Source organism: Vidua chalybeata, chromosome 3 (assembly GCF_026979565.1).
Source record: "Vidua chalybeata isolate OUT-0048 chromosome 3, bVidCha1 merged haplotype, whole genome shotgun sequence".
Taxonomy (NCBI): domain Eukaryota; kingdom Metazoa; phylum Chordata; class Aves; order Passeriformes; family Viduidae; genus Vidua; species Vidua chalybeata.
Genome location: NC_071532.1, coordinates 64156590 through 64300768, shown reverse-complemented (window position 1 = coordinate 64300768; position 144179 = coordinate 64156590). Strand labels below are relative to the sequence as shown.

At 38.5% G+C, this 144179-nt stretch overlaps 3 protein-coding genes across 5 annotated transcripts; 1 reads left to right on the top strand and 2 right to left on the bottom strand.

The window, feature by feature from the left end:
* Nucleotides 1–21183: 21183 nt before the first annotated feature.
* On the bottom strand, nucleotides 21184–69362 carry MCM9 (minichromosome maintenance 9 homologous recombination repair factor). 2 transcript variants are annotated; one of them, XM_053937937.1, is made up of 12 exons: nucleotides 68872–69362; nucleotides 64701–65017; nucleotides 62993–63074; nucleotides 61838–62038; nucleotides 59540–59665; nucleotides 58181–58300; nucleotides 35466–35640; nucleotides 33031–33233; nucleotides 31750–31953; nucleotides 30146–30228; nucleotides 25421–25566; nucleotides 21184–23322 (listed from the first exon to the last, which is right to left on the bottom strand). In XM_053937937.1, the coding sequence occupies exons 1-12, from the start codon at nucleotides 69179–69181 to the stop codon at nucleotides 21822–21824; spliced, it is 3468 nt and encodes a 1155-aa protein (XP_053793912.1). In that variant the 5' UTR covers nucleotides 69182–69362; the 3' UTR covers nucleotides 21184–21821. The 2 variants fall into 2 exon arrangements, with proteins under 2 accessions (XP_053793912.1, XP_053793913.1); XM_053937938.1 differs by lacking the exons at nucleotides 21184–23322; nucleotides 25421–25566; nucleotides 30146–30228; ... (1 more) ...; nucleotides 33031–33233; nucleotides 35466–35640 and adding an exon at nucleotides 38131–38321.
* On the top strand, nucleotides 38608–49716 carry ASF1A (anti-silencing function 1A histone chaperone). Its single transcript, XM_053937939.1, has 4 exons — nucleotides 38608–39048; nucleotides 42518–42633; nucleotides 47130–47306; nucleotides 49148–49716. Exons 1-4 carry the CDS (start codon nucleotides 38940–38942, stop codon nucleotides 49358–49360), a joined length of 615 nt encoding a protein of 204 aa, XP_053793914.1. The 5' UTR covers nucleotides 38608–38939; the 3' UTR covers nucleotides 49361–49716.
* A 3734-nt stretch (nucleotides 69363–73096) lies between the features above and the next one.
* Nucleotides 73097–143509, bottom strand: FAM184A (family with sequence similarity 184 member A). Of its 2 annotated transcripts, XM_053939579.1 has the most exons (19): nucleotides 143336–143509; nucleotides 117836–118690; nucleotides 116192–116327; nucleotides 112996–113177; nucleotides 112160–112357; nucleotides 108795–108917; nucleotides 104868–105029; nucleotides 102945–103070; nucleotides 102605–102751; nucleotides 93125–93166; nucleotides 88847–89059; nucleotides 87678–87831; nucleotides 87193–87320; nucleotides 84865–85049; nucleotides 84234–84380; nucleotides 81240–81357; nucleotides 80441–80545; nucleotides 76577–76779; nucleotides 73097–74859 (listed from the first exon to the last, which is right to left on the bottom strand). In XM_053939579.1, exons 1-19 carry the CDS (start codon nucleotides 143501–143503, stop codon nucleotides 74778–74780), a joined length of 3474 nt encoding a protein of 1157 aa, XP_053795554.1. In that variant the 5' UTR covers nucleotides 143504–143509; the 3' UTR covers nucleotides 73097–74777. The 2 variants fall into 2 exon arrangements, with proteins under 2 accessions (XP_053795554.1, XP_053795556.1); XM_053939581.1 differs by lacking the exon at nucleotides 93125–93166.
* Between the last annotated feature and the right edge of the window lie 670 nt (nucleotides 143510–144179).

The following is a 144179-nucleotide window of genomic DNA, read 5'->3' as shown; positions in this document are numbered from 1 at the left end:
AAAGCAGCAAGGTCCTCGCACTGAACTTCAACACAGAACTGCAGCCCAGCAGCCTCCTGGCTCTTCACAGACGTCTCCACCATACTCTGTGCCTGCAGGCACTGAGAGGAACAGCAGTGCTGTCCCTGCTCGGTGATTTTAAAGGAAGGTGTAAACAAACATTTGTTTTATTGAAGAGTGATGCTTCTCCATATACAAGTACCTTGACTGAGCTCCAGGTACTGCATGTTTTATGTTCTTTCCTCGCCTCTGCATCAGCACAGGAGAAGGAGAGCCTGAAATTCTGGGGTGGCCACTTTAGAATCATAGAATCATAGAATCAGAGAATGGCCTGGGTTGGAAGGGATGTCAAAGATCACCTCCAACCCTCCTTTTGTGAGCAGGAACACCTTCCTCTAGCCCACCTTGCTTAGAGCTCCATTCAACCTGGCCTTGAGCACTTCCACAGATGGAGCATTCACAAGTTCTCTGAGCCACCTGTTTCAGTGCCTCACTGCCTTCACAAGAAAGATTTTCATCCTAATATCTAATCTAAACCTGTCCTCTTTCAGTCTGAAGGTATTCTCCCTTGTCATGTTACTACACGCTCTTGTAAATACTCTCTTTCCCCTTGACAATTACCATTATTGATTTTCTAAAGAATAGATTTCCACTTTATTAAAAAAATACTATAATGTTCAACAAACCTTTGGTGAGCAGTGGGCTCCACATCAATTCAGTCAGTAGTGAGGGATGGTAAAATCTCAAAGAATTTAGTGTTTCTTCATGTACTAAACTTCAATTTGACTGGGCTTCAGAGGCTGCTACTTTGCTGCGTGACATTTAGATTCTGATGTCTTAAACAAGTAAAACCTTGTGCACAGCCTGGTGTCTACCACCATACAACCAGCCCAAAAGCTGGACGACTTTTTGAATCATAGAATCGCAGAATATGGTGAGTTGGAAGGGACCCACAAGGATCATTGAAGTCCAACTCCTGACCCTGCACAGGACACCCCAAGAATCACACCATGTGCCTTTTAAACACTTCTTGAACTCTGTCAGGCTTGGTGCTGTTACCACTTCCCTGGGGAGCCTCTTCCAGTGCTTAACCACCCTCTGGGTGAAGAACCTTTTTCTAATATTTAATCTAAACCTCTTTATTTCCTTACTTTAAACAAGGAAAAACAGATTTTTAGCCATTTATTAGTAGCAGTGAAAAATTTCACATGCTCACAAACATTTTAAGGCAGCTTTGGCCCAAAAAAAAATCCTCACCATCTTTCCCTGTAGGATATAAATCTCAAGAGCATTTTAAAATCTGCTCCACTTTTTTGGTCTCCAATTCAGAAAAAAAATTAGGACATTCATTTATGACCTATTTTCTATTGTTAGGAACCAATCAGTTTGCAGTAGTAATAGATAATAGAGTCCAATGCCGTGATAACAGGGAAGACAACATATTGACATTCATTGCAATAAAAATACATCCAGAAAAAAACTTTTTTACAGCTTCTGGGAAGCAGGTGGTTGTTATACCATAACAAACACATACCAAAAAGTATCAGGTAGAATTTTTTTTTTCTGCACATCAGGTTTTTTATTTGTGGTGAAAAGTTTATTTTAATCACAAGAGTTTCTGTGGTGAGTTGACCCTGTGTGGGTGTCAGGTGTGCACCAAAGCTGCTCTGTTTTGCCTGTGATGGTAACTGGTGAGTGATATGCCCTGTCCTTATCCCACCCCATGAGCCTTTCTTTATGTTGTTCTTGGATATGTTCAGCATCTGATGGAGCCCATGTCCAGTCCATTGTTTGTGAACATCTGAGTCTCTCATCTGCTTCTCTCCAGAGGAGTATTTCCAATTCATTTGCTTCCTGCCACAGCAGGACTCTCTCCTGGCCTAAGCAGATCCACTTTGGGGTCCTCCCCATTCTGGTCCTCCCACATGTCAACCTCTGTCTCTGCCTGTTGGGGCAAGCACTTGCACTGAGACCTCTCACTACCATCTCAGGACACCTTGTTGACATCTTGCAACTATTTCAGAGTTACAACCTTCAACCTTCTCAGAGTTTTCCATTTTCCTGCAGCATCTACTCCTTCTGTAATGGCCTTGTTCAGCTAACTGACACACAAAACCTGGGCTATATATGCCTTTAGTCAGGTCCTTCATTGCTGCTTTAATGCATGTCTATACCTGCCCCTTCCAGGTCCCTTCATTCTGTCCTTGCATACCTGCGAGCAGTTACAACAAGAAAAGAAGGAGTGCAGAAATTTTAGCCTTTCTTTTCTTCAGTCTCTCCTAGCATGTCTGGGAAAAACTGTCCTTCTCTTTGGCGCTCCTATAAACCACTTTGGAAGTGGTGCCTTTGTTTGGGATCCAGTTGGCTGCCCTTCCCCAGGAGGAAGGGGTGTGTGCCAAGGAGCGTGGCCAGGCAAGGCTGAAAACCTCCCTCTAAAACCTCTTTTATGGTTGCTGAGGGCTCCAACAAGGGACATACCCATGTGACCGGCAGCCCTGAATGCAGGGCCATTGCAGGAGGTGGGGAATGCTCTGCCAGAGCTATACACACACATCTCTCTCCCGGAGGCAACGGGGGTTAAGTAATTCATGCCCTGCTTGTATATTTCAAAAATCCACCATCTTTGCCTCTCTTGAGGCATAAAATAAAATGTTAGTCACAATAACATTTTATTTGATATAACAGTTTCTAAAAACCTTCCCTTTAAGGTCCTGAAGGGAAAGTAACGCTGAGTGTTAACACAGCGTTTCACAAACACATGTTTCACAAACCTGAAATCTCCATATTGTAACCCAGGGAGCCTCTGATGTGAGTACCCTTCTCTCCGCAGCACCTTAGTTAGTAGAGGTATTTTTTTCCTCACTACTAGATAAGTGAGTAGTTAATGATGTTTTACCACTGTTTTACTAATATAAAGTCTTTAACAGATTTCCCTGATTTTTGGTAAAGCTACCAAACAAGGACAAACCAACCGATTCCTGGCAGGTCTGTCTGGAACAAATGGCAGAGGTGGCTCTATTGTCTGCAGACTTGCTGTGTTCCTACATGGGGAGTCTCTTTAACAGCCTGACTGAATTACAGCAGAGTGCCACCAAGGAATTTACAGTTACAAGGAGGTTTATAAAAAAGAGTATAATGCAGAAAAAAAATAAAAGTAAAGTGACTTTTTGAAGCTTACCAGCAAGCTAAGTCCACACCACAAGTATTGCTGTGATTTTGTATATTTTGCACATGCATCTAACCTAGCATTAAAAATTACCAGCATCCTAGTAACAGCATGACAGGTGTTCAGAGCCCCACACTGATGTTATTCTGTAAAATTAGTGGCAGCACTAAGAGTAAAACACTAAGGCTACATCTCCAGTAGTAAATAAAAAGGCTAGACACTTTTCCATAACCTGAAGCAATGCAGCATGGCCTGGCACACATACACAAATCTACACCGTTCCCTTTTGCCTCCAGACATGATGGTCATATCTGAACACGCATTAGGAAAGGTCTGAGGCATCCAATCCTTTTTATTTCCAGCAATATTGCTTGCTGGCATGGACCAAATCTGTGCCACAGAGCATTGTAACAATTAAACAAGACACATGATTGCACGCCAGTGCTCTGGTCCTGTTCTACTTTCTAGTATAGAGACATAGCCTATGGCCTTCTAAAGCCTTTTAAAAAGCTCTCTGGGGCTCTCTTTATCAGTTTTTGTTGCTTACACCAATGGGTCCTCAGACCTTGCCTGAGAAAACAGCAGTGCTTTACATCTCACTCATAAATAGATAAAGAGCTTCTTTCACTTGCAAACATCAAGCCATGAACAATTCTTAGAGTATCACGCATCAACCATGTCAAACGACCAAAGAGGAAGCTGTTTTAGCAAACAGAACTAATAACCATGGCTGCCTCGTCTGTGCGAGGTTTGGAAATGAGAAGGAACTGGAAGAAGTAAATGGGATCATTTTGGTGAACAGTCCCCAGTGGATCCTGGGGTTAGGAGGTTAACATATCGGTAACAGCACAGACTTGTCATAATGATGAGCTCCAGCAGAGACTTCCCCCCCATTCACCCATTCCTTCCAGGGATATTACAGGTGTACCCCCAGCTGGTTTTGCTAAACCCAGCCATGTTGTTGGAAAAACACATCAAAGTTGGTGTGCATGTGGTTGGTTTGGGGTTTTTAATCACCATTTTGCATATTCCTATAAGCTTTAAAAGGTTATATAGAAACCAAGTAGAAAACCTGAAATATTTCTGAACTTTCATTTTTCCATATTTCTCTAGACCAGAAATAAGTATGGATAAAATACAATTCTTTCATTCTCCTGGGGCTCTTGTTAACACACAATTTGCTGACTGGATTCAAAGCTTGCTGAATTTAAGAAGCACTTTAACACCAAGAAAATGGCCTCAGCTTCCTGACTATTGATGTGCTCATTTTGAAAACCTCAACATCTATGAACCTGTGGGCTTCTTAGACTTAGTGCTTAAAACTAGCAAGAACAATAAGAGAAAAACTATGTGCCTAATTGCATTTATTAAGGGTCAGTTCAGTTTTGAATCTACCTTTTGAATTCTGTTGGAAAAAGAAACATACAATTCCATTAGGATTCAATGATACCAGTGCTGATGCCAAAGGCACAGCCCATATCCCCTCAGGAAGGGCAGGAGCTTCTCCACTGAAAGGCCTGATGTGCATTAGTGCAATGGTTTGTGGGCTGCTGAAAGCTTTTAAATTACATGTTTCCAGAGTAAGAGGGTATGCATGGGGAAAGAAAAATGGAAATTAAAAAAAAAAAAAAATACTCCATCTGGGGGTGCTTGGGGTTGGAGAGCAGGCCAGGGCTGCCTGCAGAGGCACAGTGGCATTTGGGGACACCTATAGGGATCCTGTTCCAGCTGTGCCCTGTGTGGGGTGAGTGTGGAGCCTGCGTTTGTCACAGGCTCAGGTCAGGCTGTGGGAATGTAAGAGAAGAGGAGCCAGATCCAAAGCAGGGTCTCTTCTATGTGTTTCTCCCTCAAATCCCATGCTCAGAGGGCAGGCTTGTTGAAGTGTGTATTTCAGATACAGTGAGCTGGAAAATTACAGTAATGGTGGTTACACAGCTGCAAATTAGGTAAGAACCAGGCACAAAGCTCTAAGCTGATAAAAAAGAGGAGCAAGAAGAGCAAATAGATACCTAAAGAAGTGAACATTTACATTTTAACACTGATCTTGGACTGATGGGATGATAGAAGCAGGAGAGAGGGAAAAGTTATAGAGAAAAATGAACTTGAGAACACCTTGATTTTAAAGAAAGAATATTCCTTTGGGCAGGCATGATATAAGTAAGAGTGAACTTGAGCAACCAATTCCTGAAATTAGCCCCGTTTAAAAGCACTTAAAGAGGGAATTCAGCTGTGGTTTGAGAGCACAAGGACTTCCAGGAATTAATCTGATCTCCCAGCTCTGTCTGGCACCATGTCAGAGGGAGAGGAGCTGAGCAGGCATTGAGCTGAAGGTATCAGATGGAAGTTTTGCTTCTCCATTCTCTGTAAGAAAGGCTGACTTTGGAAAGCACCATATTTAAAAGAAATAATTTGTGACACAACTTTAACACATTTAAAATGCATGAAAAATCAGATCCTAACTGTTTAGTAATTATTCTTTGCAGTGTGACAGATAATGTTTCAATATTTGCATGCCCAGGCATCAGTAAACATCTTGAAAAATAAGCCTAAAGCACTAAATTTACACCTAAATTAGTGGCTTGCTTTTGAGATATCCAAGGTGCCCAGGCATTATCCTGACTCCAGAGGAAGCTCTTGGAAGCAAATCAAAAAGGGTAGGGGGAGAAGGGAATAAAACAGATTGTTGGAGGCAGATCCTGCTTTCTGATTATTTGGGCCCAACACAGTCACCACGCAATCAGGAGCTGGTGATGGGAAGCTCCAAATTGCACAAATGGCTTCCAGCTCTCTCTTTTTCTTTTCCTAGAGCAGAGTGTGCAGCAATCGAGCAGCTGGCAGCAAACCAAACATTTACTGCCTCCTTGTCTGCAAAACGAGCGCTGACACACTCTCCTGCACCTGGGGCTGCCTCAGCACGAGCAGGAGAAGGAGTGCACCATGACATTGATTCTTTGGCAGAACAAGGAGGTACATCAAGGAGCACATCAATTCTTTGGCAGAGCAAGGGCACTGCCACACTGCTTCGGAAGGGCGTTCATCGCCCCCACAACTCTCCAGCCCATTGTGCACAGAGAGCAGCTGATGGAGGACTGCACAGCCAGGAGCCGGGAGTTTGCTCCTGTTATGTCTCACCCGAGAAAAAGAAGAATCCCCATCAGACTGGATATTTTAGTCGTATGACATGACCAGAAGCAAAATGCCATATGTCTTCTGTCTTCATTGTGATAAAAGTTGAGGGCAGCAGACATGGCTTTTTACAAGTTCATGATGCTCAAAAAGCCTTGGGAAATTTAAGAAAATTAAAATGAAGCCAAAAGGAAGAGCCAAGTGTGGTTTTCTATCCACACTTCACTTACTCAGCGTTTCTGTCACTGGGCCAGTGAGGGCTGGGATCTGCTGCTCCACAGAGACAAAGGTTTAAGCACTGTGAAGAAGGTACTGATTTTTTTTTTCCACATTAACTGAAACAAAACATGATTTACTCGAGGACATTTGTGAGGGCTATAGCATATGAATGGCACCTTCCACGGCCCAGATTAGATGAATACCTGTCGGATGAATAGCTAAGCAGTGTCAGAAGCAAGAAAGTGGCATCAAGATCTGCAGCCATTGTTCAATGAATTTGAACAATGAGGAAGAGAGTTTGAATTTATATAATCTGCTTCATCTGGGACTAGCTGACTTGACTAACTAGAATATGAAACACATGAAATGGAATTCATATAATGGAATAAGCTTTGCTCATTTGCTGAGCTGGAAGAAGTTTCACATGGAAATTTAGGAAAATGCACAAAAATAATTCTTGTGATTTCATTTTTTTTCCTAGAAAAGCTGAACAGAAATACTTTAAATAAATGGTATACAAAAAACCATGCCAACTTCTGCCTTAAAATTTAAGTTGAAATTAACTTAAATATAGAAAAATTGCTTTAGGATATTAGGACAGTCTAAAAAATATCCTTATGCAGTGACAAATTCTGATATCATTTTAGTGTTCAGGATTGTTAAGAGAGAAAGAGAGGAATTCCTAACAGAAGGGAATGAAAACCATCAAAGGATTTATATGTTAACAAATAGGATTCTACCAAAGATCATCTATTTCAGAGAAAAGCACCATCTGTCACCCTCATACACGAAAGGAAAAAAAAAAAAAAAGAAAAAAAAAAAAAAAAAAAAGAAAAAAAAAAAAAAGGAAAAATAAATAAAAACATATTTTGGAGCTCCCTCTGCTGGAAGCAGCTATTTTTCTTTGGCTTTCCCTCAGTGCACCTACCACGAACACTTAAAAAAACCCGCCACATTTTCATCAATAAACTGCACGTTTCACTTTACATGTGATATCAAGGAAGAAGAGATTTCTTTCCTCTTTACACAAGAAGATCAAATACACGTAAACCAGTACTGTTCATTCCACAACTGGAAAAAAAAAAAAACACAAACAAGATTTAAAAATTGACTGTACTACCAGTGGGATTTCTTTAGCTGTTTTTCCTCTCTTTTTTGAACACAGGAATTCATACTTACAAAGCTTCTCCCACCACAACCCTGGTCCTCTATTTTCTCTCTACCAAATCAACAGGGAATCTGTAAATTACTGTTTAAAAATACAAAAGGGCATTCTCAATAACATCGCTGCAGGAACAAGCCTTAAAAATATCATGCCAAACACTGTAATTATTACACATGAGTAATAACTCATGAGTAACAATTATTATTATTGCACATGAGCAATAACTCATGGCAGTCATGCAGCAGAGCTGACACAGTTGTGGTAAGTTCACACCTAAAATTGTATCTGTAAATGTAATTGGGCAGTGCCCCAAATGCCTGGTTTAGTTGTGTGTGCCCTGCAAGAGTAATATTTTGGGAGGAGAGCCTGGAGCACGTTCGAAGTGCGTCAGCTCAGGCAGGGCGCTGTTTTAAACAGCCATCTTAGAATGGGATGAAGCATGCAGCGGAAGGAGATTTCTTCTTTACCAACCACAAAATGCATTTAAATGCCTTCCTCAACGGTGTCTTTTGTCATTTTTTATCACTTTTGTCCTTTTTTCTTCTAGCCTTTTATCTGCAGACAGGCAAGGCCTCTGGCTTCAGCTACCCAGTGTATCAGCTGCTCTGCTCAAAGCATCACCATTTAGCTCAGAGGCTGCCTAACCAGGCTGGTGTGCGACAGACACACTTGGCACAGCTCACTGGCAAGCCTGGGGATGTTCAACTTCACAAGGATTTTTAAAAAAAACCAGTACGTTCATCATCTGAAATCCAGCATTTACACATAGATATGTGTGTGCATTCTGTGTAGAATGGATACAAACCCATGGTGGAAGAGATAGAAGTGAAAGAGCAGTCCTGGGGATGTGCACAGGTACATGCTGTCAGGAGACAGATCCAGGGTAAAAAGAGCTATGTAAAAATAAGAGCCATAAAAGCACAGAATCATAGATTGAGGTTATGAGGGCAACACTAAAGGGTGAAAAAATATGTGAAAAGTGACAAATGGGATCACTGCCAAAGGCAGCAAGGAAGGACAAAGGAAGAATACCACCACATCTCACAGTCCCTTTTCTGAGAACATCCCCCTCTCCCCCAGCATCAACCTACACAGAAAAGAACATGAGAAGTCACTTTTTTCCTTTCTAGACAAGAAAAAGAGTGTCTTATGCTTTCCAGCTTCTTGTTACTTTTCATTTATTCCCACAAGTACAAGCCCTCCCTTTTAATGTTGGTTTTAAATAGTTCGCTGCAAATCTGAAAAGTCTGTGTGATAAATTTTGGTCATTAACATTATTCACTGCTATATTATAGATATTGTCCAAGATGTAATGATATCAACAGGTCTAATCCAGTGCCAGCCGAGGCACTGCTGCTATAAATTAAGAGAGTGGCTTAAATCAATACACTACTAAAGAGACCACATTTAACTTTAATTATTAAAGTCTAATTACATTAGACTGCTGAATTTATATTATTTTAGTGACACTGGTTCTTTGACTATAAGATCATGTCTGATAATTTAATTTAACTTTATTTAGTTTACTCTGTTCAAGATGAGTAATAATAGGGATGTAATCTCCAGGACAGCTGTTAAAGACTAATATTTATTTCTTGGGTACAGTTACTTACAGAGGATAGACTTTCAGAAGAGGCATACCACTGCTTAAGTTTAGGGGTCAATGTGCATTAATTCTAGGAGTTTCATCCTTTTATCCTTCTTCTCTCTTTAAGTGTCAAGTGCAAAAGAAATATACAACTATTAAAAATATCACTTTGACACTTAATCACAGGAGAAGAATGAACTCAAATAGTGAGAACAGGATACATAAAGTGAGTCAGAAGAGTGCATTTTTCCCTTCAGTCAGTACTGATTCTCCCTAGCATGCAGACTAACAATTGCTTCATGTCTTCGGGGTACTATTTTCACGGCTGCTGAGCTGGGTCCATTCCTGGGATCCCCTTGGATACAGCTGGTGGCTGCAGCTGCCAGCAGCTGCTTGGGCAGACTGCAGCTTGGAGCACCACAGCACGGCCACCAGAAAGCCCCACGGAACAAAAGGCTGCTGTTCCCAAACAGGTGTTTTTCCCTAACCTCCTGTCCCCATGTTCTATTTCCAACATACAAGTATGGCTCAGAGAGTTATATTTTGTTGCATGGCCTTTCCAGTACATCTGGCTTTGGGAGTTATTTTGCCCTGATCAATAAAATCTGCGGGCGGGATAGCACAGGACACTGATCTGCCTGAGAAAACCTGAATGCTAAATGATGAATTGACCTTTAAATCCATGGAATCATAGGATTTTTTGGGTTGAAAGGGACTTAAAAATCATCTAGTTTCAAGCAGGCTGCATGGGCAGGAACACCTTCCACTAGACCAAGTTGCTAAAAGTCCCATCCAACCTGGTCTTGAATCCAGGTTCCTGTATATGTGACTGTATTCTGCTTTGCTGCCCCCAAAATACTGTGGATATTCTTCAGAGAGGGCATGGCATGGGGAGGATACCTTATTTTCAAATTCTTCTGGGAATGACAGCTGTGCAAACTCCTAACAGATCAACTGAGGCCTTCACTGGTTATTTTTGAAAAAACAGAAGAGGCAAACAGATATTGCCAGTTCAGTGGTAGGTGTTGGTGGTGGTGTTGTTGTTGCTGTTGTTGTCACGTCCAGAGGGTAAATTCCTGGTAGTCATATTACACAGCAACAGCTAAATTTGATTTATTTCTTGTCAATAATGCCCTCTCTGTTTCGTAGACACCAAAAGAAAAAGGTACCTACTTGCATACTAGATATTGACTAACAAAAATAAGGATTATACAGAAAGAGTGTGACAATATGTGTGACAATATGTGTGACAATAAGTGACAAGAATTCTTTAAGGAAGTTGGTATCAGATGCTGATATATCAGCAACCTCTGTCTGATTACAAGTCTTTAAAGACTACTCCGTGTAGAACATACTTTGGAAGAAAACAATGGAGAGTCCACATTGGGCAAGTTATCAGCTCACATGAAAGAGAGATGCTGTCTGCTGGCCTTTTCACTTTGGCAGGTTTATTTTCACACCAGTTCCTTAAGAAACACCCCGTTCCAAGAAGCTGAAAGAATATAGAGGAAAACAATCTATTTTTACTCCAATCATTTTTGTCATCAACACCCCAGGGCTTATTGTCTGAGTGAGCATAAACCACGTAATGCTGTCTAAAAATAAGCCTATGCACAATATTTTGTACCATAAAATAAATCTCTGTAGTGCATGAAGAACATGTTAACTGCTATTCTTACTGATTCCATCAAGCTTTTAAAACTAAACTTATCTGAGTTTAAGTTATTCTTCCTTTCCAGTCTATTTCTCACAAGTTCTCTTCTATTCTCTCCCCAGAAGATCAACAGGACATTCTGCAACCTGAGGTAACAGAGAAAGCATAAAGTTTTCACATCCCAAGATGTTATGAGCTGCAGTGAAGGAAACAGACTTCTTGTGACCTCCCCTTGCAATATCATGAATGAGAAGGTTCCTAGTGGAATCACTTTCCCCTCAGTTCTCTTATCAGACTTCAGCCATATTGGGCCAGAAAGGCTGTTTGACACTGTTAAGTGTCAAATTTACCTCCTCCAAAAAAAAAAAAAATGATGGTGAACTGTCAGGGACTGTATAAGAATAATCTTAAGAAGGAGTATTATTAATCAAGATCTCACTTTATGAGGGAGTGCTCTAACCCCTATGTTTCAGGGGATTTCAGTTGAGTTTCTCACAGAAGCTTGCAGTGCTACCTTCCAGGGGTGAATCCAGGTTTTTCCCAGGGAATCAAGCATATGGACTAATGAAAAGGGATGGTGCATGTTAACATCTAAACAGGACTAAGATGGGATGCCTTTGGGGCATCCAGGACATAGAAAGTGTTCCATGTCCTATAATTTCATCATAGCTGAAAGTACCTAAGGAACACCTGCAAATTCATGTTGCATGCATCCCAAAAATGTTCTTTCACATGACTTTTTTTATGATTTATCTAGTCAGTTTTTCCAAATTTCAGCCAAAACAAGCTATCTATATGCTTGCAGAATATCCGTTTGGAGAGCCACCCCTTTCTTCAGCTTCTGCTTGGTCTTATAATTGAGATAATACAATAAATAGTGTAATTCTGACTGCCACTTCATTTTCTGCATGAATTTCAGCATACTGGTTTTGATTAATTTAAAACCCAGTGTCTGTGTTTCTGCTCTCTCCTAGCAAACAGACATTCCAGATCCAGAAACAGACAGTTAAATTTAATAAACATGTAATGCTCATCTCCTCTACAATTTAAACTGACACCATGACTCAATTAAGCTTTTTGGCATCACAAACACTCTCAGTTTAGGGAGGGTGGTGGTTCTGTGGCAGTAATAGGAACCAGATATCACTTGTATTGTTTGTCTGGTTTTGACATCTCAAATAGAACAGATAAGAGGCTCCAACAGTACCAGTTTGGATGAAGAAGTAAAACTAAATTAGATTGAGAGTCTATCAGCAATATCAACCTGGGGACACTGTGAGTTCATGAAGAAATTGTTTTTATGTAGTTTACATTCCCTGATACAAATTCAGCAAGTTAAGACTAAAAATAAAGATTATATCTGGATTTCTTTTCAACATGTGTGTGATGTTTAGATTAAATCCCTGAAATTTCTTAATAAATTAGATAAGGTGCTTGCTATAATTAATCTTTTAAAATTAGTTAGTGATCTGAAGTTAACATATCCATCACTCATGAACTTCTAATAAAGCCTGTTGGGAAGCTAATTTTAACTTGGATATATGAGGAATATATTTAAAATAAAGCACACTAACTCACTCACACTCTCAAAAGAAACCATGCTATCTTGAGTCCTGAACAGTGAGTATAAACAGAGTTCATTTACTCAGAATGGGAATTGTTCAGTGAATGAATAATGAACTGGTTAAAATCTGCAACTTGTGTGTCTTTGTACAAGGCACACAGCTGGCAAGTACATGGCACAATGGGATACAGTACCTAAAGGTTTATCTCTACTGGAATACCTCTGTATCTGTAGGCACCTGTGGTGAGTTTGTTTTCTCCCTCATCAGAGGAAGAGACTCTCTGGAGTGACCCCAGTGGTGCACTGTCCTCTCCCAAGACAGGCTTAAGCTTCTTTAACTTCAGTGCTGACACTGCCACAGTTCCTCTATAGTCACTGATGGCTGAACTCTGCTGGAAGCACCTGCACAAGCTTTCCTCAGGGATCTGCTGGTGGGTAGATCTGCAGTGTCCTCAGGCTTGCACCTGGATGTGACACAGAATCACAGAGCCATACAGGCTGGAAAGGACCTCCAAGATCATCAAGTCCAACCTTTGACTGAATACCACCGTATCAACTAGACCATGGCACTGTCACGTAGTCATTTCTTGAACACTTCCAGTGGTAGTGACTGCCACTTCCCTGGGCAGCCCATTTCAGTGCTTAACCATGCTTTCAGTGAAGAAATTCTTCCTGATGTCCAACCTAAACCTCCCCTGAATGTCTGGAACCTGTGCTGAAGTGTCAGATACAGGCAAGCTCCTCCTTGGAGCTTGGACCACAAAGTGCCCAAAGCAGCAGGCACAGCTGAGAGCCAGGCTCAGCCAGCAGGGTAGAGGTGCCTGCTAGGAGGAACTGCCAGCAAAGCAGTGAAGGCCCACTGATTAAGAAACTGTTGAAAACTTTTAAACTGGAGTTAAAAGCAACCAGGATTGTATTACAGATACAAGCCAGATGCTGGAGTTTCAATTTACACCTCATATTAGTGCAAGGCAAAAGCCTTGATAATTCTGTCCCCAGATCCCAGAGGTCCCAGCCCAGCCTTGCTGATGAGTTGACTGTCATCACTTCTGGGGGTGTTAGATAGTGCGGTAGGGAGCAAACTGGCTGAATTCTGTAGAGTTTTAATCACCCACTGAACAAGCACTTGAAAGGCAGGGAAGCATTAGGGTTCAGTAAAAGTCTCCATAGCCAAAACATTCACCGGCCACCGGAAAAAAGCTGGGGCGTGGTAGCTACTTCACCAGAAACCAGGAGCAAAGAAATACAAATGTAAACAGGTACAGAAAGTATGTTACTATTGTCTTAAGTTGGAAGAAGGAAGTTGGCAAAGACATATCATACAGAGAAGTTGACAATATCCCTCTAAAGATCTTGGATTATAGTACTGGTCAAAGCTGTTTGAGTATAACTCAGAAAATTTTGTGGGCTGCTATCAGTAAAAAAGAATAACCTTTTTATTTTTTTTTTTCCCTGAGAGAGGAAAGGTCTCCCACTATAGTATTAAAGGAGAAAGAGTTTTCAAGAGCATTCAGTTCAAACCTGGATTGCTACCAATTAAGCTCATGTTAATCAGCTTAATGCTCATGCTATTACATAAGCATGTTATTGAGAAAAGGATGAGAGGTATCAAAGCCATCCTTGCCTTGGACACTGCTGACAAGGAGCTTTAAATTGTGCAGCTGCCAGTGATAATACATTGTGCTGAGTGTGTATTTATTGTCTCTCCAGTTCCTTTTTCTGAAAGAAATAATTAAGGATAGAAGCAGTCCATTTGCTAACTGCATTAGCAACGAGATCTGGAGAACACTTGATCAGCTCATTCTGCAACTACGTGGGTTTTCAGTCTGAGATTTTGACAATAAAATAACTTCCAGTAACATTCCTCCTTGGTCAGGACAGTTTCTTGCCTGGAACTGAGGAAGGTGTAATGCCCAAATGTCCAGGTCTGTGTGAGTCCATGCTAGGGAGAACTGCTGAGGTATATTAGGTTTTTGGCCCGATTATAGAACCATAGAATGGTTTGGATTGGAAGATACCTTAAATGTCATCTAGTCCCAAACCCCTGCCATGGGCAGGGATTATCTTCCACTAGTTCAGGGCTCTTAAAGCTTCATCCAGCTGAGACTTGGGCACTTCCCTGGAAGGGGCACCCACAACTTCTCTGGACAATCTGTGCTCACCACCCTCACAGTGAAGAAGTTCTTCATAAATCTGATCTAAACCTATCCTCTTTCAGGTTGAAGGCATTCTCCTTTGTCCTGTCACTACTGTCCTTGTATCAAGTCCCTCTCCTGCTCTCTTGCAGCCCCCTTTAGGTACTTGGAAGGCGCTCTAAGGTCTGCCCAGAGCCCTCTCTTCTCTAGGCTGAACAACCTGAATTCTCTCAGCCTGACAGCTGCTTCAGTCCTCTGATCATCTTTGTGGCCTCCTCTGGACCTGCTCCAAACAGATCCAGAACCTCCATAAGCTGGGGGCCCCAGAGCTGGATGCAGCACTGCAGGTGGGGTCTTGCCAGAGTGGAAGAGAGAAGGGAGAATCACCTCCCTCCACCTGCTGGCCACTCTTGATGCAGCACATGAAGAAAGCACTCCACAGCTGACTCCATGCTCCCTGTTCCTTCAGTGCACTCATAATATTGGAACTAATTCTAAAAATAAGAAAACTCAGTGTGACCCAGGCCAGGGCGCTCTGTTTGAATATCACATGTCTTAGTTTGGAAAAGAGTGTTTAAGGTCAAAGTTTGTGTCTTCATCATGGCTGTTAAGTGCAATGGTTTCAGGTAACAAGGGCAGTGCTGACATGCAATATATTAAGAAAGAGTTTAGCATATCCTTTGATAAGTTGAGATTCTTACAATTATACTATGATTATTTCTTCCAACAAACAGTAGTATTCAGAGATCTTTTAAATTACATTTTTAGCTTGTCAGGAGAGTATTCCTACCCAAGGAAACATGGTACTATTTTGCTGTTGTGGTTCCTGGGACCAGGGAAGAAGCAGTGCAGACAACCACCATGTTCAGTGACCGACGAGTATTTTTCACAACAGTCAGCTCCAAGGACGTTTCCCTCAACAAAAAAATAATTGAAAATTTGGAGCTCCCTCTGCTGGTTCTATGGCAACTTTCAGGTAATCACTTTCCCTTCTCTCTGATTGTTCGTTATCATTTAAATAATTAACTTCAGGTGTTGTTGTATTAAAATAAAAAAGTTGGAGCATGTGTCTGTGGTAGCTGATGTTATATTGGAGAAAAATCTGACATTCCTCTAACAAAGAGAGAAAAGGTATCTTTTTTATATCTAGTTTCAGAACTTGCAAATGCATAGTCTAATGCATGCAAGTATTTAGTGGGAGCATATATCCCTATCACCATTTTCCCACAGATTCCTACTATGTGTGCATTCATACACATACTGCTTTTATACATGTTAGAGTCTGCCTTACTAGGTACAAACAAGGTAAACCAGGAAGACAGCACTCACGAAAATGCTGCACAAAAGAGTGCAAACTCATCCTTTATACACCTTATTTAACTGCTACATGGTCGAGAATTTCCCTTATTTTTATGCAAAACATTTGTTTTTACTGTCAAGTATGTAAATGGCTCTAAAGTGTTTCAGCTGAGAGTCTGCTGTTCTAAGATGGCTCACTGTGCCACACAATACAATCACATGGGAATTTCACATGCACCTGTTTAAAAATCAGCCAAACAACAGAGAGAACACAGACATCAGGAACAGTGCTTGTCCAAGGTATTGCTAAGATTTCATTGTCTTCATTACCTTTAAAGAGAGCTCAGGGTCTTTAACTTTAAAAGGTAAAATTTCATTATATCCAAGTATTTTCTGAATGGTATCTGAAAACAGATTGTACGTTTCTTCCTGTTTTCTTGTAGCTAAAACACACTGGTTTCACAGTTAAACTGCCATAAATTCCAACCAACCTGAGCTCTGCACATCAACTGTATCTTACAAAAAAATGTTAACCGTGGCGTATACAGCTCTCAATAAGGCTGATAAAATACTAATGGGAGAGCAATAATGTAATTACAGGAACAGCTGATTAAATCAAGATAGCACTTAACAGAATAAGGTAATTCCAAATCTAATGATTATATTAGATTATATCATCATTTCAGTGACACCACTGAGAGGTGATTAGAGATGGAACTTTAACTTTCAACTTTTTAACGATTTAATTTACATTTCTTTAATTGCTAATATAGAAAAAAAATCTTTCTATTTTCTCTTTGTTCATTGAGAGAACATAGAATATTTTCAATTCTAGTTTTCTTGAAGAAAAGGTTTCTTTCAAAATATTAGAAAGGTATTTAGTTCTGAATATTGACAGCTGGATAATGGACCCATAAGAACATGCTGCTGAGCTGAATCTTGTGAAGGTCATTAGAAAATTATCCCACTGAGGTCACTGGAAATATTCCTTCTTATCCTGGCAAAAACTGGAATAACCCACTAGTGACTTTGAAGTTTTTAATCTTCCCAAAATTTTATGGTGTATTTAAAATAATTTTGGCTTGGGTCTTTGTTATTTATCTAAACTAGGAAAAGATCTTTCAGTGATGCTGTTAATCACTAGCTATAGAGTATAGCAGAGACATTAGACATAAATATTCAGAAACTATAAGCCAGACACTGTAAAAAGTATTTTTACCAAAAAAGTTAATTTGCCATAGGGAAACTTTAGGGGAAATTTATTCTAACTCTCAGTACAAAAGTTTCTGATGTCAATCTGTGATCCAAAAGAACCTCTTAAAAATCATGGCTGTAAAGCACAGAGACCTCTGCATTCAGAGACACTTTTACACCTCCACATCACCATGAAAGCGTGAATGGAGTAAAGCTGCTGTCCTGGTAGTGTTGAGTGGGAGTGAAGCTGGTGAAGCTGCATGATTCCTTCAAGTAGAGCTGTGCTTCCAGACCACTGAGATGGACTGGAAGCAGAGCTGCAGGTGTAGCTGCTCAAGTTGCTGACTGCCTTTCTCACGTTGAAGCTACAGAAGTGTTCCTTTTCTTCCTTGTGATGTTTTGTTCTGACAGATGAACAGTGGGTTGTGGTGAGTAGGTGCCTTGAATGGAGAAAGAAAACCCTTCCAGAGAAAGACAAATAACATTTCTGGAAAAATGTGGTGCACTCACCTAGGATTTGGCAATGAAGATAAGCAACATAAGGATGCTGCTGAACACAGAAGATGACTACATCAGGGAACTTGCAGCTCCTACTCTTCTTCAGCCCTGCTTTCAGTTGCCAGGGAGAACAGAGCTAGAATAATGTTGACAGCAGTAACAGGATTATTTGGAACTTGATACCTCCAATTCAGAAGGTGCCAACACCTTGTGAGTGATCATGGTCATGCAGGTATTGCTTGTATGAGCTTTTCTGCTGGGGGCTGTGACAACATATATTTCTTTCCTTGACTTTTTACATGTGGTAACTGTCTCATGACTATTGAGCTCAAGTTAGGAAATGTTACTGACTGAAAAGTCACTGCTCCAGAGGACATCTCTTTGTAAATGGCACTGCAACGATACATCTTATTTATACAATAACATCTGCATTTTTAAACAATATGCCCTTCTTATGTATATATTGCTGTGATGTAGTTATGCAATGACACATACAGAAATATTATGTGCACAATTGTAATTACACATATTGGCTCAGAATAGTCAAACTTGACAAAACCCACAATTTTACTCTTTTCTAAAATAGCTGTGCTCCTTATTAAGTAAAGGACAATGTTATTCCTTGGAACTATTAATATTCTTCTGTCTGACAGGAAGAAAAGTATTGATAAGCAAAGGCACACCAGATACCTAAGGGAGATGACATAATTATTATTCATTATTAATGAAGCTATTGCCTCATTCACATGAAATATAGAGCACTTAATACTCTATCTACCTCATCTTCCCATCAATAAATACATTCTCTCTAGAATGGGATATTATATATCCTCACTTGGGACATCTTTTCACATGGAGTCCACTAATCAGAAGTTTCAGTTCAGTTTGACTTTGCCTTGTCTTTGGCTTTAGCTCACTTGGTTTTGTAATCCTGGTGCACATCACATTATGATATTTAACTCATTAACCTATGTATCCAACAAGAATCACGACATTCAGACCACTTAAAAATAACATGAACAACAAGCCAACTCAGCCATGTAAGATTTTCTTGTGCTTGCCAGCTATCTAGAATGAAAAGCAGCACACGAAGGGGAATAAGACTGGCTGGAGGTCAGCACAAGAACACATTAGCAGAGGAGCTCAGCCACATGGCATACACTCCCTTTTCAGTTCAATTTCTGCCACATTTTTTGTGGCATGTTTAGAATTTTCATATTGCCGCAAAGAACTGAAGGCTGTTTTTGCAAGATGATTATATGGCAAGTGATTCCTATTCTAGGTTGTTTTACAGGTTTAAAAACTAGATCTCTGCCCCAGAAGTCCCTTAAATAGGATGGGCAATACCTCCCAGGGGAGCTTTGGGGGGAGCTGCACAGACACTGCATGACCAGGCATGTATATTCACCTTCCATGAACACAGCTTAATAAAATACTCGTGTATTCAATAATAATTGATGTGATAGACCATAGACTCAGAGGGGCAAGTGATAAAACAGATAATGGCTCAGTGCGTGGCCAGGAAGACAGGCTGACAGGAAGTGACTCATCTGCCCCTTGACTGCACAAAGTACTCAAAAAGAAAATTCATCTGTAGGTTAGCCCACCGGACTGTCACTGCCATAGTGTTTTAAATTCTCCAAACATTGGGCTATTGTAGCACTTAAAAACATTAAAACTTGTGATTACTTATGGGGGAAGTTGGTTTATAAAGGTAAAGCAAAGAAGTTAGCAATGTTCCCTGCCAAAGCACTGATAAATGGGTTCTGTAGCAATGGCAACAGTGAGGGAGAGTGAATCAACAGCAGGTATCATTTTCTTATTACTGTGAGCTCCTGATTTCTCTTGGATGCTCTGAATTCATGCTATGAATCAGAAGCAGTACCACAACAGTACTGGTCTGGTAAAGAACAATTTCAACTGGTCTGGTAAAGAACAATCTCAGCAGTATCTGCTTTCCCAAATTTATTCTTTGGTTACTTACCCCTCACACTTGGGTGAGTAGAACCTGTTTGCAGACAGCTTCAGAAGACATCAGTACTTTTCCTCCAATAGTATAGAAAAGATGGGCCTTTCTGCAGGCTCAGTGGAATGCCCCTGATGTCCCTGTGCCTCCTTTTCTTTGCTTCTAAATGGGAAATCTCAAAAACCTCTGCTCAGTAAAGAATCAGTGTTCCATTTCATGAAGTAGTACACTGACTACTTCTAGTCAGGGGAGTCAGAAAAGTTTCTTTTTTACTGATATACTATCTAGCATATTATCCCACAAAAACTGATCACCAGTAAAACACTACCAAAAAAGACAAATTCACTCTACCTGAATTCTACAGTCTATGTTTGGAGTAGGCTGCCTAGAACATATCTAAGTGCCAGATAGCAACCCAACCATGCTCTTTCCAGGAAGTCTGGAAAGCCTCCAGGGCATTATCAAACTTATCCTAATGTGCTCAAACATATTATTTTGAGGGTTGGAAGCTTGGCTAGTAAAGACAGTAGCCATGTTCTAGCTTTGCACTGGCCAGCCAGTAACATCCATTAAACCAAAAATCTAGGAAAGAGGACTTCTGTCCGTAAAAGAGACCACCATGCAAGTGGCTGATGCAAAAAATGCAAGTAGGAAGACCATCACAAATATTCATGGGTCCAGAATTCTTGACCCTTCTTTCAGTGCAGACACAGCACCCTGTAGGATATGTCTGATTTTCATGGGCAGTAGGTCATGGGTGCACATCAACCTCACTCTGGCACAGGTGTGAGAAGGAACATGATAGGGTGGCTCTGTGCTTTGGGAGGGAGGTGGATGAATTCCACTTCCTTTGGTCGATGGCACATTTCCAGTGGAGGAACTACCACACAATCAGTCTGGACAGCAATGTTTCTGTCATTTTGCTGAACTCTGAACAGTAATCCAACACTATCCTTAGTGTTCTCATAATTTCATTGTACCACTCTGATGTACTTGGGCCTCACACACCCTCAATTCTCTGAAATTCTGCAGTATTTTAACTCACTTGGTTTCAAAGGAGCTACTTCTAAGCGAATCAAGAAAGAATTAGATCTTTCTGCTAACAAGTCTCTCAAGGGATTTACTGTGCAGTAAGCAACCACTCTATTTTCTGTTTACCTTGCAGGTAATAACAAGAATATTCTGTGGAGAATTCAAACACAGAAGAAACATACCAGGCAAGTCACTAGAAGAAAATTAAGGCTTACCTTTCTCTGTAAACATGTAATGCATTAGGAGATTAACTTCCCATTAGACAAATGTATGACACAAGATGCAACATGCTACAGAAGACAAACTACCTATCAGATGCAGTAAAACTCTAATAATAATTAAAATATCCAAGTAAACATTATCTGACTCAGAACCCAGCTACACTAGGGAAGCTCTTCACTGTGCTGCTAGGTTTGAAGTGTTGTTTATCTGCCAGGGCTTAATGCCTGCAGTAAAGTTACCCTGGTTACTGACAATTCCCATTCAATCACCTGAAATTCATTGTCTCTGCAGTGGGGAACTGTGTGTTTATTACAGAGTTGGGTTTTGATAAAATGACCCAGAACACAGACACAGATATCTGAACCAGTGTATTTAAAACCGAAAGTAAAAAACGGAAAGAAAAAACTCTCAATCTGTGTTTTCAACATCAGTTGTGTGACAAGGAGCACAGAAATCAGAGATGAAGCAAAGTTGTCATGATACTCATAATACAGAAACATTTACCATAGCATGATGATAGATCACAATATTGATAACTATGCCGAGACAAATAGCACATCCACATGAACAAAATACAACGACACAGCTTGAGCACTATCATTTTTCTGAAGTGGCAGAGTCACTTGGAAGGATAAGCTGAATAATGTGTAGTTCTAACCATTATATGAAATAAAGGATAAAGTCAATTAAGACTGCTCTTCTGCAAGGCACTCACTCTGGACTCATGAACATAGAGATACAAGTCTTTAGGGTTGACCAGTTCAACCAAAATAGTGAACTGAGATAAACAGTCTTGGGAAGAGTTTAGAAAACTAAAAGCCAAATCAGGCCTGCAGCACACACAGTTCTTGCTTATGTTACGTATATGGCCCTTAAAGAAAAATGTTCACAGGTCCGGGATTCTATGAAATGCTTTGAAAACCATAGATATAAGTGATAGGAGGGTGAAGATTCAGAAGAACTGAATGTTAAATAATTGGGAGAATATAAATTTTACATGCTTGGATTTTTCCTAACCTCTTTATCCCAATCAAAATCTAACATAGCATCATCCAGCTCTGCTATGGAGAAGAGAGATGTCTTTGTGACCATGCTGGCTGTACTAGAATTTCCCAATGCAAAACTCTTCCTTTTGCTAGGATTGCTCATGTGCACCTGCAGTGATGAGCTGTGGTTTTCCTTGCTGGTGTTATTCTTAACAGCAGGTGAGGTTTCTGATTTTGCCTCAGGACGTGATACAAAGGAGAAAGTGGACAGCTTAGCTAATGTGCTGGAGCGCACCCTCCCTGTGCTTGGACCACCCAGTTTCTCCTCTGCCTGCCTTTTCTTCTCAGTGGGTGGAGGTGACACAGCATCAAAACTGACATCAGGGCGTATTGTTGTGCTTTCACTGATTTCTTTCCCTAAGGCCCGACTCTGCTGCTCTTCTTGCCCTTTATTATCAATTGATCCTTTTTCCAAACTACATTTTCCTAAGCAAGTCAATGTCATCTTACTTTTCTCAGGTGGGCAGCATTCTTCTGGAAGCTGCTCTCCCTGGAGCTGCACACCTGGCTTAAAAATAGTTTCACTCAGAAAATCAGAAAATTCTTCATTTGTCTTCTCTGAAGAATGACCAAGCTTTGTCCTTGGTCTGAAAGAAAATTTAGCTAGTTTAGCAGCTGGGGGACTTTCACTTTCTTGCTCGTGGGAAGTCATGAGTGTTTCCTTCACTATTTGATCTTTACATCTTTTTCTTATGGAAACTGCTGTATGTTTTGCTACTACTGATATGCTGTTCTCTTCTCCTAGCACAGAATCTGCATCACTTGAGAGATCTGGCAGGCCAGAGGTAGGTAATACTGAAGGAAGGGCCTTTGCCTCGGGGTCCTGTGTACTTGTAAAGAATCCATATGACTTCTCCCTGTGCAGCCTCTTCCAGCTTCTAGAAGCATGTTGTCTAATAACTGAATCCTGCACACCAGCACTTGGTGCTGGGTCTGCAATATTATCTTCTGAAGAAGAACAGTTGTGTTCTTCAGTCCTTTTCCTCCTTAACTTGGAAACTTTGTCCTTTTCTTTCAGAGGAGCATGCAGATCCACAGCTGCTGGTGCCTCTCTTACTCCATTTTGCTTCCTTGATATTGAAGCAGATCTTTCTTCAGAACTTGAAGTTTTTGAAGCCAAATCATTTGGAGATATCTTGGGAACATGAGACTTTCTCTGAGAATTTCCTTCAGCACCAATGCTGCTCTCTTCCATGCTGTCAAACCATGCCAGGCTGCTTGTATTTTTGTTATTATCACGTGCTGTGTTGCACAAGGGTTCTGGATGAGTATTTCCTTCACAGCTGCCTTCAAGCAAAGGTGGCCCTGAGTTACCCTCTTCTTGATATGAAGGTTCTGACTGAGACCTTTGCTTTGCCTGCCCAAATGCATCCTCATCTGAGCACCTTGTGGTAGTACTGGGATTTGTTTCTTCAGGCTGCTGCTGGCATGAATTTTCCTTTTGCAATCTATACAATAAAAAAAAAAAAACAATAACAAACTAATTTTCTTCCTGTTTCTTTCTTTATTGCATTAGTGGTACATAATATGCATGACTGGTGGAAAGCTATGGATAATGTAGGTCACAAAAGTATATTATTAAGTTTCACATACAGCTCTGAAAGCTGGTGTTGCAGTCTGTGGTCTTGGACAGTATGTGACAGAATTTAGTGTCCCCAATAGAAGGCAGGCAGATGGACAGAGAAAGCAATCACCTAAACTGCATTTCCTTGGGAAATCAAACAGAAAAAAATAAAACCGAAACAAACAGCTTTGCACTACTTACAATCATTGCTAGAGTCCCTTACAGGCTTTATAAATTCTGTAAGTCTATCTTCTAGAACAGGAACCTAATTAAATCTTATCCTGAGCCAGGTAAAGTCTCAAATGAGTTATTGGAATTGAAAACCTGAGTATTACTTGGAACAGTGGTTGTTTTTGGGTTTCTCTCATAATCACTATATACTCAACATGTCAAAAACATGATAGAATAAAAGCATCACAATTCACTTACAAAATTTAATTATCACTGTCTGTGGCTATCAGTATTATCAGGACCTTCCAAAACAACAGAGGTGCTTGAGTGAGGGGTCCCTCAATCTCAGAATAGCTGATGTTCTATCTATTGTACCTAAACACATATTTTCCAAGGCAGACAGCATTCTGCTTTTTGCTAAACAGTTTCTCTGCTCTGGGAGAGATATAACACTATATAGGCATATACAGACATGTTTAGAATTACTATAGTTGTTTATTAATATCTATATTCTTAATTTTTTAATGGAAGGTGGCAGAAATGATATGACTCATCAAGAAGGGATGAGATATATGATACATGCTTGTTTTATTGAGACCTAGTTTAGGGGGAATGCATGGAACAAGCCTTACAATACAGAATGGGTTGTTTTAAAGAGGACATTCATTTAGCATTCCCTAAGCTGTTCAAGAGAGGGAAGAAGAAATCAGCTTAATTTCCAGCAGAGGACATTTGGTGGGATATTGGGAAAACCCTTATGGGCATTGGGTGGAGCAATCATGGAAGAGACTACAGAATGGCAACAGAAAATCCTCATCATTAGAAGGCTTCAGAGTAGACAATGTGTGCTTCTGCCAGGAAGGTCAAATGCAGACTTGATCCTCTCTTTGTATTTGATCTCCCATTCCATCCTGCATTTCTGTGACCCCTATGAATTACCTCTGTTTTAAAACTAGCTTTTGTCTGTCTGTTGAAGATATCTCAATTCATCTGTTTCTGTTGACTCTGTGGTTATTTAACACATCATTACTCTAAGTTACAAAATAAGTCTCAAAAATATTCAAAGGAAAAGTGAATTCTCCCAGCTGTTTCCATTAATTTCAACAAAATTAATCTTTTATCTTCCTTTAACAGAAAGCAAAAACAAGTTTCTTTTCTTTAAAGTCTAATCTCATTTCAGGAAGAAAATGTGGGTGGTTTTGTTCTTTTTTTTTTTTTTTTAATTTTATTTCCCCCAATTCTAGGGTTATTCTCTCAGGTTAAAAGTTAAAAGTTTTCAATTAATAACAACAAATAGGTTTTCCAAAGATTATTGCAGTGAGCTGAAAACTAGAGATGCGACAGTGAAAATTCCAGCATGTAAGAAAGAAAAATCACCCAAAGGAACAGAACTTTGATTCAGGCTTACATCTGCCATTAACAGAAAGGGAAGGATCCTAAGCTACCTAAAAGTAGCTTAATAAAATCATGAAGCAGATCTGCTGTATTTTACCAAACAAGTAGCAAAAAGTTATATAAAATTATTTGCTCAGCTACAGAATCTAGTATTTTGACTCCAAGAAGCACTTTTGAAACTTATCTGAGCATAATATTGAGATATGAGTTGGGAACTCGTTAAAATATTTGTAAATTCTATAACCCTGAGGCAAAAGTGATCTTGTGATGATCTCAGAGTGCTACTTTAAAACAATCTCCCTGATTATCCATATCCTCTAAAGAAGGAGTCCCTTGCAGATACTATTGCAGATATTATATTGTGAAACAAATTCTGTTTCCCTTCTGAATTAGTTTGTTACTTTGTGTATTACAACCTGTCAAGTCTTTGTAGCTCTTTGTGCAGAAGATCTTTCAGCTCCAGCCGCTCCAATATGATTTCACACTGTGTTCGGTACTGCTCCATTGGATTTTCTGGAAATGAAGTGTGTAAGGCATTGATGCCTCCAAGAAGTGCACCCCCCTATGGCACCAAAGAGATTAAAAAAAAAAAAAAATAGGAAACTACCTTTATTATTAAGCACTATATTTAAACAACAGAGATTATGTTATCTGAAATTCTCCCTTAGATATTTTAAAGCTTAAGGTAGCAACTATTCGCTAACTGTATCCACACAAATAATCCTATTAGATCTGCTCACACGGTCAAAATTGCTCATAAACATAAAGCAATTACATTACAAAGCCTGCATTTTACTCATACTTGTTTATTTTTATTGACACATGGAATGGGAAGTCCACCTAAAGCTTGAGAACATGATGATTGAAGATATTTTCCAAATAAGTTGTAAAAATTGTGCTCATGTGAGGAATTTTTTTAACTGAAGAAGTTCTGACTGCGAGAAGTTTTCATTAGCTTTGCCTAATTTCTTAAAGGAAAAGACCTGGACATTAAGACTTATCAGCAGAGTGTAAATTATTGGGCAGAAATATTTATGAATAGTATTTTAAGAGTAACTTACTATTTGTGAATAATTCCAATAAATTGTAAGTGATTTTCATCTGGGAAAATTTTTGCTGTACCTTGTAAAAATGAAGTTGGTTTTTATTCAGAACAGAGCATCTGCACAGTGATTTTTTCCACAACAAATAATCTAGAATAGTTCTGTACTTAATTGCTCTTTGGAAAAAAACTCCTCACACCACAAACCCTCTACTTTGTCACAGATTAGTTAGCATTTACCATTCCTGTCTAACCTATAAAGCTCAGTACAACTAATGAACAAGATGTGTATCAAGTGCCATGGGCACAATAGCAAAAGTTAATGAAGTCTCTAGATCCAGAAATTGCTACCTATTGCATCCCATGGATTACACGTCTTCAATTGTGGCAATTTCCAGTTCTTCCATTTTGCAATGTTAAGATATTATATTTTAAAAATTACACTGAAAACCATCACTCTGTGGCTAATTAAAGCTCTCTAAAACTATAACATGCTAAAATTAAAGCTGTCCATGCAACCTTTAATGCATCCCACTGAAGTTACCACTTGGGGATTTTTTGCCCATCACTTCAGAAACATGATAGATTTGTTCCACATGGAAGCACCAGTCTCGTGGCATGGAAAAGGCTCTAGCAGAACCCCTCTGCTGTATTCGCTTCAGGAAGGTTCATAGGGAATGAGGCAGGGACTCAGTCTCTTGGTTAGTACAATAAAAAGCAGACAAGATTCCATCTCTGATGGAATCAAAGGACCAGATTCCATCTCTGATGCTATGTTCCAGTTCTCATGATTCAGAAAGAGCCAGTCAAGAAAAGAAAGAAAATAAATCTCTAAGTGGGATCCTGATGTGGTATGTGCACAAAAGGAAATTGTGGGCAATAGAAAACATGCTCACTCAAAGTGCTACTATTCGGAAACTGGGGCCCCAACCATCTCTCGGGGGTATGATCTTGTTGACAATTTCTTCTGGACTGCACATAATTCAGCTCCAGATCAGAGGAGTAGCACCATCCCATCACTTCACAAGGACTGTGTGAAGATAGATGAATCAATATTTCTGAAATATTCAAGGCCACTGGAGATGAATTCCAAAGAAAAATACTTTAAGAAATTGAGATTATTACCTTTATGATGGCAGGTAATAATCAAAATATTGAGCAAAACACTGACAGAAGATAGTTGATTTCAGATGGAGTACTGTCAACATGTGACCTAAGGACCCAGTGGAAAAAAGAGGACTATGTGGTTGTATATCCTGAGATATACAGCCATGGGCTGCAATAATGTCTTGCCCTCACTGACATTTCAGTCCTTTACTTGTCCATCACAAGGAGCTTCTTTTAAATAATATGCGTGCATGTGAAATTCCAAGTGAATTTAAGACATCTGTGAAGTTTCATTCCTGTGCTGGAGCTCATGTCTCTGAGATACCTGATCCTCTGAGATTCTGAGATACCATTTTGAGTAGAGGAAGGAAACCACATGACAAAACCACTGCAAACTGAGGGCAGAGGATCTAAAACTGAGTATTAAGGGGAAAGTTAGTGGAAAGGAAAGGTGTAAAATATCTAGGGATAGAGAGACAAATTATAAAAAGAAGTAAATGGAGAGGGATTGGAAAGAGAATAAGCCAAGGATGGAAACATGACCAAGAGAAGGAGGGAGGCAATGCTAACAAGAGAAAATGAGGCAAAGAAAAGATCAAGCCAGGGTGATTTGGAATATGCTCACAAAAACAAAGTAGGAAAGAGAAATATAAAGGTGAATTAGAGGGCAAAACAAAACAAAAAACTCCAATGAAGTTGGTTGATGATGAAAATGTGATAGTCTTCCTTCCCAAGAGAGCTCACAAGAAATACCCAGTCACAGAAGAACTGTGAACTTTATACTGGCAACAACATTACTTACTGTAGAAGTTGCAAAGACAGTGTCAAAGAGGAAGTTTGCCGAGCTAAAAAGTGGCAGCCAGTCCTTCCAGAATGATACTGACATTTCCTCCTTTACAGCTTCATTCTAGAGACTGACAATTAGGCAGTAAACACAGGATGTATCTGTACAAAATGTGGGATTTTTTTTTTCTAAAGAAGGAATCTGTTTCTGAAAATAAACTTTTGCATGCTACTTCTATCTTTTTTTTTTTAATAAAACAAATAAACCACTTCCTTAAAAAAGAAACTACTTCAGTCATTATTCACATTTATCAGGAGAAAAAGTAAAATCTGACCTTAAATAGCAAATCTCAAGTTTGCATTTTCCTAACAAAGATGAACATGTTTACCTACTTCCTCATAAGAAGCTAAGAGTGAAGCAAAGATGGTAAGCATATCAAGTACTCCCAGGTAATCTTTTGCAGTCACAATTCAGGCAAATTTCTCACTGACTCTTAATAGACAAAAACTTGTTACACAATGTAGTGGGTTGACCCTGGCCAGGTCAACCTGCAGCCCTTGAGGGCAGGACTGTATAAAAATGAAACAGTGACCAACAGTTAAAACAATTCTTTTACATTTACTTGTGCTGATCAGGTAGAGAGACACACAGAATAACATTCATTATTATTATATACATATGTTTCACTTTTTGATCTGTTACCAAAAAAAAAAAAATCTGTATTTCAGAGTTCTTATATTCAAAACCACATTAATTTGAAACCACTGTCCCATCAATTTTCTATCTAGTTAATTACAGGTTTAATTACATCTAATGAAGACTAACGTAGTATTTTCTGCAGTTTCAACAGCTTCATATTTTAACTTTGATGCAGTGCTGTCATTGAAAAGCTGAGCTCTACAAAACAGTGCAAGATGAAGTGCAGCAGACAGTGAAATAATTTTCCTACTTAATAAGGTCAGGCCCTGTAGTATTTCTGAGATAAATTCCATTTGCAACGTTGTGCAATAGATTATCTGTGGCACAAACTGCAATTAATCTCTCAACCCTCACTGAAAGGACAGGGGAGATCACAAGTGCCTACCTGCTGTATGTGACTTTGTGTATCTATCCTGAAGAGCTTTGTCTCCAAAAAAAGGAGCGTATCTACTTCCACAAAGGTCATTTAGGCCCATTGAACTAATAGGTGCTCTGTACAACTGTTTTAATTTGAAAATATTCAAGTCAACCTATACAGGAACATAGGAAATGCCATTTTGGATCAGATCAGTCAGCTGAGTAGCGGAGTACACCATCTCTGACACAGCCAAACCCAAACATTTCAGATGTGCTAAAAACCCCCATGCATAAAACTTTGGATAATCTACTTATGGTAATTTTTTTTCCTACTCCAAAGCCTGAAGGTTTATTTATGTTAAAAATATTCTGTCTGAAGTAATAGTGTCTATATTATTTTCCACTTTTCTACTAAAAAACCCTTTCTATCAGATTCACAGTTCTTTTACTAATTCTAAATGTGCTGCTTTTTCAACATCCTAACAATAATATTACAGTAAACTAAAACCCGTCACATTTTTTCAATGCCTTTTTGAACAGAAACATTACATAAATCCATGTGATAACTGGAATGCATGATTTTCAGACCAACCAAAGTTTTGGAATTTTAAGTTTTCTAAGAGTAAAATTTGTCTTCTAAATGTTCTGAGTTTTACTATTACTACCAACGTAGTTTAAAATTATTTAATGGCAAAATAAACTGTAGGTCTAGGAAACTGTTTGAATGTGCTCCAAAGAATCATTTGGTTCTCTCCTACCTAATTAATGAATGATTGCACAATATCATGGAAGAAAAACCTGTCAGAGGCTATTAAACACAGTGATATACACAAAATTTCTGCCTCAAAATGTCTTTAAAATGTAGACTACCAAAAGCCAGCAGTATGCCAAAACTTCACTTAGACTGCATAGTCTATAAAAAGGGTAGCAGGCCTTTATCCTAATCCAGATTTTTCAGTATAATCTCTGTTTAAGGATTTTAACAATCAAGATGGAATAGAAAAGACTTGTCAAGGTCTCTGATTGCCTACTTTGCATGAATCCATGAAATCCTTTCCAAAGAGAAGAAGGGAGCTGGCACATGTCTACAAGTAAAACTGAATCCCTTAAATGTGGTACTGCAGCAATAGCAATGTCTGGAAGAAACCTTACCTGCATAGAAGATTCCATCACTGACACTACAGTTACAGCATCTTCCAAGGTCACAATATCCCTAAACATCAACCGGGCATGAGCTATCAAAAAATAAATGGGTGCAAGTGTTACCGAAGTCAAAAAACAACTTTTTGGTTTTTTTACTAGAAGGAACAAGACATTTCTTCAAATTTCTTCATCCCTCAAACACTCATTCATGGGCATAACTTAAAAATAAATACAGTGATTTTGATTTCAATGCCAATTTCAACAGAAACTGGAAGGATTAGTTTTTCTCATGAACAATGGGGTGTAATTTTCAAATTGCAGTTACAGTGACAGAATAAAGATGCTTAAAATTCTGCAGTTAAAAATTGTGAAGTGCTGGATATCACAACAAAGAGTGAGATATTAAATATCCTTATCTACATAGGCACATGTCATCACCATAGCGTAAAAAATAAGATCTAATCTTCATCACAGGTCAGAAAAAAATTTATTCCTCTACCTGGTCTGTATCAGAGATTTGGTATTATTTAAAATGCTTTTCTCTACAATAGCTTAATTTTCTTCTTCATTCTCTATCGTCAGTCAGCAAAATAAAAGTGATTTTTGTAAATAGATACAATGCAAATAATTTACCACATGAAGCCTTTTTCCTAATTGGCCGTGGAAGCACACTCAGTTCTTATTCAGGAATAGAAAGACCGGTTAGTTAATATCATCTAAATAATACTTTGAAAGAACAAAATCCTACTAAAAGCCCCAGTCTCATGAACTGATAAGAAGAGAAGAAAAACTGAATGGGAAAATTACATGTGAATCTTGAAAAGTTAGGACTGTCTTTCACTTAAATGGAGAATATCTTTCCCTCAGAATAGAGAACAAAACGCAAGCATCTAAAGTAAGAGGTGCTACACTGCCATTTATGCTTGCTATACAGAATACAGTACATTTTTAAAATTTATCCTGAAAATATTTAACATGTCATTTTATAAAAGGTTATTACAGAGTCTTACTGCTTCCTTTGGGTTCCATGTTGCTACAGAGACTTACTGCTTCCTTTGGGTTCTTTCTCATAAATGAAATATTACTTGAACTCAGAGTTGGAAATTTTTGAGTTGTATGGCAAAATAAGGGCTTGACTACTAATACTTCAGGAAACAAAAAATATGTTATCTTTTATGTTATATTAATTTTAGGATTATTAATACTTAAGAAAAAATACGCTTATTTTGTTATATTAATTTCAGAGTGGAAGCAAATATTTGACTCAAATGGAGCCAAGTAAATCTTGAGATTGCCTCTCATAAAGACACATAATTTCTGAGATTTTTCTCTTGAATGTGACTTCCTCCAGAGGTTTTAATATTTATTATATACATAAGAATGTCAAAATTAAAACTGGTTTTGATAGTCTAAATATAACACCCTTTCTCACACTCAAAATCTCCAACCCCAAGGCTCTTTAGATGAGAAGGATAAAACAAGATCATACAAGAACCACCTATCCCTACCTCCATGGAAAAGCTGCTACTCTACTTACTGGCTATAATTATACTGTTCTCTTCATTTCATAAAGGTTAATTGTTAGCCTAAAAATAAAAATGCCAAGGCCTCACCTTCTGCAAGGCGTATCAGGCTCTCTAGCAGGCGGATGGTGGTGCGGGCAGCGTTCCTGCAGTCACTCTGACGCTGCATCTGATAGTAGCGAACAAGGATCAGGTTGCTCTCATCAGACAATTTTGGCTGTATGCTTTTTATAAGGCAGAAGTAGGTCTTCATCTTTTCCATGCTCCAGAGCTTTTCTGATTTGCTTGGGCAGCCTGCATTACAACACCCTGTCAGTAATTCTGTAACAACAGACATCAAGCTTCTTCCTAAGAACTCCTGCTAAATAGACAGGTGACTATGAAATACACATTCCTGCACTTTTGGGGCACACTGGTTGTCTGTTCATTAGTCCTCGAGGACTTGGTCAAATTCCAGTCCAGACACACCATCCGATCCCTCCCGTATCAAAATCCACAGTAAAGCCTCCAGTAATTTCTATAGAACTGCTGTTGGCCTCACTGCCCACCAGAATGGTACAGGCAGTGCCAAGTGCTCAGGAACTCCTTAAAATGAAAGATGCTACATGAGTGTATGCACCTCCTCTGCCTGTTTTACCTATTCTCTTGGAGCCAAGAGCTACCTGCCATATTCTGAACGTTTTTTGTAAGGAAATATTTTGGAAAGGAAAGGAAGCTAGCTGAAGAAGCCTCCTCTAACCACTTCTTCTGTAAAGGGGATCAAAGCCATGTTCCATGATGTGGATGGGGAAGGGGCTGGTGAAAATCAAATCACACTGCCTTCCCTCATTCCAGAGCACAAAGCTCCACATGGGGAATGCTATTGCTCATTCTTTGAGCCCTGCAGTACATGCATCTCTGATCTGTTCTGCTGGAATTAAGTTTCTGATTAACAGCAAGTACAATTACAAGGCATATAGGATCTGAAGATCAAACACCATAAAGGTGTGAGATGGAAACAATCCACTTACTGAGCAGCCTGGGCTGAAATCTCTTATAAATGATCCCAGAGTAAAAGTACAGGGTTCTCAGCTCGTCCCTTTTAATTAATTAGTAAACTGTCTTACTCCTACTTGAAGAACCATACAGCAGAAAACCACCATGACAAAAATGTAAACACTGATTAAATTGAAAGATTCAAGAATAGCAAACTAAAAAATGGAGGAAAATAAAATTAAAAAAAACAAACAAAAAACCCACAAACAAACAAGCAACAAAACCAGAAACCAACCAACCAAAAAAAAAAAAAAAAAAAAAAAAAAAAAAAAAAAAAAAACCTCAAAAATCCCCAACCCAACAAAACACCTTATGATTTAAAAAGACTGCTCTTACCTTTATTTTGCAAGATGAAGGATGAAATTATGTGGTCCCATTCCTCATTCTTTGTATCTAACAATACTAAGACCAGGTCAAATCTGCTCAACAGGGGACTGCCAAGGGCTATGTTGACAGAGACAGACTCATTGGGGTCATAATGGCCTTTAGGGTTTGTTGCTGCCAGGATGGTTGTCCTCGTGCTAAGCTTGCACACCAAGCTAGAGAAAGGTATGGTGAACGTTGTGGTTGAATTAAATTGGATAGGGAAAAGGATTCCAAAGTGTTTAAAAACTTTTGTGGTTTTATCCTATAAAGAGCACATCTTATCTTGAAAGACCATAAGAGCTAAACAATGTACACAATTGTTGTATTAATATTTATTATATGTACAGCATTTTTCAGTCAGAGAATAGCAACTAGACAGACAGTGATCTGGATACCAAAAGACACCAACCAACATTGCCACAAATAAAATCTCTGTATACAGCTAGATCCTTAAATAGTGAAAACCAACACTACTTTTCAGAAATAAATATTATATTGTGGAGTTGTACAATATACAAACACTTTTGAATGATGGAAAGCAACACTTATTCATCTTTTAAGAGAGCAAAATAAAATGTGACATGAATGTATGTTTTATTCCTGTGTATAAACAAGAATACGAACTCAAGTTAACATGATGGCAACCATACCAACTGAAACAGCCATTTTCCACTCTTAACCATGATGTCCTAGCATGTGCTTGTAGATGTGGGGAGAGATTATTTTTACCCTAGTAGTCCAAATGCACTTCTTTTGGGTAAGGCAGCAGCAGAAGCATTCTAACTTTGGTTTGTCACTGAGCTATTTCTAGTCAGCTCCTGAGTAACTGCTGCCTCACATCCAAAGTTCTTCTGTAACTGAGAGGAAGGACCACAGATCTTCCACTAGCTTATACCCAATAGGAAAAAACCCTATTCTCCCATGCACCAAAATAAGACCTAAATTAACAAGCTGCTTAACTTATGTGTGCTAAGTTACTATCCAAAAAATCTGCATTATGTGTAGTCCTTAAAAGTGAGCAACTGGGCATCTATGTGCAAGTTAGCAAACTCTGTTTGGGTCTATCAAATCCAATCAAATGCAACAAGGAACTCAGCTGAAATATGTCCCTGTCTTACTAAGGAACAGGACCATATTGCTCCCAAGTAGTTGTGCCCAGCTGGCAAAGGCTGATAATTACCCAGGTGAGAGCAAAATGACCCTGAGTTTAGCTCAGCTGGTAAGAGCATGGTGCTAAAAACACCGAAGTTGTCGGTTTAATTCCCACACAGGCCATTCACTTAAGAACTGGATTTGATGATCCTTGTGGGCTCCTTTCAACACAGAATCTTCTGTGATTATTTGTCTGCTGTCTGATGAAGAGGATGGAGATGCTCAGAATAAGGGAGGGACATGATCAGTTAGAGAAGCCAAGATGCGACTGGAGCAAGAGCTGAGTGGAAGGTGATAAGAAGGAATGTGGAAAGGGTAATGCCTTTTGAGTAGCAGAGATGTCAGAAATACCAGCCAGGAAATAATTTGGGCCTGAATAAGAACTGCATATGACTGACAAATTGAAATATGAGCTCGAAGATCCAAGTGGTGGGTGGGGGTAGTGGGGGTGATAGCAGATTTGAACACACACTACTTTGAAAAAAGAAAGGGAGGAACTTAAAGTAAATAGGAGTTTATATTTAGGCCACACCCAACATATAAAATTCAGCAGCCTGCAAATCTCTTGGAAAATACAATAGCCTCGAAATCTCCTGATGTGCTTTGGTTACCAAGCAATATTACTGGATTTTACTGGACAAGAGGACATAGCCTCAAGCTGTGCCATGAGAGGTTCAGGTTGGACATCAGGAAGAATTTATTCACTGAAAAAGTGGCTGCTCAGGGAGGTGGTGGAGTCACCATCCCTGAAGGTGTTCAAGAACTGACTGGACATGGCACTTAGTGCCATGGTTTAGTTGACAAGGTGGTGATCAGACTTGATGATCTTTGAAGTCTTTTCCAAACTTAATGACTCTGTGATTTTGTGGTTTTGGAAAAATGAAGCCCCACTTTCTGAGCTGCAACAAAAAAAAACTCACAAAGCTTCTCATTTCACATAGGATTATTACAACCACTTGCAGCAAAGGGCAAGAAAAAGAATGCCAAGTCTTTGTAGAAAAGTGCCCTGGCCTATAGCAGTAGATAGAAAACCCAGCAGCGAAGAGGGTATGTATTTAGTCTGATTGCTTGCAGCCTCTGGTGTAGTACACTGTCCTATGAAATGTTTTACTTGTCTAGTTTAGGAATACTGTTGACAACAAAACTATTGCATACAATGAAGAAAACAAATACGTTTAATCAGCATCCCTCCAACATATAAGTACAAGAGAAAAAAAATCTTGTTTTCTCACATGTGCTAACATGCCACTTACCCTGCCTTTGCAACACTGATGGTTTGTTGCTCCATTGCCTCGTGGATACTGGTTCTGTCATGTTCTTTGATGCTATTGAACTCGTCAATGCAACAGAGGCCTCCATCTGCAAGCACCAGTGCTCCAGCTTCCAAATTCCACTCCCCAAATTCCTTCACAGCAGTCACTGTCAAACCTGAAGAATCAAATACTTCAGTCAGTCTCTTCCTTAAAATGCAAGAGTAAACTTTAGTGAAAGAAAGGGACCCAGCACAGTGGCTTGAGCCATGGACAGAGGGCAAACCAGCAGGAAAGCTCCATCATCTACTTCTACCACGTAACTTAACTCACTTTACAGCTACCAGCAAGCAATCCCACTAGTGCTGAGGTAGGTTAGTCTGGAGCTGTGGAGCAGATTCTGTCATGCTTCCCATGCTTGGATTGTGACTTGTTTTAGAACTTGGTTAAATGAACAAAAGGGATTAGGATATGAATACTAGTTCTGGCAGATCATACTGAAAATTGGGGCAAAGGCAATAATTGCAAAATTATGGAACGGACCCATTCAGGTCTTCTTCCACATCAGCTACTAAAACGGACAAAAATTTTGGAGCTTCAAATCAAAGCTTGAAAAAAAAATAAAAGGAAATTAAATTTCTTTATGAGTTTTTTGTTTCCTCTAAGCATTAAGCAAAAATGAAAATCGAAAGATGACCAAGGATGAAATGAGGGAAGAAATAAAAAAAAAAAATTTCCAGTAAATCTACACATGATACAACAGTGGGTGGATAGCCAGTCAAAACCCCTGCATAACTGTGGAAACGGCCACTCATTAGCCAGTATGTGCCGCTCCCTCCAATCCCTCTATTCCCTAGTTCCCTGCTTCTTCTCTATCTTTAGCCCTTCTTTTCCATTCCAGTGCTCAAAATATCCTAGTAGTTGACAAGCTGCAACCAGCCTAAAATCTCCTGGAATTCTATGGCAAAACCTGCACAAGAATCCCCCCTGCCTCACCATTTGGCTCAGGGCTGCAAAGACCTTCTCATCGCTGTGCAGCCCACCACAGTAGCTATTTGTTTGCAAATGACCAGCAAAAAGTTACTGGAATTAAATGCTTCCTGATAACATAATATGTACTTCAACTTGTAGTAAGGAATCTGCTCCACCATGTCCAATCTTTCTTGGTTTTCCTGGACTATGTGCCAAACAACGTGGGCAATCAATCACACAGCAGAATTACAGAAACACAGAGTACTAGGCAGTACTAGAGCCTGGCCCCGCATTTATTTCTGAATATTCTGTGGAGGGGGTACACAACCTGCACCCCTGGAGCCACGGGCACTTTCTGCTCTCCCCCCGAGCCGTGAGGGATGTCGCTGGCACTGCAGTGCTGCGTAACTCTGCTCCGCGCTGTCCCCTGTGCACGGCAGCCATGAGATGGCCTCTGCTGCGGGCTCCTGCCGCCACACAAGATGGCTTCCCCAGCTGCACACAGGGCCCTCTCACTGGCAGTGCTGCTGTGCAGGCAAAATGTCCTGTCTCGTAGCGCTTCAGGGTACCTGAGCCTTCTACAGATAGAGGAAGGGGATGGCTTCCTGACAGCACGGCCTGTGACAGGCGTGCTTGGTTCCTGCACAGCCCCTCTTGGGTGGCCTCTCCAGCAGCAGCAGCACTCAGGGCCGTGCAGACAGCCCGTCCCGCCCGGCGCACCCAGCACCCCACCAGCAAAGCCCGCTGTGCTCAGGGGCTCCCCAGCCAGCAAGGTGCTGTATCCTGGCGTGGATATCCCTGGCCATTGGCCAAAGGTCACTGCCTCATGAGCTGGCACCACTGCCCAGCCCCACTGCCCTGAGCTGGGGGTGCTCCTAGCACCCGAGACCCACCAGCACCCAGCACAATCAGCACAGAAACAGGAAGATAAAAACCCACCAAACAAAGCATAACAAAAACCTAAAGAGCTGAAATGACCCCAAACTGAAAGTGTCCCTCCGCACATGGCGGAGCCCCACAGGCAAGATGGTTTAGTCTGTAAGTGAATCACTGCTTTCATTCTTCTTAGGGGATGCTGAAAACTTAATGCACCTTCCCACTTGATTACACTAATTCTGTGCATTCTGACAGCAAAAGTGCTTGCTCTGGGAGGTATTGGGAACAATTTCATCATGAGTGCTGGACTGAGAGTAGTTTTTTACTCTTCCCAAGCAACCAATGTTGCAGTTGCTGTTTATACAATACTGCACAAGCTTAGCATATAAAAAAACCACTTAGGATTCTTTTAAACACTTCCGAATCTTTCCTTTTATAAATAAGGTTAAATAAAACTTTAAAAAGAGCTCTAGTTGCAAGCAGTTTTTTGTCTTGTTGAGATACAGTGCTTCTTTAATTTTTTGCCTAAACTGAATGGACAAAAGATTATGTTTTGTCCCTGTTCTACCCATGGTTCTAATTTAGTATGATATTTTGCCCTACTATTCTTCCAGCCTCAATTTTCAGCTTAGGGCACTTTCCAAGCTGGATGTGGTTTTACATTGTTTACAACTTGCAGAGGATGAACATTTTGAAAGGAAATTAATTTCTTCTTCAGCTCATATGGTTCACAGCTTTAAATATAATACACTTACACAAGAAGCATTTTCTATAGATGAATCTAAACCTTATCAATTTTAATAAAAGTTATTGCGGTAGGCAGGGTAAACACAGTCCCATAAACTATATGCAAGCAATTTAAATAAAGTCGCGTCTTAGGACTTAATTTTTTCTTTTAAATAAAATCATTGCAAGGCAACAGCTTTCGAACTAAGGTAGAGTCCCTCTTGGTCATGACTGGAGATCTGACTAGCTGCGTGGTAAGATCTTTCCTCCTGATTTTCCCCTTGCCTGGATTTTAATGCACACAGAAGAAAGGAGGGAAAAAAAAAAAAAAAAAAAACAAAAGAAAAAGAAAAAAAGAAGAAGTAGAAGAAAAGAGATAAGCTGTCAGTACTTTTCCGGGAAATCAGAGCAGCAGATATCCCGCGCCTCCCTCAACCGCACCCGGATCACCTCCCGCCCCGGCCCCGCCCCGGCCCCGCCCCCGGCCCGTTGGCGGTTGCTGGCGGCCGTTGCCGGCGCGCGCCGGGCGGGGGCGCTGCGGCGGGGGCGCTGCGGGGCGGGCGCGCGCGGAGGCCGCTCTGGCCGGCGCTCGGTGCCCGCCGTGCCCGCGGAGGGAGGGCCCTCGCCCGGCGAGTGGCCAATCCGGGCGGGCGCTGGCGGCGAGCAGGGGCAGAATGGGCTGTTAGTTGAGCGAAATAGGGAAAGCGGCGAACAGTGTGGAGCGTTCCCGGTGTAAATAAAAGGGGGGGCGAAAAAAAAAAAAAAAAGTTTGTGGAAGTCGCCGCCCTGCAGCCTCGCTCGGGCAGTGGCGCGGGGGCTTGTGCGGTGCGGGAGCCCGACACGGAGGACTTTAGTGCGCGGCGTTAAGACGCTCTGCCTATTGTTTGTGTTTTTTTCCAAAATATGGCAAAGGTTCAGGTGAACAATGTAGTGGTGTTGGATAATCCCTCTCCTTTCTACAATCCTTTCCAGTTCGAAATCACATTCGAGTGCATAGAGGACCTGTCTGAAGGTGAGTAGAATTTTTCTCTCCGATACGGATTTTGCAACCCTGGGCTCTGAGCTCGGGGCGTTTAAGGCTTAAACTTTGCACAGGCCTGCGCCTACAATTTAACAGTCTCTCCACCTCGGCCGCATCGCCGTGCCGAGCCGAGGGGATGTGCCGGCCGGGAGAGGGGATGTGCCGCTCCCGCCGAGCTTGGCGCTGGGGAAAGTTGGCGGTGTCCGCCCGCTCTGGGCGCCGAGCCGGGCCCGCCGCCTCTCCCCGCCATCGGCGAGGCGGCGAGCTGCCTCAAGTTGCGAGGAACTTGTTAGAGTGGAGGTAGCCATGTTGCCAGCTTTGTGTGTGCGTGGGGGGAGCGAGCGGGAGACAGGAGGGTTGAACCGGGCTCGGCGACCGCGCATCCCCGCGGGCACACGGGATGCTGCGTGTTTAGCCCCGGCGGTACTCGATACGCGGAAAACGCTCCGCGGGGATGCGTTTCGATGGCCTCGTGCTCCATTTTAATAAAAAAAAAAAAAAAAATTAAAATCACGGTGGGAGGTAGGGGCGGGCTGACTGGCTGGCCCCGCATGCCGGCAGCAGTCAGCCGCGGGCCGCGGTAGGTGCGCGGGGTCGGGGGCACGGCTCGGAGGGGAGCGCTGACAGCGGGAGCCCCCGCCGGGGGGGAGGGGGCCGCCCGCCTGCCACTATTTTTGGAAGTCACTCGAAAGTTACCGGCAGCCGCCAGCGGGTGGGGGATGGCCCCGACCTTGCTGCCTCACGGGGACCCCTGTCCTGAGCCGGGGCCGCCTTCGCGCTCCCGCCTTCCCCCGGGTCGGGCGGGCAGCGAGCCGCCCTCGCCCCGGCCGCGCTCCGCAGCGCCGCCCCCCGGGCGGCCGCGGGACGCGCCCCGAGAGGCCGCGCGTCGCCCCGCGGGCGGGAGTTTCGAACGGCTCGGGGCAAGGGAGGGAATGCGGGGCGCTCGCGCCAGCCGGCGGGCTGCAGCCCCGAGAGCAGGAGGAGGCCGCCCAGCCGGGCTGCCTGTGAGCGGGAGAGGACGCTGCCTGGCCGCCGCTCGGCGGAGCCCAGCGCCGCCTGCTCGCTAGAGAGCCCCGCGGGCGGAGGGACGAGGGCAGGGCTGAGGAAAGGAGAGTTGCGTGCTGTCCTGGCTAAGGTGCCCTGGCAGGCTCGCTATCGCTGCGGTTTAACTCGCTTCACCCCGCCTGCCTCTGCAGCAGCGCGTACTCGTGCGTGTCGGCGGGATGGTGACAGCGCGGGGAGGGAGGGACGGCCGCCGTGGCGGGAACTTCAGAGGAAGTCTCGCCTGAGCCAGGGTTTCCAATAGGCCTCCGCAGCCTGTCTCATGCCTTCTTGCAACTGACCGACGCAGCAGCTGGAGCTGTGCTCCATACCCCGCCACGTTGCTGGCTGGATCTCTCCGGTCAGCCTGCCTCATCAGAGGTGCAGCATCGGACCCCCTCCGTGGCAACTGCTGTGACAGTGCCCGTCACAGGGGCTCTGTGCAATATGTTAGAGTTTTCCTTCCAGTTGTGCACGGCTGTATGTGATGTGCTCCTCACACTCGGTATTTATGTTAATCTGGACAGTCGTAATGAGAAGAATTTTAGATGGTCCAATTCAAAATTCTCAGCTCCTTTCCCCCACCAGCATGCAAGTTAGACTATAGGATAAATTAGGGATGAGTGCTGCTATCTTCCACATTTAAAAATAAGATTAAACACAGCCATTGTATACTTGTTGAAAAGTCATTGCCTTAGCTTTCCTATGCTAATACGTCTGTTTACTGTGCTGTTTTCAGCCTGTCCTCTGCAACACTGATCCTAAAATTAAATCCATTAACTCCAGCCCGCTCTTTCTCAAAGTTGTTGTTCTGTATCAACATACTTAAATAACATTTAAAATTTATTTTAAAAGGTCTAGTACGAAATGCTGTGAGTTGTTTAGAGTAAGTTTTACACTGTTCTAGAATAATGGCACAGGATAGTGTGACAGTCTTAAGCAGTTTAGCCTAAAAGTCCTCATTTCTTGTAAGTAGTAATTTGTCCTCAGACGCAGAAAAGAAAGTTCCTTAATTATCCTGGATGAATACCCTACAATACCTGCAACAGCTTCATGCTTAAAAGGTATATAAAACCTCTGTTACAGTACCTGGGAAACTGTGCTGTGTTGTACAGAGGAGTAAAATCCCTTCTCAAGCTCTGTTTATTATGATAGTTAAACCTGCAAAACCTGAACTAATAGGAAATAAAATAAGCAAGAAGAATTCACTAATGAGGAAAGAGAGTTGCAATCTTAAAGCAGTCAAGTTTTGTTCCAAGTGCTAATTTTTTTTTTTATGCTTAAATTCCATTCCTGCATCCAGAAAGCATGAAGCAGACCTTTGGATTTTGCCGGGTGTGCTAATCAAGTTAATGTAATAGCTCACAGGTTTGTGCTTTTGCAAAGGCAATCAAGGCGTTGTTCACAAGGGGCGGGGGGGGGGGGGGGAAGAAATACAGCATGTAAGTTTTTAAGGTACAGTTCTGAAACAACAGCTTAATTGTTAGAGTGTTAGAGTTTTTTGTCACAGTGGTGTTTTTTTTTCCTTCTTGTTTTAGTAACCCCAAAATCTGTCTTACAGGATTAGTTTCATATGTGTGAATAATACTGGTTTTTTAATCAAAAAGGGAAGGTGAAAAGCTGATCCAGGAAGAGCTAATTTGGGCTGATTTGCAATTTCAACTTTAAAACATCTGTGGGGAAGAGGCTGACTTAGAAAAAAATGAATTGTAATAAACATTGGGGCTTAGTGCATGACTTGAGGAAGCAAAATGCTACACTGATATTTTTTTTTTTTTTTTGGCCTATAATTCAATTTCAAGATGTAGATAAGATGCAAGCATCACTGTCCTTAAGAATATGGTCATGTCATGCTATCATAATTTTACGTACTTCCCAGGTAACACAAGTGACATATGAAGGAATGGGGGCATACAGTTAGTGTGTATGGAGCTTACTCAGTGGTAAGCTCAATTAACTCAATTAACTACTTTCCATGATCTGTGTAATTTAAGCTGTGAGGTGTGTATGTGGAAGGTGGGAATTTTGGTTTGGGAGTCAGTATTCAAGTATGTGATGATTTATAGGCATCATCCCTCTGCTGCTGCCATTCTGACAGTCTTTGAGAAGGTGCTCAACACAGCTCCCAGTTAGTAAAAGGGCCCTGTTTCTCTGTATAAATTTTGAAAATTAACCTCACTGTGAAAATAAGAGGGATTCCTGTGATACAACTGACTAGAGAGAGAAAGTGGGATGATCTGGTTCATGAGGACAGGGTCATGCATCACTAAATTTTTCTGATGAAGACAGGTCCTTGTTGTTTTAGGCTTGTTGCCAAAGAAGTAGTTTTAGGCTACACAAAACTGTAGATGGGCAAGAGTGGAAGACCCCCTAACTGTAATGATAAGTAATGTTTGGTTTTTTTTTCTTTTTTATGTAGATTTGGAATGGAAAATAATTTATGTGGGTTCAGCTGAAAGTGAAGAGTATGATCAGGTGTTAGACTCTGTTTTAGTTGGACCTGTTCCTGCAGGCAGACACATGTTTGTATTTCAGGTAAGTTTGATTTAACCCTTTCTAAAAGTTATGCTAATTTATTTAGGGATAACTGTATCAAACTAAGAGGCGCTTGAAAAATATTGGTTAAAAAAAATGCAGTGAGCTCCTCAGGTATGATATACTTTCCTTTAAACTGTGTTCTTGAGCTTGTACTTCTTGCCCCTGATACTTCTTGGTTATATTTTTTATCTGTGGTATCAATAATAACTGATAAAAGCACAGTTCCCATAGCTACTGATAATTTTAACCAGTCTGGTTCATAATCAGCAGTGCCAGTTGCCTGGTTTACACCAGTACTATCAGGCTCACCTCTTCTGCTGCTAGTGGCAGTTTCAGACTATCAGGAGCACTAGGTTAATGTAGACAACACCTTCAGAGGATCAGGCCAACAAACTAATTGTAAAATTAGTTCTTCTCAGCCAGAATAATCAAGAAGCTTGTTTCTGTTTGGCAGAACACACGGTCAACTGTGATGTTTGGCTAAGCATGCTAAATCATAACAAAATACAGTGATTTCCAAAATAAAGATAGAAATTCAGTGTTAAATGGGAGGTATTTGAGACACAAGTGTGTAGATTAAGACTGTGCAAAAAAGTCTGAAATATGTGACAGTCCTATAAAATACTGCTGTTAAAGCCAAAAGCTAATGAGGAATAACAAAGGAAAAGAAAACAGGGAAAGAACAACACTAAGATGACTTACTGGCCTAAACTTGTTTCTGTTTTAACTCAGTGAGAAGCAGGGGGGAAAACCTGAAGTGGACTTGCCCGAATTCTTACAGAAGTTTTCTTTTGTTTGGGATAACTTCTTTTGTGATGGTGGGGTGTTTTTGTTTGTTTTTTTTTTTCTATTCAAAACTATAATTTTTATTAAAACTAACACATTTTCTCTATGAAATACTAGATTTTTTTTTGTAAACTAACAGCAAAATCCATTGGATAAAAAATAAGATAGAAACTGAGAATGTCTTATTGTATAAGAACTCTATTTTCCCAAATACTATACATTCACTTAACTAATGGCAAAGGCATGCTGAAGTACGAGCATTAAAGAACCCCAAAGTTCTGGTTAAATGCTGACTCCTGTATTTGTCATGGTTACTGTAACTGGTTTAAAATAATATCAACATTTGTGAGGCAATCCTGATTAATCCTCTTAAGTTCCAGGAAAGGTAGTTTATTTGGCATTTTGGGGGGTGTTTGTTTACTCTGGACCTTTTTGTTTTGGTTTTTTCCTTAAAGAATGGGCTTAAGGAATAGGATTAGACTGAAGGTTGCAGCATTTATCAACCACATACATGAAAATCAGTGTTGAAATGTTTCTGTTTGGTTTTGGAGACAGGCCTAATTTTTCTACGCTATGAATTAAGCAGATGTGTAACAAATGCATCATTTATTAACAGTTTTTCCATTATCAAGCCATTGTAGCTTAGGGCATAAATTGGTCAGAAATAGGTGATCCTCTGTTGCTCTCAGAGGGGTTACCTTGTGTTTGTATAGTGGAAAATTAGCTGGCATTTGCATTTCTAATTTGAAGATGCACTGTTCTCAGTCAAAGGTCCAAAGATTCCTTGTTGATGGTGATGGGAAGGAGCAAGAAGCAGGTGCCTAAAAAAGGCACATTTTGGCTGTATGACTAGGCAGGTCTCAAATTAAATTGACTGGTCTTGCAGTTTCTGTAGAATGGACTCAGCAATTGTATCTTGGTTATAAATCACACTACAGCTAAATTAGGAGGAAATGTGTAGAGATTTTGCTTAGATTGGAGTAGGTCCTATAAGAGATTCCACCTGTTAAAATACACTTTTTATTTCTTATGCAAGTATGGTTGGGTCTGAGTATATTACGTGCCGAAGGCTCTGGATTTCAGGTGAGGGTAGAATTTAGCACATGTGTACACAGGGGACCACCAAAACCCAAAGTGCTGCAAGAAGCCTTTGCTGATGACTGAAGCAATCTTATTCACCAAGCTGAAGCAGCTTGGGATACTGAGAAAACAAGCAAGGGAAGGCAGGAATGGGGCAAAGCATAGAACTGCAGGAGGCATGTGACACAAAGAAAAGAGATTGTGTGTGGGGAATACAATAGGGAAAGGACCTTTGCAGAGTGGTATAAAATTTTCAGATAATCTGTTGTAGCTCTTTCTAGACAGGAAAATGGCTGAAATAGCAACTAAAATGGAGTACCACACAGATTACCAAGGATGATAAAAATACCTTAGATGAAAAAAAGATATGAATCAGGTTGGGAATTCAGCCTTACAGAAAGATGGACAATTACTGTGCTTTTCAGACTTACAAAAGCAGCTCTTTGTTTTAAAACCCCAAAACATTACCTTTAAAAGGGTTTCAATAGTAAAGGCCCACAGCTCGGCCTATTTGTTTCTAAATCCCAAGATATACATAGTGAAACCTGATTCCTTCTTGATTCTCTTGGGAATTTGTAATAAAATCACAGAAACTTCTTTTTGAGCATATACGTGCATAAATAATTTACTATCCTTAAGTGCGCATATAACCTTTGCTACCTACTCGGCAGCAATAGCTATGAGAATAAATATCATGTGGAAAAGCAAGATAATTCAAGGCAACATAAGGACTGATTTAATAAAATTCTTAAGTAATTTATAGCATAAGAATGGCATATTAAGACAGTGATTTTTATGCAAAAATTAATCTACTGCCTCTGCCCACCAAAATATCTGTTTGCAGATAATCTGCTTATTTATCATTTGGTTATACCAAGCTCTTATTTTTTTTCTGCCATCTGTGTATGATCTTTGGTTCCTGAGTAATTAAGAGGTTGACAAAACCAGGAAGTTGAAAATTTGAGAAAACTGTTTTAAATAGTCTTCAGCGTCTTTTTCATGCAGCAAAACAATGCTTGAGAGATAAGTAGGATTATAACAGAGTATTTATTGCCTTGGGTTCAGAACTGTGTCATAGGATATTACAAGACAGAAAATGACAGTGGGAACCTGGAAGACTTAAGATCCTACATTAGAATGTGAATTGAGTTTAATGGGGAGTTAAATGGAATATAGTTCTTCTGTTGCCCATTACTGTGGAATTTAAAGTGATCAGATAGTTCTGGGCACTGTTAGAACAAGAACTACTGAATTAAAGTAATTATTTAATCTGTATTGGCAGTTCTTGTGATTTCCTCTAGCTTCTGCATTTTTTCTGTTTCTTGGCCATCTTTTCCATTCCCCTATGCTAGTTGTAAAGCTATTCAGTCATTTTCTATTTCCTTCATGGCTAGAGTGGAGGAAGATGAGTTCTACCTGATTTCCTGATTTCTTCTCCTCCCTTGGGTGTATTTCTACCTGAGAGGTCTGACTCATCTAATTCTGTTAAGAGCCTACAGCTTCTCTCAAAAAGCTAGACTAGTTTGAAGGCTTAGAATTGACGTGGCAAAGAGTAGATGCCAATGTGGCATGAGCAGCAGCTCCCAAATTTCACCATGCTGAAGCATATAAATACTACAGAAAAGCAGGAATGAGAGGACAACAGGAATTAATTCATTCATCCTCTGTCTTTAGGCGAGGTTTGTTACACCCAAACCATCTGAACACACATTACTAATACCAACTTGCTCACTTGTTCACTTAACACCAACATGGGTGTTCACTGTTGACTTCAGATCTTTGTGTGGAATTGTAAATATGAAGCTGTTTTAGTATGCCTGAATTGCTGTTACTTTAAATCCTGCAGCAGAATCAGGCATCACATTTTATCAATAGATGTGGTAGTTAGGAGGCATTTTAAGGGACTGATGTGAGCCACATTTTATGAGGCAAATTTTATTGATAAGTAACTGCAGAGCCATGGTAAGTAAGGAATTGAGGAAGATTCTGTCAATTGCATATTAATTAGGTTTGCATACTGGTAGAAGGTGTCGTGGAGAGATGATGCAGTTAACTGCATAAATTTTAATGAACATAGGTATTAGGAATGAAGCCAGAGAAAGTACTTCATTCCTTCCCTAGAAATCTGTGGAACAGCTCAAAGCTTACCATAGCCCATCCCTTTTCTTGCTGAAATATAATTTGCAGTCTGTAGTTTTAAGGATGTAGTCTCGTTAAGAGCACACATACAGACCAATTCAACCTTGAGGGTGTATGAGAAAATAATCTTACTCTACTAAATTACCAAGATGGGCTGGAGAACTGTGGTACTGTAGAACTGGAACGATGTTGGTACCCCTGTCTGAACAATGGTTCAGCTGATCTTATATTTAAAAGGAGTTTTGGATCAAACTTGGCCAATCGCCCATGAGAAATGTCAGCAAACAATTTTACTGTATTCCAATTCTGTTGTTAGAGGATGGTGTTCTAAATCTAGGGTTGATGTTGTGAAAGCAGTATATTTTCTGGTTAACTTGAACAATTTTAAATATAGTCACTACTTAGCTGCTGAAAAACACTACTTGAGAGTCCCCTGCTAGGTAGGCACGTGCTATCAATTTTAATTTATCTTTCTCTGTCACATTTAGGCTGATGCACCTAACCCAGGGCTTATTCCAGATGCAGATGCAGTAGGTGTAACAGTTGTGCTAATTACATGCACTTACCGAGGTCAAGAATTTATTAGAGTCGGCTACTATGTAAACAATGAATACACTGAAACAGAACTGAGAGAGAATCCACCAGTAAAGCCAGATTTTTCTAAGGTAAGGCATGTTTTGTTTTAGTCATGTATCAGAGGTATGCTTATAAAAAGAGGATTTTCAGAAACAAACTGAAACCCCAAGTGATTTCAGAAAGTGCATGGAATGAGGCATCAAATAACGGAAAATACTTGGGGGGACAGACTATAAGTGCCATGTACTTGGCATAAATTTAGGTAATACTGAGAAACCATCAAAAAATTTCCACCATCCTGAAGACTTGGCTGTACTTTCACACTGACTGTGAAATAAACCATTGGATTTATTCCCACCTGCCCCACTGTTTATAAAATGGCTCTGTTCTTCAGAAAAACAGAATAATGTTTTTTTCTAGGCCCATCAACCTGGAACTAAGTTGTAGATATTCATTTACTACAGTTGTTACTCAGTTGTTCTAGTGTCAGAGCTACAGTTTCTGCAAAACTTTTAACAAACTGAGGAATAAATCAGGTGTAAAATGAGAGAACATAGGTAGCCTGGTTGGATGTTTCTCTGATAAATGTCTAATTTGGCAAAGGAAGTATACAGATAAAGTTATAAAACATATATCCTTTTTGGTAATAATTAAACCAGGACTAGAATTAAAAGATTAAATGAAATAGTATGTTTTTCTGTGCTTAACTTTATTTTCAGTGATGAGATACTAAAAAAAAGACTGTAAATGACAGTAAAGTTTGAGGATTCTTAAACTTTTTAGGTATGTTCCTTTCTTCTTTATTTCTTTCATTTAAAACATAACTTATTTGTTATGTTGGTTGTCAATGCCAAAATGGCGACTCCCATTAAGCACTTGAATTTAGAATGCCTTGAACTACTTCTCTTCATTCTCTGTTTATATAAAAAGCTAGCTTTGCTGCTATGGAAGAGAACAGCAAAAGCAATCATAGGCTTGTATAGAGTCCTTAATGTGACTTAGGGACAAAATGGAAATGCACAAGTAGAAGGTTATTAAAGTGATTGATTAATTATTGGGTAATGAGCTCTACTAGATTCTAAAAAATAAATGGTCTTTTTAGTTTGCATAAGGGGTCAGGAAATACTTAATGAGAGTATGCTTTCTTGGAGAATAAAATGTAACCTTTGCTGTGATCATTCTTAAATATCATAGTGAGTGTCCACTGGCTCTAAGTTGCCATCCTCCAGGTAAGTATATATAAACTTTCGCCCCTTTTCAAAATAAGGAGAAAATCAGCTTTTTTTTTTTTTTTTTTCCTGCATACATAAACAAATGCAACATGTTTTCAAAAGAAAATGAAGGCCAGCCATGAGAATAAGATAAATGACTAATCATGTCCACTGCCACAGTGTTAGTATCTTCCAAATAAAGATGTTTTTATTTTAAAACTTTAGTTGCTAAATCCTCTTAGTGGAATCAGTCTAACATTTGGTAGTTTAAGAATAAGGTTGTACTTTTAAATGAAGATGAGAAATTGATGGAATTGATAGGTATTGCAAATACCATAAAGCTGATGCAAAATTTGATGAAGTCCTGTGGTTTGCAAAATCCTTGTGGGGGTAGAAGTTATTTGCTTTACTAAAAGATAGATAAAATAATCAACACTTGCACTTCACTTGTGTATCTCTTTCACAGCCTTGACCTTGCAGAACAGTTAAAATACTCTTGAGAAAGTGTTTTTTTTGCTGAGGAGAATATTAGGGAAAGTTAATAAGTTGTGTACTGTAAGCACATTTCTGATCCATAGGTAGCAGCTATAGATCTACAGTGATGTGAATTCCCTTTTTAAACAAATTGTTTTACGCAAACAAGGCTATAGGGACTAAAAATATATGAAGTCCAGTTTTAGATGTACACATCACAATCCATGTATTTTCTTCTTTCACAGCTTCAAAGGAATATTTTGGCATCTAATCCCAGAGTCACAAGATTCCACATTAATTGGGAGGACAACACTGAAAAACTGGAAGATGCAGAGAGCAGTAACCCAAATCTACAGTCTTTGCTTTCTACAGATGCATTACCTTCAGCATCAAAGGGGTGGTCAACATCAGAAAATTCACTAAATGTCATGTTAGAATCTCATATGGACTGCATGTGACTAACCACCATCCTTTTGGTACTGTATATGTGTTAAACTGTAAAAACAACCAGAACTATTTCCCTCAAATTCCATAAGTACATAGTTGAAGCAATGTGAAGAACTTGTTTTAAAACATCCTGTAGAGAAAGTTTATAAAAAAAAAAAAAACAAACAAAAAAAAAAACCAACACACAAACAGTATTTGAGCAGATTGTGAAATATAAATACAACTATTTTTAAGTAATTGCTTTTCTTTTCTAATGTGTTATTCTATGTGGTCTAAACCAAACCTGATTAAAGTGTATGTATTCTCTCCCCTCCCCCTTTACTTTGTAAGCACTATTAAAAGCTAAAAAAAAGTTTAAAAGCTAAAACATTCAGGCAAAATGAAGGAATAATGCCACATCCTCATCTCTGCTATCCAGATTGCCAAATATAAAGTGCCCTTTAATAGCATCTTAAGAACAAAACTGTCATTAGATGAAGTGCAGAGAAAGAAAATATCTCTTAATAACAAAGTCCAAAAATGTCCTTTTGCTCTGAAAGCAGACAGCACAGTATAATTTTAGGTGCAAGCTTCTTTTCCTTTCAAGGCACATACTTGTTACTTAAAGCCTGCAATTTGAGATTTACCATCTGCTATCTTGGATTTTAGGATTTTTTTTTTAAATCTCCTGCTGCTGCTGTTTAGTCAAACTGTAGTTTTGTTCAGGACAGTGTTTCACGTGGACTGGGGTGGGTACCTCAGGACAGAACCCTTTTTCAGCCACCCTAATAGCATACACAAGTGGTTGGAAGGATGCAAGCAGTTACTGGAAGATTCTAAGTCTCGAAAGCAATAGTGTGAATATCCCAAATAAGTTCTTCTGCAAGACTATTATGGATCAGTAATGGTTAGTATGTTTATTTTCAGGCATGCTTTTTCAGTAGTAGTAGGAGTTTGGGTGTTTTCTTTCATTTTTTTGAAATACCAGGAGTTTTAAACTTCTCTGTTTTCTCTCTGGCCTTTAAAGCAATCCTATTTACTGGTATAAGCTCTGTTGTGGCAGGCATGACACAATGAAGAATACATTACTTATCCTGAAGCCCTTGCAGTGAGACATCCTTATTACCTGAGGCATCCTTGAAGATAAAAGGAACTAAGCAGTAACCTTTCAAGACTTAAGCCATTATTATGACACTTAAGAATTTAGTTATTCCTTCCAATCCTCATTAGCCTTATTTATATTTACTGTGCCTGTATGTGCATTTAAATGCAATCTGTCATGCCAGATTACAGGAATATAGTTCTATTTACTAGTCACTGCCCAAATATGAACCCTTGTATGTTCTGGGCCCTTCAAAAAAAGATAGACTGATGATGATTGACAGTGTAGCTCTTAATAAATACAGAATGCTTTCTGTTCTCTTTCTGCATTCTCTAATGGGGATGAAGATGTCCCAGACAGTGCTTCTGTCTTTCCCACATCATTAGTGAAGTTGTCTGCATTTCAATTGTGTGGTTTTGAAACTGGAAAGGAATGACCCAATCTCAATGTTTTTCTTGTATGGAAACTCAGCAGTACTCATCTAGGGTAGATAAATGAATTAATGAAATCCATTAATCTTTGCAGGCCTAGTTCTAATACGTGCTCTTAACAGTCTCTCTCTAATTGTTAAAAGTGATAACCAGAAATCTAAAGATGTTAACACTCATTGGTAGGACATAACACAAAGAACTGGTTCCCTGAAGTAGCAGTTACTTCACTTGAGGGCTGAAATTCTGTGAACCTTATCTTTGATTTTCAATTATATTGCAACTTTTAGGTCTGCAGTGACATTCTGAGATTTTTCATGCACTTTATGTTCTATTTATAAGTCTGTTTAGGATATCTCATAAATGTAAGCATGTAAATAACTTAGTTATCTGCTGAAGGACTGACAGCAATTGTGAAGTCTGCTTCAAATTAAGGCTACATTAGTAGTATCTCAAACTCTTGCCTTTTTTGAATATTCAAATGAAAACATGATCCAAGTACAAGCTGTAACCAGAATCCATCCCACTGGTAGCATGAAGGCTTTTTAGAAGCATATGCCACAAAGTGATGAAAGCAAACCATTGTTGCTGCTACTGCAAAATCAACTACAAAATCTAGTCAGCAAAAGGATGTCACCTAGCAAGCCAATTAATTTAGAGGAATGGAAAAGTGAAGCTCTGTTGTCAGTCTAAAAAGTCTAAGAAGTCATCTGTGCTTGAGAACTTGGGTGCAATAAACTTCAGGCTTGACTGTGGCAGGATGCTGCAGTAGAGTTTGGCACCACCTTACCTGATAAAACTCATGTGGCATGGATAGACATGACCCACCACTAGCATGGAAAATAATGCTGTGCTTGGTGAAAATTGGTGACAAACAACCCTACCTCATGATCTTTAATAAATGGCATTTCTATGGTTTTTGAGAGGCTGGGTGCCTCAGGTCCTCACAACTTTGTCCAGATCTTAGCAATCCATACACCCTGCCTTCTGAGTATTGCATTTCCTGACAAAATCATGTTCCAGAGATACAGAACTTGAGGAACCAACTTCCAGTCTCCCAGAGACAGCACAAACTTAGTGGTATTAAAAGATAGAATGCATGTAGTGCATCTGTAAAGACTTGTCCCTGATCTCTGAACATTTTAGAACAGCAGGTCTGTGCACGTGACACAGACAACCAGTGCTGACATCACAGCATTGCAATTTCAAGGCTGAAGATGTATTCACTTTGCCACAAACCTTTACTTGCAGAGGCTACCAAGATGCAAAGGAATGCTACAGATTCTGCTGACAGGACTGGTGATGTATCTCACTGTGTTTTCATCTCAGGCAGACCACTAGAAGACTGTCATTCATTATTCGTGTACAAAGAAGTAATCAGATCAGACAAGGTAACATGGATGAAAAATGTGCGGTTTTCATGTCTAGCTTAAAAAAAAAAATCAGCTTATAGTCACTGATTTATTCAGGCATCACCTTCAATCTGAATTACTATGACACTTCAATTTGAAGGAGGCAAAATGGTTCCAGCTCCATCAAAATGGAGACTAGTGAAATTTAATCTTTCTGGTGGCTCTACAAAGGTCCACTGAAAAAGCCAACCCTTACTACCAGTCTTCAACAATGAAGCGACTTGGAACTTTACTACAATAACCACCAGTAACTCTGGTGATCTGACAGTCCATTATTTTCTTTGGAGTGCCTCAGTTACTGGTTTTCTGGAAGTCAGCTCACACCGAAAGGTAGCCATTTGTAGCTAGATTGATTGTCCACTGACATCTGAAAATGCTGATAGGAAGGAAAAGGGAAAAAACTCGAACATGCTATGCATGTATACTCCTAGCAAATCCTCATTTATCAGAGACAGAAAAGGGCAAAGTTAACTTCTTAAATCTTCTGGCTTCTGTCTGGACAGCTGCAGATCTGTCACATACCTAACTACCCTACTCCTTATCCATCTGCAAGAGTACAGATGATCTAATTTATTTTGAGAGACACGGAAGTTTGGTCAGGAGATGATGGGTTAAATTGTTGCTGTGGTTGCTGGCTGGGGGGCTCTGCTAAGTGCCAGCCAGGAAGATGCAGCAAAACTGACAACTATGTGTAAGGGCTGGCAGTGTGTGTCGAACTCTTCTTCCTAGGCCCTTCCATTTCTGTTTCCAGTTATAGTTCTGCTTCTTAACAGGTACTTGGACTTGTAGTGTGTGATATGAGAGCAGTGCTGGAGAAGATGGATGGAAGGCTTTTTCCTTACTTTTCGGTTAGGCAAAAATGATACAAGGAAGAGCCAGCTAAAAGCACTAGGAAGCCTTTCTTAAAGGCAAACCCAAGGCTTCTACATGGAACTTAGGGGGTCATTTCAGGAGGAGATTGAGGGAGAATATATTTAAACATTTCCAGCTTTAAGTAATGCAGTTTTGGAAGCATGGCTGGGTACTCACTGTCCACGGCCCGAGGGGTATGACTGCAGGCAAGAGAAAGTCAGGGGAAAGAGGTCTGTGTGCTACACCAGATGCAAGAGACCACAGCAACATGTTACCCAGCAGCATTAAGAACTGGCTGAACTGAACTGGCAGAAACTTTTACAGAGTTCTTTGGTCTCCCTGCAAAACTCCCTTGGCCCCATGAGATAAGGAGGCCAACCTTTCAAAATAAAGGTATCCTCCAGTTTGTCCTTTCTCACTAGGAGGGTGGGGCAGACCTACACTTACACAAACTGGAAAGAAGGACAGGCTTCACAGTATGCTAAAGGAAATGCTGAAGATATCTGTTATTCACCCAAAAATCAACTGCTTGAAATGCCTGTCATTTCAACAGCAGGATGAAAAAGTCTGAATGAAGGCTGGCCTGGAGGTGTTAGAAGTATGTAAGACCTGAAACCTTCAACCAACCATGACAAGATACTGTTCCTGCAGTATTTCCCATCCAAACCAACTATGGACCTTCATATATGAAGATGTTTGAAAAAAACAAAAATTTTGAAGACATGTATCTCTTGGGCTAAATAATCTCTGTCATGCAGGTAGTCAAGTTAAACTCTCTCAGGACATTTTGGAACAGCATTACTGAGAAGAAATTAAGGGAACTAAAGAAGAGATGGGACATTGTTACAGATGGGGCATGTATGACAATATTTGATCACAGCTTCAAATTTCATTCCTTCAACAAGTTTAGTAGACTTCTACAGAGCTAAGGCCTTTCCAACTTGAGACCCAGATGTTGAAGGAATGCTCAAGAAAATATTTTCAGGTTACATACTGATAGAAAATACTTCAAGTTCATGCACAATTATAAGTATTCAGGAAAACAATCCCATGGTAGAAGTGATGATCTGAGAACAGTGATGACCTAAAGGCTGCATCTGTATTAATAACTTTATCAGGGACAGGGTATGAATCCATGGTGGAAAATGATTTCCACTAATTTGGCTTATGTCAACTAGGAAAGGCACTGGGACAGTTTGGAGATCTACACAGAGGGAAAAATATCTCCAGTTTCAGAGTCTTGCATACCTCAGGATACTGACACCATGTACTCTATTTATAACCACAGCTGGATGGCTCATGTCAGTGGCTTTGGATTGGTTTCTAATGGATCAGAAGAGAGACAGCTGTTAGCACCTGAAGCCTGCCTAGCAGGGGAAAGCTTACCATGAATGAAGAAAAGGGGTGCTTTCCCCTTGAGTTCCCTTCAATGAAAAGAAAGGAAATCAGTAGCAAACTGCTGTTGGCATGATATGGACAGTGTTAGACATAGCAAAATACCAGCAAAAATGAAGTACTTGCAAGGCTTTGCAGAGGCTCTAGAGGAGAGGCCATAAGGGTGCATGTCACACAGCCCAGAAAGGCATGTTATACAGAACTGGAGAGCTGGAGAAACAGCTGATAGTCTCCTAGATTTTTAGCCAAGCTGTTCTAAGTACACTTCACAAAATTCTTTAAGCGATCAATCTGCGGAGGGACGCAACACCAAACAAAATTTTCAGAAATGTGAACAGTCAAATATGCAGTAGCAAGCAGCAGAATGACTCTGGCCTAGATGTCCATGAGCTCCAGACCTGCCAGCAGCTGGCATGCATTGGTTCCTGTTGCACACCATTTGATTGCAAATCTCAAGCTCAGAGGTAAATGAAGTATTTTCTTACTAGTGATTATCTCATCCAAATATACATAAGCAGCACTGTGCCTCTGGGGACTGCAAAACAGTTTATTTAACTCAGTAGTAAGGTGAGAACTCCCAGAGAGATCTGTTAAGCCTCCCTAAGTCTCTATGGAAAACTGTGTATCAATTTCTAAAAATAAAAGGTAGCTGAATGACTCCCTGTGATTCTTAGATGAGAGACAAGTCAGGGAGAATGAACCGGGCCTGTAAAAAAACCTTTGTAAACAGGACGAAACAGTAGGACAGACAGTTCCCCCATCTTTCATTTACAGATCACAAAATCCTACAGTGGTCAAATAAATTTTTACCATGGAGTTGTTGCGTGGGGGCTGGTCTGCCTGCCAACTGTCATTAAGGAGATGTGGGAGGAACAAATCCCGGTTCCTCATATAAGTCCTAAACTTGTAGAGAATTTGCAGAAAAAAAATTTCTGCTAAGTGTTTGCAAGAAAGGCAACTTAATTAAAAAAGTAAGCTCAGAAACTTATTCACTGAGTGGAGATAATGTTCTGATTTTTTCAAAACAGAGAATAAATTATCGGTCACTTCTAAGGGCTGTTTGCAGCAAGCGGGCAACTTGAGCCTGTGGGTGAGATAGAAAGATGAAGGTCTTCCAAACCTTCAGCAAGAAAGCAGGGTTTTCTCCTGGGTTGTACTTTCTGAATCAGGTAAAACAATACAGACTTTGTTTAGAAAGTGCAGGGGAAGGCAGGAACCTGATTGAAAAAGCAGAGGCCCAACAGCAAGTTAAGCTGCAGGAGGTAGGTCACTGTTTTCTGAAATTCTGCAAGCCAATTCCAGTCACGTTTGTATGGGTTAATGGACTGCAGCAGGCACATGATACTGCAAGGGCATGAAGTACCATAGTGGATCTCAGAGCATGTGATACCTAAGGTATACCAGGAAAGAAAGAGAATTTTGGCACAAGGAAAATGTTAATGACCTAATATGCTGTCCTGGTACAAATAAATACTTGTACAGAAAACCAAGTAAAACTGGTATGATACAGTTTGGGATATAGGATTCTAATTCAGTGCTTGTTAAATAGCTTGTGTCCTAAAACAGAACCAGATGGGTAAAGGGCACAAGGTGTCAGTGTACACAGAATCTTACTAAAGGCACTTTTCTCTAAAAGAGGGACCCAGCTTTTAAGGAGTTATTCGGGGTTTACCCAATCTCAGGTGTGCCTTTTGGCCTGTGTGGACTGTAATCCCAGAGCCAGCAAGTAAGTGCAATTCAGACTGCTTTTTATATACAGTAAAGAACTAGCTGAAAGTGAAACTTAGAGGTTTAATATTCATACACTGGAGGGAAGAATGTGCATTAGGGTTGTCCTCTCATGGGAAAGCAGAAACTGGTAATTCAAAGTGTTCAATTATGACAAGGAAAGGAAAGCAGTTTAATAGCTCTCCAAACTAATTTGAAGCTTCTGCAAAGAGAGCAAGTTGACAAAAGTCAGTGTTAGGTACAGCTAGCTACAAGCAGATTCATAAGACACTCCTTGCACAGGAAATGCAAAAAAAATAGTAATTCGAACAACATCCAAACTCCTGGTCTAGAAATTAATACCTTGGTCCAGCAGTTCTAGCCATGGAAAGGTTCCCTGAAATTAAACTAGGTTAATAAGATTCCTTGCTAGGCACTCAAGTTTCATTTGTGATAATGGTCCTGAAGAATTCTAAAGTAGAAATTTGGTGCTGCTGTCAGATTTTGGAAAAAGGGACTGAGAGAGAAGATTTTTAAAAATAAGGAATACCTAAGTGAAATATGGATAATCTAAAGGCCCAAGACAATCCTTTAATGAGATGAATCTTTATCTCCACACATCATTAGTGCACATATGCCACAGTAAGCATATAAACTGCAATATTTATTTTCAGGGAAATGTCTTTGAACCTAGCTATCATGGCTGAGCTGGAAATCAGATCATATGGAAGGTGAAGCATGGGAGGGAGATGTGGTGAAGAAAGAAACAACAACAACATCAGAAACTGAGAGCAATGGACACAGGAAATCACTACTTAATAAAAATTGGCAAAGTCTGACTGAAATACATGGCAAAATTTCACTCCAGGTCGCTGTGAGTCCCCTAGCAAATCTGAAATTATCCAGACTGTTCTCAATTCATAACACAGAACAAAAAGTGGAGAAAATATTATGCTAAGCCAAAATTTTCTCTCTGGCTTCTCTCCAGACCTATTTGTTAACACTTTGAATGGAAAGTTAGAGGCATATGTGTTTCATAACAAGTTCCCTGCACACAGGAGTGTACAATGTTCAACATCATGGTCAACCTCCACGGCTACGGAAGACTCAGTATATACACAGCTGTGGAAGATTTATCCTCTGGTTCTCCCATGTACAAACAATGCTGTTACCCAGACATACAATGATAAGCAGCACTCTCTTGAGAAATATTCAAGCTACACATGTTAGCTGAGACACTGGAATTTGACCCTAATTATTTTGTGATTTTGAGCATACAAGTAGTATATATTCATTTGTTCAAATAAAGTCATTGGCAGAGGTAATCTGACCTTGTACATTGTCCCAGAAGAGTTTGCAAAGATGCCTGGCATTGAGAGCCAGCTGGGACATACCTAAATTTAACAAAAGGAAGAAAGAGAAAAAAAAAAAAGAAAAAAGAAGAAAAAACTCACTTGCACTCTGAAACCTTTCTAAAACCATCTTCATGAGTAAGAAATAATTCCTCAACACGGGTAAATTTTCAGAAAGCAAACAGAAATCAAACTGGCACCCAGACAGAACACAGAACAAAAAAGAGGAGATTACCTGTTCAGGAGAAACCAAATGATGCTAGCTCATCACACAGTGTGAGCTCTGGAAAGATGTCATATTTGTCATAGCTGGGAAATGCTAAAAATACAGGTCCAGATCACTCTCTGCTAGCAAAGCACTGAGAAGTGTCTCTGGATGAGGCTTGTAAGGCTCCCTGCTAGAAGCTCATCACAGTCATTCATGGATACAGACAAAGGGGCAGGACTGCAGAGAGTCAGATAAGGCTTCACATGCTTCCACAGCAGTTCCCTGCTTCAACTGTGCTCATAACAACCTGAGCACATATGTCCACATAGGTAGAAGGCTTCTATACAAACATACTTGAGTGAAGAGATAACCTGTTACAGCAGAAGAAGCACATACCTGCACTTGTAGATCCAATTCCTGCTGTAAGCACAGAGCGTGGCATAATCTTTACTGCATACTTGAGGAACTGAGATTTCCCTGTACCTGGGTCTCCAACCAACAGAAGATGTGATTCACCTTGGGGGAAAACAGTAATGTAGGACTAGATAGTTCATATACAAACAAACATTGACACAAAATGCTCAGATTAAATAATATGTGTCATATTCACCTAAAATTTAGCACTATATATACATTAAAATATGTAATTCTGCACTATTTATTTGGTGTGATAAATACATTGTTTAATAAAGTCCTCTAGACACAAATATTTACAATTAAGTATTTGTGAAATGTTAGCAGGTATTTGACACACTTCCTGTAATGTAAGTTCTTAAATTTTAGAATGCTCATTTCTCAGACTCAGCTCATTTTTTAATATGAAACAGAAGGATACCAGGTTTTAGTTACCATTCCACTATTCAGTTATTTTAATTATTGCAAAATGGACTAATAAAATCAGCAGACTGTTTTGCTCAATTAAGTCTTTGCCAACAGTTACACAACTTTGTATTTTCATAACAATGAAATTACAGAAGTAAATAATTCACCTGCTACAATCTCAGTAAAGTGCTCTAAAATTTTTTCACTGTTTTCTACAAAATCCAACTTCAATTCAAATATAAAGTCTATAATTTTATTTAGCTATTGGAGCATTAAGAAAATCCTGTATTTGTATACAGAGACATACTTTTTAAAATTATTATGACCTACACAGATTATGACCTGTGTACCACCTGACACGTGGCATATTTTCCATCTAATAACAACAGAAGGCGAATCAGCAGGCAGGTAACTTGGAGTTACAAGACTAAGTGAGATGTGGTGACAATCACAGATGGAAAAGTCTGGCATTAGGAAGTAAAATTAATCCTTTAATTTTTCCTTTTAACATACTATAGTGATCCGCGTTAAGGAAACATTAAGATTTCATCCTTTGATGCCAAATACTGCTGGGAATATTCTACTAGAAATAAATGCAAAATGTCACTTATACAATAAAAAGTGAGATGTTTCAGATAAAACAGCTGCCTTTAATATTCTACTTAATGGAAACCTGAAAGTCTGCTTCTATTGGGTTTTATTTGGGAAAAATTAAAATAAAAAGAGGAAGTCTAGACACCCACTTTAACTTGTCTGAGATTTTGGAAGAATAGTCAAAATCTATTAAAACTTGTTCTCACTCAAGAAAATGGGATGATTATGCTTCCAAACTCTTACTGGTTTGATTTTGGAAGGGTGGGGGGAGATGTGGGTGAGGTCAGGGATGGGAATGACTGTTACAAATGATGTGATACTTTTAGAAACAATACAAACCTCTGGTTCGAGTTCCAGCAGCATCAGTCCTCTGCACACCACCAGCAAGCACCATGGCTACAGCCAACTTCACCAGGTACAATCCAAAAACTTGAGGACATAAGCTAGCCAAAATTTCATTCCTCCCTAAAACAGGAGCAAAAATGGCACTCAGCAGAGTTAAAACTTTGTTTCCCATGGACTCCCATGTACACTGACAAGTAATTTGGGCAAGAAGAGTAGGGTAGAGAGGAGATACTAATTTTTTTTTTACTTTAAATGGGACCTAGAGCAGTTTTTGATCCAAATTTCCTTCATGATAAGAAGTTAAGTATGTCACAATCATAAGCAACAAAGCAAATCCTACTGCAATTTAAGGTATGAAATGCCATAATGCAAATTCTTTTGTTCCACATTTACAAGTGTAGAAGCTATGAAACCTAGAAGTTTACAGATTTCAAAATATCCCCTTGAAAACTGGTGTGTTGTACATTTAAGAAAACTTCTAACACTTATTTTGCCTTAAACCTGTGCACACATAAGTGTGCTCATTTTCTCACTATTATCTTCCTTCTCCTTTGATCCTTCAGTGTCACAGGTCCCTCTCCTCCTCCCTACTATAGTCTCTTTCCAGCAGCAGAGTATTTCAATCTGCTCTGAAAATGCTGATGGTGTGGAAGATATGTAACAGGATTAATTCTGTCCTTTGAGATTCTGACACTACCAGCACATAAGGGGTCTCAGGTTATATGCCAGGTGTTACTTCCATTGCTAGGGAATAAAAGAGAGTGACCCATTTTGAGAGCTTAACTTCATGTTTTAAATTTAGATGCAAGTACATGGTACTGGCAAAATATAGGGACCTAATAGATGACTTAAGGTGTAGGTGATTCATTTGGAGGTCTTCTGAAGGAATTAACACATCTTGGTCCATCCAAAAGTGAAATTTTAAGAACGTTGTTCAGCCATGCACTGCTCAAAATTTAACTCCACAGTTAGGAGTTCACATCATTAAGTGACTGACATAAAATGCTGTAGTAGCTATCATTATCTCTTGAAAAACAGTAGAGGTACACATACTTTCTGTGGCCTCAGACTCCTTAGTCCTATTTGATCTCTACCCTCAATTTCAACTCAAATTCAGACAGACTGAAACAGATACCTTGGGCAGTCAGGGTCCTTCTAATTTCCACCTCAATTTTCTTGTAACCACTTCAAATTTATTTATTCAGAATGGGTAATATTAGATAAAATCATATTACTCCCTGCAGGCTCCCAAAATTTGTCCTGAGAATGAAAGATTAAAAGGGACCTTCAAAGAAGATCCTGACTTACTTTCTGAACAGTTCTAACAAGAGTGATAAGAAATAGTCTCATTCCAAATAGCAGAAGGAAGAAATGTCATCATTCCAAACAGCAGGAAGCTAGCAATTAAATTGCTTTCCAGGAAATGCAGTCTGAAGAATCTCTAACATTGACATGATCTACACTTTCTTAGTGCGAGCAGGCTCATTTGAGGGAGGTTCCCACCTGCTTTTCCTCCTGTTTGTCTTTAAAGAAGAAAGACTAAGCCTTTTCCAGGGTTTTACAAAACAGACTGTCAGCCTAATGAAGTTCAGTGATGGAGACCCTAAGAGTCCATTGAGCTTCTGCAGAGCTGAGGAGAAGGCACTCAGATTATGGAGAGGGATGGAGTCCCAGACAGAACTACTGGTAATTCTAAATGGGCTGACTGTGGACCATGGTGTTTAGGACCCAGCATACTGCACACTGACTGTTCTGGAAGCCATTGTGAATTGGAAGGCTCCCCTGCATCTAACTCAAGGACCTAGGCATCCAAGAATTATGTTGAAGATGAGATGTGCTAATCCCTATGGTAAAGATTCAGAGCTTAACTTGGGATGCAGAGGCAGTGTATCAGCTCTCTCACCCCAGGGGCAACAGCTGTGCTGATTAAAGGCAGATCTGGTCCACACTACTTCTTCTGAGAAGTATCCTTCTTGATTATAAAACAGATTTCTTTTTTTCCCTCCTGTACTTACATTCTCCTTTTCATTTCTTGTTAATAAATGTTCCAAACAAGACTTGAATAGAAAGCTCAGAGGATGAAGATCAATGCAGTAGGTTTGGTACTTCTGCCCCCACTCCAGTAATATTAAAGTAAGAATTTTGTATTCTTGTAGTGAAAAAAATATATTCTTGATGAATGGGTAGTGAGATGAGATAATGGGGGGAAAATGTGTTCAGTCACTGTATTTTCACTCCTGATTTCATCTCTATCCAATCAAGTGCCCTACTTAAAAGCTTTCAACTACTAACCTGCTAAGGGATCATTCTTATGCCTTTTCCAGAAGTCTTCAAATTCTTTGCGAACTTCTTCATCAATTACAACCCCTGCTAGCTGCTCATTGTTCACTTTTACATAGTTGGCTTTTAAAACAAGCTCCAAGTCACAGCGTGCACCCTCGTGGAAAGGTTTCCACCTCTGCATTACCACTCCATACACTGTGATGTCATCTCCTAGAGGTAACAACAAAAATTAGTAAAATAACATCTGACTTGAGACATGCAGACACTTCAGCTAGCTGTAATGCACAATAATGTGATCTAGATCCTGTGTTATAGTTAACAAGGTTAAAAAAATCTAACAACAAAAAGCAAAACCTCCTGAAGTTACTACTGTAAGTCTAAAACAATGATAAGGTAGATTGCTAAAGTCTGTGGTAGGAAGTTATGTCTTTCCACTTCTGTTTAAGGGAAGTGAATTGTGAATTCTTAAAGATATACCTCTGCTTGTTTTCTCTTTTAGAAGAGAGAAATTCCTGGTAAACTGTAGAAGCTCTTTCAATTAGATTGATTATACAAAAAAAACAATATTAATTTGTATACAAACCAATACTAATTTGGTTTCTGATAACTTTTGTGATGAACCACAGAATCACTTGCTAACATTCTGAGGAGAGCATTCTTCTGAGAAAGTACAACCACAAGTTAATTTCTTGTGGAAATGTGCCTATCTGAGAATTTTCAGTCCACTCAGCATTCATCCTCATGACAATGAGCTGCTTCTTTGAATGCCAAGTAGCTTTTCTACCTGCAGTACTCCTTAGATAGGAAGTCAGGTTTCCTGACTCTCTGAACCTATGGAGGGGCACCTCATGCTGTGTGACACAAGCTCCGGGGAGGTTCTACCCTAACAAGGTTTAATGTACTTTTTTTGTGTCACAACACATTACTTATTTAAACTGATCTGTCAAACAGTCAAGATGTAACCTGACATGGGGTGCATGACATTTTCTAGAATGGTCATCAGCTGCCACGCTAACGTTCAGCCTGAAACAGCAATGTGACAGATTAACACACCTCATTCGAGGAGACCCCAGCACTGACAGCCATCTGACAGAGATTCATCTCAAATGGAAAATTAAAAATGCTTGTGGGTACAAACATAGGTAATTTATGCTATATCCTCACCAGACTTGCAACTGTCCACCAAGTCATCTTCCAGAACAACCACCATGCAACGAGGGATGCTTCCAACAGACAGCCTCTGAACCTAGGGGATGGGAAGGAAAAGCACTTCTTAAGAACTGCACCTTTCAAAAGCCTTTAATTTACAGCTGCTCTGGCCTACAGTCCTTTTCTGGAACTGAGGTCAGTTCTTGCTTTTTATCACAAAACTTACAGTAAGGATGCCAATGCTGCCCTGAACTTAACAATGAAAGTTTAATGCTGATATTAATGGAAATGGGATTGAATATTAAATTAGCAGAAGGTGCTCAGTGCTGGGAGAGCTTGCGTGATTTCAATATCTTGCTGAAGAAAGCTGACTAAAAGAGGTCATTTGAAAGACCTGATCTTTTTTTTTATTATAATTTTGAGGTATTAATAGATACTTCTTCGATATGTAAAGTTGACTTTGGGTACTGAAGCATGTGCATGAGTTAGATAACCCTTCACTGAAGTAGATACTGAGTGATTCTCTGTATTTTTCTGGTATTTAACCATGACTTGACAGTTTGAGATTAAGTTTACACCTAAGTGTCAAGGATTAAATCAAAAAAAGGAAACCCCAAATATATATTGACAAATGTGCCAGTAACTCCTGTAATTCTTTTTCTTTTCTCCAGGGTAAAGTCTGTGCAATCTTGTCACAGTCCATTTCCAATCAGCAATCTTTCCATTTATGCTTAGAGCTTGCAATAGTTTTGAGAGTATCCACTGCACAAAAACAACTTTTCATTCTGCAGCCCAGGTCATACATGCTAGATTTCTAAATGTATTCACTCTCTGGTGCCTAGGAAGGTTAATTCACCCTTGTGTATTATCTAAATGGCCACAGGCAGTTCACACCACTGTCAGTACTGATGGCACATGCAGAGTTATTTGCAGAGCTCAGTAGGAAACACAAGAGAAATTCATTCCTAGTTTAACTTTATTGTTTTTAACAAGCCCATGTTGCTGAAAATTCTTCCTACCAGCGAGACCTGTGTGTCACACAGTATAACAAAATCTAGGTTATAGAGATTTCCCATATGTCAGAAGCAATCATTAGATGTTCATGCAATATAGGATTTATTTCCTACAAAGTTTATTCCCTTACTTCTTTTGGTATTCTGAAATTCTAAGACCTTAATTTCTAACTTCACACATTTCTCCTCCACCTTGTCTGTATTTCCACCCAGGGCTATCATTAGAAAACAAATGCAAATTCTGTATGCAGGTTCTGTAAGGATCACATATGCAATAATTGTTGAGTTCAATATTGGGTGAAGGGAAGAACATTTGCAGACACCACGTACTGACCACACTGCACAGCTACAGCTGGCCCTGGCCAACACTGGACTAGCTTTAGTCCTCAGAACCAGTGTTGAACATCAGCATCATGCACAGGAAGCGCTTAGAGAAAAAATGCACACTTGGTGTTACAGGGATTCAATGTGGAATGGAATTTCATCTATGGAAATTTCATCTATTCACTGACTGCTGGTGTTTTGTACAATATGGAATGGAATTACCCAGTAACAGAAGTATGGTCTACATGTTGGCTTTAATTTTTAACTCTTTGACAGGAAATCTTTGATCAATGGCTTCTTTCAGTTGTCTCAGGCATTTGTTTTAAACAACAATAGACATCTATACTTTAATACCTTCCCCTTTTGTCTATGTTTTTTTTCCTTACCTGTTCTTGAATTTTGATTTCTTGATAGTCCCTGCAGCAGGTAGGAGAAGAGGTTGTTCCAGAGAGACACGTGAACTTGGTTGAGTTGCAGCCTTCTTCATTGAGACAGGCTGCTGGACGACAGAATGCGTAGTACTGCTCAAAGTCAGCCTTGACAACAAACACCTGCTTGCACTTGTTGCAGATGTAACTCCGCTCAAACTCCAAAACCTTCACCGAACTGGTACGTATGACAGTCCCGGTAACAGACAAAAAGTGTCCCACATCCTTGGATTTAGGAATGTGCTCTCGAGTCAGCTCTGGGCAAACAGGCAAACCTGTTACACAGAAGTACGTGCAGCATAAGGCTATGCTTATCAAACAAGGACTTACAGTGCAGTTAAACAGAAAACATGCCAGACATATAAACAGTAGCCATTGTTATTAGTGTTTCATAAACATGATTCAACTATTCATCTGTTGCACCATAAATCTGATTCACTGTCCTCAGATGGTGAAAATCATCAGACACTGAGCACTAGCTGAAAATGCTGCCAGTTTACTCTCCCACTCTTGCCAAGTGGTGAATAGTCATGAACAGTTTCCATTCACAGAAACAGATCCTGATGTTCTCATATCTGTATTAATTCAGATGTTCTTTTTGCAGATGCCATTTATTCTACAACTGGTTTATCTGAATGACAAAGTTTTAGTTACGCTACTTAATTGTAGTCCAGTGTTATTCCCACAGTTAAACAGGTGTAGCTCCTAATCTTGTGTGAATTCTCAAGTCTAGGCAAACATAGTTGGAGAGCATTTGACCTTAAATCCACATTGCATACCAGTAAACCTCGAGCACAAGAAAGATAGCATAAAAAGAATGTAAAGGGGTTATGAACACAGCCAAAGCAAAATCACTTGTATATTCAAATGCACAGTGACAGGACACTTTCCACTTGCTCTCCCTTAATTCCACCCCAGCAGCCAGTTCAGTCGTGTGCTCATCAGGCTCCAGAGTTCAACCATCACTTGGCACCAGAGTGGCTGAAATCCTCAGGAAGATTAATCTCAACAACCTACAAAGTCCTTATAAAAGTAAATGGTCTTGAAATGCTGACCTGAGAAAAATATTGCCTACTCAGAAATCAGTAATGAGCTACAAGATATGAATAATTATAAACTTAATTTCTTGTCTTTATTTCCAAAATATTTTGGAGTATTTTCTACAGAGATGTAAAACTACAAATCTGCTAGGAAACAATGTTTCTAAGGAGACCAAAACTATTTGTGCATTTAGGTCAAATCTTCTCAGTGATTTTGGCTAAAAAAAAGAAAAAAAAAAAAGTCATATTTATTTCAGTGTTTTCAAGCCCGAATTCCTTGTTTCAGACATGCGGAAACATTCCGGTTTGCTGCTTTTAAGCAACACTTGACCTTCTGCTTTTGTTCCAAGAAAATATTTTTAACTATTGAAGTAATTTTAAAAGGTAAGAGAATAAAGTAGAAAAGGTAGAATTAAATAATCAGGAAAAGTAAGTATTTTGTAAAAGTGCAAACAATGTTTTCTGTTTGATTCTAATAAAGCTATTTAAATGTTCTACTGAGCCTGTTGAAATTTTCATTCTACCACAGATTTGCATTTCTAGTCAGTTCAGGGGGAAAAAAATCCGTTATTTCTCCACCTGTTTTGGCTTTTTTTTTTTTTTCTTAGTTCAGTATTGCTGCCCCTGAAAAAGCTTTGCAAAATGCAACACATCTTACACTAGAGAGAGCTGCAGCACTGTTGTCAGGATATATGATGATCACCTCTGTGAATTTTGAAGAGACAAGAGTCTAAATGTGACAAAAAGAGCCTTCATTCTGATCATACTAGACTGCTTGACAAACTCTTTAATTGAGTATGTGCCTCTTTGAATCAACGTTACTGTATTAGTCACCAAAAAGCTATTAAAAATATCAGAAGCAGCTTGGACTTCAGTAACAAGTGAAGCACAGTGGTGCTCAGGCTAATGATAAATTAGGAAAAATCATTTAATGGATTTGTAGAAAAAGTAGAAGCTATACAATCAGATTCCTACAATACTAAAATTCAGATAAAGAACTTCTACTTTCTTCAGTAAACTCAGGCAGGGTAACCATCCATTATTAATTACTGCATACCCACACATATCCTTCCATCCTTTTTTGAATCCCTAGATGCCCTGTCCATATTGGTAGAAGGTGTTGAGATTGTTTCTTACATCTGGTGTATGCAAAATCACTTTTCCTCACTGAATTCCAAGTCTGACACACAGATATCATCACCCATACTCGTGGTAGTTGCCTGCTGCTCCCACCAAGAATAGTGCACCACCTTCTCATTCCCTCCTTATCTGACATGGGAATGGGAGGTGGTACTCCAAGATGAGAATCCTGAAGGTAATCAGAACTCAGCACTCACTTAAAAGGTAACAGCATCATGGGAAACTTTGGGTGGAAAAAAGGCTATAGAAAATTTAGGTTATTTCTTTTGTTTCTTCTGCAGTGAGCCTTTCGGTGGTACAGAACATGAACCAAATTCTGTGGATAGATGTTATTTTGATCTAGGTGGACCTCTCAAGGATAACTCCCCCTGTTCTTCACCAATTTCTCTCCAGCTTATGGATGGACTTATCTGTGAGTCTGCTGACTGAATTCTTCTACCAATGATCAGTCAGGCCTGCTTTTATCAGTTATTAAAACTATTGGATCAAGGGGGCTAATTTTGCTGGAGGTTGATAAGGGAATATTTAGACAAAACACCACTGTGGGAGGAATGATCAGCTCCAGCAAGAAGCTATAAGAGGAAAAGGAATGTCTTAAAGACACCACTACTCATGCAGAGATCATCTCTCCTTGCTGTATTCCTTCTAATACTTCCTGGTAGAGCTTTTCTAATACTTCCTGGTAGAGCTTTTCAAATAATCATATTTGGAGGGTTTTTTTTTTCATGCTGAAGCCCTGAATTATGTAAATGCATCTCAAAACACTAGGAGGAAAGTTTTACCTCATTCCTGCTTTCATAGGTACAGGAAGGTGCCTGAGGTCAAATTTCAGTACAGCACAAGAGGCCATCCTTTTACCTCAGCAGCTGTGTACAAGCTCCTCAGGACCTGAATACCACAGGCTAAATATATTTCTGATGTAAGCATTGTCATTACAACGTTTTTATGGAAACTCACTGGAATGAAACACAGGCCTGTTTAACAACTGTGATTTTTCCAAATTCAAGCTGCCAAAAGACTGAATGACCACAAGGCAATGCACAACAGGGCAGGGGAGGGAAACGCAGGCTGCCAGCTCTTGGCTTTGCAGACTATTGCTCCAAATTGTCATGATCAGAAACCACCAGAAGGGATGCCACTGCTGACCCAGCTTACCACAACAGGCAAAAAAGGCATTTCAACCTCAGAACCTGCACTCCACATTTACCAAACCTCAAAGCTACTAAAAATTTCCCAATAATAAGGAATAATGATATATCATCTGGCAGTGAAGAAATGACTGAATCCTCCATTATTGATCACTGCCTTCCAACAGTTCATTCCAATTTTATGGCAAGCAATTTTAAAACAGTTAAGCATAAAATTCAACAGTTTCAGATAAAATTGTTACAAGACAACTCGAAATTTAGAATTTGCCTCTTCTGCAAGATGGCTGGAGCCAATAAGGACTGAGCAGCAACTGGCATGGTATGGAAGTCAACCTGCGGTAAAACTTAGGAACTATTTATCTTTCCCTAAAACTTTTTTCCCAGGAATTTTTTTTCCTTTTTTCTTTTTCTTCTCTCTACACCTTCTATCTAAAATAAATAATGTAAGACCAGCTGCTGCTATGAGGACTCTTTGCCCTGGAAAGGCTTTAGTGTAAGCCCTGACCCAGCAAGAGACACCAACCATTAAACACAGGCCAGTGGGGACGGCCACAGCTTTTTTTTAGGAGTTGGTCTACGCACATCCATGTGTTTGCACGTGTCCTCCGCTGCTTAATAAACACTAAGGATTCCCTCTGCTTCAACCACTGGAATGGCAAGAATTAAACTTGCTCATTCCATGGTGCCCCAATAGTTTGTTACACACTAAGGAAATTTTGGCAGTTTCCCTGAAGAGCCAAGAAATGTCGGCAGTCCTGGCTGGGAAGTGCAGCTCGCTGCAGCCCCCGCCCCGCCACTCACCCGAGACCCTGGCGTGGAGGTTCTGCTTGAGGCTGAGCTGTGCCGGGTCCGCGCTGTCCTGCAGCGCTGCCAGCGCAGCCCGCCGCAGCGCGCTGTCGAAAATCGGGAGCACCTCGCTGGGGAAGGCGTTGAAATACTCCCCGATCTCCATGTTGGTCTCAAAGAGCGTCAAGGCGTCGACGACGACCGGGTAGTGCGCCTGGTCGTCCGCCTCCCTCAGGATGCCCAGGATTTCGTCCCTGTGGTGCTCCAGCACGTAGGACTCGAACACCTGCCCGATGAGGCTCACCTGCTCCGCGCTCAGCACCATGGTGTCCCTCCCTGCGCGGAGGAGGGCAAGGGGCGCGGGGAGACGGTCACACAGCGGCGCTTCCCGGTACGGCCGCGCGCCGGGCGGGAAACTTCGTCTTTCCCTGGGAAAAGCCCATCGCGGAGCCAGGCGGGGCAGGGGGGAGCGCGGCTCTTGAGCTCGGGCAGGGAAACCTCGTCAGGGCGGCACCTCCGCCCGCCGCTCTCCGGCACCGGGACCGCGCCGGGCACCGGGGCCGGGCCGAGCCCCCCGCCCCTCAGTGACGGCTCCCGCCAACCCAGCCCGCCCCGCCCCCGCCAGCCGGTGCCGCCCTCCCGCCGGGGTGGGCGGGGAGCGGGCGGGGCGCTCCTCCCGGTGGTGCGAGAAGAGAACGCGGGGGGCTCTCGCTTCCCTCGCTGTGCAGACGATGAGGGCAGCTGCCTGCCGCAGCGCCTCACCCGAGCCTCCCGCTCCGGCCGCCTCCAGCACGGCAAGTTTTGAAGGCGGGCACTGCCCCAAGCGCGTCCCGTCCCGCTCAGCGCCGGGCAGCGAGGGATGCCCTGCGCCCCCAGCACCCCACCCGCCAGGCCAGGCGGGCAGCGCTACGCGGCCGCCCCGCTCCCACTCGGTACCTGCAGCGGGGCCGCCCCTTCCCGCTGCTTCCCGCCGCGCCGAGGCAGCGGCCGCAGCTCCCTCACCCGGCGGGAGGAGCGGCCCCGTCTCCGCCCCTACGCTCAGCTCCACGCCCGGGCCCTGAGCGGGCCCAGAACGGGGCGGAGCGGAGGAGAGCGGCCGAGGCCGGGCGGGATGCGGGGCCGCTTCCCGCGGGAGAACCGGCCCTCCCGGGAGTAGGAGGGAGGAGGCAAGCCCGGCACGAGGGCGTTCCGTGGGCACGGGGGACACTCCAGCTGCTCGGCCTCTCGGGAACAGAAGATCCACCTGCGGGCTCCCTGTGCCGCTCTCTGCACCCCGTGGAGAGACACGCTGCTCCTGCACAGCGTGGAGGATTGCGAGGCGGGGGAAAGGGGCCCGTGGGCAAGGTAGCCCCGAGGTAGCTGAAGCTGCTTCCTACAGGCTCCTTCTCCACCCCCGTGGGTTATACCTCAAAGTCCAAATTTGGCTTCTTTAGAGAGAGCTGCACGGCAAACCAGCCACTTTCCCCTTCTTCACGAGGGTGTAGCAGAGTCTGAGGAGTTCGGGGATTTTATTCTGAATGTAACCAAAAAACAGGGTTTGCTCCAGGCTCTAAAGCTTTTGCTTATGCCTAGAATTTACAGCATGGTATTTTGAATAGTATCTTGTCTGTATTTTTTTCTCTGCATATAACAACACAGTGGTACACTCTACAATGATTTGAAGTATTTTGGTTTTTAGCTAATGCTGTATCAAAATCATGTTCCAGGCTGTTACGATCTGCTTTAAACCCAGAAGAGCAAAGAAAACTAAGTCTCTGTATATCAAATGGAAAGAACTTCAAAGGTTCAAAATATATTCAAAAGACATGACTAAAACCAAACGAGGTTAAATGTTGGTGTAAAAAGAATTATATATTTTATTTAATAGTAAAAGAGGCAAAGAGGAAAAGAGAAAAGAAACGTAGAAGTGTGCATGGGGGGTGGGGAGGACAGGGAGAGAGTGACAGAGGTTAGGTAGAGACATACTGCCCTTCTTAGGGTCCCAATGATTGTCTTCTATTTTACTTGTGTATTTTCTTAGTACCTCTGAAAAGGTATTTGAATCTTTTTCATACATCCATCTGAGTCTTGCAATATCACAGAGCACAGCTTGATGTCCCCATAACTTCAAAGTGCTGAGCAATCTTAAAACTTTTCTCCATTGAGCTTCTCACTCCCAAGACCTCCTATTGTCAGCCTGTATTAATGATGAATTCTTGATAGGCAATCAAAACAAAAATCACTGCTCATGTAAGATCTTAACCAAAAATTGTACTACAATAACACCAATAGTTCTATAATAAAAATGTATCAAAAGAAATGTATACAGGTTGTATTTTAATACAAAATTTTACAATTGGTGGAAGGGTAAATCAACACTTGTCAAACAAAAATAATATCCTTTAGATCCCTTATGATCAAGTTATGATGTATGGCTTTAATATGTAAAGTAACTACTTTAGTGCCTTAATAAAACTAAGATCATTAGTTTTAATGTCTAGCATACTGGGGTTTTTTTTCTTCCCAGTCCTATTTAGATGTGATTTTAATGAATAAGAAAGCTGCAGTGGTTACTTCACTTCTTGACTATGTTATCTTACTAGCTGTGAGTTCATCTGAAGAGTGTTTGGCCAGCAAAGAAGGAAATGGTCTTGGAATGTTTGGGGAAAAACTTTGTATAGAACTTCACAGGTGCTTCAAATCACAAATCAGATTTCTCTGAATTGCTACTCTACATGCTATCAGAAGAGGATTTCTGCATAGGACTCCTGTCTGGTGAATCAGAACTTCAGTTATCTCAGTTATCTCTCCTGCATTGTTTGCAAACACAAATTTCAGGGTACTTGTAGATGTTGCCTAAATCTTCATATGAAGGAAATAGCTTTTCCAGCAAAAGACTGCTTTATGGGGACTATAAAGAGGAAGTGTTTTAACCCCTAGATATGTCTCTAGAAGAAAAATACATTTTTTATAAAATGGTTCTGTTCTAACCAATACAATAGATACAGCTGCAAAGGCACTGCTGAGATCTGCACTTAAACTATAAATTTATCACTATGAAAATTCAAAACGAGCCCTTTCTCTGGCATATGCTTTCAGTGTCAGCTGATTTTTCAGCTACAGAGCAAGTAGCAGGTGTTGGTATGTAAAGGCTGTGATCAGGTAGTGGTTCCTACAAGAAAAAGCTCAAGTTATTTATCAACTTACTGTTATCTAACAGTAACTGTTATGTGCTTAGTTGAGTAATGAAGAAATGTTTGCTCAACAAGAAGTTATCAAAAAATGTATTAGGCCCTTTCAAAAACCTGTGAGATAGCCTCTTCTGAAATCATGGTGTAAAATGGGACAGGAAAAAGTAATTGTTTCAAACTAGTGGATAGAGACAGTGCTGGCAGTTACCAGCCTGAAAAGATCTATTGTCCTGGGCTTGGAACACTGCCTGTTTCCACCTGGAATAATGGCTTTCTTACCAGTATTACTATTTTTGCCTTCAGGTCCCTCCTGATAGTCTGCCCATTAATACTGTGGTTAGGGTGGTGGTACAGTGTGCAAGTTGGACACTGCCAGCAAGGCTGCACAAGAGCTGAGAAGGGCTCACAGATCCCACAGGTTAGGGGAAAGGTTTAGACCAAGCAGCATGAATATGGTTGGGTGTTCATGTGGCTGTAAAACTTGGGCTCCAGACTACGCCCTAAAATGTGTCTCTTAGCAGCTGAGGCTGAGACTGCCTATGAACTCATGAATCCTTGCACTTTGAGCTTTTTCCAGAATACCAGGTACTGCAAAGATCAGGAACACAGTGGCATTGTCATCATCCAAGTTCCTTAATCCTAAATGCCAGATACTGATTTCTTTTACAAATACATTTTACAGAGTTCTCAATGCCATTTAGTAAAAAATAGAATTTTTCCTAGTTTCCTCTGATTGTTTTTTAGGCATTTTATTTTTGGTTGGTTTTGGGACTTTTTTTGGCGCTTTTTTTTTTTTTTTTTTTTTTTTTTTTTTGAGGAGACTGATAAGGCGGTAGTACAACTGCTGACTGTGGCAGACATAGTAACTGAGAGCTTCCTAACATTCAGATGCCTAATAGTAAAAATGGGCACACCTTTCACTGAATAGGTGAATGTAGGGATCATTATCTTTCTACTCCTGTACAGTTATTCAATCCGTATGTGAAAATGCATACATGAAGTTGAGGATGGGAGAAGGCAGCTGATCCCTTGCAAAGCATGCAAGAAAAAATACACAACACTCACTTCAGAACATTGTAACAAAATGATCTAGTGAATTTTATTTTGGGTAACAGCCAAGAAATCTGACATTTTGCCCAATATGGCTTTCTTCTAAAATTAAAAAGTTGCATATACCTACAGTTGAGTTAACCAGCTACAGAAAATCTGATGTATACATTTTTAATTCATGGCAGCATCACCAGAATACAGCTTTCAGTGGTGTTTTCAAGGTGAATTATACGATAAAAGTTTTTAAATGTGCATTTAGAAGATTTTTTATATCGTTTATATGAAAACATACAAATTTTTCATTTATACATATAGTACATATAAAATTCATTGTAATTAGCAAGTATCTTCATTTGGGTATTTACCTTTGTGCATATAGCAAAAAAAAAGGATGCAGTTAGGGCTTTAGATGAAATATTAAAGTTCAAGACCTTTGTATATGCTAACTAGAACCTTATTCAAATAACTCAAACATATTTTTTCCTGCTTTTAAAAGATAAGAGATTCAGCTTAAAAATACATTCATAAAACAAAGACAATATTCTCCCTGAGACTACCAGTGTGAGTTAATTTGTGGTAATCTTCGAATGAAAAAATATAAAAAAGACAATAAGCTCTGGTTTTCTCTACGCTGCAACAAATTTCTTGAGCAACACTGACATCAGAAAAGGTATAGATTGGGTAGTCATGCTCATTAGCTGAAAAACAGTTTCATATATTAGTTTAAGAAGAAGAAAACAATTTAATACAGACAAGGGAAGGTAACTAAGTTTTAATGAAAGACCTGTATCTGTAGTATGTATTAATGGGAAAAAGTAGTGTAGTTGGTATTTGTTTGTTTGTGGCTTCTTTTTTTTTTTCATTTCAGACATGAATTTTATCCAAAGCAAGACTATATGTTCAAAATGTAGATTCTTGATTTACACAGAGATACCTAAAACAGTTTTCTAAATATTTCAAGCATTTGTTTTTGTTAATATTCATAAAAGAAATATAGAACCTGTGGGAACAGTTTCTGCTTAAATTTAATGATAAAATCTTTGATTATAACTAGATGGTGAAGTCTCATAAGCAATAGGTGAGGAGTCAACCTGCCTCCCCACTGAACAGCTCCTGGTTTGTGGCTTTTTTCATCTTCTCTCAGAACCCATCTGCTCTGAAGGCCAGCAGCTACACTGGTTTTAATTAGCATTCTTCCTTTTAAATGTTAGCCAGAGAAGATTTTTAAACTGCTACAAAGTAACAGAATTGGGATGCATTAAACATATCCCACCCAAATTGGAGAGAGATACATATTTTTCCTTTTACAGTTCAAGTTGTATTTATAGTAACCATGCAATTATGTTATTTGGGGGGAAAAGCCTTACCTGAAATCAAAGAAAACACATTTATAGGAAAAAGGGGGGAAAAGCATTATGTTTGTTCTACCAAAATTTATTATGTAGTAATTACAAAGTTTAAAGATTCTTCCATTTTAAATAAAAATAATAGTTATAATTACACATATTGTATAGTACCATGTCAGGTGATTCCAACAAATATAACATGAAATACAGTGCAGTTTCAAATCAGAAAGACAAATACTTTCTCATTCACAGTGTTTGACAAATTACAGGAGAGCTTGTTCACATGAGGGTTTACTTAAGGTCATGCTCTTATAAACAGTCCACATCACGCTGTGCCACAAAAACAAATCATCTCTCAGAACGTAAAGTACCGGGCAAACCACTCCTGGCGTTGGGGGTCTGGTGAAGCCACTGGTGAGGCATCAGTCTGAGGAGGGCTAAATTCACAAAAAGAAAAAAAAAACAATTATCCTACAACTACGTGAAAAGTACAACTGTTAGGAGAAGAAAGAAAAAATTACAGAATATTCAGTAAGGAACACAGTCTGTTTTTCCATGGATTAATTATCAGTGTGCCTTAGGATGTGATTTAATGCCTCCCTATAGAATCTGTGATCATCCACTCCATTGGAGAGCATCAGCAGCACAAGTCATTTCAGAAGCCACATCACAGGGTGGGCAAATAATATTTTTGAAAACATAATTTTAAATCTCATAAAGAGCTGTAGTTTTCAGGAAGAATAAAAAGAGTTTTCTTGGAAAAGCATGACTGTAGAAGGTCCTCTTTTAGCATCCTTTTCCTGTGGTAAAGTTAATTTTGAAAAATATGATGTGAACATCATATTTGTAGACATGTGCTCACAAAGACTGGCTGGCAACTGAACAGAAATACACACTTTTGTAATAATACCCATGACAAATATCACTTGCAATTGTTCATGCACACACTTTAAATATGCCAAGATACTAGAAAAAACAAACTGCTGTGCTGTAAACAGCATTTGGCTCCTCTCTGAAAACTTAACATTCTCACAAAATAAGCAGGAAAGAATAATTTAAATTTAATTACACAAATTCCCTTATCAATAAAAATGGGTAATAAAATAATTTCTACTATAGGATAATACAGAGCACAAAGCAATTTGGAGTGAAAACTCCAGCATCACAGTCCATGGGGTCATGCACATGCATGTTTATAGATACCTGAGCATATTCATGCACATAACATGCACAGGAAAAAATAGCAACAGTACTTTTTTTTTTTAAAGGTTTTCTTGAAAAACATTGCTTTCCCTTATCTATTTTAGATTCTATCATTTATTACGCTTTATAATTAGCAGTTGCCAGGTATGTGATCTTTTACATTAAACCAAAGGAGAGAGCAACCAACCAGCTGTGGAACAAGTAACTACATTTCGCTTCAAGTTGGCAACTTAGAGGTAAGAGATCAGCACCTACTAGATACAAAGTACAGCACTTCAGTGCATTTAATATGTGGGCATATAAAGATAAAATATTAAAATCTTGCCTCCAAAATGCCATTTTTAAAGTTATTCAATTCAGTAGATTATTTTGTGAGAGAATTACTTGAGACTTTAATGCTGGTTTTGATTACTGGAAGCTCAGCATTTAAGCACCCAAGCCTGTACATTTCCTGTTGCTGTAGTAAGGTTACTCCTATGAAATAGTTTCATATAGGTGAGGAAAGAGGACACACAAAACATTCACCTAGCACGGAAAGTAATTTTCTTACATAAAAACCATTATCATATATTACTAAATAAAAAAAAACCTTCGTGCTAGTATCAATTCCTAAATGAAAATCAGTAAATAACACAAACATCTAAAACAATTGTTCATATATGTAAACAATTGGAAGCACATGAATTCTGTTAAGGTATTTATAAAGGTTTTCAAAGTTCAAGGCTTAGGAAAAAGTGAGAGACTACTTCACATTTCAACAAGGTCTACAATAAAAAGGAATACTATAAAGAGGTTATGATTATAATGTAAAAATTAAAAACGCTCTAAGAGTACTTGTACATTTGAGAGGCTGATAGAGCAAGTGGGATTCAGCTCAATAAGAATACAAAATTTTCCAAAGTTAAGCAAAAAAAAGAAAAAGAAAAAAAAGATTGGTGAGGCAGTGCTCACCTCAAAAACGTCTTGGGCTCTTTGGGTGGCATTGGCTGTGGTAGTGGTTTGCTGCTGCTGAACTCAATATCGTGGATGGGTGAGTTAGGAATGGGGTCCAGGCGGTTTGGATGTCCATTGCCCACCACTCCGCTAGATTCCAGAGCACTTAGATTGGGGACACTCACAAACCTGTTTGTTGATTTATCGTTCTTCTTCTTTTGCTGCATTAAAAATAACAAATGTAAGGAAGGCTTCTTGCACCGGGACAGATGAGGGCATTGGCTAATTTAGAAGTTTTATTGATGGCTGGTTTGGAGGTTTTTTTGAAGGAGAGGAATTGGGACAGATTGGGCTATTTTTCCAATTGTAGTTTTCTGTTTGCTTCGACCTGAACACCCCAAATTTTCACAGAAAAATTGGATTTCTAATCAAAATGATTAAGTTATTATGATTTAATGTAAAAATCAATGACTGTATCACATGAGTATACAATCTTTCAATATAACATTTGGGTTATATTGAAACATTGATTCTATTTAAAAATGTATTGGTTCTATTTAAACATTGGAGATTGACAATTTTGTGGAAAATTTCCTTTCAGTCTGTTAAACCTTTCATGTTTACTTAAATCTTTTCTTCATATCCATGAAACAGCTCTGCTATTAAATGCAATTACAGCAAATTTAAATGATAAAAAAAATGTGTCTCTCCAACACATTTCACTCCATCACTGAGGCACATTTTGGTAACTGGACCATGAAACCTAGAAAAGCACCTACACTCCTTTCACAATATTTACACCCTCTCAGTCAGCAAAGCATTATAGCAATACAGCTAAAGATAAAAATATTACTGTACAGAAGTCCAGTTTCTTGCACAAAGAAAAGGCCTGGCTTTGATGCTAATACAGCTGCCACTTCTAGACACCAGATGGCACAACTGAACATGTTTGTTTTTTTTTTGCAATACTCTCTGTACTCCTCTTGATAGTATTTCAAGAGAAGACTCAAAATATTTCAAGAGAGGACTCAAAATATTTAGGAAATCTATTTTTATATCACTCTTTTACATTCCAGAACACATCATACATAGGATTCAGTGATTCTCTCTGTTTTTATTGATATTTTAATGCAGAAGGATGATTCAAATAATTCTATCACTTTTAAATGGTTGTCTGACAGGACATGGTATGTATTTTCTGACTTCTATCACATTTTTCATGTCTACAATAAAATACTAAAATTCAAAGTGCCTTATTTCCAAAAATAGGAGCTTTTGACATACCCAGAGCGACAAAAAAAATCCTTTGCTCAAAAATACAATGAATTATGTATTCTTTAAATATATAATAAATAATTTCTTTCAATTACTTATATGCAACCCTAAAAAGCAGCTAGAAGAAAAACCCCTTAAGGGCTTATTAACTACATATATGTGAACTAAATAAAATGAAAGACAACTGGAATCTCATGTTGTTTCTATGTAATATTTTCCAGCAGAATTCCACCTGAAACAGGAGAGCTGTTCTATTTGAGGGTGGGCACAAGTTCAGCTGGAGACAGACATGAGTCCTATTGTTTGTTTGCACTTTCTTTTCTTAGGCTCTCTGCTAGCTTTGATTTCAGTGCCTGACCTCTCCAGTGTTGGCAGATGCAAATGATACTAATTGCAGACACATACTTGTGGGTGTTTGTCAATACACAATTAAAATGCCCTGACAATTTAACAGAAAGCTCTAATAGAAAAAATTGGGGTTTAAGCATCACAGCAAATGATCATCAGCTACAAAGGATTAAACTGAGATTGTCCCACACATGTCTGCTGTAGTAGCTGAAGAAACAAGAAATAAGAAGAAATAGTTTGGTGAAAGTAACCAACTGTATGTAAAATACACTTGCAGGACAATATCTGCTGTAATTCAAACAGTGTGTTAAACAAACTGAGTTAAATCTGTGCGCTCCACAGGTGACTCACTTCTGGAAAATGTATGTTATCCACGTAAGTGCTTAGAAAAATACTACAATTTATATAATATTCTCTATGAAACAATCTGTGCTTCTGAAGCAGTCAAATATGGAGAGAAACTATGTGTATTGTTTCCATGAAATTCATGCAAAGTATTAAGAAACTTTAGATGTAAGAATGTAATAATATACTAAACAGATCCATTGCAGAAATTAAAGAAGCTCTAAAACATACTGCAATGGCTGTAATTTTGCATTAATATGCAAAGCCTGTAGTAACTCATAACTTCTGTCTTTTTTTTTTTACAAAAAAAGAAAAGAGAATGAGATTTTCAGTTTCTTTGTAATTCATTCTCCAATAACACAGTATGTGCTTTGACAAAATAAAGTAACATAGTCCACAACTCATGACATGAAAGATCAGAATGTTCCGGCATACAAGACACTCCTAAAGGCGAAACATTTTAAGTGATAGAAGCATATTATAAAAATACATGAATTATCACTATGGAAATCTGATGCTGAAGTACTTTTCCCAAACACTTCAGATTTCACACAAAACATAACGTTATATACTAAATGGTTACATTTTACATCTTTATAAATAGGTGGTTCAGACAGACTTCCAACATTTTCAAACAACCATTGAAATTGTATCTGGAAGTCCTAGTATTGTCTCTAATGGGCCCAAACTAATTTCTTTTATGCAGTTAGCATAAAAATTAGGCATCCAGATAAGCTCAGGAGAGCTGCTGCGCTTGTGAAAATCATAGGAGAATACTGACATTTTGCAGTAGAGTTTGTGCAGAAGTGTGAAAGATGCTGATCTGATGTGAAGCTGCAGTAAGGCTGGCTAAAAAACACAGCCTGATCTCAAATAATTGAGTCAGACTTCCTTTTAAATAACTTGAGCCTGAACCTTGATCACTGAAGCTCTTGAGCATCCTAGCTGCTCAGGTTGTGCTCCTTGGGTTTTAGCCTCTGCTTCCAACTTCTTCTGTCTCTATGGCTGGCAAAAATCTCTTCCCCTTCCATGCAAGTGAAATAACCTATGCATTTTCACAAGGAGGAAGGAAATGTCAGAGGACTCACTCCTGAAGTGGTGCAAAGGAAGAGTATTTAGGTACTCTACCACAGTCTATTCACATTCCTCAAGAAGGAATGCTGCTGGCTTTTGAGGTCACAGAAAGGCTACTATGCCTGTGTGCACAGTAGCCTTCCCTGGCTGCTACTCAGCAGGATGGAGAGAACTGGCAAAGGTTGCTGCTGAAGGGCTTTCACTTGCATAGGTGGTGACAGTAACGGAGAAGGCTAGAGACTGACTTCAGTCTCTTGCAGCCTCCACTGTCCATACTGGTTTGCCATTCCACTTCTCCCATCTGATTCTATGTCTTTCCCCCTTCAGACTCATTACATGCCTTTCTCACATACTTCCCCTTCCCTTTTTTACCCTTATTCCCTTCCTTTTACTGTCCCCTCTCCCTGTCTTTCTAATGCTCTTCCACCCTGAGTGCTTCCCAAATAGTGCTAAGTGCCCTTGTGCTTTCCATAATAACCAAGAAAAATTACAAAATTAAAACCAGTTAGGGGTGTCACTGCTGTCTGTTGCATGATACAGTTCTGCCCTCTATTGCCTTTCTGTCACTTTTCCATTTTAAATTTGCAGTTTTGTGATAAGGACCTGTGTCCTTAAGGACATGGGCAACAGCATCAGTGGATCTTTCAACAACACAAAAGAAACAAACCTACACAAAAATAAGTAGACAAACGGAGAACTATGTTCCTTGTTTTGAACATGTCTGTTAAGAGTGATTTATGTATAGATGCAGGCACACACACATAGACATGTATCTTTTCTTCTTACTATATCTTTAGATTTCTTTTTCTTTACTTTAGCAATGAAGTCCATGGAACATACCTTCACCAATGGATTAATAACACCAACATTAGGGCTTGCATTACACATTTTGTTGTAGTTAGTCTCCCTGTTTACTAGTTCCAGCTGATAGAACTTTTTGTCCTCCTAAAAGGAATAACAACAGAAACTCCTTTTTATGCATTTTCAATTAGTTAGTGGTCAAATCTGCCTGTAAAATGTTCTCAAATAAATGTATGCTTACATTTTAAAATAAAATGGTAATTCTAAACATTGCATTTCATGTTTATATATTATTATGTGGAATGATCGAAATAATTTCTGTTTATGCAGTCCTGTGGTCCTGAGAGTGAGAACAGCCTAATGGATTATGTATTGCAAAAGACTCAGTATAGTTAAATTCTGATATTTACTCAATTTTGATTTCCCCATTTCTTCTTGCTTCTTAATTGGGATCTAATCAGACTAACCCAAGTCAAGGTGTTGTGCTCCGAATTTGGGAAGCTCAGTGGGTCAGGATCTTGGTCTTAGAAATCTCACAGAAGAAACTTTCTTATATGGCTTACATGGCTGCCTTGTCCCAGGATTGGAGGCAGGAGACATCTGATAAAGGATGAACCAAAATACTTCTTGTAGTAATGTATTATGCTTGATTTTGGGAAACACTCTGTATCTAATTAGTTTGACTATTATGAGTCGTTGAAACCAGAGGAATAATGTGTCAAAGAATATGAATAACATGCTAGCAGGATTGCTTTTTTAAATGCATGTCAAACACTTTGAATCAGATTAACTTTTGTATTTGTCAAGATATTACACCAAGAGAGCATAGAAGTCTTACAATCAATTTCTTTATGAGTTGGTCCCGCTCTGCAATTAGGTCTTTCAGTTCTGAGATAAGCTGCAAGTCTTCTGGTCTTGATTCTCTGTTTTTATATTTTTCTTCCATTTCTTCTAAACTTTATAGAAAAGAAGAATATCCCCTTTAGCCTGATCCATTGTTAAATAATGAGTGAATAGTTACATTTTTGCTAAGTAGAAAAGAGAGTTCAGGGAGTAAAAATAGAGGATGACTTTCTTACCACCTTGAAGGAAATTAATTTCTATGTTCTCCTTCCAGTTTAGATAGTTAAGAAACAAAAAACCCCAATAACCGTAACTTTTGCTCCAGCAACTAATAATCTAGGGAACATTCTAAAAACTTACATCCTTCCTGTGCATGCACTACTGCATTTTTGAAAAGGGCCTCTTGTAAGTCAGGCTAAAAATAAGGCATTCAAAACCACAGTGTCTTCCTCAGTTCATGTGGAACATACTAGAACAGAAGATACCCAAGAATATTGAAGACTACTAGGTAACTAACTCCTCTCCACAAAAGCTACTTAGTATCATTAGAGATGAAATAAAGAAATGAGCTGCAAAACAAAAGGAGTAACATTTGGATATTAGGATATTTAATGTAACAACTGATAAACATTTGAAGAAAAAAACTAAGAGGAAATTTGAAATGCCTTGTGGGAAAGCATTAAAGGAGAGAAGTGAAATAAGCCAACTGAGAGAGGAATTGTACAAATAACTGCATAAATATCCCTTTTACTTAAAGAACAAGTTTTGAAGACATGACAGTTTCAAATTATTGTGTCTCCTTTAAACTAATAACATACTCATGATGCTAAATATAGTTTCAAATGAAAGTACTAAAATACGTCTCTCACATATTCAGCCCTCATGCAGATTAGTGAACCAAGTATCAGAACAGATTCAGAAAATTGAACAAACTTAGTGGGAAAAAAATAAAAGAAATCCCAATCAAACTCTGAGAAAAATCTGTGAATTAAACTGAATCTAAATCAGGTCAAGCCTAATTCCACAAGAATTAAACAAACTGTATACACCTGGAAGCAGACCTATTTTTTCACTTCAGATATTTTCTCTTCAAAAGCAACTATGAGATTTTACTTTGATTTGCAGCTGAAAAAGCAGTTAATATTAAAATATATTGATAGTTTAATAACCTTCAAATAACCTGTAGATATTCTGAGGAGATTATATAATGTAATTACATAAACAATATGAATGAGAACATTATGATTGTTTTTACTCGCAGAGAAGGCATTTGACTCAGCAGAACAGAAATAGCCTCAGCTGGCTTAATTTTTATGCATACTTTTTATGCTGGGTTAAAGCTATTGTACATAGATCCCCAGAGTATAGTAGATAGTTACACACAGCTGTCATTTTATTTTCAGGTATTTCAGAGAACTGTTTTTTTTTTTTCTGTTTCAAATAGATAATTTGTAATTTAAAGACTTCAGTTGTAGAGCCTAATTAAGGACACCCACTCTCAATTATTCCAAGACATATTCTCCATTTCACAAACATTCATGAGGCCATGCTTTAGGTGAGGCTGAACCTGAGAAGAGTACTTGAGAAACAGCTGCATAAAGCTTCTCTGGGTTGGTGTTGGGGGGTTTGTGTGTGTGTGTGTGTTTTTGGGTTTTGTTCTTGTTTTGGGGCTTCCCCTCCCTTCCCCCCCCCACCCGTTGGTTTTGTTTAGTTGGTTTTGGTTTTTGAAATTTGTTTGTTTTTCTACGTAGTTTCCTCTTTAGACAGCTTCTTGCTTCGATGTAAATAGAGAAATAACACACTGAAAGCCAGGTCAGGGCACCCTGAATGATGCTTGCTGATTTTAGGCCAGTGGTTGCTTCCTCAAAGCTCTAAATTGAGCAAGAGCGAGGAGCAGAAAACCAGGTAAATTCAGAAAATTCCCTGACACTGAGAAGCAAACAACTTAATGCAGAAAACATTCGGGGTAAACAGTTCCAAAACAGTTCTGGTGGCTGTTCATAGTCCTGTTTCTCATGCAAGATAAATGCAGCAAACAGTAGGTAGCTTACACCTAATTTACTGAACGGCAGGGTACCACATTTATCAGGGCATAAGAGCATGCATATAGACAATTACAAGGGCGTGAAAACTAGAATTTTATAACCATTTTATTTGAAGATAATTTCTGAGGGCTCATTATACAGAAAAAGCTAGATAAATTTTGGCTTTACTGTCCATTTGTAATTAATACTTATTTGGAAAAGCTTCCTATCAAAAACCTAGTACCAATTTCTTCTCACTGCCATAAATCTTCCATGCTGCAAATATAAATTCCTTAGTGACAACTTCGTGGCAGGAAGCCCTCAATGTGCTATGAAACCTGAGCCAGAAACTGTGACCAAATGGGTAACATCACAGAGACAGAGAATGAAGGATGTGGAAGACAGAAAAACATGGGTTTGTGACAGACTATTACATCACTTCTGCCGCCATTAGGTAGTCTAATCTCTGGTGGCATTTAGATTCAGACAAACTCTTAAGCCTTTTCTTATTGTTATGGTCATACAATCCATTTCAGACACTAATTTTCCTTATGCTACCAAATCCGAATATGTTTGCATGAATCATGCTAAAATCTCATTTCTTAGTAGTAGTAAATACTGTACTGTTTATAAACTTGTTGAAAAATTTATTGTGTTCTCAAAAAAGTTGTACTAAAGTTTGAGAAATAAAGTACTTGAAATAATGTTTTCTCCGGTTTTCTAGGAACTGCCTAGATTTAATCTTTCATACCTGAATTTTTTTGGTCTTAAGCCCTTACCTCACTACATTCCCCTAAAGATTATAAAATTGTGTTGCCTAAAGAATGCAAGGTTAGCACCCATACTTTATTGAGGTATTTGTACTTCGGCATCTCTGTATTATCTTCAGGAATTTACGGATACCAGAATAAACTATTCGCTCAAACGCAGCTACATACAATTTTTTTTAATGTAACAAAACTTACGAAATTTGTAAAGCTGAATTAATTTCCTTGAGCAGCTCTTGGGTCTTATTAAAATCTGCCAGCATGCTTTGTTTCTCTCTGATGTGATCTGCTGTCAAGACATCCAGCTCTTTCTCATGTTTCTTGCTTAAATCTTGCTCATGCATCCTGTTTAATTTAGTTTTTGTTAAAAAAAGAGTTATTCTAGAATCAGACTTTTTGTTCATCATGATTTTCTGCCATGCTTCTAATGGCTCTTACATAACATCAGACAATACAGAAGGAATTACTAAATCATCAAAGCCTACTACTTACTGTTCTCCAATCTTCTAGCTTATTTCATGGAAAATGCATCTCCTTTAATGCTTTTTAAAATAAACAAACATAATGAATTTGGAGGAAAAAAACATCAAAAACCAATACTTGAGTGAACTGCTACTAAAATATGCCAAAATGTGTCACTGAAATGTCACTTAACTGCACAGCATAGTCACTAACTTTACCAGTAAAGGGCATAGCTTTACTAAAGAAGACTAAATGATATGAAAAATGACTTAAGAGGATAAATTTAAAATTGCAAATGGTAATTTTTTTAATGTAAAACAGTAAGTGAAACAATACAGGTTTGAATTTAGAGTGGAAAAATTCATACCTGATCTGTTGGTTGGATTCACTGTGTATTCTAAGAATTTCTTTCCCTTTAAACTCTAATTCCTTCGTCAATGCACTTATATTTTCATGAAGATGCAGAATCTCTTTGTCAAGTTCAGCTATATGATGGTCTCGGTGTCTCAGTTCATCTTGTAGATCTGATATTCTGCACAAAAATTCTTTTTCCTATGATATAAGTAAAAGCAGCAAAAAATATTTTAGACAGATTTGTTTCTCAGCAGTAATGCCTACAATACTTGCTTTTGGAAGAAAACAGCTGAGCAGAATTTTCCGTCCAATAAACAACTTTTTCAGTTTTTGATGCTGACACAAATTATCATCAAAACAAAGAGCTTTTTTATTGTGTACAAGTACAAAGAAAGAAGAAATCAAACTTATGTAATAAATGATTTCCACTTGCAAGAAGAGTTAAAACCCATGATTATCACTGCCTGTTAAAATTGGTGTAGCTCATCACATTTTCCTTTTGCCCCCACACACAAGAAAAAAAAAAACAGGTATCACTAAGATTCAGGGCCTGGGCTTTTCACTTTCTCTGCCTCAGCATACAGTCCAGAGAAACATTTTTCTCCCTTACAGGCCCATTCAGTGGGAGAAAATTGCTCAAGATGTATGCCCTGTACAAACAAAAACTGATTCTGAAGTCTCCTATCTTACAAATATATACACAGGTCATAAATATCTTACAGCAGAATATGTGTTAAATAGTTTATGTTTTATTTATATTGTGTATAATAAATCAGGAAAGGTCTTTTTTTTTTTTTTTGCATAAGAAATTCTAATGAAGTTAAGATCTGGGAAACCCAGCTGGAGCCCATTCCAATGGCTTTGATAACGAGCCTTCTTGATTTAGAAATGTCTGTAATGAAAACAACTTTTTCAGAGTTTTCTATTTCCATCTATTCCACTTCTTACAGTTTCACAGTATTTAATGACCATATAGTTCATACAGAGAAAATCAGCAGATACTCCCAAGTAGTTTCATGCATAATTGTGTTTTGTGCCTTCATACCTCCAGGAAATACAAATATATCCTAGTGCACAAATTTCATAGAGCATCTTTAAGAGCAGACAATTAAAAATAACTATGTATCTCCCTATATAAAGACTATGTTAAAATTATAAGAAAAACAAGAGGGAAAATGTGCACCTACATATATAAATATTTCAAAAAGTAGCAAATATAATCATCCCGATCAGACCACTCTCCATCTCATTCAATCTTGATCCTGTGAACTGATGAGCAGTCTAACACAGGAAGCCTCAGTAATGCTTAGCCCTCAGTAAAACCAAAGCCTGCGTTTAGCAGATCATTATACTGAAGCAAAAAGAACACCCTGTTTGGTTGGATCAAACACCAGTTCTTGTAATTTAAACTTTTTTTTTTTTCTGACATCTCATTTAGGTGTCTGACTCTGGGCTTAAACAACCCATGACTGAAACTATATCTTCCTAAATCCTGCATGACAGCACCTTGTTTTTGCCTCTGGTGCCCACACTGCTAAACCAGCAGGGAATAGCTAAAAAAGGGCTCATCTTTGACTGTCTCTGTTCTTGTGTAAAGGCTATGTCTAACAAACTCTGTTTCCTCTGTTAATATATTTCTGAACTGACTCCTTCTCCTTGGTGCTGGAGTATCAGTAAATCAATCTTGAAAAGCCTATTATATAGGCAAATAAAGAGGTAATTTTCCGGTCCTCTTATTTCCAGGAGTCTGGCTTTCAATAGAGCTTAAACTTTGAATTTTTAGCTACTAGCAGAAAAACTGATCGTGTATAAAATGAAAAATGAAAGATAAAAGGTGAATGAATCAGTTTGCTACTGAAAGCAAAGGTAGTTCATACTGGCTTGGGGGCTCGGTTTTGGTGGGGCTTTTTTGTGGACTTTTTTCTTCAGTTTGAAGCAATCCTTTCATTATAAGCAACCACTTCTTTTGGCATATCTCTTAGGCTTCAAAGACAAACAGCTTTTTCCTTCCTGCTGGCAGTTGAGGATGAATACAATTCTGCAAAAATGGGCACTTGCCTCCCATGGCAAGCCAAGGTGCTCCCACATGGCTGTGCAGTTCTGAGAGGAAAGTACCTGGATATGGGAGCCTTTTCTAGGCTTTGAACAAGGTTTGTAGGAGGCAGAAAAAGCTAAGGAAGGAAATTTAGGAAACTGGTAGGAACACATTAGCTGTTGGTGCTGGATGATTTTGAAGGATTACATGTTTATTGTTTGTTCACAACAGTTCTTGCCTTCAGCAAAGGGAAAAATGAATATTCATCATGCCATTTTACAGCCAGATCCCAGCCGTGCCTCCTACCTGTCGCCTGCCAAGTTCTATGCTTCTTTCAAGCTCCATTTTGGCAGCTACCAGTTCTTGTTGATGGTTGTGTCTCAGCTGGTCAATTGCTGCTGCATGTTGGTGGTTGAGCTCTGAGCGCAAGGAAGCTGGTTACCATGAACAAAGAGAAAAGTTTAATTTGGACGTGTTGCTGTTAATTAACAGCAACAGTCCAGCTCCATCTAGTATTGCTGCTGATCTAAAATACACTTTACATCAGCTAAGTAACTGTTCTGTATTTTATTCCTGTTGCTTTCTGAAAACACCAGCTCTCCATCAGGAACTCTGGTTGCTTACTCCTTCCAAAAGAGCCTTAAGGGTCAGGTCAACATTTAGGTCAACAGTGAATGACTCAGAGAGACACTACAGTGTTATAATATACACACAAAACCACACATGCAAGTATATTTGCATGAGTAATAATAATGGTTTTGGACCCATTTTAAAATTTGAAAATAGTATACCTAACATAGCTTTTCCTTCATCCTCCAGCTCAAATCGTAGAGTCTGAAGTTCCTGTTCCATCTCCAATTTAAAGCCTTCCATGGCTTGTTTATGTGTTTCTTTAAGTGCATGAAGCTCTTCCGAGTGCTTCTGTTGTAAACGTTCTTCTAATTCCTATGAAATCAAAATTGATAATATTTGTTCTACGCCAACTGAAAAAATTTATAAAATATTACACAATAAACAACTGGAAACAAAAAGCAGGCATTGACATACTCTAGAAAAAAAGCACTCTAGTATTACTCATATTTTCTTATCCTCCTAACATATTTTTTCTTTTCAGTAGCTGATGGTTACCAAGATTATCTGTGCACAAAACCCATTTGGCTCACAGCTGGAAAAGCGAAAAAAATCAATCCATGGATATATCTACAAAAGCAAGCAATGTAGTAAGGTGCAGATTCATAGATGGGTTTAGTGTGCACACATTTAGGGACTTCTGCTCCCTAAGGACACACATGTTTACTCCCTATGGAACTGTATGAAGCATAATGTTCCTGATACATATCTTCTGATCTTCAGGGCACACAGTGTGAAAACTGATTGCAAAGGCACACTCTGGAGCTGACCTTAAAAAACCTTAAGATACCTCCCGCTCACGCACCATGCACTACCAAAATTCCAATTCTAAAGTTGGCTTTGTCAAGGTTTTGAAAAAGTGTCTTGAGTGGGGTATGAAAATTATCTCGCAAGTCACAGAACATAGCTAACACAATTTTTAAAATAAGAAAAATATAAAAGATATTTCAAATTAGTCTACTGACAGAAAATACATGCAAACTTAACTACAATGGAAAATTCCTACTCAAAATCAAAACAAGAATGTATGTAATATTAAGGGTAACAATGTCAATCTACCATAAAGAAATTAATGTGTTGATAATAATTTTACATACGTATATATATATATATATACAGCTATATATGTATATAAAGCAAGACATGAAACAATGCCAGTATTAGAAAATATTTTCAATATATCTTGTTCAGATGCAACTGGATAACAGTACTACAATACATCAGCTGAAATGTTGTAGTTATGCAGATTCTTTACTAATTCCAACTGTGAACGCAAAATGCTAAAATGGCAATATTCTCTACAGAATTTGGAATAACCATATGAACATGCCTTTTGTTCTTGCTCTTTTGTTTCTTCCATGTTTTGAAAGGCAAGGATATGGGCTTCCTGAAGTGACTTATGCCTTTGCTGATGCTCTTCTTCTAATTCCTGGATCTCCTGAGTCAGTCTCTGTCGCTCCTGACTGAACTGGGCTTGTAGCTGTTGCAAAGAGCTCTGTGACTGGGAAAGCTGCATCTCCAGATTCTGCTTCAGTAAGGAGATCTAACCCACAACAGAACAGCAAATATTCATTAGTCATTAATACCAGCATCAGCTGTAAAGATAACAATCAGAAGCAGAAAACATTTGAAATTTTAGAGCAAGAGTGTTAGCTAAAAGACAGACAAGCAATGTCATCCATCTACTGAGTTTGTTGTTAATGTCATATGTATATAATCAGAGATATAATGACATTTTAGTGGTTTTGTAAGGATTATAATACTGGTTAGTTCATACTGCGACACTACCTGTAAAACAATTTTTAATGGCCAAATTATCAAAGATTATTTAGGTTTTATATAAAAGATCAATAAAAATGACACTATCAAGGTCTGAAATCAAACACTTGATTGTTAAACTATTCTTCAGGGGAACACCCATTCTGCAAGGATAATATTGCACTTGAAATAGGGGAGGACAGCCTGTGACATCTAGATTGGTTTTTATATATTTTTGTATTTTATGGTCCTACCTTACTAGTGGTTTTCTCATTTAGAAAGAAACAGTACCACTCAACATCAAAAAAAAAAGTAACACTTGATGGATTTCCCATCATGCACTTTTCTGTTAGTTCAGTAAGACTATGAGAATGTTTAGGTCTTGGAAACAAACATAAAAATCAATCTGAGTCACAAGTAACTCATTTTCTTAGAAATACCTGATTTTACAAACTATGCTTTTCATCCAACAAGTATTATAGTACATTCTATTCCTTTTTTAGTCCCATTTCCTTTTTATAATAATATTATACTTTGTTCTCCACATCAGATAGCATCTTTTCACACTGAAAGTACTAAACCTGTATTCCCTTTAAAGCCATGAGATACCCTCCAGTTCTAGAAACAAGATTTAACCAAAAGAGAATTTTGCTACAGTGATTCAGAGGAAGGAAAATAAAATTGCCAAGTGACAAAGAATTTGAATCAGTAAGGATACTTTTCAAGCCTCAGAGCATTGCATAATAAGGAATTATAAATAAAAGTCTGATAGTGTCATTTGATTCAGCATATCTTAAAATTAATTATGTCAAATTCATAACGACATTGCACATCAAGTTACTGAGTTAGAGAACATTAAATCCACCACTTAGCAAAAAATTAATAGCAGCATACCAAGTACAACTTCTAGCATGAATATTGCTGCCAAACACATGGGTTAAGTTTTTTTTTTTTTCAGAAGGACACAGCTTAAGCAGACTTGAAAGAAAAAAGCTACAGAAACAAAAATTAGAAGTAAAACAAAAGGAAACAAAAATCAAACTAATTTAAATGAAATAAGCATAGCTTGTTGTATTTCAGATTCACAAGGTCTTTGCGTCTGGGAATATACACTCTACCTTTATACACTGTATAAATAGTATTGTACTTCAGATACCTTTGAAAAAGATTAGCTACTATTAAAGAAGTGTAGGGAAGGCCTACATTACGTTCTGCAAAACCTTTTACTAACTACATTAAATATAAATTTCATATAAAAACTGTATAGTGTCAGACCAAAAATTTGTCTGATCTCTGGTTTTGCCTGCAGAAAGGACCAGCCAGGATTACCCTAGAAAAAAAAAAGGCCAAGCGTAAACGTAGGGAGTTTGACTCTGTAGTCCACCTGGAATTAGCAATCTTTCTTAAACCAGAAGAGGTATTTTGGAGCAGACTTATAGAAGAGATAACAACCATTATCTGAGCCCATAAAAGCTTTTAGTATGCATAATATCCTGCATCAAGTTCCATGCAGACATGCCAATTTAACACAATGATCTTCAGTACTTGTAATGGAAAAGAGTCAAAAGGAGTTCCCTTTTCATTCGCTGTACTCTACTCATGTTTCTATAGCTCTCCATTTCCCTCCTTACAAACTTTGCCATACTGAACTGCTTTGCCTTAACGAGTTTCTCCTTGTATGAAAGTTATTTCATATCTATGATCACATTTTTCCTACTTTTACCCCTTTTCTACTACTTCTTTTTTAAGATGAGGAGTCCAAAGCAGCACAAGTTATTGAACATGAGAGTAAACTCTGTTTTTATGTAGTGATTTATATGGTTTTACATGTTACGTTCTCTGTTTCTCTCCTATATTCCTAAAGTTTTATTTGCTTTTGAGACTCCTACAGAGCACTGAGGTGATGTTTTCCTAGAATTATATATCATAGTCCTCAAACCTATTTTCTAGTTGTAACAAGTCAAGGTAAGGCTCATCATTTTACAGAAAAAGTTACAATTTTTCTTTCCTTGCGTATCTTTTGCATTTATTTATGCATTTACACTGGCTTTAATCTGATATTTTATTGTCAAGTCCCTTGACCTTTTACAGCTATTCTATTCTGAATAAGCTTTTATAAGCTGCAAAGTTTCCAATCTTACTTATCAACAACCTTTAAAAGAAAATATTTTGAGCACCAGTGTAACTCTACTGATAATCTACCTTCACTGTGAGTTATTTAATTTATTTAATATCTATATATAATATATACTGTATTATTTCTCTCCACCCCTAGAAACTCACACCACTGAAGTGGTGAGTTTGCACCATGCACCTGCCAGCATGGCCAGCTCTGAATTTTCATATATGCATCTTCTTCTCATACTGGAATGTGACTGTCTTCCTTCTCCAAAAAAAAAAAGCTACAAAGCTGTTTTACCTAAACTTTCCTTTGGTCTGCTCACATCCCCATCTACTCTAATTCATCCCACATTCACTACTGCACTACTGTGCCCTTCTCTCCTTCCCATCTTTCTGTGACCTCATACCTACCTGGTCCTTATCTTCGTCTGTAAGCCCATTCTTACTTGGTCCCTTCAAACATGTTTCTGTCCCTCAGGTTTCTCACCACTCTCCTGTCCTGTTCACCTTGGCCACCAGGAGGTACAATTCTAGGAGAAGTCCTGCCCAGCCCTGCAGAACCTCAGGTAATTTAATGATTACACTCTAACAAGCTTTTCATGATAACAGTAAAATGGAGTCAACCACGGTAACTTAGGCAAATTTTTATTAAAATAATATGAAAAAATGTATTTTTGGCTTGAGGTTAAATCTATCTCTCACTTAAGTTCCTGCTCCAAATTCTGACAATTATCAGTATATAATTTATAAATATGTTGAGCATGGACAAGGGCAAAATTATTATGGTTTTATTTGTGTCTTGGAAATGCAGAAAACATTTTAACTGAGATGACCAAGAGAAGTCTGACATCTAGGCAGGAAGCCATCTTCAAAGAGAACAGGAATAAGCAAGAGCAGTTCATCCTTCCACCAGATTAAAGTGACTGCAAAACCACAGACTGAAATGAGTCAATGTCTGGAGATGTCTATTTGCATCAATAGACTATACAGAAAATAAAGGACAATGAGGATTAAATGATTTTAGCAAGCAAGTCAGATTAGTTTACCCTTCTAATAATTTGTTTTGATGTTGAAAAGTACAAAAAAGTTTAAAATATCAGTCTTTTTAGAGGAGTATGTGATTTTAAATATTATTTTGATTATTTGGTGCATAGACTGATATCCCTAAAAGCACATTTTGAGAACATCAGTGCCTCTTTTGTATGTCTTTGGACTACCCTTTCTGTACACCTCTGTACCAAGGATTCAAAAGAAAACAGCTGTAAACTATTCTCTGAATTTCCATACTTTTATCCCAGGTTTTCAGCACATTAAAAACATCAGTGAGAGAATTAAAAGAAAAAAAAAAAAAAAAAAGAAAGAACAGTTTTGCTACAAATATGAGTTACACTGCAAAATTGCAAATTATAATAGAGCATCAATCCCATGCTTTGTAGAAAGCTCTGCAATACACATCTGCACTGCCCACAAGCTTGCTTGCGTTAACAATGACATAAAGACGCTGCTCATGTTATGACCACGTACACAGTGTTCGATGCCAGTGATGCGCACACAGTCACACAGATGAGGGGATGCACTACACAAGCTTTGATAGCAGCACATGTTCTCGTCTCAAGTATTACCATGTCTCCCATTTCATGGGCTTAAGCTGTAAAGCAGTACTGCAGGATATGCAGGTTGATTAGTGCAAGCATGCCCTGTTCACAAGCTGTAAGTGCAAATCACTTACATTGCTGATAGATTTATGCAAAGCTTCACCGAGACAGTGCCGCTATGAAGGAAAGATCACAGGAATAAAGGGAAACATTCAGAAATCAACTAAGTAAAAGAAAAAGGGATAAGGAAGGAAGGGTAAACATAGAACATTAATTTTAATTTGATCAGAGAAAAATAAGTTGAAAGCCATCTGGAAAAAATATGAATATGTTGCTTTGACTTAATCTGTAAGCTACTGAACACAGAACAGAATGATGTGGTTTACCATGTCATGTTTCTGACATAGAGTACAGCACTATCTCTTTAACATAATGTTACTATACAGACATATATTACACAACTGAACATTTTTGAAGTTATCCACTTGTTTTCTCTTCTCCTTTATGGCAAAAAAAATTTGGGAAGAAATCATTAAGTACATGAACAGATGTTATATAAGGCCACAATCAACGATCAGCTGTGTCTCAAATATCACAAGCATATAAGTACATCATATTAAAGATAAATTTTCACTGTTAAAGGGCAGAAAATTAGTTTAGTCATTAATGAAGACATTTCTATTAAAATACTACATTTATCTTTCTTAAAATTCAGAACCAAATGCATACATAAAAGACTATTCCTGAAAGTCTCCAGCAATAAAACGACTTAATGTACTTATACTAGTGGTGATTACTAATGAAAAGCAAAAAATCCAAACATATTCTTCCCATATGCCAAGAAAATGCTCTGTGAAATATTATTGATCATACGAATATACACAATTCATATATATATGAAAATGCCTGTGTGTTTATATATATGAATCATGTAGATAAGCACAAACACATGCACAGAAAAGAGTATTCAGAAATTAAGTGAGAGCAATTTTAAATCCAGCGTGACCACTTTTCTCTTTTATCACAGGTTGGTGAAGAAGATGGCTTTCTCCAGGAGACAGCAGGTATTTTGACACCAGCCAGAAAGCCTGTAGGTGGGAACTATTAAGTAACACTTTGCCAAAATAAAAAAAGAAATTGTTATTCTGTCTCAAGAATCTAAAAAAAGGTACAAAATAAAAATACATTATTATGAAATATCCAAAATGAGCTCATTAAAATTGTAACAGAGTTATAAACATTAATCTATGCAAGAGTGGAACACTAGGAGGCATCATACTCCAGCAGACAAGGCAGGAGACCAGCATCTAACAGCTCTGATTCCAACACCACACTTTGACACTGCCACTCTGAATAAATCCACCCAATTTTTCTGTGCTTTCCCATCTATTTGGTTTATTTAGGGGGGAAGCTTTTATCAGCAGGAATGATCTCCTGCTAAATAAATGTTCACTTTCTAGAACATTTGGGACTTCATATTGGAGGACGCATCTATTCAGCACTGTGGTACAGCTAAGAAATACTTAAGATTTTACACCTGAAGCAGAAAAGTTCTCATTGCACCACACTGAAGAGAAGTTCCAAGTAAAAACAGAATAATATAGGATAGTTAATTGGAATAGGGGCTCATTCCAGCAAAACGTGCAGCAATTTTATCAGATGCAGCTCTATATTCAAAAGTATGCAGAACACATTCAGAATGCAGTACTTCAAAACAGCACTGGTTTAAGTGTTATTAAGAAATTTCATAAAAATTCCAGACATCATTATGAGTACTTTCATAGCAAGGTCCATCCATGTTCTGGATAAAGAAACTATTAAGAACCAAACAGAAAGCAGGCATAATTATTGCTGTCTGTATATGTATGATGGGGAAAAGTGATGATTAAAAAACAAGGAAGCAGGTGGGTTTAACTATCACTCTATTTCTACAGGTTGGAATTCAAGCTTTCATTTGTGATGTTACTGTGGTATAAGAAACCTTTGATCAATTCTCTTTGAAACCTATGGGGTGTACAAGTGAATTAATTTACTTCTTGAAAGTACAGAAACTGCTGAAAACACACCTCTAGTTGGTATATATGTATTAGCTAACCTGATTTCACTTGATTTTGCTATCTCATTTTTCAGTAGAACTCTTATCTTCTCCACCCTCAGCACATGCAAAGCTAAGCCTCAGATGCAACCGAGAAAGCTTCATCATGACCCAGAGGAAGAGCAGAGGTGCAGCAGAGAATAGAATCTACATCTTTATACGCAGCATCTTTAGAACCCACTGATCATTGCAGGCTGCTCAGCAGGACTGAAAGACTTTGCAAACAATATATGGAACAAGACTGAAATTCTCAGCTCTTTTTCAACATCTCTCCTAGAAGAGCTGAGTTTTCAGTTTAGTTGGGCAAATGTGTGTTGCAGTAAAGAACAAATTTAGTGATTTGAAGCTATTCAAGCTTTGTGTTTGCTTGTTGTAATGAACAGTTGTTTATGTTCCTATCACAGCTGTCACAGGGGCCATTCCTGGTGACAAAATGGTGTCATTTTCCTCAAGCAGGACATTTTACTGCACCAGTGATATTTTCACATTTTCATTCAGTTACCTTGTTTCCTGCAGGACATGAACTTCTTGAATACATGGAAGTTCTTCTCGTTTTGTGGTTTCTCTGAATTAAAAATTACTTTCAGCTAGATTAGAGAGGCTTGACACTTAATTTCAGCACCAGTCTTAATATCACCCAAAGAGCAGTTATGTAACACTTTTCCCTCACTGACATTTCAATGTCATATTGTGTCACAATCTGACTTGGCTATATGGTTTACTAAATTTTCAAAATACTGCTGGCAAACAGGAATTCTTGTGTAAAACCTGAGACCCTAACTGTGTAAGCTCCTGCTTTATCTGTTTTATCAAAGCAGATCTAGATTGCTACACAGTCTTTGTCTCATTTTAAGAATGATCTCCCAGAGATGCTACTTACCTTTCTGAAGAAGAAATCCTATGCGCACCCATCAGACATCAATAAAGGAAATGAGTTTCTGAAGTGCCTAGCACAGAAGCCAAAGGGACCTTTGGCATAAGCCCATTTTATCCAGCTAATAATGGCAACAACAGTCCTAAAACTCTCCCCCGAGATAGGTCTTTGAAGAGAAGGACTGATTTGTCAGCAGATGTACAGTCTCTGGCTGCGCAGTGCTTACGTGGCAGATGACTCCGCAGAGATTTGGAAAGCAGCTGTTTGCTACTACAACGTTTTGTACTTGGCTCGAGGCTTTGACATGCTAGGAACTGGAGAGCTACATCAAAGTTTGCCCTCTCTGTCTGGTAAGAAAAAGTAGCATTTAGAGTCCTTTCCCTATCTCAAAACTCAACAGTTTTCTGATGAGGAAAGAGAAGTATATATAAGGCATTCTGAAATCATTAATAATCTCTGGGATCTAATTGATCCAGATTTCCTCCTGGTTTCGGAGCAACCCCAAAGTGAAGGTGCTATCTCCAGGATGCCAGAGGGTTGGAAACTTATCCTGTTGCTTTAAAAAGATGGAGTTTTTCTCTTTTCCAGTTCTAGGAATCTATCATACTTCTAGGCAAAATCATAGAATGGCAAGGGTTGGCCTAGGTATTTTGCAGATTTGTATCTGTTTGGATTTTAGAATACAAACTTTTAATCCAACAAACTGCAAGTTCAATGGTCAGGGGAAAAACAAGTGCATTTGAATGTCCCGATAATTTTTAAAGGTTTTGGAAAGTGACTCAGACTTCATTCATTTATTTGTCATAATGCTGTCAGGATTTTAAAGATTACAGACACACCTTAACTAATTTTTCCTGGAGCACAGAAGTATCACTGCCCTTAATCTATAATTTCAATCATCTGCTGAATCTCAAACAAATATTGCCCCACCTGATCAGTTCTCTCTCATTCCTTCCAGGGTCTACTGTTTTCATTGGTTTTGAACCAAAAGCAAAGCAAAAGCTACTTGAGCACGTACAGACCAAAAGGCTAAGGGAAGTGTTTTAAAGCTAGATACTTGCCAAAGTCTTTATCTTACACTGAAGGGAAAAACATATATAAATATAGTATTAAAATTTTGTTTTGGGGAAGTTTAGCATCAGGTAGACAGGTTTCTTTGTATATGAAAATATCAGCTTAGCCTAGATATATATTTTAACTGAATATTAAACATTAGCCTAGATATATATTTTAACTGAATTAAACAAAACACCATGGGAGAAAAAAAATTAAGGAATCAAAAGAGATTAAAAGGTCCAGCAAGACATTTATTATAAAACAGAGAACAAACACACACTTGTTAGTATTCTTAGTATGTCCTACTGGAAATACTTCGAAAACACGGATTTGTTCTGTTGCTTTTATTTGCCTGCTTTGCTGAGTAGCTTTTAATCGTAAATGGTCTTTAATTAATTTCCTCCATTATATTCAGAATCTTTTAAACAAAGAGTAAAATAATGATGAAGGCATGGTCTGGGCTGAATGGGCTCACCAAAACTAAAGGCTCGTAATGAACAGATTAATGTTAGGCATTTGTTTTCATGTCCAAGCTTCAGACAACACTCCAATGACCAATGTGGACAGAACAAATGGGCCAACTCATCACCAAGATCACATCTCTGTAGAGAATAGGGAACCCAGAACAAGAGGGATTCCTTACTGAGAAGTAGAAAGTCATGAAACCAGGGGAAGCACCTTGGTTGGCCCTCTGAGGTCTGCAGTGAGTCCAGACTATGATTATCCACATGCTCATGTGAAGCAGTTTCTGAACTTTTTAAGGCATAGGTTTCCCACTTGGACTACAGGAGCACCAATTCTTCTAAAGTGGTGAGTGGCAGGATGCACACAATGGATCTAGGCAGAAACTCCCAAATCTCCCCTAATTCTCTGTGAGGCCTGCACGAGTTACAGCACAGTCCCATTAAGACCACAGTTTTGAGAGCTGTATTAACACGTCGAAATTTTCAGTCAAAGAAAGCACGCTCCTTGAGAAAAACAGGTATCTACATATTCAAGAGGCATAATAATAAAACATTACCCTGGACTGCATACCAGGGTGCCCTCTGTTCTTTTCTCCCTCCTTGGTATGACTTCTCTTTTTATTCTTTTGGATTTCCACATTTTAGATTTTTAAGTGCTTTTTAAACCTTGCCCAACATCTCTTACCATCCACTAGATGTCATGGTAGCCTTACTAGTATTATTGAATACAAGAATCACCAAAGCAAATTAGGAAGGAGTTACTTGAAATTTACCTCCACTCTGTTTCTGTCAGACAAGCCTTTAGACAGGGTGTTCAGGACAGTATCAAATGACAGGGAGCTGAGTAAAATGATTCTGTGCTGAAAGTTTATCTCCCTTCTTTCTGGAAACTGATATAAGATATGTGCAGGTTATTTCTTGTAGAAATTTCCAGCATCCATTTGACAGCAAAACTTCTAATGCAAGGATTACCCAGGCTGTGGAGCAGGCCAGTAATCCCTGTGCTGGGGAAAGAAAGCAGTGTTTCCTGATTTTGTTAATGTCAATGCACATCAGCATGTGGATGTTACTGAAAAATAAGGAAGATGGGAAAACCAGTATTTGCTCAAATATAGAAAAGCCTATCCACAATGAGAATCCTTCAGTTTACTGAAAAAAAACATATCACAAGAAGAAACAGGTAAGAAGAATACAAATCTTAACCTGTATGTTTCAGTGCCCAGAACTGAAGGTTGCACAAGACAGACAGACAAAAGAGAATGCTTATGCTTTCAAAAAAAAAAAAAAAAATTCCAGCTATTTTGGCCCTGGCTGAAGCTTTCTTAGCAGTAAAATGTTTTTAAGAAAAGCGTTAAAACCCCATTATAGAGCTAAGAGGAATGGAAAGGAGCAACCATATCTGAATTCACTGCATATTTCATTATGAAACTCTTGAATGGATTGACATAGAATTACTAGGTGCAATTTACAGGGAAAAAAAGGGAAAAGCACTTTATTTTTTGTCTTCTAGAATAATTTCTCATATCAGAGATAAAAACTACATATTTGGTCTCTATACAATGATCTAGTTAAACTACCAACCACATTTAAGTGTTGATGGTGCTTTGCACCAGCAAAAATGTGTTTAAGCATTTAATCAGCTGAGTAGCATTTTAGCTCAAGAAAATTATTTTATTCATAACAAAGCTATACTGTTAGAATAACAATAATCCTATGTGCATTCTGTGAGGAACCACTTAGCATTACTGGTATGAAAGCAGAACTAATACCTAGCTTTATACAAGAGCTAGATGCCACCTCTCAAATGTGCAACAAATAGAAGTGGCAGAAATTTGTAGATCAGAGTAACATAATTTTAAAAACTCAAATCAGCTTAGTACACTTTACGGGCATAATTTCTTTGATTGAAAGTGTTTGGTTTGGGTTTTTTTTTAATTAACATTTTTATCTGTGTCTGCTCATTCAGCTTTCCAGCACCAGTCAGCAGCATTCCCAGGTGAGCATACTCTATGTTGTATTTTTCTACAGTTTAGGTAGCTATATTTAAACCTGTTTTTTCAGCCCTTCAGCCCTGTATGATTGCATAACCCTTCCTATACTTCAAGATAGGCAATACCACTTCCTTGTAGCTTATTTTTAAATCAAATCAGAGATGCATCAATACATATTAGAAAATTGCACCTGTAGTGATGAGCATTTAATTTCTGAATTCAACCTTTATGAACTGGAATTATACAACTAAGTGGCGAACCTCTAGACACTTTCTCAACATAAAGTACACACATCGGCCACATTTGTTGTCAAATCAGGATTTACAAATTATCTAGCAGAGATCCTGGTCTTATATTGTTTTGATAAATAATTGTATAATACTACTGGTATAGAGTATACCACTATTTCAGGTGTAAAAATCTGAATTGCAGAAAGAGAAGCTGGATTCCCTCTCTTCCTAATTTTATATAGGCTTCACGCCTTTCAAATGGGTTTTAAATACATCTTCCCACAAATTAAAACCAGGGTGTAACAAATCCACAATTTTACAGCCCTACTGCAGTATCTCAGGCAGTTCTAGTTCAGGGCAAAATTTCTAAGGCGTTCCAGGACCTGCTCATTTCAGTACCTTAGCAGTTCTGGAGGAGGAGACAGAGGAGCATCTTTATGAAGTTTGTGGGTGATACCAAGCTGGGAAGAATAAAAGGTGGAAGGCAACACAGTGGAAAGGATACCATACATTGAAAGAAATGGGCTGCCATCCAGAGGGGCCTATCTAGGTTATAAGTACAGGTCAAGAGAAACCACACAAAATTCAGCAAAGACAAACGCAAGGTCCTTGACACAAGAAGAACCAAACCCATACACTGGTCCATACTGGTCCACAGCTCTGCTTTGCACAACCTCGTTGACAGTAGGCTAAACATGAACCAGCAGTATGGTGCGCCAGCATTGAGTGCCAGCAGCAAGCTGGGCTGTAGCAGCACCAGTAGTTTGAGGGAAGGGATCAGTGCCTTCCACTTGGCCCTTACTGCACATCACCTGGAGGGCATATTCTGTCGCCTCCTCCAGCTCATTCAGCTTTGGTACAAGACACATGTTGATAAACTTGCTCATACTCAGCAGAGAGCTACCACTAAGAAGGCTGGGACTGGAACAGATATCCTCTGAACTGGAACAGATATCCTCTGTTTGCTCAGGCTAAAGAAGAAATGTCTTTGTGGGACTTAATATTTTTCCACTACCTAGGAGGTGGTTATGGAGAAAGTGGACCCAGTCTTGTTACAAAGGTGTACAGCAGAACAATGAGAGACTACAATCAAACGGTAACAGCGAGGGTTCTGTCTAAATATAAAGAAAAAGCTCACTATGAGGATAATTAAGCAGTAAATGACATTATCCAGAGACAATGTGGAATCTTCATCCTTAAAGGCTATTCAAGAGCTGACTGGACAGAGCCCTAAGCAACCTGGTTTTAATTCAGCACTGACTGATTTAAGCAGCCTCCTGAGGCCTCTTCCAGCCTAAGCAAGTCTGTGATTCTGTGATCCAGGTCACTACAACTCTCAGAGACTACCTTTTGTGTACTGCATTCAGGAGGAACTTAATACAAATCCATTTCTCCAAGAGTTAAGTTATCCACCTTTTACACTATGGTCTGGAATTCTCTCTCTTCCAGCTGTAGTGGATAAAATACAGATTCTTACAGAGGGAAAGCTTAATTCCCTACTACCAACGCTATATTTTCAATCTCTATTAAATATCTATCCAATTCAAACAGTGGTATGGAAAAGGCACAGCTGTATTGAAAAAAAAAAATAGTCCTCACATGCTATTAATCTCTTTGCATACAGTTCTGATACAATAAAAGATATGAAGAAAAAAAACAACCATTTTGCATATGGAAACCTTCTTGTATGTCTGAAAATTTTCTAGTAAATTATCCTTACTACAGTTAACTTTCTGATTCCAAAATTTCTTGCACAGGCAGGAAAAAAAGTTAATTTGTAACATGGTAATTATCCATTCTGAAACTGTAGGTTAGATATAACGTGGTATTTTTGAAAGGCAGAGGTAAAAGTATGTTAAAACTATGGAAAGTTCAATATGCCCCTTTCAAGACAAAATGCTATTTACAGGAAGAAGTAAAGAAAGTAAATGAAACTTGGGTAATGTGAAACCTAAAATTAAATGAGTCTAATTCTTATTATGCTCCTGTTGCAAAAAGTAATGGACCAAGAACTTTGAAAACCTCCAGCTTTTATGAGCCTAAACCACAAGACTTGACAAGATTAAATTCCCCCACAGCAAAATATATTGTGACATGCTCCTGTGAGAGGCTGTATAATCAAATGCGTGTTCAGTTATTAGACTCCCCAAATTAAACAGCAAATTAAAAGCCATCCCACAATAAAACCCTGGAATCATAGTAATTTAATGAGTTCCAAAATCTGTTACTCTTACTTTAAAGTATGTTTGCTCATTATCAGCTATTTCTTCAAACTGGAGTCAATATAACCAGATCTACAGCATTTATGGTTTGGAAAAAGTACAAAGTAAGTATTTTCTTTGAATTATCTAACATAACTGAGATTATAAATAAGAGTTACCATTAAAAACGTCAGTATTTACACAAAATTATCCCAAAATAATGGCCAAAATCACTTAAGACACAGCTGTAATAAATGTGTCATAGAAACTGAGACACATTCTGACTTCTCAGAGACTTGTACAGTGTTATTCTTGTACACATAGGGGATTATTACTTTTGTAAAGATAGGGGATACCTTTAAATCCAAACAATTAGCATTGCTAGATATTTAACAGCACAACAGGTGAGCAAACAAAATCAAAACAATCTTGTAATGAAGAAGTGAGACTGTCAACATTCTCTCCCTCCTCCCCTCAAAACTGTAAAAAGTTTTATTCACATTTAATGTAAAGAACAACATTCATATAATTAAAGTTATATCCACATAGTATTAAAATATTTTATCATGATTAGGTTAAAAAGCCCTATGCTAACAAATTTCATTTCAAAGCCCGATATCACAATTGATTTAATTTACTTGGTAATAAGCCACCAACAATTCAATTGTAATGGCTTTCCAATTCTCAAAGACACCATAGTTACCTGGTCTAAAAGATCTTCGACCTTTTTTTGCCATCCATCCCTTGCTGCATTTTTTTCACGTTCTTTCAGCTGCAACAACTGAGTCATGGCTGCTTTCTTATCCTCCTCATGCTGCAGCCTCAGCTCTTCACGAAGCTTATTACATTCCTGTCTAAAAACAAAGGATAAATAACTAAAATGCAGTGGGACCTTGTGCAGGAAGTAGGAAAGAATTACAATCTCAGTAATAATTGGAAAATCTTAAATAACAGAATCCTTTGCTTTACATTTCATTTGATAGTACATTTGCATACAATATATAGTTCATTTATTAGTAAAGAATAATAATAATAAAAAAAACTTGCCGAAGATTTTCTGTCCATTTTATTTCCAAGTCACGTGCCATTCTGTCAACTTTGAACTTTTCCTCCTCTCTCATGGCAGCAATCATTGCCTCATGCTGTTGTCTCTCCTGATCTAGTTCTCCCTGCAAGTACAAACTTTACAATAGAGACTGATCAGCAGCAAAAGTGTATTTCAAACATTAAGTGTGTGTATTTATAATAAAAATATCAATTACAATTGGCTCAATTGGCTTATAAATTTGAACTACAACTTCTTCAGTGTAAAATTCCTAGTTATGCACAATTAATGCTTATACATGTCCTGATATTTCTTATTTGTGAAACAGAAGTCTGTATTGTAAGTCATTCTGCAATCTTTTCAAATACCATTCACGTTGAATCACAAAATAATTTATGTTGCAAAGAACCTCAAAAGGTCAACAAGTCCCATTCACTGAAGGACTTATTTCACAATTAGAGCAGGTGGCTTTGGTCCTTTGTAAAGAATGCTTTGAATTTTAAATTTTTTTTAAGCATCATATATCCAGTATTTGAATTTTAAAGTGTGAGCTACCTGTATGTGATACAAAGTTCAAAGTTCATTTCTGCTTCTCAATGGGACAAGCCTGTTAGAAACAAGGTTTCACAGTCTGAACACAGAGAACACCACCTTTAAAATGCCCATCAATTTCTGCTGAAATGTTACCACACTAGAATAGTATTAGGTATCACCTAGAAATACTACTTACATGAATGTTGTTCAGCAGTGCTTGCTTCGTTCATGAAGCAAACATAGCCCCCTGAATTATTAATTTTTAAAATGAGACCTTTTCTGCAGCATGTTGATAAATTTTAAAATCTGTCAAGATAAATTTTATTGCCAGTAACCTACTATACATGAATATTTAAATGTTTTAATAGGTGAAGAGAGCAATACTAGTTCATAAGGACATTTAGAGACAGTATTAAAAAATGCAGAGGAAGTTATAAACTATAATATTATGCACCTCTAATGACTGTAGCTGAAAGAAATAAAAAAAAAATATACCAATAACCTGTTTCAGGCTGGTTTTGTTAAGAAAATATGAAAACATGTTTAGTGAAAAAAAATTTTGTAATAGTTGCTGTTTTATGTCAAATACTTCTGTGATCTTGTAAATTGTACATTCTTTACTGAGGAAACAAAAAAGAAATGTTTACCCAGTATTGCAGTCAATAAGGTATTGACAGACTAACAGTTCTATTTCCATCTAACCCAATTAAAATGACAATATATTTGTGCCTAGGCAAATTAACTGCTTAATGGTATAAAGTGGTCACATTTTCTAGGTGACAGTCTGCTATCCTTAAAGATATCCTAGCATATATATAAAAATTATTCTAAAGTCTTTACTGAAATTCCAAATTCAATCCAGAAATAAAGACTGTGTCCATTATCCAAGGAAAACATGGCATATATGTATTCAAATAACTCATCAAAAAGATTTCTGTGAATTCCAGATCTAGTAAGCTCTAGACCTTGTATTGCATCATGACATGAACTGTCTGGAATTGCAAGTGTTAGCTCCTATCTTTTCATGAAATTCTGTTCAAGCCCCGAACATATTTTGTATGGACATATTTTGGCAGCTACAATTTACATTAACCACACAAAGATATGCCTGCAGCACTACCTGTTAAATATTAAAAATGTTCTGAAAATAAAAAATACTCCCCCTGAAACAACCAACCAACAAAATAAAAGAACCGAGCCCCAAAATAACGTACCCTAGTTTCCATTTTTTAAATTTTCTGTTCAAAATAGAAATCTCTCCTTTAATGAAGCCATATGAGGCTCCTTCTATCATGGGTACCGCATAACGCTTCTAGCCATTTTATAAACAAGACCAAAATCACCCTAACTGTGCTTTGCACAATTTATTCTCCAACAGCATTGTTACCTCAACACTATACAGTGAATCTGTGGTCTCTCGTAGTCTTGCTCTAGTTAATTCTAGTTCTTTCTGGAGTATTTCCTGAGCTTCTTGAAGACTGGAGATGTGTCCTTCTGCAGTCCCGAGGCCTTGCTCACTTTTTCGTACTAGGTCTTGCAGACGACACACCTGTGATATTACAAAAAGACCTGTAATTTCCATAATTACTACTAATGGCTGCCAAGCCATCCTGGTATTTTTCTCTGTTTCCTAATTCTGACCTAGACTATTTTTTAGTTGCATTGCCTATTCTCCTTTAATATCACTTAATGCTTCTGTATTTAAAAACAAATTCCTGTAATATTATAGAAGCAAAGACTCAACTAAAGGGTTTTTACAAAAAAAAAAAAAACCCAATGCATTTGATGCACATTGCAAGGAAAAAGGCTACATAAAAGATCTGAAAATGCCTCTTAGTTTACTGTGAGAAAGCATGTTTTAAGCAAATTAAAATGAAATATTTCAAAATACATGAACTCTAATCTAATATATAAATTAACTTGTGCTAGGGTTTAAGTTTCTGTTCTTAGACTGCTACCTGTCCAGCCTGTTTAAAACTCAACCTAGCAACTGTACATATAATGTAATAATCTCTTTAACTTCTATATAACAATACTCTTTTTTTCTGCCTGTTTGTGCTTCATCTTCCCACCTGTAAAATTATGATACTTCACTTCTTTGCTTCAAACAAAAATATGAGAGACTGAACACTGTTCACCAGCTACAGGAAAGAAAAAGCTTTTTAAGTATGTAGGTTAGAAAAACAGAAAAAATGGGAGGAAGGGAGAAACAAAGAACAGCAGTTAATTAGAAATGCGTTTTTTGCCGAAGCAATAGTATATGCTATTGCCTTTGTAGGTTGAGATAAATTCATTCACAACTGGACAAGTGTCACAAGAAAATACTAGCTTTTGGTTTACAGGCATGGACAGGTAAGAATTATAACCACTCCTCCTGTTTGTTAGAATAATTACATACAAATACTGTTTATAGTACACACAGAGACACCACCCCCTCTCTCTCAGAACTCTCTCCCTCTGTCGACAATTTGTGAAGTGTTTAAAAAGTGGAACTCCTCCTTTCTTCTCAGAAAGGAATCCAAAATTTCTTTGGCATGAGAGATCTCAGTGAAAAACTCAGGTAAACTTCAGCACTTGTCTCTGTGCTCCTTTGAATTATATTCAAACAACCAGTAATTCCCTACAGAGCACTGCTACCTGAAGGAGAATCCCTACAAGAAAAACTGTCCCCAAACTGTACTGGTATCCTGGTAGTGCACTGCTGTCTATGTATCTGATAGTAGCAAATGACTTGCATCATATGAATAGCAGTCCTGTAGAGCTAAAGGATATGGGAGCAGGCAGGAATGCCACTCATAAGGCTTAAGATATATTCTGCTGTTGACAAAGCAGTGATTGGAGGCTGTTTAAAACGATCTTTAATAACATCATCAGAAATCCTTTGCATGGAGACAGCAAGTCCTTAGATGACTGCGCCAAGCAATACAAACATATCAACATTCTAAAAGGCCTTGGCTGTGAAAGGAAACACATCTACAGAGTGAACAGCCAATCTCATCCTGAGTCACATGTGAGAAAGACACTATTTTGACTTAACTCAAACTCCCAAAAAAATCTCTGGCAAGTATTTAAGATTACACTGCTCTTAAATAGCTTAGTACTAGAAGCAAGCCTAATGAGACTAGAATCTTCCTTCATCCTTTAGCTAAGATAATTGCCACCAGAAAGTCTGTCAAAAAGAAAAGAAGATGGCATGGGTTCAAAAGCAGCTTTCCCAGCAGGAAAGCTAGAACTGAGCTAGCATCCACAGAAAGTAATGAATACAAGCCTACTGTTAAATGACTTCTGTAACTTAAAGCAAACAAACAAAAAAAAAAAAAAAAAGGAAGCAATAGTAGCAATGTAAGAGCCAAGCTAACGATGTGTCTGACACATCACAGGGAAGCTTTTTCTAGGTCATTGAGAAACTGTTGTTGGCTGTCAATAGAGATCTAAGGCCAAGCTGTGGTTGCAACTGAAGCACTTCTATGTGCTCAAGATCAACATAGTAATGAAATAAAACATATCTCCTCTGTACTACATGGAGTGGATTTACAAACCAACCCAAATTTATTGCCTGTATGTTTTCTCTCATTCTTTCACTATGCAAAATACATGGTATAACATTTATCCTGGCAAAGGATTGTATATAAACTTGAATATTGGACAGCAACTGGACCTAGTTCCCTACTTTATTCTTCTGTTCCTTAGCTTTTCCTCTGTTTGGTTAATTCAGCATGCTGATGAATTAATTTTCCAAGCCTGAATTTTATAGCAGTTGGGTAACAGAAACTCATTCTTTAAACATTTCAAGTTATTTCCTTCAAGGAAGGAGAAAGTTTATTGCTCATGAAGCCAAGAGAAATTGATAAAGAGTAGCTAAATTTACACCCACAATGCTAGATGACGATAGAATGACAATAGTGCTCTACTCAGATATAATTCAGAAACAATGAAAGTTAGCATATAACAGAAGTTAAAGCTAAAAATAAATAACTAAACTTCCTGTAGTTTTGAACTGAAAAATAAAGCTGTGTATGATTTGGTTAAGATACATAACAAATATATCATATTTTCATAAATTTGAATGCAGGTAAGCACACTGTTAAAAAGAGAAAGAGCAGTTCCAGATTACACTTGCACCTTCTCTAAGCTCTGAAACAAAGATACTGGCGGCCCTAAGGAGGAAGAACCCTCCTGTTTAAACAGCTACTCATAACTGACTGATCAGGAGAGCTGCTGAACTCTAAAGGTGAGAGGTCCAGCTACTCTGGCAGTGTATAATCTCTGGCATATCCATCTATCTGGTAGGCCCTACTCTGAAAGGGGAAAATATGAAATACATATTTTCAGAATATATACCTTAATATAAAAAAATCAAATACGTTATAATGTTAATATAGTAACGTATCAATATTTTATTAATACAGTAATATACAATATATTAACAAATAAAATATATACCTTATTAAGTTTATCTATACTTTTGGGCAAATTTCCCCATTTAGTATATTAAAAACATGCAGTTTTTTTTCTTAAGCGAGTTTAGTATTTTTGCAGTTTGCAAGTCACCAGAAAGAGACACCTGCTCTCTCCAAATGTTGTACAGTAGAGGAAGCAGTAATGAAAAATGTTGTTGCAAAATAATACTTGAATCCATGTTTAAGTCTTTCACACTGAAATCATGCATAGGGCTTGCTGAACAATACAGCTCATGAAATATATTCTTGAAACAAGGCAAAAGCTCCAGAGAAAAACGGTTTGATGTTTTGGTATCAGTAGAATGTACTTTAGTTTCAAATTATTGTATTATGAAAAGGTGGTGATTTCCAACTAAAAAAATTAAAACTGTCTTGAGATATGATACATTTAACATTGATTGCATATATCATGATATAGCAAGTAATTTGGGCCTTACTAAAAGTATTTCATATCATCTTTTGATGAAAATACATGAAGATGATTTGCAAGTCAGGAAACTAACCAGAATTTATATGTTAACTACAACCAAATATGGGTTTACACAAAGTTAAATTTCCCTCTTTCCTGACATATTTTGTGTAGAGGTCTGCACACCTAATGAGAAGATAAAAAGAATTAAAAATAAAGAGCTGTTTACATCAACTGTTTACATCTCTCTTGCTTTAGTTATTTTGTAAAGGACAATAAAATCATTGCTTAGAAGCAGTCAACTAACTTGCCATGTTTTAAGCATACTTCACTCCAAACAGAAGTAAGGCATTAAACACTTATCAGCATAGTCCCTAGACCTGTCCTGGAGTCTAAGATCACTATTGATAGATGTGGTAGCTGAAACAAGTAAGTTAGCCCTTGCCTCCTGATTGGCAGAAGTCAGCTTTGTTGTCAGCTCTTCCTTCATGTTTTCCAGCTGCTGTCGGAGCTGATTCTTATCATCCTCCAAATGCAGTTTCTCCTTCTCAAACTGCTGCTCCAACTCCTTCAGAAACAGGAAGGATGGAAGAAATATTAATACTTTCCACAGTCATTGCAAAGTACAGATCTACTACATGGAAATGATTCTAACTGGCATAAATTCTTTTGATCTCAATCCGTTCCTTAAACTGTTAGAGCATGAATACTTATTTCCTTTTACAACAGATGTCTTAATTTTCAGTTTATTTTATAATTAACATTCTTGATTATTCAAAAAATAAAGACAAACAGGTTTTTCCTCTCAATTACTTCTCAATTATTAAAAGCTTTACAACTATATCTACTTCCACAGTTTTTCAGTCTAAGTTGAAAGAAGAATTTTTCATTTTCTATAAAATTACACTGATAAATCTGCATGGCATCCAGCCTTTACCCATCTATTTCCTACAAATAATCCTCACAGGAAAGAGTAAATCTTAAAATCCAGATTGAATTCTGTGAAGGTTTTGATAATGTTACAATAAATGAAAAAAAAAGTTCCACAGCATATATCTGTTATATATTACATTTATGTTGAACCAAAAGGTATCAACAATTAGTTTTCAAGTATGGAAAGAAATCAAATAACACCCCTGTTTTCATTTAAGCTTTATGGTGCAATAGCCAAATTCTCATAATAACTGCTGGATTTCTCTTACATGAGCCTATGTTGTGTTTGTGTATATATATACACATATAAATGTCAGAAACTTTTATGTTTTTTAAGGACAATTATAAATTTATACTTCAGCCTTCTTAATATTCAGAATACATTTTCAGAAGAACAATTTCTTTCACAAAATACTTTAAAGGAAACATGTTAAAATTGAAAATTTTATTACATATTTCAGTGAAATACACTATATAGCTCATAATACTGCAAAGTTTTAGTGAAGAAAACTAAGGTTGCCAAGGAAGGTGCTCTACAGTTGCGCCATAAAAAGCTTCAAGGTTTTCTACAGAGCTAGAGGCTCTTTCATTAACTCCTTCCTAAGGGCTCAGCTGAAATGCAAGGCTTAGCATCGATTCAGTGCCTCTGTGCAGACCTAGGCTCAGGTTTCTGAAAAATCAGTATTATCTCAGAAACAGCCATGAAAATACATAGACCAGAGCCAGCCTGAAACAAAAAGTACAATATTGGTAAAATTAGGGGAAATAGGGAGAAAGAACTGAAGTATTAAAGAGGAAAACAGTCACTAAAAGATATAAAAGTCTAAGGAAACCCAAGGTTTCCTGCTGCAAGACAGCAACATAGTGTCACCCAGCCAACTCCAAGAAGCAACAGAGGCCAAGCCTTCCTCATCCAAATCCAAGGATGCCTCAAGTGTTTTGTGGGGGGTGGAAAGCACATTAAGCAGCTTATTAGTTCTAGCACTGCCTTAGGGTATGTGGCAGGCAAGAAATGATTCCTGCGTACACTGCTTGCATGATCTCTTCATTCATGGTAGAAGTTGGAGAGTGACAGAAGAGAGGGCTACACTGTCACAAACACATTACTAAACAAGGTAAAATGCAACAAGTGTCTTGCTTCTTCACTGGGTCCACATGAGTCAACATGTGGGATAAATGCTCCTTGCTCAGTGAAAATTGATCAATTTGTCTTGTTCATGCTGAAATCTGCTGTCTGCAAAATCCCACTGGCGCTATTTAGACCCTATTCTGATAGCAGAGCAATTATTTCTCTGATGATTCTTGTCAGTACAGCTGTGCAGTACTGCAAAATTATTAGCAAATCTATTTTCATAATCCTCCTGATGCCATTTTTACAGCTTATTTTATAGATGGAAATACTGAAGCAAAAAGAAATATTTGAGCTATTTTTTGAGTCCTACTCTAATTCTGCTGAATTCACTTCTGTTCCCCAGATGCATTTCCCAGGCTTCCAATCCCAATGAATCCTCATGTCCTCTATCCCAAGGCTCCTGGTACCATGCTTCTTCCTCATACAAAATTCAACTCTGCTCCACATTTAAGCTTGACTATTTTCTTCCTTGGATTACTTGATCACCACAGCATGTGCTTAGTGAGACAGGTTTGACAGAGGAGACAGTGAAATCTGATTAGATTTAACATCAGTGAAATCGGATTAAGACTGCTTGAGATCTTGATCCTAACATCTCTTCATAGCTAGTTTTTCCTTGCTAAAATCATTTCATATTTCTCACACTTACAGAGGTGTTCCCTATTTAAACTAGTTTAATGATTTAAGAAAAAAAGTTTGTGATCTCCTTTTGTTTTATTCTCCACATTATTTTAATAACAAAACAAAAGAAAAAGGACCCCACATCTTACTGAAATAAAAGAAAAAAAAACCTAAAAAAAACATGTCTTAATAACAGACATGTTTAAAGTTTTAAAGAAAGTAAACCTGAAAGATCAGAGACATATGTGTCTCTGAGAAGACACATCAATTACTGGGTGACAAAAAATAATTTGGATTTATTAAAAATTGAACTAAGAAGCAACATACTACTAGAAAAATTTACAAAAACAAACCAAATCTGAGATGCACATCACTAACTACAACCATGGTTCTTGGTATGTTTCCTGTGAATTCAGCAAAAGAAATATAACAAAGCCTTGAATTAAACACTTAATCCTGTATTTCCTGTGTAAGGCAAAATTTGTGTATAACACACATACAATCAGATTAGGAAATAATAATTAAAAAATGGGCCTCTCATCCTGAGAAGGAAAATGCCAGATTTGTGAAACAAAAAAAGCCTTTCAGGCTTTTTCAGGAATCCTGCAGGCCAGGATTCCAGTCAAAGGTAAACGTATAGATGCTGGAGAGTAAGTTGCTGTACGGTACATAATTTTATGATGCAGGCTTAGAACAGCTGTTGTCATCTTCTGAGTACACATATAGCCAAGTCCTAATAAAGTATCTTTCTGTACTTCTGGACTGTCAACGAAAACTCTAAATAAATGTTATAATAATGTGACCTTTCATCTCCTTCAGAAGAACTGATCTTGATATACCAACCCTTCTGAATATGGGTCACAAATCCCAGGAAAACAAAACTACTATACTTGAAAATACTTTTGTATAAATGGAGAATTCATCTTCTGTATGCAGACAAATGACAGTACAAGTGGTTGTATTTTCCCCCAAGATATTTATTATTTTTCTAAAGGGTAAGCAGTTTCTTCAGAGGCCTGCAGGTAATTCCAAATTAAATTTGCCATAAAACAAAACCATGCAGTACATAATGCAAACTGTAACAGTTGCTTTTTTGTTTGATTACTAAGAAAATAAGAACATACCATCTGTAGTTTCTTCTTATCCTTATTAGCATTACTGTGTGCAGCCTCAATTGCAGTATGGTGTTTCCATGCCAATTCTTCTAAGGTCTTGGAATGAGCCTCCTTTAACTGTGCAGCCTCCCCTTCCAATCTTGCTTGTAATTTTACCAGCTCCTTCTCATAATATTCACGTTGTGTTTCCCTCGCTTCATTTACTTTCTATAAAGTTCAGGAAAAGAAATCTATTCAATGGTAAGAAAATCTGAACAGTAGGAATAAAAAAATCCAAAAACATTATGGATGACATAAATCTGCAAAAAATTAACTTCCATATAAAACAAACTGAGCAAACACTAAGTACTGACTACATGAGTCAGTAACCAAAAAGGTAATTTTAACAGATCCATGCAAAACAATACATACTTATTAAAAATCTATTTTTTCCTCTGTTTAATCTGGGAAAACAACAATCAGGTATCAAGCCTATAGAGAATTTCTGTTTAGCATTTTCAAACATGTTCAATGCATTTTCAGCAAATGGGTTTTTAAACAGTTCTTCAATCATTTCAAATTTGTCCTTCCTCAGACAATTTAGATAGTAGGCATATATACACATGGTCATAAATCAAATGAAATTGCTAGAAGATTTTCCAAAGCAATCTGAACATTTCATCTGACTTCCCTCTAATCTCACTTTACAATCTACATTAGTCATTCTTTGTTGCTACATGAGATATGCTTGAAACATACTGGTCCTAGTCTGGTTGTATCAAACAAAAATTAGAGCATAATATTTTTTTTTCTGAGAATACTAGTGTTTTTGGTTTCATTCAGCTAAAGCCAATAAGCTCTTTAACCTTCTCCAGTGCCAGAATTTGCTGCCTTTGTCGCTCATCCAGACTCTGTGTTTTGCTTTGTAATAAATTTCTTTCCTCTTCCAGCTGGGACAATTTTTCCTTTAATCTAGACTTTTCTGATTCCAAGTCTCTGATTGTAACTTCTTGAGTCATTTGAGTAGCTTGAAGCATTCCAATGTGACCTAAAAACAAAACAGCTCTTTAAAACCTCATAGCATTGGTTTCATGCAATTGAAGTGGACATTTATATTCCAGTGATAGTGGAAATCTAGTGGAAATCTAGTGGAAATCTAGTGGAAGCTTGCATATGCATCTCCCTTGTCTTCACTGCAATATGTATCTTCCTTTCCACTTCTCACTTGTTTAGTTTTTTTGTAAAATACCCAACAACAGTAGAGCACTTGGTGCTGGGGCTTCTTTTGTTTCAATTTTTCTTGTTCAAAGTTGCATGTTGACTCCCAAAGGAAACCAGAAGTAGGCAATTCTAAGAACACTGAAGAACTGATCCCACCTAAACCTGCATATTTCTATCCTAGAATAAGATTGACAACAGAAAGCAGAACGCTAATGTCTAAAGATAAACATGTCATTGTTTTATCAAACTCATAATTTAGCTGGCATACTAGACACATAGCTTTATCTGCTGTAAAACTTCGGGAATTACACTTTATTTTGCTAAAGGGATATGACTAAAAGATTTAACAGAACTCTATAGCAAAGTATGATCTAAACCCTTGAAGGTTGGAGGTTTTCTCTTAATTTCTTTGTATATATTTTTGAAAAAAAAAACTAAACAAAGGAAGTACAATTTCAAACTACACAATAAAATCATCGGTCCTTCACATAACCAGCTGACAAAGGTTTGTGACTTCAGAAATTTCTATCTGTTCTTCTTAATGTATATATTATTGTAGGTAACTAACTAAAGCAGTGAAATTTCTGCTCTTTTGGGAGAGGCTTTGGAGTGAACAGAAGTCTTTTTGAAAAAGAGGATGCTTCTAGTTTGGTCCAATTGAAAGATGAGAGGTATTGTTTACTCTGAATAATTTTCTACTGTTTTCTGTAGTCTCAGTTTTTCTAGGGAAGACTGTTGTTTCCCTTCTCATTTTATCATAACTTTCAAAAATGACAGATTGAATGACAGCTCAGTTTTATAACAAAGCATTGTTTTTAAATTTAAGTCACTAAGGAATAGCTATGAAAGTGGAGTATATGCTGTTGCTCACATGACAAAATCACTGAGCCTCACGATTAATTTCCATTTGTTGTAAAAAGCAAGATGTGCCAAAAAGGAAACTGTTGCCTGTGGACACAGATGTGAAGGGAAGAGCTATGAGTTATATAATAAAATTAGGAAATTTAAAATGCCTCAAAATTAATAGTAATTTCATTAAAAATGCACACCTCTAATTGTATTAAGCTCTGGAGAATTCTAAAACTTATTTAGACATTTTTGTTTGTAAAACTGAAAACTGAAGAGGAAGACTTAAGACAATGGGTATGCTTAGGCTCTGTAACATTTTTTAAAAATCCTTATTTCAAAAGTTCAGCCATTTAAGAAAGGTATTTTCCAACCCAAAATTTTATAATCTAGCAATAATAATAGTAAGAGAATTTTCAGTTTGTCATATAAGTACATCATACATATTTCATTGTAAGCACACACAGACACTGACCTAGAGCTTTTGTCCTAGCAATACCAAATAGAAGACAGGTTTCCCATTCCTCATGCTCTACAAAAAAGATATGAAATGCAGCACTTTCCTTACAAGTTGGGAATCTCAGGATAAATGGAAGAAGAGCATTTTAAATGCCCCAAAGACTGTTCTAAAATTGCAATACGATGAGTAAACATTCTTTATGGTAATTGAGTATGAAAATTCAGTTTCTTTGAGAAGGATTTTTGACAGTGTGAGCTGTAAATCAAGGAGATGGCAGTGGGCCAGTGTCAGAAACCATTTCCAAACAGGCTGACAACCAACTACCCAACATAGCAATGGCTTGGTGGCACCACTGCAAACAGGGATCATGGTTCTTTTTGCACAACGATGCACTGTAAAACAAAGAGTGCCACTGAGCTTGGCAACAGCACAAAACACACTGGGACTTCTGGTAAAGCTGAAAACCCCAGTGCCAGAGGACACCAGGGCTGGCCTCAATCACAGGCTAGCTGTCTCAATGCCATCAGTAATACTGAAAAACAGCCTGGGTATTTATTTGGGGTGGCCTGGTGAAACCCTCCCATGCTTCCGCCTAAGGACTGAAGAAGCAACGGCTTTGAAGTGTATGAAAACAGGGCTCTCATACAGTCATGAATTTTTCTATGACTGCCTCACAAAACACCGTTTGGAGGGTGAGATGCCCATTTTACATACTCTCAGCAGTAAGCCTATTCCTTTTAGCTGTTTGATCTAATAGGATCTCACAGTTTTGAGCTCCTGATGGTCACTATATTGTTCCAACGTACAGGTTAGACTACTCCTGGTCTTGTGCTAATTTGTGTGGAAAACAATCAGGAATTGCTATAATTGGTCTAATTCAACAGGGCCAAAGATAAGCCAGGGGCCCCTTTTTAAGCCCTAGAACCCCACCTATTGTATAGCTGTCCAAGTTCAAGTACTGCGGCCCATGCCTACTACTGAGTACATTAGGGAGACAATGCCAAAGTGGGAAAAGAAACCTGCATGTGTACAGTAAGATCTTAAGCTATTTTTTGTGCCTTTCCACATGACAGCAACTACAAAGGAGCAAGGAAAGCAGCTACAGAGAAAGCTTTAAAGGATTTATTATTCAGTAAGCTGCAAATCTTCTGACAGTAGGTATAAAGGAAAGAACCACAGCATCAGCAAAAAGAAAACACAACTGAAAAAAGGTGGAAGAACAGGAAGCATATCTCAGTTACTACATGGAGAACAGATACAGAGCAGAACTGTTCTAAGTGCAGTTTCAAGGCCTGGAAGATATGTACATGCCAAAAGACAGCATTTGGACAAATGAATACACAAAAAAGGAAATTTAAGTACAATGCACATGATAGCAAAAAAGTTTAAAAAAACCCAAAACTTGTTGGAAAATTCTATGGAAAGCATTAAACAATCTTTAGGCACTCTAAACCTGCATGAGGGTTGACAGAAAAAGGAAAGGCTAGAATAAAAGGATGAAGTTTGTTTCCAGATTAAGTTACTGACATACATACTGGCTTTGAGAACAAGATCAGTGGCCTGCTGCTGTAAGCGCTCTCTAGCAGCTGCAAGCTCACTTTCCACTTCTTTGTGTTTGCTTAACAACGACATCTCCTCCTCCTTCACATCATCTAGCTGTTTTTGAAGAACCTAGAAGAAACACATAATACCTGTTACCATCATATACAATCATGCCAATTTAAATGAGCATTAGGTTAAAAGGTACAGAAGAGACCTTTCAGTAAACAAGTTTTATTCACACAAAAGCTGAAATAGTGCAGTATTATTGCCATATTAATTGTGTATTATATGTAATGTTTCAAAAATACTTTTTGAAGAACAAGATACTGGCATGACAGTAATGCATAAGAAAAATGTGACAATATTCAAAAAGATATAATAAAAAAACAAACTATAAAATGGTCCACAAAGTTTGGGGGTCAACTTTAGAATCCTGGTTTCTGGTATCTGAGAGCTTTTCACATTAAAGAATGCATTATGTGTTCACAGCAGTTCAGTGTCCTTCATTGCAACTCGGAGTGTTTACTACTGACTCAAATTAAGCTATGCATGGAGATACTTAAAAATGAGAGCTGGGCAATTACTTATATCAAACATTCCTGGGGGTTACTGTTGGGACCAGCACTTTTTAGCATGTTTCTCAGCAACATGGGCAGTAGTATCAGGTGCACCCTCAGCAAGCTCACTGACGACACCAAGCTGTGTGGTGCAGTCAACTCGCTGGAGTCTCTTTGGTCAGCTGAGGAGAAAGGTGATAGAGAACTTTGGTGAGCACTTGGCACACAGCCAGGGTCAACCCAACACACTAAATAAAACTGTGTTGGAGTTTAACCTGGTAAACAGCTAAGGATTACACTGCCACTTGCTCACTACTGCCAAAGTGGGACAGGGAAGGGAATTGGAAGGGTAGAAGTGGGAAAACTCATGGGTTGAGATGAAGACTGTTTGCCAGATAAAAGCCACACACATAAAAGCAAAGTAAAACAAGGAATTCATTCACCACTCCCCGTGGGCAGACAGACATTCAGCCGTCCCCAGGAAAGCACGGCTCCATCAGGCATAACTATGATTTGGGAAGGCAAACACCATCACTCCTTCCTCCTTTCCCCAGATTTATATGCTGAGCATTACATCATATAATATGGAATATCCCTGTGTTCAGTTGGGGTCAGCTGTCCTGGCTGTGCTCCATTCCAGCTCCCTGTACATCCCCAGTCTCCTCATTGGAAGGGTGAGGTGAAAAGCCAAAAAGACCTTGACTCTGTGTAAGCACAGCTCAGCAATAACAAACCATTCCTGAATTACCAACACTGTTTCCAACATGTTTGGATTTGTTTCCAACAAATCCAAAACACTGCACCCCACAAGCTCCTATACAGAAAATTAACTCTACCTGAGCCAAACCCAGTAACACACTGAAATAGTGTGCAGTATTTCAGTTGTCATTTGTGAAAACATAGTTAATTAAACAATTAAGCTTAAAGTAGAAGTAAATGAAAAAAATTTGAAGAAGATGACAAGCACGTATGAGTGATAGAAAATTAAGTTTACACACTCCAATAACAGCCACATGGAAACACTGTTTTTATAGGAAAAGAAAATTCACAGTCTTGGGAACAACGTATCATCAGTCTCACCTGAACATTGTTTTCTGCAGTACCAAGAGCCACCTGAAGTTTTTGGCATTTTTCCCGTAGACTAGCAGCTTCATCCTGGACCATTTGCAATTCAGTTTTAAGCTTCCCCAGATTCTTCCGTAACATACTTTCCTGGTTCTGAAATTCTTTTCTTAGCTCCACTTCTTTCTCTTTGCAGGCATGTAGACTTTCTGCTGTAAAAAGCTGAGATCTTTTCAAAGAGTCAAGTTCATGTTCATAGAAGGACTGTGCTTTGCTGAGTTTGCCTTCATAATCCTCAATGAGCTTTTTTCTTTCCAGTCTTAACTCTTCAACCTTATTGTTCAAGTCTTCCAGCTCCAGTCTATGCAATTCCTCCATTTTCTCTTGCCCCTTACTTAAAGTAGCATTCTGACTCTGATGAGTCTTCAGAAGTTCTTGAATTTCAAGCCTGTGGGCAGCTTTTAAGTCTTCCAGAGCTGTACGCTTGTCCTTCTCATACTGTACTTGCAACTGTATGAAACTTCGTAGCTTTTCCTCGAATTTCTTTCTGATCTCTTCTACTTCCCTTGACATGGTCACTACACGTTGGACATGCTGAGCTTCTGCACAAAGCTGCATATCTTCAACTCTATCCTTATATGCTTCAAATTCTGTCAAGGCCTGATGTTTCATCTTTTTGTGGTCTTCCAGTGACTCTTCTAAAACCTGAATCTTTCTCTTGAGATCCATTTCTTCTGCCACTTTACTTTTATACTGCAAGATCTTCTCTCTGGTCTCTGCAAGAATTTGTTGGATTTCTTCTTCATGAGCATCCTTAAGGGCTTGGATAGCTGCTTCATGTTCATCATTTTTAGTGTTCAAAGCGTATATTACCTGCAAACATGAAATAATATTATACTACAAGAAAAGACATTCTGTTTATCTGTTAAATCCCAACGAGAAACATACCAAGGTACTCTGAAAGTTACTCCACCAATCTGGCTTGTTTTCATCACATAAATAAGACACCAAATGTTATTAAGAATGTAACTGCATAAATGCAGTATTAGTCACGATATTCTTATACATCTTACAGATTAGATTAGTTTTTCTGTTCTCCTTAAACCCCTAATTTTCCTAATGAAATCTCTGTCTTTATAGCTGTGTTGTTGCTGTAAATACACTGGGGGGAAAAAGCACATTTAAAAATGCATTTTTAAAAAAAACCTGAATTTACTTAAAATAGTTCACAGCACAGATTAAAAAAAAAAAAAGTAAGAAGTCTCCTGTTGGAAAATAACACACAGAGTATATATCACAATAAGAAATTAAACTGGAACAAAAACCACATCTCAAGTCCCTCCTTTCCAAACACTACATGTTCTTACATATTTCATTTCAGAAACATCTAAAATGCAAGCACTAGTTATTTTGGATTGTAATCTTGATGGCTGCCCAGATAAAATTTCACTTTTGACAGCTTATCTAGTAAACACTCTGTGTATCCTAAGGTCTAAGGCTCCCTCACTACATAAATTCACCAATTTCCCAGCTAGCAAGTCAGCTGAACAGAAAAGTTCAGGGCAGGGCAGCCAGCAATCTGGGGAGCCCAGGGAGCTAGGCAGTTCAAGCAGGCTGTGAAAGCAGTAAAACCACCAGCATTCAATGAAAGTTTTAAGATAACCAGATATATCCTAAGGGATGTTTCAACTGCACCACAACACAGTAGATCATCATCTTGGTTTTTAACTAGGAAATACAGATAAGTGTGCGTGTCTGTATCTGTATGTATCAGGGAATAAACTATCCATGCAATAGGGGGGGTAAATGCAATCTTTTGCTTCAAGAACTCCAGCAATTCTCCCCATACTTCCTAGATATACAGGCAGCAGAGCTATAAAACACATCTGAACAAAAGGAAAAAAAAAAAAAAAAAGGTCTTCTGATCAGTGTAACTTGTGTATCTTAACAATTAACAAGAAACAACAAAAATTAACAACAAAGAAGCACCAGGGGGGTTTATTTTTTAACTGAGGATAAAACCTACACCAGTGCTCCATCAGCATAGAACCAGGCAACAGAGGAAGTTGCACTGACTTGCCCTCAAAGCTGGGAAATACGAAGAAGGCACAGAATTGCTTCCCTGACACCAAGCAAAAGCCTCTATGCTTCAGACTAAGGAAAAGTGTCTACAGACAAGTGTTCAGATGAGCTACAAAGCTCAAAAGAGTTCTTGTAAGTAAAACAGCAGATTCAAGAATTTGGACATGGTGTTCTTTTGTTTGTTTGTTTGAATAAAAGTCCAGATATTTATTCTAAATTTTATGCCTCTTTACTCTAAATTTATGCTAAATTTTATGCCTGAAATAACCTACCCCATTCTGTTACCTGAGCCACAAAATCCCAAAAGGATAGGCTTTAGATTACAATTGAAAAAAAAAAAGTTCTGAAGCAGCATTAGGTGTAATAAAACCCAAACCCCCAGCCTCACTTATCTTTATATAGCAAGGAATTAACTTAATAATATCACAAAAAACACTTTTAACTTCTTCTAATTCATTTTTTTTAACATATGTACATGCTATTTAATGAAAGAGGAAAGAAAGGTTTTCCATAGGTTTGGCAACTTGTTTTTATTACTACTTACATATCTGCAGGTATCAAGGACGCTTTTGGCTTTTTTCCTCCCCAGATAAAGAAATAAAATTTCCTATTTTGAAGGAGTTTCATGGTACAGAGACTCACAAAACTCTACCAAAACATTGCAAGAATGACAACTAAACCGCATGCAATCTCATTAGCAAAATCACAACTATAATTGAAATGCCCTACACCTAAGGTTTCAACCTTCTGTATTCTATATTCTTACTGTCTTTGGTGATGTCAACAGTAACTTCTCATCACAAAGCTTTTACCTCCCTCCTGGTAACAACAAACAGTCTCAGCTACTGGATCCCAAAGGCTTGTTTCCCTGTTGGTTTAATAGTGTCTAGTATTCAACTTCTTTGTTCATATCAAAAATAACTTGAAGACAGAGGGTTTGGGTTTTTTCTAAATGTTATGTGCACTATCTTGCATGAATAGGTCTTAGATTTGGTTAGAGAAATTGGACAATGTAATTTTAAAAGGTACTATAAAAAAATAAATCCCACACTTAGGAGCAGGTAATAATAATAAGCAATTGTAGAACACTAGGTCAAACCCACACTCAAAACAGCCCTTGACTCTTGTCCTTGTGCATAGAAATGCCATAGTATTTTTCACTTCAGGCAGTGTTCCAGTCTCAACTTATGCAGCACTATGATCTGCAGAAAGTATAAATCATAAAGAATTTTCAAGAGTATTATGATTTAGTAGTGGAAACCTCACTGAAAACGCCAAGTGAAAAATAAATTCATGTGCAATGCCACATTCGGAAGATGTGGATTCTTAAAACTCTCATTATTGACTTGCTCCTTACTAAGAGAACTGAACAGCAACAAATTCAATCCAAATTCAAGCACAACTCGTTCCCTAAATGAAGGGCATTCGTATCTTATGGGAAATGTAAAAATAAAATGCATGCAACTGAATGTTTCATCATAACATATGCCTTAGAGCAGCCTGAATTCCAGCTCCATCAAATTACTATAAACCTCAGTATTTTTAAAGAAATTGAATAGCTGTATCAGATTTTATCTTTGAGAATTTGACCCACTGTATTAATATAGGAACACAGGGAAAAAGGTCTGTACTAACTCAAGCAAAAGCAACTTAACAGCACTTCAATAAAATGCAAGCAGAAATTGAAGTACCTTGGAGCAAATGAATACATTTAAAGTTCTAGCTAAAATAAATAGCTCCTTCTCAAGTAAGTTTCTGAAAATTGAAAAGCAGTAAGGTTGCAAACATTGGAGGTACAACAAGTTTTGCACTCTCTGTTTTTAAATGAGAGCATGAACCCCTGCTAAGCATGCTTGTAAATGCTTTTAAAAATGATTTAAAAGTCCCTGCAGCTCTTTTAGTACAACTTCATAATACTAAGAACCCTAAACTGCTAATTTCAGTAATTCATATTTTTCCATCTCAACTCTAACTGCACATAGCAATTCTTATCACACGACAGGAAAAAAAAAAATCATGCTTTACTGTATTTTCAGTTAGCATATCATTTCAGAGGGACAGACAGAACAATACTCTCTATAAGGATACCGAGATTGCCAGCTAATACTTTTTATACAAAACAGTAACAGAATTATTAATGACAAACTACTGAAATACCGTGTGCATCGGTCTGAAGAACAACAACAGAGTAAGGTAGTACCAATAACAGCAATAACCTTGGTTATGCCACTAATTATTGGATTGTTTATTTATGTTCTATATGGTAAGGTGAAGCAAGTCAGTCCCTGTGCTAGCATTGGTGTTTTGAGCTACATGGAACACAAACAACAATTCCTGTTCCACACTGTTTGTGACTGAAAGATGGAAGTTTGGCTGAGAAATATGTTTTACCCCAAACCAGATGTTCTGGTTAGGAAAGCTGACCAACTCTTGCATGGTCAGCTGCACTTCGGTCATCTGCTCTTAAATGCAACTTAGTCAGGATAGAATGCTTTTCTAATTACAAATGTGTAATTCACCTTAATACTAGAATTGACTGCAAATTACTTTGCAGCACAGAAAACCATAGTCTATGATTCTATGAAAATACCCCAAAAAGTGTGCATGGTTCATTTTCTCTAATTTTACATCAAAACAAGAGCTGATACCTATAAGAAAAAAACATCACTACACATGTTACACAAACAGCAATCTCATCATTTTTGTAAACCTCAATTTCAGACTTGATGTGCAGGTCCCTGGGTCAGAGCACTGTGCTCAGCCTTGTTCAGGTGAACTGTTGTGTTCTCAATGCTCCCAGAGTGCAGCTGCCTGAATACCAGTCTGAAACACTAGAGCCTCCAGAGGCATCTCCAGATTTTGTCAATGCTGCCCATCTCTGGAATGAACCACACAAGTACAGTGCCAACAAGGAAAGCTTGTGCATAACCTGCTAATCATTTATAAGATGTGGACCAATGAGCCTGACCTACCCTTGCTCTCTGTGGGTAGGTTAGAATTACTTCACATAGGAAATAGTAACATATCCTGAGAAACAGTAAAAAGTGCAGCAAACAGAAAAGTTCAGTTTATAAAATCAATAAGAAACCTTAAAAAAAATTGCAAGCGTTATCATTAATTAATTTTATGTAGAAATATTTCCTCTATGATAGTCCAAAACAATCACATGTTTTTTGGTACAATAGGTATTGCATTAATTTTTCCCTTTTCTTCTAGTTGACCAAATAATGTCCAAAAAATGAGACACATTTAAATTTCAGCATTTAAAATTTACATATTATGATCAATTTAAGACAAAATAAAATACCCAACTTAACACCCAGGAAAAGTTTATTTTACGGGACAAATTTCTTCTCCTTAGTACATTATAAGAATACAGTGATACAACAAAGTACTTCAAAGCTACTTACAACTGCCTTTCATAAAAGCTAAATACAATTCCAGAGTACAATCTTACAAATGTGTTACTACATACAAAAGTAGACAGACACTTATAACATGTATACATAAAAAATCAAAATCTCAAAACCTATGTATACCCATCTTTCTTTCTTTTTTTTTAATTCCAATTTTAAAAAACACGCATTTATCTAGAAAGATCTTTTGCTGGTAAGTCCAAGGCCATGCACTGTTCACCAACATCTGCACTGAGAATAAAACACAGAGAAAAAAATAATGTTTTATTTTCAGTTTTCCTGATGTTTAATACTATATACAGTAGGTATAAAACCTCACAGGGGCCCATACTCCTAGAGAAGCTTTCTTCATGCTCCTAAATATCTGCTCCTCAAGTATCAGTAATCTGATGTGCTGATGATCCATTTCTACTTTCAAAACTACCAAGTACAGATCTGTATCACATTTAATGTGAGTTACAGTCCTTCCTGTGTTTTGTTTATTTGTGTATGGCCCACACTGAAATATTAACTCTTTTGAATTGCCTGAAAATCCTACTGGTTTAAAGTATCTGCTTGCATTTACAGCTCAGCATGCTTATAAATTATTACAGTGCCTGTACCTTAAAATTTAATTATCAGAAAAAGGCATGCCACAGTCCAATTAATCGTGGGGGAGGAGATGTCCCACTCAAAGAAGAGGTGCAGAGCATGCCTTGACACATGGACAGAATGGTCAGTGTGGCTGAATAGGTCATTTATTCACTGCGGCCTTTCTCCTAGAGTTGTACCAGACAGCAAATGAAAGGCTTTCTGGGAGCTCATCAGGAGCTTTGTGCTACCACAGCCTATCTTGGAAATATATACTTAGTCCAAATACAGGAATAGGGATAGCTTTTATCAATCAGGTAACACAAATAAAAATCATGGCAGCAGGTAAAGCTACAGCTAAAGAGCACTCTGTAATCAGATTCAACAAGAGGAACACATTACCTGCACCTCTTTTGATAGCCCAATACACCGCACAGCAACATGAGAATGGAATTCACAAGCTCAGAAGCCAGGCAGTCAAGGGTGGTTTAAACATAAAGCCTCAGGGCCAGGACACAACAATATGTGATCCTACAAGTGATTTTAGCAATCAGTAGCAAACCAAGAAGGAGCTCACCCATGACAAGAGGTCAAGTGGGCAATCAGGCCCTGTTGCTCCTTCTATTCTAGCAGCTGAGTTCTTCCAAGACTGGGTCCACCAGTGAAATACGACCACAGGGGAACAAAAGGGGATTTGACATAGGCATCAGTACATATGTGAGAGTGACAGAAAGAGATATTTGGGGGCAAACCCATTCCACTTAGAAGAGTAAATATAATACAGGATACAGGGACAGATGGCATCCTGATATGGTTAGCAGAAAATACTTTTTTTTTTCATTACATGGTTATTTTGGATGTGCTGCAGAAAAGGGAAAAGTGAGGTATTTTCCTCCCCACAATAAATAATGAAACAAAGGAATTTAATAACTGTACTCCATTTTCTGCGGAAGAAAAAGGGGAGATATCTCTTACAAATATGTATCAAAATAAAAAATAGCAGGGAAAAGGAGGACAAATACAGTTCACTTTAAAAAGGCATTTAAAAGAATCGTGACCTGGTTAAAGTGTGACAGACAGATACAATGCTGCACCACCAAATCAGGAGGAATTTCTCACTGAGAGGGTTGTCAAGAATGGGAATGGGCTGCTCATGGAAATGGTGGAGTCACCATCTCCAGAGGTATTCGAGAAACAGCTGGGCATGGCTCTTAGTGCTGTAGTCTAGTGGACAAAATGGTGTTTGGTCATAGGCTGGACTCAATCTTGGAGACCTTTCCCTGCACTGACGACTTTATGCCCCTATGAAACATGATACAACCTTCAGAGTATCTTCAGCTGAGGCAAAAAATTCAGGCGCAAAAGAAGCAGTTGTGATGTCAAACAAATAAGAATTAGCAATTAAATGGGAAGAGCTATATCAAGATAATGTCGCAAGACTATGAGAGATGGGCTGGGTATGCACTAGACACCTCAGAATGATATGGACATGCCAGAACTGAAATAATTTTTCCAGGAGGAAAGATGTAGACTTGAAGACCTTGACAGAAAGACAAGAAGCAGCTGGATAGAAGTGAAGTGCAACTCTTTACTATAAACCAAATTAGGGGAGACATCACATTAGTGCTTTGTATGACCTGGCACTTAATCCCCCACTTGGCTACCACATGACATCTATTTCTGAGAGAAATGCTCAGCTGTTCTACACTGGCATTGCTGTCTCTAATGGAGTTATGTAAGTTTACAGGGTTCAGCAATCCAGTTCCGTACATTTATGTTGCACTGTTCTCAAACAGAGCGATTTCTAAGCAATATACTTATTACCTGTGTGACTGAGACATTTCATTTTGCTAGCTGCACATAAGTTTGCTTTCTGTGCCAAAGTGTAAAACCAACTTGCAGAATAAGTCAAAATAGAGTTTAATGTAAGTTTCAATCTCATTATGACATCAAAAATATTTTCATGATGGTAGATTTCAATACAACACAAGAATACATTGAGGAAAGACTTATGAAAGAGGGAAAATAGTTTAGAAACAGCTTCAAAAGTTAATCAGAATGGGAACAAATTCTAGCAGAAAACAGTTTAAATGTTTTCTAATGGCTCCTTGGAAATCAATCCTTACTTTTAAACTCAACCAATACTTGTAAATCAAGTTCAGTGGTACTAAACTTCAAACGTGCTTAACTGCTAAGGAGAGCTCTACTCTATCTCCATTTTGATAACAAATGTTATCAAAATACAACAGTTATTTACAATGCCTCTAAGACTTCTTCAGCACTAGGACTTAAAAATTATTTGTTCATCCCAAATAATCAGCTTTGTTTCAGAACTATATTGCAGAGAAAACAGAAATAACATATTTCCATCTGCTTTAATCACCTATGAGCCATAGTAAGTTCAACCTTTCATTTTTCAATTTCTGTATTTAGTATCATCAAACTACATCCTAATGGTCTCAGTCAAGCCATAGTTAATGAAGCTGGAATTTTTTTCCCAGTCAATGTCATTCAGGAATTTTTCTCACTCTATGTAATTTTTAGAGGGAAAATATACTTTCTAATTCACCAATTATTCCTTTTCTCAACAAAAAGCAAAGTCATATTGCTCCTTGAAAAAGCATTCACAGAAGAAAAACAGCCTTTTGGTGCAAAATATGAGAGATGGCACTGAGGAAGTGGGTTGTCTTCAGTAGGATCAAATGCCCTAAAGGATGACATTCACTGACATTGAAGTGATGAGAGCCTAAAAGCATGAACAGAAGCTGAAGTTTTCTGCAAAGTATATTTCAGTAACAAGACCCACACTTAGAGAATCTCAATTTGGAGTGAAAAAAACCAATCATATAAAAGAGGTAAGATTAGTCAGCTGATTCCATTTATTGTCAAAAAGCAAAGCTTAAGTTTTTCTATTTTGTTCTAAAATTATTTTTTTTTGAAAAGGCCACTATAAGTAATGTTTAACCCAGTCATAAGCAATTATATTGATATAAATTAAATTTAAGTCTCCCTTTTTTGCTAAACTGGGCTAAATTATCCTTCATACAGTCACATAATCTGTACTTTCACCTACTGTATTTTCATCAGAAAGAAATATTTAAGTCATGTAGTTATCTGTACTACATAGAATAAGTCATAACACTCAAAATAATCCAAATTCTAAAAAATTACTGTCCCATTTCCTTCTAAATCTATTCTATTGCTTTATCATTCAAGCTAACTTTCATTATAGTTCAATACTGAAAATTTCCTCTTAAATCTTAATCTATTTCACCTTCAAACCTAACCCCTTACTAACTTTCACCATCTGAAGTGTCATTTTTTAAATTTTTATTTTTCACTAGATTTTTATAATGAAAACCTGTCTGGTCATTGCCTGGTTTTAGATTTTTCAATGCATGGCTTAGAAACACATAGCTTTTTAATAACTAAGGGGATGCAAGCTGAGTTGTCCTACTTTTTAGGACAACATAATTTTTGTAGAAGTACCCACTAATATTGGAAACTGGCTTTAAATATTTAGAATGAAAGGGATTTGTTTCTTCTTTTATTTGGCAAGGGGGGAAAAAGGAAAGCGGGAGTGAAAAGACACCGAACAACAACTGCAGAAATGTAAAGTAAAATGAAGCCTCTCCATTTCAAAATCTGCTCTAGAGGATATCAAAAGCAATACTTCTGCGTGCCATCACCTGAAAATGTCACAAGTACTTCTGGATAACTGTAAATGAAGTTGACGCTAAAGAAAGATGATCTCTTTTCCTCTTAGTTTGCTTGTAAACCTGAAAGCAAGGCATAGTCAGCATTATCACTCATACATGCTATTCATTCTTACTGAAAAGTCCTCAAGTGTTGAGCTCATGAAAGCATTAAGCAAAAGGGTTTTTCTGTATTCAGTTTTCCCAAAAAACCCCAGCAGTATTCTATGACAAGCCAGAGAAAAGCTCTTCCCAGTTTCCTCTTCCTCACCAAAACAAAGTTAATTCTTGCACTCTCTCTGCCTGAAAGTCTTGTCCTCTCAATGCCTGATCTATTTTGGGTTTAAATTTCCTCAAGAATTTCTGTAGACTCTATGCAATTTGAGTATCTAGTGGTTCCTCACAGCAGATGAGACCATGCAGATAAGAATATTCCACTCAGTCCCTATTGGCTCAAAGAAGAAAGCTTCACCAGTGTTTTGAAAAGCAGACTGACAAACAAATCCACTGCTTGCTCATAACTGATTTTCTACTTTCCGGACTTGTTTAAGGAAGGAGAGGCATGGAGCCTTTCAAGCAAGTATATAGTTACACAGGAAAGAAATATTAGTGAAAAACACACTGCAATACTACCAACACAGTATTTTTATCTACAGCATCTTTCCCCTTTCTAAAAGGCATTAACTACAAATCACCTCTGGAAATTTTAGTAAGTTTCCAGAACAAATAAAGGAAAAGCCAACCAGAATAATGGAATTTTTAATAACTGCAGAAGAATTTGAGCTAGTTTCCCAGAAAGAAACTACCTTGAAGCAATTTCTCTTCCTTCCTCTGGAAAAAAAAAAAAAAATCTAGATTTTAACCAAAAAAGTAACATCCATCTTCATGCTAAGACTTATCACTAATTCCACTGTTAAAAAAAAATTAATTATAGAAGCAAAATCATAAAGCAGAAGGTATCACAGTCACCAGTCGAGAGTCCAAGTTTATTTTCAAAGCCAAGCCCAAGATGAATATAGGACAAGTTTGTAGTGGCCTACTGGGATACTTTCCAGTAACCCACAGGTACTAATCATGCAATTGAAAAAATTGTAATTCCTAGCTACATCTCAATATTTACACAGTAACGACTATTAGTTTTGACATCTGACACTCACAACTTACGGGTTCAACACAGCAGCTATTATAGAAACACCATGTATACAGAATTATAGAAAGGCTGAGGTCAGAAGACCCATGGAGGTTACCTAGCCTAACCTAGACCCTGAGCAAAGCAGGGTCAGCTAGAACAGATTATGCTGGGCCTTGCTCAGGTGGATTTTGAATGTCTCCAAGGAAGATGACAACTCAACATATGTGGGAAGCCTGTGCCAGCATCTGACCATCCTCACAGTAAAAAAAAAAAGTGTTTTCTTATGTTTTTGTTTGTGCCTATTGCCTTATGTTTTCATGAGACACCACTAAGAATATGCCTGCTCAGTCCTCTTTACTCCTCACCATCTGGTGTACACACACATTCATAAGATCCCCCTGAGCCTTCCCTTCTCCAGGCTAAACAGTCGCAGCTCTCAGCCTCTCCCAGTATGACAGATGGCCCAGTCCCCTCAACATACCGGCCTTTTGCTGGACTTGCTCCAGTACGTCCATGACTCTCATATGGGGGAGCCTTCGAACCAGACCCAGCACTCCAGGTGTGTTTCACCAGCACAGAGTTTCACCTCCCTTGAACTGCTGTGACACTCATTCCAGTGCAGTCCAGTGTGCCATTGATCTTCTCTGCCAAAGGCACACTGCTGGCCCACGTTCAACTCGTGTCTGTTAGGACCCGGGGGCCTTTACTGCCCAGCTCTTTCCAGCCAGTCGATTCTAACCACGCTCCTGCTGTGCTGCCCCAGATAAGCCTTTGCATGAGGTTCCTGTCAGTGCATTCCTCCAGCCTGTCCAGCTCTGAATAGCAGCACACCCATCTGTTTTACCAACCCCTTGTCCCACTTTTGTATTGGCTACAAAGCTGCTGAGTGTGCATTCTGTCTCATCATCCAGCTCCTACCAAAGATGTTAAACAGACTGGCCTCTAGGGCACACTGTTAGTGACCAGCCCTCAACTAGGCTTCACACGACTGACCACAGCACAAAGCCCAGAGGTTCAGCTGGCTTCTAGTCTACTTTAATGTCTACTTGTCTAGCACACACTTGGAGAAAACTCACAGGCACATAACAAAGAACAGTGGAGATGTAACAGATTTGAAATTTCCTTAAAAAAACAGCAGTACAAAAATAAAAAAAAATAAAGAGGAAAAAAAAAAAAGATTAAATAAATTTTTTTCTCATAGTATCTAGTCTATCTACTTAAAGTTTGTGCAGTTCCCTCCACCACAAGTTTTCTAAATCGTTCAATAAAAAAGTGGGGGGAAAAATTGTATATATAAGTAGGAAAATTGTAGTATCTCCATCAGAGGCCTACAAGAAAATTGATGCTCTCATAAAAGCATATAATTATACCGCTTTGTCCTAAAGCATCTCTTTTTTCTATTCATCCCATTAAATACAGTAAAAGTAGAATCCTGAACACTCATTCCAACAGCTATACTTTTTATTATGGCTATCCAGTTGAATCCAAACTTCATAAGTGAGATAAACTTCTGGAGAGATACCGTAGCAAATGTGCTTGTCCCTTGCAATTGCAATAAAGGCTTCTATTATTGTTTGTGTTTGGCAGCTGGAATACAAGTAGCTTATTTTAAGACTACTTATTTGCCAGATTTGCCTCTTTTACAATACTTACTTTATTCCACAAAAAATGGGAGACATTAACTCCTATTCTTCAAGCAGTTCATCATACAGAATTCCATAGGTAAGACTGTTCAGATTTTTTCACTTCCAAGAAAAATTCCCAGCACCTGATGGGTCAGTCAAATAAGAATCTTCATTGAGTCCTCAAGTTTTGGCTGTGATTAGCTAGCCTAAGAAGAAAATCTGTGATAGCTAATATGACAAAGATGATTAAAGGAAAACTAAGAAGTCTTCTTTCTTCAACATCTATTACTTCCTTTTTTTAAATTCAACAAATGAGAAAACAGTGGCAATCTTAAATCAAGGAATATATATGAATCAAACAAGTAGATTTGTGAGAAAGGAAAAAAAAATCACTGAGCACTTGTGTGCAACTTCACATTAAATAATTAGCTCAAGGCCTCTGGTGGGTACATGTCTGTATCATGCACCTGTCAGTATATATAATTCACTCTCTCAAACAAACATGTTTAGTTCTGACTACTACTGCAAAAATCTTCCACTTTTTACACAGTAAGGGAAACAAAAAATAAGCTAAGTTGGTGGCATATTGCAAAATATACAATTAGTTAAGACAAAAATTTAAGAATGATAAACTCATATACAAAGAACTCATATACAACAAACACACTGAGATATCATCCCAAGGCCCATTTTAAGACTATTCTATGTACAACACAGCTGTCAACACACCAGCTGTAATTCAATACAAAAAAATACAACTCATATCTTAATTGAAAGCATGGAACAATTTGTTTTTCAGATTTAACAGCTACCAGCAAATTTGCTTAAGTTTTCCAATACTTTTTCAAAGTTGAAATTCAAATTAGCTAGCAAATACCATTTAAGCTTTGGTTTGTTGGTGGGTTTTTAACATCACTTTTACACACTAAGCACAAGTACCTTCAGCTACTGATCCACCACTGCTTCCATTACAGAGTCTGGAAAGGTTCTAATAAAGATAAAAGTTTTTGATATTTAGCTCTGTTCTGTTTCCAGCAGATCCTCTCCCTAATACTATAAGAGAATTTCCATTGCTTGCTACATATAGTTTAAGGGTTAAAGAGACTGCATACAATACAGCTTCCAAAACAAAATCTCTTCCATGAAAGTGTAAGGTTTTTTTTACGGTAAGTTCATTAAAAGGTACAAGCTTGATGCATAAAAACAGAGCTGTGTACATTTCAGAAATGTCTCATTTTACAGATAAAAAGTTAAACATGTGCTTGTACCTCTCAGTTTTCCAGAGTTTTCATTAAGTTCTCAGTATACTGCCTATATTTTGGGCAGTCTTCAATCACAGAACCAGACATAAAATACACCAGAACTCAATGCTGGGTATCCAGCTAATTTATTGTGTATCCCAATTCATTATTTATTCAACTGGAAACAACTATTGCCTCCTGTTACAGGCTCACTTGGGATGTACTTGCAACCACAAATCAATACCCTTGTGCTGGGATAGGTGTGGCAGTACCAACATCAAATCAAAACCCCTTTTCAGTTCTGGCAACCCTATCAAGCAGGTTATGCCAGAAAAAAACATTACAAATCTGTAGCATAGTAGCTTCAGGAATTTCCCAAGACATTTAAATCTTGAGAAACATACTAAAGAAAAAAAAAATAAAAAAGATTTAGTGACAGATGTAAAAATTCCTATCTGCCTCCCTGTGAGAGAGAATCCCATTTACCCTCTAATCACCTATCTAGACTATAGATGACACATCTGCTATATGACTAGACCTTAAATTGCTGCAGGGAAAACAGGATAGGCCAAGGGGCTATTCTCAAGTTGTGTTTGTTTCAGAGCTGCATTTCCTTTCAAATTTATTTCTTGAATACTTGCGTATCTGATTTTAGCCTTTCAGGTATATAGATCCCTAGAGATCCTCATTCTACAAAATTATTCTACATACAAACAAATCAATTTTCTCTCAGCAGAGTAATATTAAGTTCAGAACTTCCCAAAACAAGAAGTAGTAACATCTAACTGGAGGAAAAGGGTGAAAACAGTACTCATCTTACAAACCTGGATCACTGTTTATGATTAATCACCAAAGTAAGGGGTTTTAGTAGTATGTTGCTTCAAGACGTAATTTCCTCTTATTTTGAGGACTTGTGAACCTAAAATACATTGGGCAACATCCAGAATTAAAAGACATACCATTAGTGAATTTTATGACAAGACAACTGCATTTTCAGTTTCTTACGACCCTTAAAAGCTAAAAAATGCAGTTATTTCAGAATAGAATAAAACCAAGTAATTAATCAATTTTTGTTGTATATTCTGTAAGTCAGCTTTTGAAAAATCAAACATAAACCCCTTGTTCAGAGTCCTGACAAAATTAAGAAAATGCTGATGCTCATTCAAATATTCTCAAACATTTCTTAATTTAATAATTGAAAGAACTCTGAAAAATCCCAGTGCCTAATATTAATTTTCACTTTCGTCCTTTTTTTTTTAGTCTGCCAGGTTTCTGGGAAGACACTACAAAACAGCATGGCACACACTTTCAGAGAAATAATTCACTGCACTTACCTCCATAGTGCTCAGCAGAATCAATGTTATACCTCGCCACACCAACTACACAAAACATTTGGGAAATTGTAGTTCTATAAGCTGGGCCTCTACTGAGATCTTGCCAGTAGGGAAATGTACTTGTCTGCATAAACCAAGTCAGACTTGGTTGCTGTTGACACCAGTGCTGGTGAGGATAAGACGTGGAGGCAGCCCCACACTCGGTACCATGGAGAGCTGTGGCTGCCACCCACCCCTGCAGCCAAGGGGCAACCTGGGCCAGGAGAAAAATTCAACACAGCCCCAACACAGCCCACAGGCAAAGCATCTGTCAAGGATCCTCTCCCAAGAGGAGAGCCTCACAAGTCTCCCAAGAAATGCACATACAGTATATATATGTGTTCTATGTATATATAGATTGTGTTCTTTGATAAAAATCATTCTTGTAGGTAAACTTAAGACTACTCTCAATTCTTTGACAAAGCGACTGGGTTTTTATGCTTCCAAGACTGGAGAATTTTGTTCATTTCTTTCTAAAACTTTAAAAAGTCTCCCTTTTCTTATAAGAATTCCTCTTCTATACGTGAGAACCTCACGATGAGGCTCAAGATTAGTAGTGAATGTAGAGTTGAACATAACTTGTGAGTTAGGACTTTAATTAAGGGACTAACTTTATCAAAATTTCATACAGGCCCATGGAGAAGCTAGAGTTTATGATCTGTATCTAATTTTTTTTATATCCTAGAGTGAGAAAGTGTGTTACTTCTGTCTATAACTTTATCAAGCTAACAGGTTTTGAAAGCAGGAAATTTAATTTCCCTCAGGACCAATGAGCATAGACGCATAAGGAAAAAAAACCAAACCAAACCAAAAAACCCCCACAGAGACAAAAAGCAAAAAAAAAAAAAGGACAAAAAAACCCAAACCACAACAAAACCCCATCCCAAAACATTTTAAAATTTCCATTAGAGGAAAATAGTCTATTACATAAACAGCTTTGTCAAAAAAACCCCAAAACAAAACAAAAAAAAAAATCCAGCAACAAACAACACACCTCACCCTCCAACAATCTGGTAATTGAAATCCAGTTTATTCTAGAGTATCAACTCATAGCTATGGAAAAGAACGCAAACCAACAGAGGCTAAACTTGCTTCAGGCTCTTCACTTGTTTAGAACGCACCTCCTAAAGCAGCATCTGCCCAAAGTGATAGCAATTATGGTCTCATGCATTAGATATTTGGAGGCAAGACTGAATATACCTAATACACCAAATTGCCATATACACCTTTTCAATCCAGTGTGGACTGTTCACATGCAGATGTGAAACAGAGCACAGAAATAAAGAAAGACAAGAATCACAGGAATAGAAAGAATGGCCACAGAACACTTCCAGGTCAGCTCAAAAATATGTAAACTAAGCTTTGTGCCAAAAGCCTCAGCATAAAGCAAATGGACATATGTTTTATAAAGAAGAAAAAGTGAAGGGGGATTGGGGAAAGAACTGGTTAAATTTTATGACATATAACCCCAAGTTAACACAATAATGTTAGACAATATATGGAAAGCTAGTGAACAACACAGACAAAATAATGGACCCAAAATTTCAAATAAATTTCTACCATTCTGTGTCACAACAAAGTATTTTCTTCAATGAATGAGCTATGTTGACAAGACAGGTTAATGTTGAGAAGAAATACATACACAGATTTTCAAGGTGTTTTGCCTTTTTTATGTATAAACATACAATTGATTACTTATTATAACCAGCTACAATAAACTATATTTTAAGTGTAAAACCTACACTTACAATTACACAAAGCAGTTAAATAAAAAAAAAAAAAAAGTCCTTTTCCTTAATCCTTATTAAAGAAATAATTTCCCATTATCTTCATTTGTCAAATTTTTAAAGGACAGTCACAGAAGATTACTGCAATACATTTTAGTACAACCTATCCAAGCACATCAGCATCCATAATGCAAAATACTAGATCTGAGAAGGCAGTGTCAGATACCCTTTACTAAAAGTTATTGCTTTCAGTCACATTGTGAGCAAAACAATGTTCAAATAAAAATCTTTGGATTATAGTACACCTGTTTTCTGAACACATTACAATTCAGGTTTCTAGAAATTAAATTTTAGGACACTGGCTGAAAAGAGTACTTGAAAATTAAAAAGGAAACTAGTACTTCTCATATTCACCTCATACTATTTCTTGTAGCTAAAAGGTTGTCTTTCATTTAATGGCAGCATCTTGAAGGAGGACTTCATGAACTTTTTAACATTAGCTATTTTTAAAAGCTGTCATTTTGATCTGAGTCAAGTGACAACCTCAGTAAAAGGTGCTTCCTCCTCCTAGCCTTCTAGATTCAGTTAGAAGAGTCTGGCTGAGGAACCAGAACCAGGTAAAACACATTAAGTAGGCCAAGATGGTGAATAGCTTTAGACTGTTTTGTTTCTTCTGGTTATTTTTGGAACGCAATGCCTTTGGTTACTGGTATGACATCAGTCATTAGAAGAATACACAGATGCCTGGCTTACTACTGCCAAACTTGTATCAGCCAAGAGACATATACATCTGATTTCATAATGTTATGTTGAGATTTGCTGGGTTTATTTAGCAGCAAGCCTCAAACAGTTAGAAAAAGTTAGTGACTATTTAGGTTAATGCCCTTCTCCTTTGTACAGTTCAAAGGAGGATGAAGCTGCAATGGAAAACTGGAAGGGTGAAAAACAGTAGTATCACTGACAAAATTACTGTTTTTATTAAAGCCAAAGCCTGAGTTCAGAGAATGAGATATTGAAATAATTTAAGTGCTTAGAAGCTACTCAGGGCTAGAAGTTGCTGTACCAAAACAATGACTTATGACAAATAACACTTCTATGCATGTATTAGATGCAGTACACCTCTAATTGTACTTTTAGACATTAAAAAATAAAGTATAGCATAACCAAGTGGTTGCATGACAATACAGTAATATACAAATAATATGCAAAGCAACCCTGCTGCCAAATACACTTTTACTGTGCTTGAAGAAAGCACAAAACCACAATGTTTAATATTAAATTGCAATCTGACTTCTCCTAAAGAAGTGCTAAGTCTGTCAATTTGAAAGAAATTCTTTGCACATTCATGATATTTCAAATAGCAACAACAACACCAAAAAAGCAACACCAAAAATCCCACCAGACTGTCTTCTGCTAATACATTTTTGTAAGACTTGTCAAATCAAAACTCCTTACAGGATTGAGTACGTCAGAGTGCTGTGCCCATACTAATTTACAAGTGTATTAAATAATTAATCTATAAATACCTTGTACAGTTACAGAGTTCAACTACTGATTTCCTTTTTCAAATATGCATAAAAGACTCTCCAGTTTACAACTTTTACATCTGAAGGAAAGCATTTCAGTATTGTATTCTTAACTCTGAACTGGCACTTCCATCTAAAAAGAAAATTGCAAAAGCCTTCTTTCATAAAGCAGTACTTAGCTGAAAACAGTAACAGCAACAAAACCCTAAATCAATACATATTCAAAATATTTCTTTTTTTTTTTTACATATCTTGGATCTTTTCCAACCTCATGACTCTTAAGATCATCAAGTCCAACTGTAAACCTAACACTTGCAAGTTCACCACTAAACTATATCCCCAGCTGCCATGTCATTCATCTTCCCCCTCAGTTTATTTATTTATCTCTTCATTTTTATTATTCTTTTGGATGTTTGTAAAATGAGGAGAAAAAAAAACCAAACAAAAATAATCTCCAAGAAGCTGATACATCCACAATTATATTAAAGAGGCATTTTAGACTAGTAACATATGTGAATGTGTGATCAGACAGTTTTTCAACATCACACTTTCAACTACACACATATACAGGAAACTTCAGAACATCAAGTTATCGGCGGTTTCAGAACTCTGAGTTACCAGTCAGCCATTAAAACTATGTGGGTGGAGAGCAAAGGAATTCATTTGAGTATATTTCTTTTTTATATTAAAAATATTTCATTCTTGTCCTCCTTCTTTCTTCTTGATGTCTTGTGATGAAAGACTGTAAAGTCATTGACCCAATTCACACATCACAACACTGAGCTCTAAAACATACCCACATCAGGTCAACAGAGAACTCCTGCAGTCTTACAGGTTTGCAATGATAATGAAGGGAAGAACCATTTGAGAGCTATATGATCCTTATTAATCACCAAATTCCATAATTTTTGTCCTACAAAACATGGATGGTAAGAAATTTAGACCTCTTAAGGTCTAAATTATAAGCCACAGCTGCTATAAAGCAATTCATAGTGCATCAACTAGAAAGTATTCAGACAAAGACAATGACTGATGATTTTATTGAAGTTCTGAAGAAGATATTGAGAGCCTGAAAGTTCTACTTCTTCTGAACTATATCAGATGTTATTAAAGACATGACATTTTTACCCAGTTCAATCTTTCTCCTTATACTATCACGGATACAGAAAACTTCTCCTCTGTGAATATCCCTTGCTAAGATCATAATTACTGCAGAATAAGGACATAGTTGGAATACCACATGGAAAGAGTCTGACAGGAAAGGTGGAGAGACTACACTAGCATGATTTAAAAAAGAAAAATCTTAAGATAGTTAGACACAATATTTCTGGAGCAAGTTTCTCATTTCCTGAGAAGTCTCTCCCTTCTCAGAGGACTTACTTCAGCTATCTTTGGAATAATTAACACAAAACAAAGTTAAATATTTCCACAGAAATGTAAATTAATTGAATATCTAATATTACATTTTCAGATCTTTTAGTACTTGCTACTATTTTTAATGTAGTGACGTAATATTTATTTACACATTACCAGTTAGAATAATATGAAAAATACTGACATTAAAATACATACTTAAATCACGCCTGCCTCAAAATTTCAGTTCTTTTCATGCAATCCTAGAAATCCACTGGCCTACTGCCAGTGTTAACACACATTGGAGAGATGACATAAGGCTGCTTAAAAAGCTAAATCCCAAGTTTTTACAAAACTGTTAATGGTATCAACTACAACATGATGACAGCTAACATCAAAACAGTTCTACAGGGATTTTTAGATTCTCATGTCTTCCCTGGTTTTAAGGGCTCTTTTTATTCAAGTTTTTTTATAATTTTATGCATAATGAACCTTCTGCAAGAGGTTAGTTGTTTTGTTTCCTGAGGCAGGATACTTCCAAATAAAAACTGACAAAGTTTCACTGGAAACATTTTGTTAAGAATCATTTATAGAAGTTAAACCTTACAGCTCTTACTTCCATAGAACTGCATTTTGTGATAGCTGAGGCAGACATTTAACCATCCCAGAAAAAGAGTACATACAACAAAAACCATAAGCATCTGAATTAAAGATCATCAAATTTGCTCTTCAGTCTTTGAAATATATTTACTATCTACATCCCCTAGAAACTGATTGGATTAACAACAACATTAATGCCTATTGTCTAAGTACTTCTCTCTAACACAGGAAGACAGGACAATCAAAGATTTTATTTCCCAAATATAGGCAAGAAGCTGTTGGAAGAATTGAGAAAAGAAGTCAGGTCTCAGGAGTCTTGGATTCTAGTTTCTTGTTTACTCAAGGATGAAGTGCCTTGGTTAAGTTTGTTACCATCATCTTTGAACTGATTTTTCTGGAACCTTTCCAAAACTGAACCACCAAGTTCTAAATATGTACCAAGGAAAAACATCAGTGTTTTACACAGTTTCTTTTTATTAAATAGACAAAAATGCTAACTGTAGGGAAGATATCATCTTCATGCCACTTACAGACTCTCCTTCCAGAATCACCCAGTAGTTTGGGTTGGAAAGGACCACAAGGGTCAGCCAATTCCAACCCCCCTGCCACAGGCAGGGACACCTTCCACAACACCACTTTGTTCAAAATCCCATCCAGCCTGGCTTTGAACATTTCCAGGGATGGGGCATCCACAGCTCCTCTAGGCAACCTATTCTAGTGCCTCATCACCCTCTCAGTAAAGAACTTCTTCCTCATATCTAACCTAAATTTATCCTCTTTCAGTTTAAAGCCAATCACCCTTGTCCTATCACGACAGTACCTTATCAAAAGTCCCTCTCCAGCTCTTTTATAGGCTCACATTAGGTACCGGAAGGCTGCTCTGAGGTCTCCCCAATGCCTTCTCTTCTCGAGGCTGAGCAAGACTAGCTCTCCCAGCCTGTCTTCATAGGAGAGGTGCTCCAACCCTCTGATCATCTTTCTGGCCTTGCTCCACAGCCTTCTGATCATCTTCTGACCCCTTCTCTGGATTTTCTCCAGCAGGTCCACATCCTTTGCATGCTGGGTACCCCAGAACTGGACACAGCACCCAGGCAGGGTCTCAGGAGAGTAAAGTAGAGGGGGAGAATCAGTTCCCTTGACCTGTTGGTCAGATTCCCTTAACACAGCTCTGGATACTGGGTTGGTTTTCTGGGCTGCAAGAGGACATGGCCAAGTTATATTTTCTCATCAATATTACCAGGTGTTTCTTTCTCATCAGAGCTGCTCCAGTTAATGTAAAATTTCTGCAACAAATATCATACAACTGAACCAATACTGAAGAGTCTCTTTTACAGTTCCAGCATAAATCATGCAGCTATTCTGTAGGAGTCAAAGATTTATGTTGATGTCACAAAACTTGCACAACAGACTTTACAGACATACTTAGGATATGGATTTCTCAATCACAAACACACAAGATACAATCTACATCACAAAGAAAGAATGAAGAACCAAAAAAAACACCAAAAAACAAAAAACCAAAAAAGACCTCAACAAATCCAAAATGAAAAACAAGCCACCTGAACTCTCCTACTGATGTAAGCATGGCAGCACCTTGCTTTTTGTTTCTAATCCAGTTGTCTGATGCAAACTAATTAAATATATATGTATATTTTCATCTGCAGCAGGCATAATTCAACACTGCATTAGCACTCCTGCATGCAGTAGTACAAACACACATATGCAATCTCATAATCACAGTTTATTTCTTGTTGGCTTTAATCTTTGTGTCAGATGCTACTTTATCCCAAACTGGTACACAGATCTTCCGGAGTGCCTGAAAATAAGGAGCTTATACTGAAGAGGAAGACCTAAAATTGCTTCAGTTACAGTGTACTGCAGTCTTTGAACATGACATGACGTATCATCTTGGTTTTTTAGACCTGCATTTCTAACCACTTATTTCACCTTCCCCTGCAAATTAAGCATATTAAAGTTAAATCAAGTAAGTCTTTCTCTTCCACCCAAAAGTAAAAATATAGTCAAGTACTTAAGAAGTATTTTGCTTGGTAAAACGGATTCATACCTTATTTTGCCTCATTCCGAATTACTGATTAAATCTGGTTATTAAACAAATTTCACCTTTTACTTTGTGTCCCTGTATTGTTTTGACTAAAACATCAGATTCCCTTTAAGTAATGCGAAAACATAACTGAGGAATCCTAATTTTGGAATTTTACATTTAATTCATGAGTGACCCTCATCTGCTGTGGGGAAAACATTTTCTTCTGCTCCTACTCACAGCTCATAATAAAGACTGTACAAAGATAGGCAAAGGACAACTATGGAGTAATATTTCTTTTGTCAGAAGACAGAAGCTGTCTGGATAACTTCACTGTGTGTACTCCTTGGATAACGAGTATTTGGATTTTCTTTTACTACGCTATATTGGTGGGTTTGTTTTAACCTGGTAAAAACCAGGTTAGGTTCACCCAGCCGCAGAAATGCCTTCTGCTGTAAATCCACGGGAGGAATTATTATATCTTCAAGATACTCTTAGAGAAGAGTTAGAACATAAATTAAACAAATGGGTAAAACAGTTGAAAGACATGCAAGAAGTACCTTATATATAAGACAGTAAACAACTTGAGAAGCACAATTAAAACTAGTACTCCTAACAATAAAGTCCTAGATTACTGAAGAGGAATTTTAGGCACATATGCTGGTAAGCATTGGACAAAGCTAGAACAGCAGAATTTAGTCAAAAGACCTAAACAGAAATATCCTAAAATCTTTTTTGCAACAACTTACTTCAAGGATTCTTCTGCAAAGTGAAGTTAATTCTTTTCTGACAGCTAAGTCTCACTAAGAGAAATTAAGCTTATTATGTTTATATTTTTCCCCTGTAGCTTGAGTCCTTTCCCAAGGACTAATTTTAGATCATACTTCACCCAGAAGTTTCTATAACTCTTTTAAGCCTCCCTTCCTGAAGGGCCAAGTAGGTGAACAGAAATGTAGGACCTGAGCCCTCTAGCTACAAAACTGTCAAAATGTGTACCTCTACCTTAACGAAATACATTTTATACAATACCTTTAATCTTAATTCTAATCTTAAAAGTCTTAATTTTATTGTTGCATTATGTGCAAGAGAAGTATTTTTATATACACCTTAGTTTACATTTAAAAGCACTAATATTCACTCGAGACCTTCACTCAATAGAAAGATCAGCTGATTTCCCAAGCTTTCTCCCTAAAACTTGAAAACAGAACACAACATACAAACTAAAACACTGCCGGAATCTGCAAGTCACTGGGACTTGCACATACAAGACTCCAGCCCTGAAAAGCCTAATTCACTTGTAAACTCCTAGCATTAACACATAGTTTGCAATTATTTGAAATACACAGCAGGAAACAACTCGCAGATTTTATTTACACTAATCTGAAGTCTCTGTTGGGACAGACTTGCATACAATATATAGAATCTTAGATGAACTCTATTGTGGATCATAAAAAAAAAATTAAAGTATTTCCTTTCACTCTCTTTGCATTTTCCAACACAGGAGTTCAAAATATTTCAGCACCATGCATTTAAATCCATAATTAACTCACATCCACCTCAAGATATCTGACGCATAGTGAGAGTGCACAGGGCACATGCCCAGTGATGTGGAACTCACGGGTCATACACAAATGACTTCACATCAGAAGTGGAATGCTGTTTCTGAAATAAATTATAAACTCCTGGGTAATTTCCTAGAGAAAGTAAGGGAAGTATATCAAATGCACACACACAGATATAAATTCTTCTTTGAAAGTATTACTTTACATATACACCTAGGCCTTAAGGTAAGCCTAAAACATATTTAGGGTCTCCAGGTGCTTTTTATACGTTTTAAGGAACACAAAGCTGTAGTAATATCTTTAATGTTTTACTTCATTATTTGTATGCACATGGAGCAAAGCCAAGGAGATCCTTCAGCTTTAGTTCAACTTTTCTCTTTATTGAATTACAGTTCCACTGATGCTAACATCAAAAGATCAAAGACAAGATACCCCTCAGTTTTCAGCTTCCCAACACATTAAGGTGCACAGTGTGCCACGATAAATACTATTTTTAACTGGCCAATGGTGCATCAACTGTACATAAATGTGAACTGTCTCCACTGTGAGCCTGCCAGCAGTCTTCATTCTCTTCACTCTTAGTTCCAATGAAATGTCACCTTCATCCATTTTAGCATACATGTTAAGAATTCTGGCAGTTCCCACAGTGCTTTAAAATTACCTTTAAACGTTTTAGCTATTAAATTCCTGGCAAAAAAAAAGTACTTCTTCTGCTTTCTCTTTAAAAAAGAGAATCTGCCTCTCATTTCCTAAATAATGTAATTTGTCTACAGCTTGAGCATCACTCAAGAGAGATTACAGCACCAAAACATTGTTTTAAGTTATTCTAACTAAATCACATCTGAAACATTGGGCCTACCTGCCTCAGCAATAGGCTTTAAGAACACCTCCTAGCTTGACGCTCTGTCAAGCCTCTGGCCTCTCACAAAGATACAATGTATTCTCTAGGCTGGGGATGACTTAATGAAAAACATTCAATCAGCAATAGCAGACCAGAAATTTCCTCACACTTCACCCTCACCATCTAAGGCATTTAAGCTATTACCAGACACCTTAAATAACAGCACTTCGGAAACGGGAAGGCAAGCATCACTTGAATTTCTCCATTCAAAGAGACGCGGAGAAGGGCTTATAACAGCACTAGAAGAGAGGCTCTAATTTCCACAGAACAAATAACCAGTACCAGCCCGGCAGTCAGGGATCCGCTCCCGCACACCGGGATACCTGGCTGTGCCAGGCGGGATTCGGACACCACTAAGGGGGGCCGGTACTGCGGCAGTTCCCGTGCGCGGCTCCTCTCCAGCCTGCGGCTCCCGGAGCTCCGGAGCTCTCCCCGCGGGACCACGGCGCGCTCCTGCCCGCGGCGGCCGGGGGATGCTCCCAGGGACCGAGGGCGCTCCAGGCTCGGCCTCCGGGGTACAAATCCGGCCGCAACCCACCCGGATTTGCCATCAGCCCCGACAGTCTGCCCCTCTCCAGGCCCATCGCTGCCCGAATGAGGGCAAGGAGCGAAAGGAAACAGAGCGGAGGAGGAAGACAGCCGAGGCGGCGAAGGACCCGGCGCGCCTCCCTCACCTTCGTCAGCTGGGCGATCTTCTTGCTCATTTTGAAGTGCAGGTCCGCGCTGTGCTCGGCGCTCAGCCCCGCCTGTGCCGAGCCCGAGCCGAGTTTCCCCGCGCCGGGCGCGGAGCCACCGCCGTAGCTGTGCTGCGGCTGCTGCCAGCCCATGCCCGGGGTCGCCATCTTCACCGCCCGGCTCCCGCCGCCGCTCGGGCTCCGCCGTCGCCTGCCGCACCGAGCCCGGCGCCCCGGCCGCGATTCGCTGCCCGAGGCGGCTCCTCCCGCCCCGGGCGCTTCCCTCGGCCGCCGCCCCCGCCGGGCTGCGGCGTCAAAGCTCTCGGGGACGCTGCGAGAAGGGGCGCCCGCCTTTCCTCTTCTCTCCTGGTCGCGCCGCCCGCCCGTCCCCGGGCGGGGGAGGCCGGTCGGGTGGGCCGCGGGCGCGGTGCGGGTGCCGGGGCCGCCCCCGCGCTGTTTGCGCCGCGCGGCCCCGCGTCACTCGCCGGCCCCGCCCGCGCGCTCCCCGCCCGCGGCCGCGCGAGCGTTCCCCCTTCCCGCCCCCCGTCCCGGGAACCGAGAACCGGGAGCCGGCCCTCCTGCGGGAGGGGGCGGAGACAGCCCCTTGGCCGCGGGGGCCCGGGCACGGCGGGGGGAGGATCGGGGTTCAGTCAGCGCTGCCCCTCCGCGGCGGGACTCGGGCCGCGTGCGCCAAACGCCCAAGGCGTCTCCTCGTGGGAAGTCCAGAGCGTGTGGGTGGGGATGCCCGGGGCAGGGCACTACGGTGCGGAGTGTGCGAGTGGATGGAGTTGGTACCCGGGGTCGTACCGGTGTGAGCGTAGGACGAGCCGTCCTTTCGTAGCAG

Excerpts from the sequence above, each read along its gene's own strand:
- ASF1A (XM_053937939.1), top strand. The coding sequence starts at position 38,940 with ATGGCAAAGGTTCAGGTGAACAATGTAGTGGTGTTGGATAATCCCTCT. Across the intron at positions 39,049-42,517 it reads CATAGAGGACCTGTCTGAAG|ATTTGGAATGGAAAATAATT; the intron begins GTGAGTAGAATT and ends TTTTTTATGTAG. Across the intron at positions 42,634-47,129 it reads GACACATGTTTGTATTTCAG|GCTGATGCACCTAACCCAGG; the intron begins GTAAGTTTGATT and ends TGTCACATTTAG.
- MCM9 (XM_053937937.1), bottom strand. The coding sequence starts at position 69,181 with ATGGTGCTGAGCGCGGAGCAGGTGAGCCTCATCGGGCAGGTGTTCGAG. Across the intron at positions 65,018-68,871 it reads CCTCCACGCCAGGGTCTCGG|GTTTGCCTGTTTGCCCAGAG; the intron begins GTGAGTGGCGGG and ends TCTGTGTAACAG. Across the intron at positions 25,567-30,145 it reads TGATGGAATCTTCTATGCAG|GGGGGTGCACTTCTTGGAGG; the intron begins GTAAGGTTTCTT and ends TTGGTGCCATAG.
- FAM184A (XM_053939579.1), bottom strand. The coding sequence starts at position 143,503 with ATGGCGACCCCGGGCATGGGCTGGCAGCAGCCGCAGCACAGCTACGGC. Across the intron at positions 102,752-102,944 it reads GGACAGAAAATCTTCGGCAA|GAATGTAATAAGCTTCGTGA; the intron begins GTTTTTTTTATT and ends GTTTTTAGACAG. Across the intron at positions 93,167-102,604 it reads TCGAAGATCTTTTAGACCAG|CGGCACTGTCTCGGTGAAGC; the intron begins GTAACTATGGTG and ends TTTCCTTCATAG.